Here is a 142,500-nt window from a genome sequence, read left to right as displayed (position 1 = left end):
GTCAAAAAGATATTCCAGATATTCTGAATTAAATTGAGGAAAAAAAATCCTATTTCACCAATTCCATGACATTTTAACATTAATAAAAAAATTCAGAGGGGATAAAGTTTACATTTATTTTTATTATTATTCATTTGTTCATTCTTTTTGTCTTCGTCCCTTTATTAACTCTTTGATGCACAAGCTATAATATAGATACAGAAAAAAATTAGACAGGTTTTTTAGACCCATGTAGTGCATCAAAGGGTTAATCAGGGGTCGCCAAAGCGGAATGAACCGCCAACTTATCCATTATATGTTTTACGCAGCGGATGCCCTTCCAGGTGCAACCCATTGCTGGGAAGCACCCATATACTTCCATTCACAAACATACACTATGGACAGTTTAGCTTACCCAATTCACCAATAGCACATGTCTTTGGACTGTGGTGGAAACTGGACCACCTATAGGAAACCCATGCAAACACAGGGAGAACGTGCAAACTCCACACAGAAATGCCAACCGCAGGTTCGAACCAGCGACCTTCATGTTGTGAGGCGAAATCGCTACACACTGCGCCTTCAATATAATTTCTCAATCCAACTGGGGTCATCTATTATTACCCCATGGAATCTTGGGGTGATGCTAGATGAGCAACTTTCTAACACAGCTCGATTATGCAGCTTTGCACTTTTCAACATCAAAAAGATCAGATTGTTCCTAACAGATCATGTTGCACAGCTTTTAGTTCAATCTCTTGTCATTTAAAGGCTAAACTACTTCAATGCTCTTCTAGTTGGACTCCCATCTGGCACCCTTAAGCTTCTACAGATGATCCAGATGCAGCTCGTTTGGTTTTCAATGAGCACGGGAACAACTCTCTTTATGCATTGATTACCAGTCAAAACTTGTGTCAAGTTCAAATCATTGTAATGTTTTTTTTTAATTAAAGCCATATCAGCAACCAAGGCTACTTTCATGGCAAGAACATTTTAATAATAATTACTAGGGGTTCAGTTTAGCAAGTTGAAACAAAAGAAATACATAAAAAATTGTTTACTTGGTAAAATTTGCATTTAAGTAAAATTTTCAATTTTTATTCCAAATATCGTGATACATATCGAATCGTGAACATTATATGGTGATACACATCGTATCGAGAGCTGAGTGTATCGTTACACCCCTAATATTATTGTTTCCAATGTTGGAAAGTGGTATTAGTGAGGCCATCAGGGGCGCTTAAACTGTGGTTTGTGTGAGTGCTTATGGCCCAGTAAAGTAAAGAGGACACTATACTGTCAGTGGTCGCCGTCGTTGAATAAAAATCCCATGGCACTTCTCGTAAAGAGTAGGGGTGTAACCCCTGTGTCCTGGCCAAATTCCCTCCATCGGCCCTTATCAATCATGGCCTCCCAACCATACCCATCCACAGAATTGACTCTATCACTGTCTCTCCACTCTACCTATAGCTGATGTGTGGTGAGCGCACTGGTTGTCTTGTGGCTCCTGTCGCATCATCCAAGTAGATGCTGCACACTGGTGGTGCTATGGAGAGAGACCCCCCCCCCCCCCCCCCCCCCCAACTTAAATTATCTCTGTATAATGGGTATCAAAAACCATTCCAATTCTGTTTTATTTACTTCCAGGCTTTTCACCTTTAAATGGACAGAACAGTGGAGATTACAGACCGGAAAGAAGGGAGCAAAGACAGGGGAAAGACCTCGATCAAAGGCTATTGGTGCCGACTACTACTTAAAAATATTATTATAATATAGGGAGTGTAACGTTTTAATTTTGTTTAGGCTTGATTTATGTAGCAGATTTTCACAAATCTAAAGTCAGATCACTGACTTTCTGTAACTGAAATCAATAAATGATCAAGCTTATGCATGTAGTCTATTTAGTTAATTATTTTATTCCATTATTGAGTATTTATGCAAATGCATGTAAAACTTCATTCAGTTTTTATATTAATTTCAGTCATATTTTTGAATAATATGCAAAATGTTTATGATTTATGTACAAATCCGTTTGTAAAATGATATTTTCAGTCTTTTAGTAGATATAGTATATAAGAGACTTTACCAAACAAATACTTCTAATTGGACTTGAACTGTAATTACGAAATACAATTTGAAACGGTTACAGTATTCTCAAAATCGTACTGCATAAATCCACAGAATTTGTAAAATTCTGTGCAGAAATGGCAAGAAATGTTCACAGATTTTGTCTGGCCCTACCTATTAGTCTATTTTTAAAATCACTGGAGAATAAATTCAGCCAAATAAAATCTTGTTTATTATGCACTCAAATAAAAATAAATGATTGTCTTAATAAATACAATATGTTTGTTAAAATCTGTAATCAGTATGAAAGGACAATTGCAATCCCATCGCTAACCCAAACAAAAACCTGTTTGCATTATTAGATTTATTAGTTTATGAGCCTCAAACAGTGAAAACCACTTTAATATCCTCCCAGCTCTATTTTAACAGGCTTGACTATATTTAAAAAAACATCTAACAGTGATCCACTTTTAAAAGGCAAAGAACAATGCCTTATAATGAACTTTTCGGACATCACACATCCTTGTTAGGACACATCTTTTAAGATATTCCTCATACTTCAACATCACATGATTAGCAACCGCTTTGTCACATGATCGCTGTAGTACACAAACACACACCGAGAGCTCGCTGACAGCCAGCTAGAACCATTTCAGATGGGCTGAATGAAATCTGTTTGTCTTCTAAAAGCTGAACTAGAACATTCATTCACAAAATCTACACATGCACCATCCCTTGTGTGTTTGTTGATTACATGTTTCACTAAATGTATTACTGGATTAAAAAACAAGAAAAGAAGTCCAGCTTCAGTAGCGGTGAAGAAAGCACAGGGAGTTCAATGACCTGTCAACTAAAATAAAGATTTACACAAGTGATGCTCAACCTTTTTGACTCCAACTGATTTTGAAATGAAATATTTTTGTTGCTTATTCTGTGATGAAAAGTAAGATTATGTTTTAGGTAGTAAACATTTTTAGAAATAATTGAAATATTAAAATTATTGAAGTTTTAATATCCAAAATATTTTAATGAGTTTCTAACTCTATTTTTAATTAGATTAATTGGATACATTTTAATTAGATGACAATTGGTTATGTCTAGCAAATAAAGTAGAACTTAACAAAAACTAATAACTGGCACAACTGTAACATATACACAATTACTTTTTAAGATTTGTTTGTTTGTTTGTTTGTTTTTTTACATGTTTTCAAGTCCAGAAAACATCTATTTGCTGTTTCTGATTAAAGACAGAGAATTTTAAAGGAAATGGTTTTGAAAAAACTAATTGATTTGTTTATAGTTTGACATTTTCTTAAGTTTACTTGAATAAATGATTATATGCCATAACATTTTCAATCCACTTAAAAAGCACAACCCCTCTAGTTGAAAAATCACAGATTTACATTAACAGGTCTTAATAGTTAATCACCAATACATAACATTCTTTCATACGTTCATGGGACAATAACATTTAGAACAAACTGATCCTGTCTCAGCTTCAGGTATAAAGTTCAAAATATGAAACTAAATTATTAACATTGACTAGTATAAGTAAATACATATAAAGAAAAGTTCCCTGTAGAACTTTAACAGAAATAAAACAAATTTGAAAAGTTGTTTGATTCTTTGTGCTTAAAATTGTAAAATTTCAGTGGCATTATTTTTAATAATGATAGATTTACTTAAATATAACAATTATCATTGCATAAAAGCAATTTTTTTTACAATAATATGATATGTTCAATTTAATAATCATGTACAAAATTTATCCTCTATAAAAATTAGTAATGTGAACTAATCATTTTTAGTAAAGACTACTGATCCAAATTTGATTTGTCTTTCACACCCACTAACGATTTTATTTTAATACAGCTTAACCTATTTAGTTGAATATATGTAAAAACTAAACTTATTTCGTGCAACGGGTCTATCTAAAAGTCTATCTAAAAGTCAACTAATTCGGGTTTACAGTGTACGAATTTGTGGATTTACAAAAATTTGTATAAAATAGAATAAAAAATATAATATATAATAGTAAGTAGCATGAAAATTACCGATTTAAACCGACGTTATTTAAAAATGAAAATAATTACACATTCAATTATAAATTATTAGATAGTCTGTTTACTGCCCTGATGCTGCATTTGATTCACATGAAAGAAAATCTGTACTGTATTTACAGACTGAAATGAGGCAAAGCTGCATACTTCAGTGCATTTTGTGTGTGCATTTTTAACACAGAAGTTGAAGTCATTACAGAATAAGCTCAAATATGTCTTAATTGTGTAAAAAATGTCTTAAAGGGATTGTTCACCCAAAAATAAAAATTCTCACAAATTTTTAGGAATGTATTACTTCTGCTGAACATATTTCCAACGCCCTTCAAAAAATCTTCTTATGTGTGTACATGATGATGACAGAATTTTCATTTTACTTAACACGTGCACACAGAAAGATGCATTTGTCAAGTGTTCACACACAGTTACAATTAAATATAGTTTGCTCTCATAACCAAAGAAAAAAAAAAGATTACAACATTTTTATGGTGACCAACATACAGTGCACAAACACACACTCTGTGTACCTGTTCCATGAAGCATCCTCATGAATGAACAACCACCTCGAGGTGGTTTTCGTGCGACTCTTAATCTTCATCTTCAGAGGTAATCCACTACACAGAGTGTGTGTGTGCCTGCATGCATGCATGCATACACTCATCCGCTTTTCCTAAAAATTGCGTCTTACTATGTCTAACAGTTCTTCAAATCAAACACCAATAAAAAAAAACTGAGAGAGAAAACAGAATGATGGGGAAACCGAAATGGAGAATGAAAACTGAGAAAAAGGGATGTTTGGGTTAACATGGGTTGAGAGACTGAGGGGTTTCTACTCTTATCTATCTGATGACTGACTGAATACAGCTCAAACGTCACATGACGGTCATACACACACACACACCCTCTCACAAAGCATGTGATCCAAACACAGTCATAGGACACGCTCACTGGCCAAAAATGCAAACTTCAGCAAACAAACTAACATGTACTCTTTGCTAACACTATGCATGCATGTTGCAACAAATATACAATCAGTCATACGCTTCACTCTCACACAAAGAGAGAGTGATCATTTTAAGAACTTAAAGCATCTATGCAATTGTTAATAGCAGCAGCCTATTAAAGAGTTTAATTATTTACATGAAGTGGGTCGTCTTGTGGGGGCAGCTGTATTGATAAACGTATACTGCTTGTTTAATCAAATAATATTGAGTTACTGACAACAGAATATATTATGCTGGCCACCTTTACTGAAAGTTTATTTCCTTTAAAAAAATCTTTGCTAAAGCTTCATCAACCATGAAACAAAACCAACCAGCTACAAAAAACAGAGTGCAATTAAAATCCATGGTCTTTTGTTAATTTATATACAAGTAAAACCAGTTTTGTTGCACAGTACTTGACAGAGTTTTCAATAGTCATGTCATGTTAGATTTTCTAATCCCTGCTTTGACTCAGTCACAGGCAGACATAGATGAAGAGCAAGAGAGGCTGTGTGTTTGTGTGTGTGTAAATGACACGGGAATATCTAATAGCTCATAGTAACGCGTGTTACTGTGCATTCACACCGAATGTGGTGAGAGCATTCAAGGTCGCTACATTGATCTTGTATTTAAGGCTGTACTCACTCCATGTACAGTTGCCTCGAACCTGGCCAAAGCACTCTTGTCCCCCCTCCCGTCTCCTCTGACGGCCCGCACTCACACTGCAATCAGGCCTGGGCACGCTTACGTCATCGATGCTTTGCTGTTCTGTAAGCACTCTCGCTAAGCACAGTGGAGATTTCTCTAGTCATATTGTTTCAGTCGTTTGTTATGCAGTGACACACAGTCAAATTTTCGCCAAACAGTCCTTAGGGATGCGGTGACACGCAGACAGATATTTCGCCGAACAGATCTGCCACTTTTGGCACTTAAAAACAATCATAAAGCCCTCGTGCTGCAGGAATGAGGAGGTCTGCTGAAGGTGCACAGCTGTCGTGCAGTGAGGGGTTTGCGTCTTTAATAATCTAGGGCAGTTTGCGTTCATTGAACAGTAAGAATGATTAATAAAATCCATATGAAACAGTCCCTTAAAGCTACGTCTCGCTTTCAGTTTCGGGCTTTGGCCCACCTCTTCCAACCGGGCCAGGGCCGGCCAAGTGAACCGTGCCTGAGCCCGATTCAGCGCACACACACTTCTTAAACGATCCGGAAAACGGGCCTGGGCACGATTCGGATAGCATAGTGTGAGTAAGCCCTAAAGGGGCTGTTGCAATATGTCATATCAGTTACATTTCTGCATAAAACTTGCTTTCTAGCATGAAAATGTTGCGCACTTCTTATCAAATTCATTTAACAATGGAAGATCAAGTTGTGTGTGGTGTGGCTTTGCTCAAATTAATTATCCAATATGTCTAAAATATCCTTAAGCATCAATACTATTTTGTACTGTCGCATGGGATTCCTGCTTTTTTAAAGATAAATATATATATATATATATAACATTAATGCACATCAGTAACTTATTTAAAGTATGTTCCTGCCAGAAAACATTGTAAATAATTAAAAATCTGGTAAACCGCAATCATCAGACCCTTAGGAACAACTGTGGTCGGAACAGTTCTGTGTTCGCTGAATTTCTCTTAAGCGGTGGACTACTTCATTCTGATTGCTTGCTGGGGAACTGCGTCATAGCTTGATACCATAAAGTTGACTTTACTTCAACTCTCCTCGACGCCCACACCGGCGAAGACGTGCCGCACTGCTCCTCGCCACAGGCTCTCATTAAAAATGAACAACTTCCGGCTACTTTGACTCTTTCAGTGCTTTCGGTGTGAACGTACGGTAAGCTACCTTTTCGCAAATATTTTTGAGCATATTTTGGAGTTGGTTAATTCCCATCGACTGGTGAAGAACAGGTCAGTGTCCTCAAGATTACACAGAGGAATGAAGGCTCTGTCACAGAGGTAATATGGTAACTAATGTTTGAAAAGCACATTTATTCAGGTACAGTAGGTACCGCTGCAGCCCGGAGACCTCCAAGCTGGAGGGATTACACCGCAAGTAGGTTGGGTGATCTCCAAGTGGAAGGGACTTAAACCACAAGTAAGTTGGGTTTAGGTGGTGTAGGTGGAGCAGATATTATTAAAATACATCAGGTTACTGTGAGGTTGGGGAAATTCATAAAGCACAATATTGGACTCCGCGTCATGTACAAGACATTAAATAAATAAAAACTCCAGGTTTGTACAGCCCACATGGAGCTGGCTCTGACCTCCGTTATACCCTTCTCCATTTATTTCTATTATGATTTTATGACACATCTTCCAGCCAATCAGAATAGAGAATTTCAACAAACCATGTAATAAACACAGATAGCATACCAGCTCATTTTTGTCAGTCACATCATATAAAGAAATCTTTTGCTGCTCTTTGCTCTCTGCGACTCTCTGATTGGTTGAATTGTCTACACTGCATGGGTAATGCAGTTTAATGCACAAATTCTGCTATTATACATGCCTTGCTTTAAAATATGTTAATAAAAATTAATGTGAACAGATGAGATCGACAAAAGCATGTACAACAGATTAATAACGTTAAACTCAAAACAGACCTGAGAAGTGGTTTCCAAAGTGGGAGTCGGTGCTTGGGGATTTCCAAAAATCATTTTCATTTTATTAAACCATTCAAATTACTATATTTTATCCATAGCCTAAAGAATATAAAAATTGTTACAATAACAACATGCAAATAAAACGCAACAAGCTGACCACCTGAGTGATTATTTTATATTAAAGTCACATGCAGCAGATTGACTTTATGGCACCAGGTTAAACTTTCTGACACCTTTTGCTTTAAGAAATCATTAGTTATACTTATATAATTATCAGTTATTGTAGGTATTGTTAATAATCCCTTTCTTTGGCAACTAACTCAAATAACTTTTGTTGTTAAAGTACTACAATTTACATTATTTAAAGCAAACATTTAAAACTTAAACTAGTTTTACAAATTCCAAAAATAAATCATATAATCTAATGTAATTCTAACACAGAACTGAAAAACATGAGTTTAAAATATATGTCATAATATTGGCCGGCAGCCCTGCACTGCGTTTACTTAAAATGTGCTACATGTTGCAGTGCAGCATAAAAAAGAATTTACTTTTAAAAATTTACATTAAAAATTTACTTTGTTGCCGCTTTACGTAAACAAATCTTTGTTTTGTGAGAGCTGTATTTATTCCTGTGTCAAATTATTATACAAGTAAAAGTGAACATTTATATTCTTATGTTGAAACTCTTTGGTTTGGACCTAAATTAATTGTGCAAACAGGCCAGATTTGAGCAATGGAGTTCATTGTGAGGTGATTGCATTAGATGGAAATCCCTTTACTGATCTTTTCCGTCACATTGAACCACCTATTTAACACTGCAATCAGTATTCTTGTATTATCAGTTGGTAAACAGGGTCAGTTCACTTCCTTCTAGGAAACTGCATGATTGTCATACGACCATGTATTTGGAAAGAGTCCATCAAAACACATTGCTGAATAAAGGCATATGTTAGCCAGGTATGTTAGCACATAAATCAATACCAATTTTTTGCAATATAATAGTTTTTTTTCAAATATTTAGTTTTATTTCTAAAAATTGTATTTATATATTTTTTTTCACATTCTTCTCTCTCAATTTTTCATTCCCCAACATCCAAGCTTTCACTTCTATTAACAGGGTTAAATAGAAAATTCACTTAAAATTTTTATTCTGTCATTTACCCAACTTGAAAAAAATGAATAAATAAAAAAAAATAATTAAATGAAAAACTATATTTTAATAAAAAAAGTGATCAAGTGGACTGTTTTTTGGGTAAATGTACCTTATTTTGAAAGTTAAATAAAATTATATATCACACAAAGCTATGGAAAAATTAAGAGACCAGTTAAAAAAATTCATCTCTGGATTTACGATTTATGCATTTTTGAGTTACACATATTTTCGGTTGCTTTCTATAGATTACAGATGACAGATGATGTCTTTCAAGTTACAAATAAAAACGTCATTAATTCATTATAAATAAACATTAGTTATTATGTGAAATAAAAACTAAATAATTAATCATCAACAACAGCCTCCCATTTAATATTAAAAACAACACTGCAACTTGTTTTTATTTACATTTAGAATAAGGTGTTTTGACAGGTATTTGCCTCAAATTTAGGTGACACCACAAATCTGGCGTGATTAACCAGCAGTGTTCTTTCTACTGACTCTCCCATGAAACCCTTTTCCAGTCACTCTAACAAGAATACAGGGACAAAAAAATGGAGCACAACAGAAGCCAAATAGACATAGGCTAAACACTTAAAAAACAAGAGAAAACTCGCAGGTATTGTGCAAGCATAATTGCATCTAGGTGTTACATAACTCAGCTGACCAGACGCAGAGCTCGTGCGTGTGACTCTTCAGCGCGTACAGATCAAATAACACTACGGCCTGCGAGTGATAGCACAATAAAATGCTGATCATAAACTTGCACGAGCCTCTGCTCTTTATCATAGAAATAAACAGCTGGATGCAGCGGAGAGCTCGTCACTGTCATTTAAACGCTCAGACTGGCACGCGCTTTTTTACAGACTGGCGCGTGCAGGTGTGCAGAGCGCGTGACTGTGTCTCCATAGGTATAGTAACATGCGCGTGCTAACGGTCCTACTTACCGCTGCTCCGCTCCCGTCGAGCAGTCCCGGGCGCTGCCGTTACCGTTACCGACTGCTCTCTTGCTGAAGAGCTTTTGCAGCAACGTCGGCATGCTGTTGCTTTGCTTTTCATCAACACAAAATCTGGGCTTCGCGTTTCCCCATTGGGACGAGCGTTCAGACGCAGGTTTCTAGTAAAGATCCATGCTGAAGTCATGTGACATTCGCACCAGCTGAGCGACGACGCAAACAGAAACAGAAGTCCGCGGGCGCGCTCTGCTGACGGGGACGCGCACTCACACACTGCCGTTGCAACTTGGCACGTGCAGAACGTGCGCACACTCTGCAGAGATTTTCTGGTCGTTGCTGTTTAGTCATTTGGTATTTAACGTATTAATATTAAAATGCTTGGCTTTATGTAAACTAAATTAAGGCATTTATATATTAAGTAAATAGTTATGTATTATTAAATCATTTCTACATCGTGATAGTATTCTCTCTGAATATAAATACAATAATACAGTAAAGTTAAATAAAAAGCAAAACGAGAAATAATAATAATAATAATAATAATAATAATAATAATAATAATTCATGTAAAACATAAAAATTATAAAGAGTAAAGTAATTAATATTAGGTAGATTAAAAGCTTTATTTTTGACAAGTTCTTTGATTACTGATGCAAAATTACATTTGAAAAGCAATATAAAGTTTGTATCAAAACTAAATGATAACCGTTCTGCAGTTGGACAATTTTGTAAATAAGTATTATAATTGTTTAATTTATTATTTTAAATTTATATTAATATATATTATTTAGTTTATAAGAGTAATAAGATTAATGCCTAAAACCTGAATGTACAAAGTAAATATACAATGGATAAAAAGTCAAACCGTGCCATAATGTTTAAACTACCATAAAACATTAAAGTTATACAAATAAACGTTATGGTCATAAATATGAACGAAAGGTTGATAAAGTAATTTTGCAAAAAAGAAAAAAGAAAACAGCAGTAAGAACAATTTCATATATATATTATTTACAGTTTTTCTGAGATTTTTTATCTTGTGTATAAAGAATTTAGATTTATAAGGGACCTACTAGGCTTGTGGTAAATGTGTAAGACACGGAACAAAAATACCGTTGAACCGGTCCGTCCTTTAAACCTTCCCCCCATACGTCACACGTGTAAACGATAGACGTTTACTTAAATTAACAAATATGGTAAGTTTTAAACTCATTTTCGACTACATAATCAGAATATACATTTAAATGTCGCGTTTACTAATTGGCGTTCTTATTTCAGCCTAAAGGGAGAAAACCAAAGGGGCCGGTGGAGAAAAAGGTTATTCACCCATACAGCAGGAAAGCCGCCTATCTGGCCAGAGATGCCATCAAACAAGAGAGGAAAGAAAAGTAAGAGCCTTTTCCAATTCACGATTTATTTTTTTGTCCCTAAAAAGCAAATGAATTTATACCGAGTACTGTTATTTTTGTTAATGTAGCATTTGTATAATCACCTCTAGGTTAAAATGTGAAAAGGCCCAGCGTTTAAATTTAGTTGGTGAGTAGTTCATTATTTATTATTCTGTATTGTATTTGTGGAAGCAATGAATGTGAAAGTTTTTGTCATTCTGTTAGCTTTGGTATTTTCCCAAAGCTAATGGAAACGTGTTTTGCTAACATTCAATTAAAGGGCTAGGTCACCCAAAAATGAAAATTGTCTCACCATTTACTTGCTCTCATGTGGTTCCAAATTTTTAAGGACTTGTTTCTTCTGTTGAATACAAAACAAAATATTCTAAACATTCAGTTCGTTAGTGTTGTTGAGTTTGTTATGTAAACGTTAGAAAAGATATTAAGTTTGATTATTTTTGAACATTCTCAGAATCATTCCAGACAATTAATTATTGACGTTTTAAAACATGTTTTAACATGCCTAACTTTCCAATAATACATTTCAGGAAAAAAAATGTCTAAAAGATGCTTAAATAATATTTTTGTCTTACCAGATAGGTTATAAAAGACAGCTTTGAACTAATATGCAATTATCATTACTGGAGGAACATTTGGTTGTGTCTTGGAGAAAACATTGGCAGAACATTAGCATAAGAACATAAGTTCATCTAATGTATTATTTACCTGTTTGCTGATCACTCATTTTCTGCAGGTGAAAAACTGTTGTGGTTCCAAAACCAGCTGAACCCTGACAAGCCAGAATACACCAGACAAGATGCTTGTGAAATAACTGAGAGGTATGACACATCCCGAGGTTTAAATATGATAAAAAGTTGTATATTAAGAATATTTATAAATACAACTTTCTCAGGTATCTTCAGCGGTTTGATGGGGAACTGGAGCAGATCGAGCTGGCGAACAGCATCAAAGGCCGCCAGGGTCGCCAGCACAGCTCTAGAGAGGCCATCATCAAGCAAACCATAGAGCGAGAGAGAGCTCAGTATGAAGGCAATGGCTTTGGTAAATAATTTAGATGTCTTTATTTGTTCCCTTTTAATAAGAATTGCATGATAACCATGTTGAAAATGTTTGAACTAAAATGTTTCTCATAATAATTAGGACACTATTTAGAAGGAACAAAACTGTGTTTTATTATGCCACAGACCCCTAAATATAATTATATTAGATTGTAAAATGCATCATACTTCATTTCAAGTTTTAACATTTAGCTGATGATTAATAACAAAGCTTGTGTGGCATGCTGTCCTGGGAGAGAGCCCTGAGCTAATGAGATCCTCGAGTCCTGGGCTCCCTCCCGTTTGGAGGACGAGAGGCGAGTTTGAGCTCAGGTAGATCTTGATGAACTCCCCCCAGCTTATTTCTGGCTAATGACAGGTATAGGATGGCTGAGGAAAGATGTACTAATAGCTTGGCTATGGTATCAATTTGGTATTTTCAGTTTACTTTGGGTTGCGTGTCTTTTGGACTGTGAGAGGAAACTGGAGAACCTGGAGAAAACAACTAAACTTAACTGGTTAACTAGTTTAGAAGAGACTTTAAAGCTGCGGTCACACTGGGCTTTTCCTCCCATAGACTTTCATTCATACGCACGCTAATGCATCAGGCCGGAAACTCGGTATCATGTGCTAAGTTTCACAGGTTGTATCATGTGCTAAGTTTCACAGGTTGCTTCGGTGCAAAGTTCAAGCTTGGTGATTTCTGACCTGCGAAATCGCATCACTTGACTGCGTGAGAACAATCGAGGATCAAAACATGACCACTCTGGACAGTAATTTAAAACATGGAGCAATCGCTCACTTTTTTAATGCCTAATAATTTTGTTTATTCCTGCCCCTTTTCGCAGCGCCGCACGACACAATTTCGCATAATCAGACTCCAGTGTGACCGCAGCTTAACCAGAGACATTCTTGCTGTGAGGCAACAGTGCTAATCACTGTCACCCATCTGGAAAGGAGGGGGAGCAGGGGTGGGTTCTTCAAGACAAAGATATTCAAATAGGAAATCTAGTTATTTATAGTGAGTTTAAAAATCATGTAATTGGAGAATCAATCATGAGCTGATGTGAGACCAGCTGAGAACAATCATAAGCAGGTGATCCTCTTGAAATTAGTTTATAAATAGACCTCACTCATGCTGTAAAAAATGAATACTGTTTAAAAAATGTTTAGTTTCTAAATTTCGATAATATACATTACTACACTTTGCCTCTACTCATGTTAATTTATTCATTAACACGGATTTTATATTTTATTACACAATTTAATTATTTTATTTAGTTTAATCAGTTTTTAAAGGTTCATTTTAATCATTTGTTTGTTGTTTGGAAGTTTTAGATTTTTGTTTTTGCAATTCATCTTGATCATTTTTATTGGTTATTTTATTTTTATTTTATATTTATATATTTATTAATATTTAATGAAATGATTTTATTAATTACTATTAATTGTTATTATTTTAATCAGCTTTATTTATGTGTTTCGTTTACATTCATTTTTTTTAAAGCTTCCTCACAGACTCTCCTGTGACCCCCTGTGGGTCAGGTTTAGAAAAACTGCACTAAATAGTAAAAAAGTTTTGTTTTTTTTACTCTTTTTCACTTTACAGAAATTCCTGACATCATCAATGCTAAGCATCTGAAGATATTCAGGTAGTTGCTACATCGTTTATTTTGTTAAAATCATTCTTTTTGTTAATAACATCTTGCACAGAGTACTGAAAAGTCAGCATGTGTTTGACAGAGAATGGAACGGTGACCTTAAGAAACTGCCCTGCATTAAGATGAGAAAGCTTTCAGCCAAAGGCTCCGACAGCAAACCGTCTACAGTTTCACAAGATACACACATGGAGGAAGAGAACGAGGAAGATAAATCTCTGGACTCTGATTCTGACCTGTGAGATCTACTGCAGTACACAGTAGAGGAATAGACTTCATGCTGAGTGTAAGGACAGAAAGAGCCAGACATTGCTCGATGTTTTATACTACTGGTGTTTTTTTTTTAACCAGACTCTTGCAGAAACATTTTGTCGTGAGGAGAAAACTTAGTCCTTCAAGTACCACAGGGCTATCAACACACAAATAAACAGAGACTTTGAAATGGGTTAATACTGAACATTCATGGAGTTTATTGCACTGGCTGATTTTTGCAAGTTTTTTATATTGTGCATCTGAGTTGTGAAAACTGACATTGATCGAATCTCACTTAATTATGACACATTTTTAAAACTGGATTTAATATGTCAAATCATCATTGCAGAAAATCACATAATACAAAAAATGTAAAATCAGCTGAATTCTTTCCGAATATCGCATAGTAAAACATGATCCTCTTCAAACCTTAATATTAAAAGATCTCTTTCATGTCAATAAATAAACAAACAATGTTCTCATTCAAACCCTTCAACACATAGCTTCTCAATTACTGCATATTTAAAAAATCAAAATTACATTAAAATTAATAATAGTGCTAAATTCTTTAATTTTACTTTTACTGAGGAAAAACAAAGCCTGGTTACCATAGTTATCAATTTGTTTAGCTATTTTTAGATGAAATCTTTTTTTGTTTGTTTTACTTTTTATTTTTTGACATTGAAATATATTTTTATTTATCAGTGTCCTTTTTATACACTAAGAATTTATATGCAAAAGCCTCTAAGCGCCAATCTGAAATCTTATAAAAAATGTGCATGCAAAAGCCTCCTCAAATTTTTCTTATAAAGAATTTTTTTTCTCATAAATTTATTAGAAATGTTTCTTAGCCTCCTGTGTTTATGTTCAGTTATTTCACTTGAAGGCAGTCAAAAGAACAATAAAAGTGAAATGATTAAACCTAGACACTGGATAAAAATGCTCATTTTAGAATAACATTTCAGATGGCACTTACTGCGGTAAAAACAGTAAATTATTAATTATTTATTTAAACAGTAAAAAAAAACAGAAAATTAGGATAATTACATGTAACGCACCCTAAACCAAATCACATTTTTATCTTTAAATCTTTACTAAGTATATGTAATTAATTAATTAATATTACACAATACTTAATTGTATTACAAAGTATCAAAGACATCTTAAAATAAAATGCAACAAATGATACTGCTTATTTTGATCAAATGGCTGCAGTAAAATACAGATAGGTTTCAGCTTTTTGGGGAAAAAAACCCTGACAGCATGCTTTCTGTAATAGCCATATCTATCTGAAATGCATTTTCACCCATAGAAATGAAAACTACAGTAACCAGGCAGGGTATGAACTGATGGTGCCTCCTTTACCAAATTCAAACCAACTTTAAAACTATAAACAAAACAATCAATTCCTGTCAGCTGCTTACTCAGATCAGTAAAAACTATGAAAATGTATTCACATTATAAAAGACAACAAGCTATCTACTGAATGCATGTCTGTCAACACTTGTATCTTTGGTTTAAGTTTATTTTCCAGAGACTCACTGAAGTTAACTGTATTCCACTCGAAGGAGACTCTGATTAGACAGTTCAGCAGAGATGAGTGAAAACACAGCTGTGGTAAAGGTTAGATCTATAGAGGATTGGCTCAAGACCTTCTGCCATGTTCACCTCTGCTCAAATTCAGATGTCACAGAGTTCAGGCTGATCTACAGAACAGGAGACGATGGCTAGAACACTTCAGAACAGGTTATGAGTGTAGGAATGTTCCCTTTTGTTGGCTAAATAGTAAGAAGTATATGTAGGTTTAGGTTATAGAATATGGCTGCCAATCAGATAAACATTTTGCATCAACTTTATATGACTACAAATGAGAAGGTCGTTTAAGACTGAATGGCTCAGATAGTAGGAAAGTCATTATGCTAATTATAGACTGGAGACATGATTATATATGATAACCTTTTATATAATAAAATGCACTAGATGGCCATGTACACTACATAAAAACTACTTGGTTGTCCATACATCTTTTTTAGTGCTTGTGCCTGTTCTGTGCATACATAGGGGTGACAACCACACTGATATACATAAAATTCTGGTAGTATATGAATATTAAAAAAAATCACAGTTTTTCTAGTAGTTTCATTCAAAATCTAAATTGAAAATATGTATTTGAATTGGAGTGCGTCTCAATCAGCTCTCTTGTTCCGTAGTCAGGGCACTGATAAGGGAGTCAGCCATTTCAAGGTCCGTCTCAATCTCAAGCCACAAACAATGTTTTAAAAAAAATATATATAATAATAATAATAATATATATATATATATATATAGATAGATAGATAGATAGATAGATAGATAGATAGATAGATAGATAGATAGATATAATATATAATATATATTTCATATCTAATATTAAATGAACATAGACATGTTTAGAAAAATCTAGCAATTATTTATTAATGATTGAAATATTGCTGGTAAATAAATCATGGTATCTTTAGTCCATTCCATATCTGTTTTCAAACCAAAGAAGGAAAACTAAGAAAAAAAATTTTTTTTGCTTACAAAAAACAAAAACAAAAAAGCATTTTTGGTTTAGGGTAGGAAAACGGATAAACAACTTTAAAATTCATTATGCACATGTAGGCAGTTCTGAAACTCTCTTTTTCCTCTGATTGGTCTATCAAATCTTAACTTGTGATGTCGCCCCCATAATAATATTCTTTATTATAAAATAGCCTTTGTTATTGGCCCATTGTGTTCTTATTCTGGTCCTGCTATCAACTATTAAAAAGACTAAACGATAACAAAACGCTAAATAAACTATATTAATTATTATTATTATTATTATTAGCCTATTATGGTGATGTAGTGGCGCAGTAGGTAGTGCTGTTGTCTTGCTCACACCAAGAAGCTCGCTGGTTTGAGCCTTGGTTGGGTCAGTTGGCGTTTCTGTGTGGAGTTTGCATGTTCTCCCTGCGGTCACGTGGGATTCCTTTGGGTGCTCCGTTTTCCCCCAAAGTCTAAAGACATGCGCTATTGTTGAATTGAGTAAGCTAAATTATCTGTAGTGTATGTATGTGAATGAGAATGTATGGGTGTTTCCAAGTGATGGGTTGCAGCTGGAAGGGCATCTGCTGCATAAAACATATGCTGGATAAGTTGGCGGTTCATTCCGCTGTGGCGACCCCAGATTAATAAAGGGACTAAGCCGAAAAGAAAATAATTAAATGAATGAATTAGCCTATTATTGTTTTTGTTTTTATTGCTGTTATTAGTATTATTAATATTATTATTATTATAAAGGCCTTGCTCGGAAGCAATCATGCAAACCAGGTTCTGCTCGGAAATGGCTATCTTTGCTCAGCATTAGGTGCACAGCAGCAAGAAGTTTGGCAGCAAACTATGAACTTAAGTTTTTTGTGTGCAAAAGAAAAACCAAAAAACTGGCATTTTCTTAGTTTTGCTTTTTTTTTAAAACAGATATGGAATGCACGAAAGATACCCTGATTTAAATGAAACAATCACATGATTTATTCATAATGTACGTTATAAAATTAATATGTGGAAAATATCAGTTATGTTGTCATTTCACAGATTACAATGAGGAAGTTTTCATATTCTCAGTATCCCAATGTGTCCTTACCCGTATCCGAATTTGTGTAAACTACCTAGAGACAAAAGACAGGTTAGGTAGCTGATTGAGATGCAGGCACCATTTTTAATTTAACTGTCTATCACAAGCTGTCAAATACAGTTTTACTGGGCTGCAATGTAAATAAAACCCTTTTGATGGTGATGGTGACACAGTGGTCTGGTTGAATATTTGGTGACACTTTATTTTGATGGTCCATTTGAGTATTAGTAGACTATCTGCTTAATATCTATTGATACTGCTCCTTCAACAGACATTTAACCGACTATAAGAAACTTTGCAAGTACATGTCAACTTACACTAGGCATAACCTAACAGTCTACTTATAATCTAATGAGAATTGGTTGGCATGTAGATGCAATGTAACTTAGATTCAACAAATGGACCATCAAAATAAAGTGAGCAAATGTCTTACCTGTCCCAAACACTTAAGCTTTAACTTAGGCTTGTTTCCACAAGATGCCATTTTAGCATTTAGAAGTGTGTGTGAGAAAAGAGAGTTCCCCTTTTGCTTGTTGCACACACACAATGTTCACTTTTTTCAAGCTCCACATCAGATTTGACCTAATAGTCAAAGTAGCATAATATGATTAAAACAACTGGACTCAGAGGAAGACCTATATTTAGAACAGGGCTTATGCTGATGACTAAATCTACATAGTGGATTTCTGTATTTTAATGCGGTTGTCAATCCTAAAACTTTATCGTATAACCATGACCTATTAACATCTTATATAAGGTTATGGATCCTCTAATAAACCTAGAGGGGAAATAAAAAAGTGCTTTTATGCAAGTCACACGACTTTGGTCAAATACACCAGAAGAAGCCTTTTTCTAGACTTTTTCCAGCTACTGAGGTTCAAAGCACCAAGCATCCGTTGATCAAACAGGAGCCATTTCCACTCCTCCAGCGTTTGTTTGTGTCTGAGGTGCAGGAACCTCCACTGCCCCGTGTGTGCCGTTGCTCTGGGTGACCTGAGATGGCCTGTTTTCTCCATTGCGGGCGGTATCGGGGCAGTTCTGTACGAAGATGATCCTGTTGAAAGCCTTCAGCCTCCTCCAGAGCTGCAGGTAGACTTTGCACTGAATGTACATGAAGATGAGTCCTCCGGTGAAGCCCACAGCCACCACGATGAGCTTGGTCCAGAACGGCCAGTCCAGCACCCCTACGGCATTGAGAGGGGACAAACGCACCAACGCTGTGTGTGCAATGAGAGTATGGCATGACATTACAGCACTATATGATAATGTTGCCATCCAGCTACTCTAGTAGAATCATGTAGTGTTCCACACTGGATCTTCTACTGAAACATTCAAACATCACAACACTCTACTACTGCACTAAAAACACAATAAGGCGGCATTTAAAATTTCATATTGTCACTTTACTTAACCCTTGTGTATAGTTCAACTTGACTACGCTTTCATTATGTTCGTGACTGCTTTATACCCCATTGTATTTCATCATAATGACATTTTTTGATTGCCAAGCCATGACAGCATATAATCATGCATTCTTGATTGTTGGTGTTTTTCCTTGTTTCCTTGAAGAGTTCAAACTTTTCATTTTTACTGTTGATCGTCAGTTGGCAGCATTATATATTTTAGATGAGTGGTTCTTTTTCCATCAAGTACCACCACAGAAAAGAATTGCCTCTCCAACTCCCACCATAATGAGCAGTAATGAAATACAGTAGTGTAGTAGGCCTGATGAAGCAGCCACAGCTCTGCACTGTTCAAAACGAGGCAGATTCATTTCTATTATTAAAAATATTTATTATTGTCAGCCACTTTGAACATTAAAAATAGTTTGAACATTAACACTGTACTGTGCTTATATGTAAAGAAACAAACAAGCAAATAAAACATCAACATTTTAATTAAAATATGCTTTTAAAAGTTAAAAATGAAAAATTACTGTTCTTAAAAAAAACTAAAAAAAAACTTCTGTACTTAAATGTAAAGCATTAACATATAGTAGCCAATTCATCAACACCTGGAAATGTTCCCTGGACCTTAGAAATATAGGACCTTAGAAATATAGACCTTAGAATATGACAGAAATATATATGTCATCATATTCAAATATAAATCATTTTTGATACATTTTGAAATATATGTAGCATGTACATATGACATATTTGTTTCCTACCACTAGAAGGAAGCATGCGTTATGTTTATTTTCTCAAACATCAGGGGAAGTGCGCAAATGTCTCTCTCACAGTCACACACACTATACCCCATATAACCATATCATTTTTTATCCAGAAACAGCTTTTTTGATCAACAGTTAAAGCTTAAAAATTTGTAAATATAACTTTACGAGGTTACATCTTTTTGGATTTAACAAGATGCTTATCATGCTGTTTTATGAAGCTGTTCTTGAAAGCGTTGTCAGGTATTGTTTCACAGTGTGGTTTGGCAACCTATCTGTACAGTGTAAATCTAAGTTGAAGACAGGATGGAAAATTGTTGGGCATGATGATTATTTTAATCCTCAAGTTTTATATGAGAATTGTGTTCTTAATCAGGTGGAAAGGATTCTGAATGATCCAACTCATTGTTTGTTTCCACATTATGACCTGCTTCCTTCAGGTAGGATATATAGAGTCCCAAAGTGTAGGTTGAACCGATATAAGAAATCCTTTGTACCAGTTTCAGTGGGTTTACTTAAGAGTTTATCTGAATTAGCATTATAATTATTGTATATTGTATAGTTTTTATTGTTTGTTTTATGGAATGTCTGCAGCAATATGGTGATGCCCATAAGAAATTTCCTGTCAAGGACAATAAAGTTTTACTACTAATACAACTACTACTAGTACTACTACAACTCTTCCCAACAGCGGAAACCAGCAACAATCAAGAATGCAAGACTATTTGGTGTCATAGATTTGCAAACAAAAAATGTCATTATCATAGAAGTCAATGGGGCAAATACAGCCACGAACATAACAATAGGGTGGTACTGTATTGTTAAATTTTTTTAATGTCAAAGCATTTTCTTAAAATATGTGCGAAATTAATATTTGTCACCAAAAATCATTCTATTTGCTCAAACACAAAGAAAGTTGTGGGCAAATTAAGACTCAAAATCCCCTGAGAGTGGATGAAAACATCCAGAACATCACACACGGGTTAAAGATTTATTTTCTGGTGTTTTTATTTTGGCTTTATTATGATAGGACAGTAACTAGACAGCAATTAAAGTTAGAAAGAGCGATGGGGGTGGGATCGGAAAAGGTCTGAAAACTTGGACTCAAAGCTTGAGATGCTGATGTTGGTACACTGCCCACAAGGCTCACAGAGCCAAAAGGTACTTACTTTTAAGAATTAATAACTAAGGATGAATAATACATCAGTATCAGTAACAGTTGATAAATGCTTTTTTATGTTACTTATCACAGCTGAGAAATAAATACTCTTTCACACTTTAGATGTGTGCTATTAGCTGTGAAGATTTTTTATGGCGAGTTCAAATGACAGAACTGATCACAAAACAGACGTCCACTTTAAGTTTTTAAACATGAAAACAAGAGAATTTCAGAAGTCCAAATTGTAAAATATTTTAGAAAAAGAAAGATTTAGATTCCTTGCTTTCTGCAGTTAAGTGAAAAAAAATATTTATCACAATAAATTTCAGTTCTTTGCGCTGAAATAAATCTGATCTGTTTAAGTTTTCATATTCAGAAGTGAAAAAATTTTGTTCTAAAATTTTGAATCCTGGTCCTTGTGACCTTCTGCTCTGCACATCTATCTTACCACTTCAGAGTTTTGTATCATTTGACTACGTCTTCTGAGAAAGTGGACATCACAGAATATTCTGCCATGATTCCAGTTCGAAAGAAGCACGTTCAATTTAACTCATGATTTTGGTTGAAAAAGCATTCACAGTAGTAAGTTTGTTTTTGAATGAAGTAAACCCCAAGTTCAGCTGGTTTCCCATGTTAAGGGGTAGACAGCAGTGAACTCTATTCAGGGAAAAACAGCTCTCTTCTAAAGAGCTGGTTATATGAATCATGTATATTAAACAAGAGAGACATGCAAAATGAGCAGAGTGTAGGGTCGCGAGGACATCTGTTCCAAATAGTTTGAATGTTTAGGGATGAATAAAATTTAGATATACAGTAATACATTTGTCAATGTCATGTGTCCAGTCGCGTCACTTAACTGCCATTCACAAATCCTTTCCTGTTTCCTGATGGAACTGAAAAGTGTCCATGATGTGCACACTAAAGTCATTAGGGTACTTTCTGTGTACTTGTTTAAGAGTACTGTGAATTCAAACACACACTACTTTTTTATTTACAAATTGTTTTTGTCTACTATTAAGTTGAATTGTACACAGATTTGGATGCAATCTAAGGCATGCACTTTCAAGCTTCCTAAGCACTTCCTCTCAGCAGAATCCCTGCCAACATTTTCAAGTGCATTATATATTGGTGAAATAAGGGAAGTTTAAATGGACAGACATTCGACCCCTCGATTATGCACACTTTAGCACTCCAGGGAAGGGCATAAAATTTGGACTGGACCGCAGATCACAGCATTTTTTTGGGACTGGGTAAATTAGGTTTTAGTATAAAAACCCTTGCTGCTTCAGAAAAAAAGCTCTTCTGTTTGTAGCAAAATAGACTTATGAAGCTTTTGATTTTTATTAGATTTTTCGAAAATTGTAGAATTCTTAAAATGTTTTCAATTTAAGTTTTAGGAATTTTAATACTACATTTCAACAATTTTATTTTCCATTTTAGGCATAGGTCTCAAACTGGATCCCTGGAGGGCCACAGCTCTGCTCCAACCCTGATCAAACACAGCTGATCCAACTAATGACGGTGTTCATGACTCTTTTGAACACCTCAAGTATTTGGATCAGCTGTGTTTGATATAGAGTTGGAGCAAAACTGTGCAGAGCTGCGACCCTCCAGGAATCCAGTTTGAGAACTATGATTTTAGGCTACAGGAACAGCACTATAGTTAAAAAGTATTCATCTCAATGTGACCATGCATAATTTGTACAGTCAAAAACACTGATAATTGTGATCAATATCAAAAATGATCGCTTAGAATGAATAAGCTGCTTTGCAGCACTACTGCATTGCTGCACTTTATTTTCACTTCTAAAACTAAATGCTATTGTGCAAAGAAATGTCTAAACGTTAAAGCCTCTGCGTGAAAAATTTCACCTCTGAGTGTGTTTACCTTTGTTCTTGCTGTGGCGTATTTCCTCAGCCGTGCGGTCAATCAGGACGTACAAAGACCAGATGACACACACCACAGCTGCCAAGTGAAAGATGACGGAGCAGAAGATCTTCCGCCGCTCGCTCGTGGACATGTGGAGCTTCTCCCACTAAAACCCACACAGAGTACAAGGGTAGGAAAACATTATATTAGTTTTTTCAATGAAAGCATCACCTTTCTGCAATTATTCTTCCATCCACAGTGTGGCAGCACTAGATCACAAACAAAAATAGAAAAGTATCCTGATAAATCACAAAAATCAGCTTACTGAAATAGTTTGTTTTCAGTTGTGATGTCTACATCAAACCACTTGATAAACTCTTGAGTATTTAATTTGTTTTCAATGTTAAATTATTATTAAAAACGCAAAAAGAACATTGTAAAGTCAGCATGAAATGTATAAAACCTATTGTTATTATTATTATTATTATTATATACGTTATGTAGAATTTTGTTTGTAGCATTTCTACTCAAACTGCACAAGATGAGAAGGCAATTTCATAATTTGGGTCAAGAGAGCACTATATTTCCTCTCAACCTGCAAAACATTTGCTCTGTCTGGATGTGCTTAAATCTGCAGTAAGGCTCATTGCACAGCTCCCCAGACTAATTAATTCTGATTGTTCAATCATGACATTCCAAGGTATTTTACTCCTTATAACAACAACAGATTAAACTATTAACAGAGGCTCATCCAGGTACCTTATATCATCTTGACCATGGGCGTCAAACTCATTTTCACTGTAACTGTAAGATTGTATAAATGTTATTTCTCCTTAAAGGGGTGGTCCACTACGATATCATATTTTAAACTTTAGTTGATGTGTAATGTGGCTGGCTGTGTGAACATAAACAACATCTCTAAATGTAATACGCTCAAAATTCAATGCAAATGGAGGCATTGGCTTTTACAGAGTTAGCTTAGCAAAGTCTACAGTGAACGAAGTTTGGGGACTACAAAAAATACATTTGGGTTAATGATGTCACATAACAGCACATTATGTTAGGTGACCAATCAGAGTCTCTTGAGGGCGGGCTTTCGGAGGAACTAGGAAATATGACAGTTGCTTTCATGTTAGCTGAGTAGAAGTATATAACTGTATAAATAAAGAAGTATGAAAAAAATAAGTGATTTTTCACAAATAAAGCATGAGCACACATTGCTTTGCATCTTAAACACAACCAATTCTTAAAAATACACTCTGGACCACTCCAGAAACATGCTGTTAAATAATTGTCCCTTTTTTATAATAACATATTAAAGTAAGAACTTAATACATGTATCTGCATAAATGTTAAATACATATTACTTAATGTTATTTTAATGTGAAACTGTGTATCAGGTTAAAAAAAAACAGCATTACGTGATCAAAGTAAATAACAAAGATAATTACCATCAGAAATCATTACCTTTCTCCAAAATTTTGACACATTATATATATATATATATATATATATATATATATATATATATATATATATATATATATATATATATATATATATCAAATCAAACTGCAAGAATGCAGAAGTATGGCAATTCAAATAATTTTCAGCTAGATGGCGATTCACACTACAAAGATTTATTATAGGAGATGTAGTTTATAGTCAATATATGATGTAAATAAAGATGGATTTTATTATAATGCTGGGAGGGTTCACATCAAACACAAAGCACAGTGCCACTCGCTCTAGAGCACTCAGAGTAATGTCTGGTAAACACTGCTTTTCTCTTCATGCAAATTTTAAGCTCAAGTTTAATAACTTGAACTTGCACGGAAGACGCAATTGAAGCAAATTCTGTGTGTTTGGCTAAGGGTTTACTCACACTATGCTATCAGATTCCGAACCGTGCCCAGGTCCATTTCCCAGATCGTTTGAGAAGTGTGAGTGCTCTGAATCGGGCTGAGGCACGGTTCACTTGGCCAGCCCTGGCCCGGTTGGAATAGGTGTGCAGCAGTTCACTTGGGCTTTGGTGTGATATGCTTGTATGTGAGTGCAAAATGTGCCTGAGCCCGAAACTGAAAGTGAGACATGACTTTTAAGGGACTGTTTTATATGGATTAATTAATCATTCTTACTGTTCAATGAACACAAACTGTCGTAGTTTAATAAAGATGCAAACCCCTCACTGCATGACTTCTGCACCTTCAGCAAACCTCATAATTCCTGCAGCATGAGGACTTTATGATTGTTTATAAGCATCAGAAGTGGCTGATCTGTTCGGCAAAATATTTGACGGCATGTCTCTGCATATCAAACGACTTAAATAATATAACTAAAGAAATCTCCACTGAGCTGAGTGAAAGCACTTACTGAACAGCACATCATCGATGACGTAAGCGTGCCCAGGCCCGAATGTAATGTGAGTGTGGGCCATCGGGGGAGACGGGAGGGGGGCCAAGATTGCTTTGGCCCGGTTGAAGGCAACTGTATATAGTGTGAGTTATTTGTTAGAGTTAGTCTAACAAGTTATTTGCACCATCCAGAATGAATACTTGAATTGACATTAGGTGTGAAACTTATACTCTCGCAGACCACATAAATTGATATAGCCAGCCAGATTTGCTCTGGGACCTTGAGTTTGACACCAGTGATCTTGCCTATATTCTTAATACATCTTGTGAGTAAATAAGAAGGTCAGAGTACACTGTATAGGTGTTTTTCTTTCAGAAAGCTTTACTTTCTATTAAAGAGCTAATCAATGTTTTGTGTATAATATTTAAATTTTGTGGCAAGTTGTATAATAAGTGGGAAAATGTACATCCAGATGAATGTTTCACAAAATTAAGCCATTCCATCTTATAAAACTGCTGATAATCCTGTTGAGCTTTATTACACAAGAACAAGCGGCTGGATGTTCTTAATCCCTTACATATATCATACATGCACTTTAGTAAACCAAAAGATAGCAGGTTAATGTGTTTCCACCTCTGGCAAAATTAGAATAATGGCTTAATGGCTATTTCCAAACCTGTTTGAGTGTCTTGATGATATTTTGAAAAAAGCTAAACCCTTGTAACTATTGACTACCATAGTAAGAAGAATACTATTTAGGTCAAAGGTTATAGGTTGCAGCTTTCTTAAAATATCCTCTTTTGTGTTTGACAGAAGAAAGTCACTCAAACAGGTTCGGAACAACGAGGAAAAGCTGAGTAAATAACAGGCCCGGATAAAGAATTCAGAAGCCCCTGGGCACAATGTCTTGTAGGCCCCCTACTTGGTCGCACTCCTAACGTTAAATTAAAAAATAAAAATAACATAATATTTTAAATTATATACAGCACATATATTTATTGTCTTTGCAGATTTACCTTATTTTTAAAGCATTTAAAGCTTTTTTTTATTAAAAAAAATATACTAATACAACTAGTGAAAATTTATGGATATTAATATACTTCTTCAAGTTCACTGAAGCAGTACTAAAAATTTATATTTAATGGTATTTTTAATGTATAACTTCTACAAACTTTTAACGCATATGATTTGGATAACACCTTTCCAATCCACTTCTATGAATCTGAGTCTTATTACACACACTTATTAATGATTACTACTTCTCTTCCTCATGATGAGGAGTAGACAAAATTTGATATGTAGTGGGGGAAAAAAGAAGAAAGTGTTCATCAGAAGCTGGATTTGAACCGGGTTCATAATCGATCACGTCAAATCATTTTGCCATTCGCTTTACGAGCTACGCCACTCATGCTCTTTAGTTATGTTGTCTCTCTCAATCAAACGGTGATGGGCGGGAATCACTCAGCTTATTCCAACAAGGTGCACTATTTAAATTTAGCCTAAATAGACACTCCAAAATCAGTGTCCCTCGCAGGGGCCTCAAGTGCGAACAGTCCTCTGGGCCTGTGCCCATAATGCCCATTGGTTAATCCGGCCCTGGTAAATAATACGAAAAACCATACTTTGATAAAGGAAAACAGGTTACCAACTTTATTAAGCAGGATAAGAATGTGCTATTCAGTAAATGTAATCAGTGATTAAACTCTGTGATTTTATTTCATTAAAACTGTTTGCTAAGATGAGAATCACAATGTTTTTTGCTTAGGCTGAGGGAGAAAATCCATAACTGGTGTACAACTTGATGATTTAAATGCATAAATGATGTATTTTTCTTTAAAAAAAATCATTGCTTTCTGTTCCATAAATCTACTTAAAGTGATGAAAGTCTCTGAAAGAGATTGCTCTGCTATACACTTAGTCTTTAATATGTGTCGCTATGGAAACACAGCATGATAGGCTTTAGAAACAGGCATGAAAGTTTAAATAATATGTGCTTTTCGAATACATCAGATCAAACTGCATTCATATGGATGTCAGATTTGTACATTTGTCAGGCCATGAATCGTTTGTTGAGGGGCAGATAACTTAATGCTTTGGCACATAATGCTTGAAAGATGTTTGCATTCGAACCATGGACTATAACAAGCTTTTAGTACCATATTAATGTATTTATAGCATGAGTTAGCATACATGTCATCATAAATATGATGCTTAAATGATTGCTTAAACCAATGAATAAAAAACAAATCACAGAAAAAAAAATGTTTTAGACATTGCAGTTTCATTTGACATAATATATACTAAATGTTTAGAGCTGGATTTTTTTCATGATTTTTAAATTAAGTCTCTTTTAATCTTCATTTATTTAATAAAAATGCAGGGGAGCGAGCGTTTTTGTTAAATATTACTACAACTTAAAATAAGATTCTATTTTCAGCATTATTGTTTGTTGTTCAGATGAATTTCTTATTATTAATGTTGGATTTTTTTAAGATTTAGAATAGACAGAATACAGCATCAATAATTAATTAACCATTCACAGTATTTTTTTATGACATTATAGATTTAGTCAGTTTGATTAATATAATAGATTAATATAATATTCCTTTGCTGAATAAAAGACTGACACCAAATTTCTAAATGGTGCAGTATTTTATCATTGGTGGATCAAATGGAAAATATAGAATCATAACTTGTTTTAAAAATGCATAGATTTGTTTTTCACCCCAAAAAAGTGGAAAGTAATCTGTCAGACCCCTAATATTTATTTACCAACTAGAGAGCAAAGCTTTTCTATTTATTATAAATCAAAGTAATTTATTGAAGCATAAAAAAACAGAAACAGTAATAATTAATGAATGAATTAATCAATTGTATTTTAAAATAAAAATGCTAAACCATAAAATACAATATCAATCAAAATGTATTCATTTAATCAGATTTAAAAGTTTAATAAGATAAGCAAATAGAAGTTTAAAATACAAATACAAACAGATTAAAATAAGGTCTCAATTAATATTCAAAATAAACAAATAATGCACTATTTCATTAAAGTAACTTTAATTATTAAGTTAGAAGTTTTTTTAATGAAATATTGCATCATTTCTTTATTTTGATCATTATTTTAGACTGTTTAATAATTATAGTTCAAATGAAATTAAAATAAGATTGAAATGAAAATGAATATATAATTAATTTCATTAACATGTCAAAAAGGTATAAATAAATAAAAAATGTTTAAATTAACAGTAATATAGAAACTATGTTGAGCTATTTGTGATGTTTATTATAAATGTAGATAAATTGAGTTCTTTTATAAGAAATGATATAGATGCCTTGCACAAGGATGCTTATATATGGAGATCTTTGGCATCTAAAACATGAAAACTTCAAACATTTAGTTCATAAAAGTGTATAATAAATATATCTTAAAGTTCAGTCATATTACAGTTCAAATAATTTCAATGTTAAGCTATTAGTCTGAGAAAGAGCATTATGAGCCAAATAAATTTCTATGTACAGATCTCGGTGCACATTTTGCCATCTGTGCTTCCCCACTGTGGAAAAACACCAGGATCTAAGCTGTCTGAAGAGATGTGTGTGTGTTTATCAGGACACAAATCTGTAAAACGACATGGGCACGACACCCGTATTACAAAAAGAATGTGACTTACGGGGCCATTACTGATTTGCCCATTTTTCAAAAGTTTTACAAATCATACTATTTTTTTTCATGAAGTAAAACTTTGCAAACCCCACAACTCACAAAAGCAAACGTGTGTCTGCGTGTGTACTTTTTATTATGGTTTACAAGGACACAGCGTTGCATAATGACATGGGTATGACCTTGTACTCTACTATTATTCATGAAGACATGCTTAAAATTCATACTTAACAAGGTCTTTTGACATTCAAAATATGCCACAGGACATGCACTGTAAAAATGCAGGGTTCCACACAATTCATTCATGATGTCCCAACATAAACTGATTAAGTTAACATAACACATGTAAGTGGGTTGAACATAAAACAATTAAGAATTGTGTTGTTATAGCTTATTTTAAATAAGTAGTTAAAAATCTGTAAACAATTGTTTTTGAATGTATAATAAGCTATTTATACAGTATAAAATGCATTATGCATATGAGGAGTCCTTGTAAACCGTACGTGTGTGTGTGTTACCTTGCGCAGAGGCTTGAGGTGTGTCTCCATGATGAAGTCATATTTGCAGAGCTCACAGCAGCGAGTGTCTGAGCTCTTGATCCACTGGTGCAGGCAGCCCTGATGCACAAAGCGTAGACTTCCAGTGCAGTGGCAGGGAGTGATGAGAGGACACTCCTCGTCCCCTTCACAATGACAGATCCTGCACACACCAAAACACATGCTCTACACTCTAATTCATCTCACATTAACCCCTACTTTACCTGCTCCCACATTATATTGAGTTTAACTAATATATATTTGCACTAAAATTAATAATTTGTTACAATGTACAGTTGAAGCCAGAATTTTTAGTCTCCCTGAATTATTTGCCCCCCTGTTTTTCCCTAATTTCTGTTTAACAGAGAGATTTTTTTCAACAGATTTCTAAGCATAACAGTTTTAATAACTCCTTTCTAATCAATGATTTATTTTATCTTACTAGATATTTTTCAAGACACTTCTATACAGCTTAAAGTCACATTTAAAGGCTTAACTAGGTTAATTAGGGTAACTAGGCAGAATAGGGTAATTATTCAAGTTATTGTATAACGATGGTTTGTTCTGTAGACTTTAGAGAAAATAATAAAGCTTAAAGGGGTTAATAATTCTGACCTTGAAATGTTTTTTTAAAAATTAAAAACTGCTTAATTCTTGCCGAAATAAAACAAGTAAGACTTTCTCCAGAAGTAAAAATATTTTCAGACAAACTGTGAAAATGACCCAATGACCAACTGTACTTATTGTGTAAATACATGTTTTTATATTGTACTTATGATTGATTAAATACAGGCATGTAATTACATCTCTGATTAATTTCTGTAATTACATTTGTAACTACATTGTTGACCGTCCCTTACACCTTAACCCACTGCTAAACCTACACGTACCACCAAATCAGTCCCTAACCCTAACCGTATGCAAAGACTATTGAATACACTTAAAGGGACTTATGCCACCGTATGCCCCTTAAAGAGCAACAGAAGGGTTCTGCAATACATTTTGAACACAGTAAGTGCATTGGTTTTACTTTTGGAGGGAAGTGCATACTATCTAGGGCCACCTAATATAATGTGGGACCCAAAATACTCCAAATATTTATTATATGCTGACTCATTTTAAATTCTCAGAAAGTATATTTATATTTATATGTCAGAAGTATTTGCTAAAATAAACTAAATTTAATAAATTACATTTATTGCAAATAAAATTCTTCATAAACATATTGACTTATTGCTAGAGCCAGACAGAATCTGCAGACATTTTTTGCTATTTCTGCGGAGAATTTTGTAAAATGCGGAATGATTTTAGGAGTACTGTAACTTAAAATGTAATATATGAAATTAAAAATATATTTTTTATAACTTTTATTAAATGTTTACAACATGCAAATATAATTAGATTTAAATATAATCCACTTATTTGGTAAACAAAGCAAGTCTCTCATATAATATATCTCCTAAAAGACAGAACATATTACTTTACAAACTGTATTATAAATAAATGATATCAACATTTTAATATTACTGTTATTATATGATAATAATATTAGTGAAATTAATTTAAATACATTTAAAAACTAAATAAATATAAATATATACACATTTACACAAGTAAATACATAAACTCAATGATGGGCTAAAAGTCTGTGGATTTCTGTGCCCGCAGATTCCGTGTGGGCCTACTTATTGGTAACATTTTAGTTTAAGGATCAATTCTCACTATTAACTTGCTTATTACCCGCCTGTTATCAAAATATTGGCTGTTTATTTGTATATATGATCTTATTCTACATCCTTAACCCTACCAAATACCTAAACCTTTCTACTTCCTTAACCATCAAGCAGCAAATAAGGAGTTTATTGAGCAAAATTTTATAATGGTTTATAAATAAATAGTGAGAATTATATCTTAAAATAAAGTGTTACCAACTGATCTTCATAAATATATTGTTCTTCAAAAATATATTGTCAATACTGTGACTTTTGATCACTTTAATGTCTCTTTGCTAAATACATTTTTTCTTTCTTTTAGTTATGTTTTGATTGTCAGAGTATCATGATTGTGAATCCAACAATATTATGAAGCTCTGTTTTTAACCTTGATAATCAAAATCATTATATTATAACGAGTATAATCCTAATCTTTGCCATCACAGAAATAAATTAAATGTTAAAATAGACCTAAATAATAATAATAAAATTCTTATTAAATAATATTAATTCCCCTGTGTTTGTACTCAAAAACATGCAACCATGTTGGAGACTAACTCTAAACTGTAACACCAGTATGGATGGCCTTGATGGATGATGTATATGGATAACCCTAATTATTTTAAGCATGTGCGTTTCTCTCTCTCTCTCTCTCTCTCTCTCTCTCACCTGCACACTTCTAGCTCATCATCAGTGCATGGCGGCTGCATGGCGCCATTATGATTGCTGGAAACAGTGCATTTGTATGGGGAGGGGACGGACAAATCGGGGTCTCCTTGACCTCCCTCTTCATACGTCTTTGTAATTGGCTCCCCCTCCTCACTTCTGCTTTCACTCGCTTTCCTCGGATTGGTTGCTTGGCTTTTGTCCTCTTTTTTTGACACTGACTTTTTGTGGGCCTTGCCATTGGAGCCCTTGCATTTGGGTGGCTGGTTCTCCTTCTGTGCCTCATCTGAGTTGACAGACATGAGCTCAGTGCCGTCTCGTTGAGTTTGGGTTTGTTTGTGTCGGCTGCTGCTGCGTCTCCGTCTGGCTTTCTGTCGGCTCCAGGAACGAGCTTCTCTCCAGCGCTGCTCGTCCTCTGAGGACGAGTCGGAGAGTGTGCGCGTTTGTTTATGGGAGCGAGGTTGTTTCGGGTTTTGTCCCACACACTCTGTGGAGCAGCCAGATGTCCCGGTGCTCTCCCTGCGCCGGCGGACGCGGCGTTTAACTTGGCGCTTGGAAGTAGTGGGGGCGGGGTCAGAGGCGGGGTTTATGGGCATGATAGGTGTGGTCTGATCTGAGCCATGTCGTTTAGCTTGACCACTAGAGCTGCACAACACACACACACACACACACACACACACACACACATAAAAAAATCAAAAGGCATGGAATAAACAACAAAGCATGAAATGATTAGTGAGTGGATGAATCCAAATGAAAGAATAAAAAGTGCATTACTTTGGAATCCCCCCTCTTATTGGCCTACTTTTTCCATACAATTAACTTACTAAAAGTGTTTTTATTACAGACCAGCAGAAGTAAAATGTGGCATTTAAAATAATTTCAAACCCTAAAGGCCAAGACCCACCAAGCCAACGGTCAACCATCAGGCTGTTGGTCAGTGTCAGTCTGGCTAGTTGGTTTAGTTTGTCAGCTTTCATTGGGTTAATGTTGAATCAAGTTGCCCTGATTCAGTTTGTAGAATCAGGCATCAGTGAAATAGAGCACTCTGGTTTTTCATCAACAAATCCAACCCAGGATCATTGGGAATATGTGCCCGGGGCTACATATTTGAGAACTGTGAAATATGTGCCCCAAGCTACGTTTGGCTGAATTTTGTGTATAATTTGATCACTACTAGACGGTATGACGTCGCACACAACCTAATTAACTTAGTTGCTTTGGCTCAATTCTCAAATGAAATTTTTATTTTTCAAAACAATAAGTTCAGATCTCTGAGAAATTAGCTTATTGTTCACATCAGAGTGAGATTTCTTGTTGATTTAAGCAAATGCTTTGGCACGTGTGTGCAGACAGTAAGTGCAAATGTTTGTCGTATAGACAAAAACTATAATTTTTTTCATGGATGTTTACTTTGCAGTATTTTTTTCTATTTGTGGTGATGTAAGAAATATGAAATGCACAATACAATAATTGGACAAGCAAGATTGCAATTTACACTTAATACGTTTGTATAAAAATGAATGGTAACACTTTATAACAACTACACACTATGAACTATTTATTAAGCATAAGCAAATAGTTAATTCATTATCTATTAAGCATTAACTCTACATAAATAAATGTTAGGTACAAATGTTAGTTGTAAGCTTAGCGTAGAACTCAACTGTACATTTGAAAATGTCATTATCAGCAGATAACGTGATTTAGGGTATACAGACTGCTGTGTCCTACTAGCAATATAGTCTAACATGCAAAAGAACCTATAGCTATAGTCATAGTACTGTAGGCATTAGTAGTGAACCCTGAATACATATCTAGTCTTTAAAGTAAAGAATTAATAGTTTGTTTGTTGCTTTGTTTTAATGTTCTGTATTGTTAATTCGTGAAAAAGCAAAATAAAAATATATAATAAAAAAAGTAAAGAATTAAATACATGCATAGGTTACAGTATGTAATTAATCCTCTCATAATCCTCTCATGATGCAATCAATCCAGAATTCTTTTGATTCTTTATTCTCTCCACAAAGTGTGTAAAAAGTACTTAGCATGCAAGTGCTAACAATCACTTAAGCAGGACTAAGCAGAAAAGAGAAAGGATGGATGGATGGATTGATGGATGGTAGGTAGGTAGGTAGGTAGGTAGGTACATACGTACTGCTTAAATTATTTCACCATCTCTACACCAATGAATGTGAATGTCCATGTCTGTGGGTGGGGCTGTGTCAGTGTGGTAATGTGGGCTGGTGTGCCTACAGTGCCGGGGCTGAATTTTTGTCACAGTCCTCCCCGGTTATATGCACAGAAGATAGATTGATGTGACTATTTTCAATTTCATAAGGTCCTTTTACAGCATCGATAATGTTGATTTTTATTCAGTTTAACAACAAAACATAAGTTAATAGCGTTATTCCACCTAGCCTGCTTTACTGAAGTCAAGTTGGTTTTATATTCACATTGGTTCATTTTTTAACAATGACAACCTGTGATGCGTTCCCTATATTAATAACCACACTGTAAACGATTTCTTGTTAAATCAACAGTAAGTTACTGGCAACAATTATCCAGTAGCTGCTGTATTTCATAAAACAGTAACATTACTGTAATACTAATTACATTAGTATTACATTTACTGTAAAATGTAATACATCATTTTACTGTTGTTGATTTTTACTGTAACACCAATTACAGTAGTGATACACATACTGCAAAACTGAAAACAGTATTTTATTGTACATTTTTACCATGAAGAACTACGGTATTTTAACGTTACTTTTATTATTACTGTATAGTATTTTACAGTTATTAAATGTTATTTTATTTTATTTAATAGTGCTACTTTATAATGGGTAAAAATGTTCAAAAATTGCACAAGTGTTATTTTAACTGTTCAAGAAATACAAGAAAAATAAAGAAACTGAAACTTTAACTTCACAATAAAGGTTTATTGTGTAAACCATGCTAAAACAGTAGCAATAATTCAATATAACAAAGCAACAGAACACTAATAAACAATTGATCATTAAAACCAGTCAACAATTAATGCATCAAAAATTATTACAATTTTAAAAACAGGTGAAAATACTGCTACAAGACAGGAAATGATGAAGGCCAAATGATGTGGAAAGGGACAGTGAAAAAGGGCAGCAGCACTTCTGATGATCCTGCAAAAATGACAAGCAAAATCAATCACTGAAGTAAAAACTAATCATCCCTCAAACCATTTAATTCATTCAGAAACGAAACACTGCACTGTTGTTTTTTTATACATATATATATATATATATATATATATATATATATATATATAAATATATATAACAGTTATAATATATATAACAGTTTTTTTAATTGTTTTTGTTGGTGAAATACAGTTTGTTGTCAATTCACAATTACACTAACGTTAATGGGGAAAAGATCAGCGGGCATTGTTCTTAAAGATTGCTATTCAGGTGTCCACACAGGTGTGTAAAAAATAAAGTCTCATCTTAACTTAATGTCCGACTCTGTATAGCTCGAATATCTGATTCCATGATCACACTACTAGTGCTTCCACGAATTTAAGAGGGGTGAACACAGTTCATTCTCACTTTAAGAGGCTACATATTTAAAATTAAATAAATAAAAATAATCTAATTTAACGTGACTAATGTTAATTAAATACTTTTAGGCTTTTAACACGTATAAATCCACTTCTAACTTACAGATAAGATTGCGTTAGAGAACATGAAAGCCGTGGGTGATTTTTTAAAATAATGCTAATGATGAGTTACTGATATTTGGTTTGCATAAAACAAAGTAATCACTAAGCATTCATTTTTGGCAAAATCTGCAGAGAGGCTCAGCGACACGAGGAAATGTGTTAAAGTTGAATAGAGAACTAAAGAGCAGTCTAGCCTACTTCATGAAATGTTTGTGGTAATATTCTGCGGTCAATTCGTATTACTGTATTTTAATATGCAGCAGTGATGGCATGTCAGCGAGACAAATAAACATTTTATCGAGTCATTTCATACAATTTATTTATTTATTTATTTTTATACAAACCCTCTAGTGACATTTCCTCAAACTAAATCATCATAACGTTACTGTGCACAGCATCAGTAAAACGTTGAGAATAATTTAAATACTTAATTTTTTAAAACAGTCACTGCTGATTAGAAACTAACATTAAAGCTAAGCTTACAGAAATCCTGTATGCATGACAATATAAAGATGTATTACTCACTGATGTCGAAGCACTTCTAGGTCATCAGAGATGTAGACAGGACAGAATGTGTGCTATCAAATGAGTTCTTGTGCAGCCTTTGTTGGACATCCAGGTAGTATGTTCACCCACACTGTAAGAAACAAAAACAGAAACAATTTATTAAAATGTGAGGGATAGTAAACATGTTTGGTCTACAGAGAGAAGAAAATGTTTACTTTAAGCATTGATCCTAATGAATCTATTTCTCAACTACATTTTACCTTATCACGGAAACAGCATTTTTGAGCTTTTAGACCAGGGGTGCTCAACCTTGTTTGCTTTAAATTAGAATTAAAACAATAAATCTCTATGTCAAATAAAATACTTCAGATCTAAATAAAGCAGGTGCTTTTACCTAAAGGTTCCTTCTCTCCAGTTAGTTTGGCTGCAAATCCCTCCACATCTGTGCTTTATTCGGTTCTTGTCTTAAGAGTAACTGGTGTCGCATTCCAGGTCCATCACAATCTGGGCTAGAAGGACAATATGACAAAAGACAAGACACATATAAATAAGTCTCAGAATAAAATATTTAAAGGAATAGTTTACTATTTTGCCACTATTTACTCCACGTGTTTTAAACTAGTTTGAATTTCTGTTAAACACTGAAGCAGATATTTCGAAGAATGTTAGTAACCAGTAACTATTGACATCCATATTTGAACCAAATTTCTTTAAAAAATATGAGTTTGTGTTCAACGGAACAAATTAAATATATAACTATTTTGAAACAAGTGGAGGATGCCAAAGATGCTATTATTTTCATTTTTGGGTGAACTGTCCCTTCAATTCAAGTGTCAAGCAATAGTCATAAAAACTGATGTGTCGCTTGAGGAAAACTAAATCAAGTACCTTCTTTGAACAAGCAGAATCATTATGCCATTGTATTCAGTGATTCTCTTTTACATTTTCCCACTATAAAACGATAGCTTCAACATGCAATCCATGTTAAGACAAAAATGAATAGCATAAAATAACATATTGAACTAAACTTACAGTTTCCAGGCTGTTTGAAAAAAAAACAAACACATATGCCCAGTAAAATTGCTAATAAACACAAAGACAACAGTTATAGAAAAAAATGTTTGTCTAATATTTACTAAGCACTTGGTAGGCAAATAGCATAGCCGTGGCTGTTTTAACACCAGATGTTTTTTTTTTCTTAAAGTTTTCTTAGGAACTGCTGGAAGAAGAAAAAGAGGTTGTACATTAAACTCCTCACAACAAATCTGTGAACAACTTGACATTTAAAAATCTAATCAAAATGAGGAAGACATCGACATTACCTTGAATAATCAAGTGAGGAGTGATTGGTTGCATCAGTTTTTCAACATCAATTACTGTAGCTAAAAAACAGATAAATATAATAAGAGTAAAATAAGACTTAACATTAATTAATCTAAATCTATGGTACAACCACACCAATCTGTATGGGGTTAAAATACATTTGTACACAAATCATTCCCTGACCCCATCAATTTCTCTTAGAATAGGATGGATATGACTTTGGCTTATATCTGTGTACTCAGAACGTACACTCACCTCAGGTACACCTGAACACCAAAAATTAAATGTACAATTAATGACACACTATACATCAAGCTCATTAACATTATTGAGAAATAGACAATTAATATGTATTTTGTTAATATTAACGTTAGCTTAAAATAATTCAACTGCATTTAATTTTCAGCTCCATTTAATAAAACAGTTAAGACTCATTTCATTATGAGTTTAGTTTAAATAACTAACTTACAGTTGAAAAATTTTACCATAATGATAGCTTAGTCATAATGACTAACGTTATGTGAAGACCAGAGCTTACCTTAACGGTAAACGTTTAACTTTTCATGGTGACTTCGCCTTCATCTCAGTGTTGTGCTGAAATAGAGAATTCATTAATGCAGTTACTTACAATAAGTTGAAGTTAACGTTATGTTTTTCAGGTAACTTAAAGTATGGTCAAAAACTCACTCAAGATAAACTTACTGTATCTAATACCTCGCAAACACTACAATGACCGCCTGGCGTCTGTTATTTCTTGTTTAAAATACCGTTTGTTAACGGATAGCGTGACATAACATAAGAACCTACAACTAATGTCACTTGGTTAATTCTTTTAAATTACACACACAATACACAGAAATACTTATAAAACAATCCTTTAACGGACAGAATTTGACTTTAAAACACTTACCGAGGATGAATTCGCTGGATGAAAGACGACAGGTGAATTTCAAAATAGGAGAGCCGTTGCCTGCATGTCGAGTCGTGTCCGTTCGGTTCTATGAATCGGCTCCTTAGTGAACAGTAAAGAATCGAATCCGCCTAAAACAGATTCCTTTTTGTATATGATTCATTACTATTTCGTTATACTGCTTGGCCACAAGCATTTATACACTAATTATACACTAATTGCATATTGCTGAATGTGCTTGTGAACACGTGTGATCAAATAATTCCCGAGCAAACGGTTCAATACGATTCAGAGTCGCTCGAGTGCTGAACCGAACCAGTGCAAACGTGATATTGATTACAATATAGTAACATTGTTTTTTATTCACATTACCAGCGAAATTATTACATATATCTGACCTTGACAATACGAATAAAGTTCGTTTGAAGTGTTTTGAGAATTAATATTTTTTTCTCCCAGAATTCATTTCACATCAACAAGCAAATGGTAATGGCGGATGAGAAAGCCCAGCTAATATTATAAATATTGCGTTTAATATGTCACGAAATGAAATTTTAACAGTGTTTCATGCGAGAATGTGGTTCTTACAAACTTAAATCTGTGGTTTATTTATAGATATCATGTGTAAATTGTATGCGTGCTTTGTCGATAGCGGAGATTCTGACCTCCAGGGTGTCCATCATCACTCATGTATCCGGCGAAACGAGGTTATAATCGGCTAGACATGTGAGACTTGCCCCGGTCTTAGATGGCTCTATAATGAATGTGTTATGAAATTTAGTTTTAACCGTTTTTCATGCGGGAATGTAGTTGTTTTAAACTCAAGACTGTGGTTTATTTATAGAGATGGTGGGTATTTTAAAATATTGTTTTGAAAATGCGGAGATATGTGACCTCCATGGTGATGACGGGTGCCCTAACCTCATGAATCCGTCTAAAGCAGGCTGGTCATTATGACATTTAAGCTAACTTTGGTTTCATGAATTAATTACTTTTGTTCCAGTTTACGTTTTGGTTAAGCACAAATTTATGTTGATTAAAAATGATTTAATATTTTCATGTTAACCTTATAAAATTAAGGTGCAGTACACCCAAATATGGAAAACCAGGGGACAGCTTTATGCACTGAACAGTCTGAAGAAATAGGTTATTTTATTTTTCTTCACAAAATACTTTGTCAAAAAAAATAAACATAATAATAATATAAAGTGTGTGTAGAGTTTTTCATGGTCATTTGCAGTACTGTATTTAGATGCACAGTAACTGATTTTTTCCCAAAATTCATTGTAAAATCTGCAGTAGCATACTGTTAATCATGTTCACAGTATGGAAATGTTGAGAATACATTATCATGCTGTGAAAACAGCAATATATACAGTAACACACTGTGCACAGCTTATACAGTAAACAACTGTTGAGAAATGCAGTATAATACCGTGAAAACAACAGAAATCGTTTACAGTGCATGCTACTCTGAATATTCAGTTTTAAATAGCATGTAAGTATGACTTAGAAATAAGTGTATATCCTGCATGTTCCAGCCAAGCACTAAGCAGAGTCGCTATAGAACAGCACATGAGAGAGGGTTGTGTCATCTTTAAGGTGCGCGCGCTCGTGTTTCAAGAGGCGTGGCTTTGGACGGCAAGGGAGGGACTGTGTTTCAAAACTATTATGCTAACCGGTTAGCATTGTGGCAGATCAACTACTGCACCTTAAATTTCCATGGTTGACTGTCATTTTGAGCAGTGGCTCACACGATGACAAACATTCTTTGTTTTGGTGGCCTTGGCCAACACACACACAGTTTTGAGGCATGAATACAATGTTTTGGGTGAGTAGCTACATTTTGCAGTCATGCAATAAAGTTTGCACTCACAGTTTAGAGAATGTAACGGCTGTTTGGAAAAATGTGCCAAAGGATTTGAGAAAAAATTTTTTGTGTTCTGAAGTCCATTTTTAAGTAAATTTAACTATACAAAATATTTTAAGACAAGTATTATAAGTGTATTTTGCATGCTTAATGTAATGTTTTATAAAGTAATTCTATTTTCCATGTTTAATTTAACTTCATAAATTATATTAATCTATGGTAATAGATTTGCAAAAAAAGTAATAGAATGATTAACATCCATTTTTATTGTTCTGCTTATTTTCAACCTTAATGAAAATAAAAAAATCCTTGCCAATTTATCTTTTGAACTCCACTGCATAAATTTCCAAAGACAATGACATTACATAACTGAACTGACTACATTAAACCACATGTGTAAAAAAGTTAACAAACACACAGTAACTCCAGTCACCCACACTCACCTGCATATGTCCTGTGAGGAGTGTGTAACTGATGTCTGAGAGATGCTGTTCAGCACAGCTCCCTGCGTTGAGCTGCTGGCCTGAAACAATCATATTACACACTGTTGGCATTAGAGTGGCTTTGAATAATGATAGTGTGTGTATGTGGGTGTGTTACCTTAGATATACTGCTGGATCGACTTCCCGATCTCCCAGGTGCTTTTTCGCCCTGAAGTAAACAAAGTGGATTAACTTCATGCTCTCTTTACCTTAGTCAACCCTTTATCATTGTAGTGAAAGAAACTTTTTCCTATTTCAGATTATAGTTGCCAACAAATTGTACTCCAAATTTGCATATTCATTGAAGGGATATTTTACTTCCTCAGGTGGTTAAAACTTTTATTGTAAATCTTTTTTTTGGTCTTTTGTGTGACAATACAAATTTAATATTAATGGTTTGGTAAACCATAAGGAATTGTTAATTATTAATCCCATTTATAGTCGCCACAATCATTTTAACTCAATTCAACAAAACAATGAAATTAATTAATGAATAAATAATAATTAAGTACCAAATATAATACAATAGATGTACTTAAATAATATATATATATATATATATATATATATATATATATATATATATATATATATATATATATATATATATATATATATATATATATATATATATATCAGAAAAGAATCACATAAGTGATAAATAAAAATATATAAATAAATACAATTTAAATTTTTATAAAATAAATTAATTAATAAACTAATTTAAATTTAAATAAAATATTAAATAAATGAATAAAAATGCAAATAAATAAAAAATTACAATATAATAAAATGATTAAATTAATAAATAAATATAAATTTTAATAAATTAATTTAAATGAATTTTAATTTTTAAAATGAATAAATAAATAACTAACATACAAAATAACTAAATTGAGATTACACGTTACATGTTGAGTGAGTCGTCGGTTTGAGTGATTCGAAAGACCCACCCCCTTCTGACAAAGTCCAGAATTTGGCCCCTATATGAACTAATTTGTCTAATTTTTGACAGTGCCATCATAAATTGTGAAAATAACCAATAGAAGAAGGCTTTAGGAAAATAACCAATAAAATAATCAATAAAAGAAGGCTTTTATTATTTAAATGAACAAATTCTGACTGAGGAAATGAGCTGGCCAGTTTGTTATCTGCCTATAGGCTACAGTTTTTAATTTAATCAGTTTTTACAAATTCCCACGTTTTTGTTGTTTGTTTGTTTTTTTTATGACGGAGGATGATAAAAGGAGCATTTAAAAGTAAATTTTTTTCATATTTCTAAAATTCTAATCTCATTACAATATAAATAAAACTGTAAATACTTAGTTTAAATGCAAATTTGTAAATAAACATACATTTTTGTAAACAAAAAACAGTATGATAAGAACTTTGACTAAAATGTAGGAAGTATTTTTGTTGCATCAAAAAAGTGTGGTAATAATAACCATCCGACAAAATTAGTGCTTGAAATGCAGTATTTGAACCTTGAATAACTGCAAGTAGGTCCACTTCTTGAGAAAAAAGAACCATCTCTTTTAATAGGCTGGCTACGGGCCTGAAACACTATGAAAGTCAATAGTTACCAGTTTCTAACATTTAAAAAAAAAAAAAAACTTCAAAAAGAAAGAAACACAAACAGGTTTGAAGCAAGTCAGGGGGGCTGGTCTTTCAAGCAGACGGTTTTAGTATATTGTGCACTTCACGCTTTATGGTGATTTTGACCAATGGCATACATATGGAAAATCAGTTTGGTGATACAGTATTGTATTTACGCAAACAACACATCAACAAACAGAGAACTAGACTTTTAGAGCAAGGTTTCTGTCACATGTTTAAACAGATCTTTAATGTGACTGCAGCTTTAAGTCAAATAAATCCTATTACTAAAAATATCTAGACCATCCTAAGAGCCATTTGCGTGCGCACACGTCTGCGTGTTCATGGCAACTAGGACTATTTTAAAGATTATTTAAGGGTAGAGAGATATAGGACAGGAAGTGAGGAGAGAATCATTCAGGTCTTAAATCATTCAACTGTAAAGAGCTTTGATTTAAGTATAAAGTTAAATGACATACCACTGACTTAGTGCTTTACAAAAAATGTCAAATCAAAATTATAAATAAGAGTATTTTGGCCAATACCGATAACTGGGCTCACAAAGAATCTGATCGTACAGAAATCTGCAGATATTTTAGCCCATCATGGAGTCTATTTATTTTCTTAATATAAATAAATGTTTATTCAGTTTTACATTCATTTCATAATAATAAATATTGATGTTTATATGATTTATTTGGACTACAGTTAGTAAAGTAACATGTTCTGTCTTTTAGTAAAGAAACTTTACCTAGCAAATGGATCTTAGTGGATTTGCATTGCAAACCTTAAAAGCAAGTTATTATTTTTGTACTTCATTTGTTGTTTTTAGTTATTTACTATACTCGCAAAATCATTCCACATAAATCTACACATTTTTTACAAAATTCTGCACAGAAATAGCAAAAAATCTCTCCAGATTCTGTCCTGCCCTTCCGTTAACTCTTATATTTGGAGACCGATAACCAATACATAGACTGATGAATACAAATCTTGATACCAATTTCTTTTCTGAGCCTGACTACAACAACAAAACACAAACAAATTCTTCCCTCTAGCGCAAAATTCTTCTAAAGAAAACCACAGGGACAGCAGCATGTAGTAGAGATGCACTGGCAGACATAATCCATAATTTATCAGCCTCTAATTTATTTTCTTATTGAACTGATAATGAACAGTAGAAAAACCACTGAGGCAGACGTATACACTGTTTGGAAAATTTGTTAAAAATTAAACTTTTTTAAAAATAAATCCATTTAACAAATTTTCAGACTTTTCCCAAATATATGTAAATTTTTTTCTAACGTTGCTATTTCGTGTTTTTTTTTTTTTTTTTATAAAAAAATGATAAAACACAAGAGTTTTTAGAATTTCTGTCTTGACCAATGGTCAAACTGACCGCAGTCATTTCAGCATCTGCTACTTTTTGACTTTTGAATATAAATGTTTCTGTTGCCTAGCAACTTTCTGCTAATAAAAACACACCTTTCTGATAGATAAAACTACCTTTTCACTGGGATAAAAGATGGTATTTTAAGGGTAATGACATTTAAAGCTTAATTTTAACAATTGTACATTTTAAGAAGCTTAAATTGCAAATATAACATGTCATAAATTAAGTTAAGTATACTGGCTGTCAGCACAATCGCCTCATAGCAAGAAGGTCGCTGGTTCGAGCCTTGGCCGGGTCAATTGCCGTTTCGCTGTGGAGTTTGCATGCTCTCCCCGTATTCGACTGGGTTTCCTACAGGTGCTCCGGTTTCCCCCACAAGTCCAAAGACATGCGGTTCAAGTGAAATGGGTAGGATGTGTGTTTGAGTGTGTTTGAGTTTTCCAGCGATGGGTTGCAGCTGGAAGGGCATCTGCTGCGTAAAACATATGCTGGATAAGTTGGCGGTTCATTCTGCTGTGGCGACCCCAGATTAATAAAGGGACTTAGCCGAAAAGAAAATGAATGAATGAATGAATACAGTCTGTCAGACAGGATGGCTATGGCCATTCTAAGTTATAGAATTCTGCTTGTTCCAGTGTTATATAACAGTAAAACCAGCGCTGTTGAATGCTTGATTCTGACTGGCTGATGAACATTCTGGGCTCTATTTTGACGATCCATGCGCAAAGCGCAAAGCGCAGGGCGCAAACGCTTTCAAGGCGTGTCAGAATCCACTTTTGCTATTTTAAGGAAGGAAAAATCCGCCTTGCACATCCGTGGCGCATGATCTAAAAGGGTTGAGCTTATTTTCCTAATGAGTTATAGGTGTGTTTTGAGATTAAACCAATCAGAGTCTCATTTCCCATTCCCTTTAAGAGCCAGTTGCGTCGCGCCATAAGCGCATTTGCTATTTACATGACGTAAAGTAAGTGTAAGCAGAAAAACTGAGCATTTCACTAGCAAGAAAACAGTTAAACAGAGCATCTGCAGCGTGAGAATAAGATATAAGGCATCTCATAATCTACTTTCACTTTCACTCTCGTGAATAAGGAAACCTTGTACGCACATATATCCATTAACCTATACATAATTAATTTAGTTTGTTAAGCACAAAGATTTGTTTCAAAACTATTTCTAAATTCAGTTCTAATTTCCAGCAAACGAATAAATAAACAATAATAATGAAGTGTGTTCAAAAACCTGAGTTATATCCAAATATACATGCTGCCCCATATGGTCTAAAGCATGACAGGTGGACAAATCTAAGCTTGTTTTTAATAAAACAAATATAAATATTGATATAATAAATAATACTGCTAATAATAATAACATTTTACAAAAGCAAATTGTTATGAATGAACTAAAAAGCCTCCCGAGATGAAGAAGGCATGAAGGCAGTTTTTTTTTTAATTTATGTAGGCTGGAAAATAATATGTTTGTAATATTTTAATCCTTTATATTTATATCCTATATATATCCTTATTATATCCTGTATAAACCCTTAATATTTTAATTCTTTTTCATTTGTAAAGATATTTGTGTATTGCTCTACATCTTGTCTTTATTAAGCAATGTGTAAGCGAGGTGCACAACTAACACTGCGCTCGACTTTAGACCGGTTTTGTTTTGGTCTATTGAAAAATCTATTATAGTTTCTCAAAATAGCAACGCGCCAGCAATGCGCCTCAGAACGCCTTCCTTTTTAGACTAGAACGCCTATGGCCGCACATATGAGCGCAAATGCCTTTGCTAATTTAACAACGTGGCGGAAAACGTCAAAACGACTCTTGCGCCAACCTTAAACTAGCAAATAACAATTGCGTCACGCCTTGCACCACATTGCGCTGGGTGTATGATAGGGCCCTCTAAGATGAGCAATTATCATTGGATAAATACACACATTTAAAGTATTCTTCTCAGGTTTTTACCTTTCCATTATCAGTCCCGATTTCAGTTATTTCACAGCCTTAAAAATCATATGTATAATGAAACTAGACCTGCATGCAGCAATAATGGTTTGAGGACAAAAATATGACTTGCCTTGAAATACAACATCTGAACAATAGTTATGCCTCTAATGACACACTACATACTATGCACTTTTACACTATGCACAATGCACTGTGCAATAACACCACAATTACAACCCCACAACAATCACATGGACAGAATGTAAAAGACAAATGAAAGAGATCTTTGTTAACCTGTTAAACCAAACGCTAATGGATGTACATGTCATTTCAGATTTCCTTTAAAGCAATGAAAGAAGATGCTAGTATAAGATACTTTCAACAATGGTTGTGATCTCTACTCAAAAGGTTAGAAAATGTTAACCCAAAAAAGAGATGTTATTATGTGTAACCAAACTATTTTTAAAATACAATTATCAAAAGTATCATACTTTTTGTTTGTTTTAATTAATACATTAAAAGCCTTATTAAATTGGTAAAATGCAGATTTTACGGTTTGGAATCAGTAAGATTTATTTGTGTTGTTATGGTTTAAATAATAATAATTATTATAATATTAATAATAATAATTATTATTATTATTATTACTATTATTATTATAAAATGCTGCATTTATTTAATTACAAATATAGTAACAAAATGATTACTCCAGTTTGTTGTGTCACATGCTCCTTCAAATACTGGATTAGATCTCAGGACACATTTCTGATAATCTTAATAATCTTAAAATCTTAAATCTTAATCTTAAAAACAGTTGTGCTGCTTATTCAATTATTTTTAAATAAAAAAAGTATTAGCATTTATTGCCTCCATGTGCCTGAGGCAGAGCTGATTCTTCTTGAACTTTTAATGGACCCAACTTTTCCTCTGACCCATCATTAACTGAACTATCTGCCCTTTAAATTAGCATGCAAAAGCAAACACACAAATCAATATCAGACTGAGGACACTGCTGTTTTTTTTAAAATATATAAATTAGTGTTGCATGGGCAAAGATTAATCATGATAAATCACATCCAAAATAACGGTTTTGTTCTGATGTGTTTACTCTATATATGCACATATTTGAAAATTTTTTATTTATGTTAAGGCATTATATTTACGATGTAGAACATAAAAATGAATGAATAAAAAGCTCAGCTTTTGAAAATTTCTCAATGAATTTTGGTGCAGTTATACAACAGTTATATAAACAGTTGTTTTCATCAAAATAAGAGTTTGGTCACCTAACATCAAATTACTAACTCCTATCTCCAATAAAATATAAATTTTATGTTTTTAAAATGTTTTTCTTGATTTTTCCTGTTTAATCAAAATTGTATATAATATTTCCCCCTAGCATATTAATTTGCATATACAATTTTATTTGGTTAGATTAGCTCCAGTTTAATCTTTGCTACTGACTAATCCAATGTGCACGCACAAATATACTACTGCAAACCATCCTATAGTAAATAGTAATTTAAAAGAGAGATCTGTGAGAGGTGTACACTTTTATGCTGAGGACACTGTATAATTATAACAATTATACTGATCATAATTGATGATTTAAATATCTATGCACACAATAGTTTTGTTTTATGTATTTATTATGTATTACATATCCATTTTCCTTCAGCTTAGTCCCTTATTTGTCAGGGGTCACCACAGGGCATTGAACCGACAACTATTCCAGCATATGTGTTGTTTTACACATATAAAACAACCACACACTCTCGCATTCACACACACACACACACACTCATACACACACACACACACACACACACACACACACACACACACACACACACACACACTCATACACTAGGCCAATTTAGTTTATCCAATTCAGTTATACCGCATGTCTTGGGACTGAGGGGGAAACCGGAGCACCCGGAGGAAACCCACACAAACATGGGGAGAACATGCAAACTCCACACATAAATGCCAACTTGCCCTGCTGGGACTCGAACCATCATCCTTCTTGCTGTGAAGAGACCACCCTGCCGCCTTCATAAACATAATAAATATATATAATGCACATACATATCTTATGTCAAAACAAACTCTGGATGCAATTAATCACGATTCATCTTTGCCCAGCTCTAATATAAATGTAAGCTATACTTTCCATATCAGGCTTATAAAGAGCAACACGTCAGATAATATCACAATAACCGCAACCATCAAGTAAATGCTTTATCTTGCAATGAATATAACAGTATAATAACACAACAGAGTGTGTGTTTAGCTTCTAGTTTTCGAGCTGTTCTCTCTTCGACAGCGACACTATATTGTTTTGAATTATTGATGAGAAAGCTGACAGACAGCAACATCTGATCGCCTCATAAATATTTCATGCACCCGCAGTGGATCTTTTAGGAAGCGTGCAGGTGCAAATGCATTCTTTCAGATGAAATGATAGTATTACGAGCACCGTATAATGACTGACAGTGCCATAATACCTCTAGTGAACCCACACTTTTACTTTGGGAGTTGTGATTTCATGCTGCTACTGCAATTTTAGAGATGCTGAAACGTTTTGGAGTTTCCACCCAGCATGCACGGCTCAAACATTTAGGGCCCTATCATACACCCGGCGCAGTGTGGCGCAAGGCGCGGCGCAATACTTGTTTGGTAGTTTCAGCTTGGCGCAAGAGTCATTTTGAGGCGTTGCGCTATGCTGTTTAAATAGCAAATGCATTTGCGCTCATATGTGCGCCCATAGGCGTTCTGGTCTAAAAAGGAAGGCGTTCTGAGGCACACTGCTGGCGCGTTGATATTTTGAGAAACTAAAATAGATTTTTCATTAGACCAAAACAAACCTGGTCTAAACTCCGGCGCAGAGTTGCGCCTCGCTTACACACTGCTTAATACGCACAAGAGAGCAATAGGCAAATATCTTTACATATGAAAAAATTTAAATATTAAGGATATATATAGGATATAATAAGAATAGATATAGAATATAAATATAAAGGATTAAAATATTACAAAACATATTATTTTCTAGCCTACATAAATATGAAAAACCACTGCTTTTATGTTTTCTTCATCTCGGGAGGCTTTTTCAGTTCATTCATAACAATTTGCTTTTGTATAATGTTATTATTATTAGCAGTATTATTTATTATATCCATATTTATATTTGTTTTATTAAAAACAAGATTAGATTTGCCCACCTGTCAGGTTTTAGACCATAAGGGGCACAGCATGTGTTTTAGGATATAACGCAGGTTTTTGAACACACATGGTTATTATTGTTCATTTATTAGTTTGCTGGAAATTAGAACTGAATTTAGAAATAGTTTTAAAACGAATATTTGTGCTTAACAAACACAATTCATTATTTATAGACTGATTGATGTCTGTGCGTAAAGTTTCCCTATCCAAGAGCGAAAGTGAAAGTGATCCATTATCTCTCATTCTCATGCAGCAGATGCTTTGTTGTGAAATGCTCATTTTTTCCACTTAGACTTACTTTACGTCCTGTAAATAGCGAATGCGCTTATGGCGCGATGCAGCTGGCTGTTAAAGGGGATGAGAGATGAGACTCTAATTGGTTTATTCTCAAAACACACCTATAACTCATTAAGAAAATAAACTCAACCCTTTTAGACCATGCGCCGCGGCGCAAAGCACATTTTCCCGTCCGTAAGTTAGCAAACATGCGTTCTGACATGCCCTGAAAGCGTTTGCGCCCTGCGTTTTGCGCTCTGCGCATGGATCAAAATAGAGCCCTTATAAATTTGTGTGACGTCTTCATTCATTCATTCATTCATTTTCTTTTCGGCTCAGTCCCTTTATTAATCTGGGGTCGCCACAGCGGAATTAACCACCAACGTATCCAGCTCGTTTTTATGGAGCGGATACCCTTCCAGCCGCAACCCATCCCTGGGAAACATCCACACACACACTCATTCACACTCATACACTACGGACAATTTTAGCCTACCCAAGTTACCTGTACCGCATGTCTTTGGACTTGTGGGGGAAACCGGAGCACCCGGAGGAAACTCACGCGAACGCAAGGAGACGCAAACTCCACACAGAAACACCAACTGACCCAGCCAAGGCTTGAATCAGCGACCTTCTTGCTGTGAGGCTACAGCACTACCTACTGGACCACTACGTCGCCCCTCTTACGTCTTCACTTATGAAAAGGAACGCAAAGAACAATTTAAACAAAAAACAAAACAAAAAAAACAGTTCCCTGTATTATAACTTTTTTTGTGTCCCTGTTTTTATTATTCTGTAGTTTTTTCTTTCCGTTTTTTATTTGACATATCTTTGATGGTCAACATTAATTTCATTCATCAAAAAGTATATATAATTAACTGAAATACTAAAACTTGCTACCTTTTTACACTATGTATTAAGAGTTGGTCAAAAATGACCTTTTTTGAACCCCATATACCCTCAATATCTGTGTTATTACAGTTTTTTTTGTCGCTAACAAGCATTTGTCCAACCACACTGTAAAAAAAAAAAAAGTAAGTTTACGATTTATTTCCGACAGCTGAGGTTAAATTACAGAAATTTACCGTAAAATAACAGATATTAAATTACAGAAATTTTATTTAAAATTTACTTACATTTAAATTTCTGTTATTTAATATCAGTTATTTTATGGTAAATTTCTGTAATTTAATATCAGTTATTTTGAATGTTTAAAAAATATATATTTTGTCAAATTTTTAAAACTCTAAACACAATTAGCACAGCAACTGTTATTTTGGCCATACCATTCACACATTCCATGTAATTTTCACCCAATATACAGTCAGTGAACACATTTCCACAATGCTCACATTTTCTTAACAGACATACCTCCCAACAAAATGTTGGACTGTTTTTGTAGTCTTTACGAAGGTTAACACACAACATCCAACAATAGCAAAAACTATATTAAAAACCTTAGATACAGTATAAAAACCTCAATCTTATCAGTTCGAACACAATATCCATATCAAAAATATATCTCAGCTGATAATAAACAAACAACTAAATAATTGACTGACAGCTGGTTTTTGTTGGGTACATTGGGCCAACCACAGCTGATTCCAGTCTGGCTTAGACTTAGTGGCAGGGGTTATTTTTTTCTATTACATTTACACTTATACACAGTAAAAGGAGGACTTTGAGGAATGATGTTGATGAAAACACGTGGCCTAACCCTGAAGATCACAGAGATTGCAGTCATTTTGTGCTTTTTTTTTTTTAGACCTCCCTCCCTTTTTGATCTGTGCTTTTTGCTGTTGTTGCTGTTGTTGTTGTTTTGTTTTTTTTTCCCCAGAATGCTCTTGTGTGTTACATGGATATTTACTGTGAGCAATACTGTAGATCTTTTTCTGTCCTATCATTCCATGTTTCTACAATACCTTCCGAGTAAAAACGTATTTGTTTTTACTGGAATGCTTTTGAATTTGACGATTACTGTATATGTGGACATAGTTCCCAACCAAAAAGTTGTCAAAGCGGTGGATTGCGTGTTTTGCATGTAAATACCTGTAAAACTGCAACATAAAAGTCTCTGCAGTTTCTGCAATGTCAACCCTAGCAAGTATTTTGAAACCTGGTGTACTTTGATTGACTGCATGTGAAGTGAAAACAAGTGTTATTCTTTGACAGAATAATGCCATTTTGAGTCAGATTTCCTGTGTTTTGGTTAGTGTGTGCAGAGATAGATGTGCTTTATTTTGATTTGAAGAGTTAGTATACATTTAACAAAATGTTTTTTAAGAAGAAAATTATCCATTCGGCCAATTGTGTTTTATAGATGTGAGTCTGTGTTAAGAGTTTAGAAAAATTATTTGAAGTATGGGTAAGTACTTGTTAGAAATTTGAAAAAAAAAAAAAAAACTGGAATATTAAATGTATTCAATTAAATTATTATAAAATGTAAATAAAATGTGAAAAACTGTAACTATTTAAAAAAAAATACTTTTCAGTATCGTTAATTCATTTTCTTTTCAGCTTAGTCCCATCATTTCATTATTATTATTATTATTATTATTATTATTATTATTATTAAAACTACTTTAAAAAGAACACTCTGTTGTACAATTCTCACAATATTTGTAAAGCAAAAAATGATAAAGGTACTCATTCATATCACAACAGAATGACACAGGATTATATATATATGGTTTAAAAAAGTCTTTTGTGCTCACCAAGGCCGCATTTATTTAATGACAAAAATAGTAACAACATCATTACTATATAATTGACTGTTTATCAGTCCTAATGGAAATCAAATTGAGACCTTTGATTCTTGCCTGATAAATAGAGCCCTGTAATAACTTTATTTTTATATAAAGTTTTATTTGTGTTTTGTTTTTTACTCATTTTTTCCATGTATTAAAAAAGATCTGTTTCATTTTATTAATACATTTGCATGTATACAATGAGATCCTAAAATGTATTAAATGTATAAACAATTTATAAAGAGTTTAACTCATTGTTTAAACTAAAATGTTAAATTTTTTGAGTCCTCAGTTTCTATTTTATGTCTAATAAAATTAAAACATGGAAAATTGTATTTTTATTATTATTGTTGTTGTTGTTTTTATTGTTATTATTACACTAGATTTTTTTGTTAAACCAAATATTTTTACAGATTAATGTAGAGATGCTTGAATTTCTTTGTGTGCATAAAATAAAATCATTTATATTTCAAAAAACTTCTTTATGAGGTTTAATATTAACTAACATAAATAAACAGAAAAGTTGATTATTTAATAAATGAAGTTAATAATGTCATTATACTGCTAATTCTGTTTTCATGGCCAGATTCTGCAATCATGTCCTTATTTTCCACATTATTTTTCATCCCAAAGACTAAAACCTCTCATCATGTCCACATTCATTTTACAGTTCGGTATTGCTGCTGAGTCAAAAGTTGTCTCTTCTATGTATCGATTCAAACTTTTTTTAAACCTTTTTGAAAAACAACCTTAAATATTGCTGATACTCACATGAAATCCAACTAAAAAAACTTGAGCAAATAAAGTTGTTCCTCTTGATGCTTTACACAGGCTTTACAATTAGATTGGCTTGTGTAATACGTTTAATGGCTTCACTTTCTACATAAAAGCCTTCCAAACTCACAGCTTCTTCTCTAAAAAACTCCTTCCTCACTGGAAAAATAGTGCTCATTCCTCTAGTCTTGAATTTCTATGCTCTGACAACACGTGTAAAATGACCTCCTTATTGATATTTTAACATAATAATCAATGCAGTTTCCTCACACAGGATCACTCTTTTTCTGAGTTTCTGAAGCCACAGATCTGTTCAATTCAAAATAATACGTACAGCTGCTTTTTAATACAAATTTACCTTAAAAATAGGTCTCAGAGGCTTTGACAAAGACATTAAAGAGACAGTTCATCCTAATATGAAAATTCTGTCATCATTTACACTCGCTTTACTTGTTTTAAACCTTTATGAGTTATTTTCTTCTGTTGAACACAAAAGAAGATATTTTGAAAAATGTTGGAAACCTGTAACCATTGACTTACACAGTACATTTGCTTTTTCTACTATGGAAGTCAATGGTTACAGGTTTCCACCTTTCTTTAAAATGTTTAACAGGAGAAAGAAACTCTTTGTGAATTATGAGTCATTTTTCATTTTGGGGGTGAACTGGGGGGGAGCCTTTAACTGAGGGTTTATCGGGTTTCCTAAATTGCCTTATAACATCCAATTATTGAAGGTTTACTTTATATCTTACTTTTAAAGTCCCAGCACTGATGCTTTTTACTGACTAGCACAAACAGACTTTTTCCTCTTGTATTTTACTATCGTCTAGTTGAATAATTCATTTAGGAATTCCGATCAGTAAATGTTAAGCAGGTAAACTACTAGAACATTCTTGTAGAAGTCTTGTGTCTGGCTGATAGAAAGTTGTAATAGGGTTATATATTTTTAGCCTTGACCCTTAAAGTTAGGGTCAAAGATCAAGTCAGTGCCCTAGCATTCAGGGTCAAAGGTCATTACTACTGTTTGTCTCTCTAGGCAGTTCTCTTAATAGGAAAAGCATGTGTTTTATCAAATGAGAGCTTGAACAAAACATCATTTTGATCATGAGTAAGGCGCAACACAGCTGACACTACATGGAAAGGGAAAAAATGGTGTCCCACATGTGTTTTCTTCTTCATTTTTTTATTATAAAGACTATATATTGTGTTGTATTATGTACACTACTGATCATACATATGGGGTCAAAGAGATTTTTAGGAAATTACAATTTTTTTTAACATTCACTTGATCAAAACAGAAACGGGCAACAAACACTATTCAAGTGTCATACACTGAATTTTATTGCAAAACAGTTGGAGCAATGGTTGCTGAAAACCTATTTCCCATAGCAAAAGAAGTCTACAAAGCATATTATTTATAATAGAAATCTTTTGTTACATTAGAAATGCCTTCACTGTTATTTCAGATTAATAGATCCTTGCTGAGAAAAGCCATTCATTTCTTTTACAAATAAAAAATAAAAACACATTTTTGATCCAAAACTTAAAAAAAGATGAAATCCCGTCAAATTTATTTAATATTTATTTTATCTTATATACACAGGAATATATATACAAATGTGAAATGTAGGATGTTTTATTGATTATTTATTTTATTTATTATTAAAAAAAATTATCATCCTGGCAAAACATAACTTTTTAAAATGATAATTTTTATTGTTTTTTAGGACTGCACATGACTGTCGAATGACTCTGGTTTTGTTGTAGGGATGCAATGATTAACCGATTTCACTATTAACTACGGTTTAATTTATCACAGTTAATTAATCATAAAGGCTTCTCAACACCACGTTTCTGCATAGAACAAAACGGCTGCAACTTAAAGTTATGCCAACTGTGCACTAGTTTAAAGTTCCGAGCTTGTCCACAATATGCATGCACATTGGATCAAAGGCTGATTATAACTATGGCTGAGGAGGTATTTAACTAAGGGCCATTCACATATCCCATTTTTTACGTGCACAAGTTCGTTATTTCCAATGGAAGCACAAGGTTTGCGTGCATACTAGTGCCTTTCAGACAGAGGTTCAGCAGTCTTTGGCCACATTTGATCTATTTAAAAGGGAAATACTTAACTAGTATGATGATTACAGTTACATTAGACAAAAAGTATTTATTTATTTATTTTGTTCTGTCATTTATTTTCAGTGTAAAATTATTACTTGTTTAAATGCCAAAAGCATTTTAGTTATTTTTAAGTCCAAAAATAAATGGATTATATTGTTTGTTTTTATTGTTATTTTGTGCTGTATTAATAGGTTACTGAGCAGCGTTAAATAACACTTTAAAATATAAGAAGTTTTCACGCCATTTTCTAAATTAGTAGTATTTTGAAATTGAAGAACGCCTAATAATCGTGATAACCGTGATTATTCCTCAGACTATAATCGTACAACTAAAATCTCTAATCACTGCATCCTTATTTAGTTGATATATAAACTACTGATTCGCTGAATGTCATTTTCAGGAGTGTCTTTTGTAAAGCATGGTAAAAATAATTGACAGTCTTATTTTGTTGAGAAACAAATACTAATGTTATAAAAATGTACATTAAAAACCGTCTCATACTTTTTTTTTCACATTGTTTTGATGCTTAAACCCTTTTACTTCTTTGAGTTAAGTCAGATCTGTTTTACAAGCTAAAAAGATAGAATGAATATCATTATATTCATCAACCACAAGCACTGACTAAGAACTAATTGAAAGCCTACCCATCTATAAAAACTCAACCATAAATATTATAAGCTATTTCATTTCTCCCATCTCCATTCCATACAATCAACCATAACATTGAATACTATCAGAAGTATCCAAATTAACATTCACTTACCTATAAATTCACCCATTTATGCTGTATAAGCTACCAAACTGCTATCCAGTCCTGCTTGCTCCAAAGGCCGATGCATGTAGGAGCTCAAACAAGCATGTTGACTTACTAGGCAGTCTGGATTAGCCCTATACTTCTCTATAATCTGTGAGTGGTCGGTCTACTTCTGGTTTTAGATGCACATGGGATTGGTGTTAGATCCTGCTCACATATTTTTGAGCTCTACCATCTGGAGTTTCTGCCAAACACAAATTACAACAGTCTGGAATCACAATCCGGCTTCAGAGCAGCTGCTATTATGTAGATAAACCTGTCAGTGTTGAATTTATGCACACTTATGTATGCAGGTGCTCGGACAATGGTGACCCTCCCTTGCAGATTTGTGTTTGTTTAAGAGACAATGTGCCTGCAGCCAATCACTGACTGAGATTAAAGCTCTGGCTGCCGCACAACAGCTAACTATAGACACTGGTGCATTATGGGATAATGTGCTGATGGGATACACCTGGCCATGAACTACTGACTCGCACAGCATCAGAAATCAGCCTATAGAAAGCAGCACACAGATGACGTGTTTTGTTCATTTAGATGCATTCAGGAAGGGGCAAAATAAAGAGAATTTGTTGAATGGAAGTTAATAAAGCAGATGCTTCAGAGTGTTGAGGACATTTTTTAAGGGAAGATCCCAAATCCTAAAATAAACAATCTTACATTTTGTTTTATATATTACCAACAATACGCAGCAAACTCCATCAGTTCGTATGGGGAGCATTGGTGCACAATTTCAGACGTCTTCAGAAATGTTAAATCAGGTTCAGGTCTGGGCTGTGGCTGGGCCACTGAATACAATTCACAGAATTTCCCATAGCCACTCCTTTGTTATCCTGGCTGTGGGTTTAAGGCTGTTTAAATAGCAAATGCATTAGCGCTCATTTGTGCGCCCATAGGCGTTCTGGTCTAAAAAGGAAGGCGTTCTGAGGCGGACCGCTGGCGCGTTGCAAGTTTGAGAAACTAAAATAGATTTTTCATTAGATCAAAACTAACCCGGGTTAAACTCCGGCGCAGAGTTGCACCTCGCTTACGCACTGCTTAATACGCACAAGAGAGCAATAGGCAAATATCTTTACATATGAAAAAATTTTAATATTAAGGATATATATAGGATATAATAAGAATAGATATAGAATATAAATATAAAGGATTAAAATATTACAAAACATATTATTTTCTAGCCTACATAAATATGAAAAATCACTGCTTTTATGTCTTCTTTATCTCGGGATGCTTTTTAAGTTAATTCATAACAATTTGCTTTTGTATAATGTTATTATTATTAGCAGTATTATTTAATATATCCATATTTACATTTGTTTTATTAAAAACAAGCTTAGATTTGCCCACCTGTCAGGTTTTAGACCATATGGGGCATGGCAGGTGTATTTGGAAATAACTCAGTATTTTGACCACACTTGGTCATTATTGTTAATTTATTCGTTTGCTAGAAATTAGAACTGAATTTATAAATAGTTTTGAAACAAATCTTTGTGTTTAACAAACGAAATTAATTATTTATAGACTAATTGATGTATGTGCGTAAAGGTTTCCCTATCCAAGAGCGAATGTGAAAGTGATCCATTATCTCTCATTCTCACGCAGTAGATGCTCTGTTTAACAGTTTTCTGTTAAAAAAACTGTCAACTGTTCACTGTTTGCTTGTGAAATGCTCATTTTTTCCACTTAGACTTACTTTGCGTCCTGTAAATAGCGAATGCGCTCTTGGCGTCTTAAAGGTAATGAGAGATGAGACTCTAATTGGTTTATTCTCAAAACACACCTACAACTCATTAAGAAAATAAACTCAACCCTTTTAGCCCATGCGCCTTGGCGCAAAGCGCATTTTTTCGTCCGTAAATTAGCAAAAATGCGTTCTGACACGCCCTGAAAGCATTTGCGCCCTGCGTTTTGCGCCCTGCGTTTCACGCTCTGCGCATGGACCATCAAAATAGAGCCCAATGAGTCAAAAATTGAGCTCTGTCTGAAGTCCTTCAGGTTTCTTTTGGCCTAACTCGTAGGGTGCTGCAGAGATGGTTAATGGAAGGTTCTCCTCTCTTCACAGAGAAACACTGAAGGTCTTTCAGAGTGATCAATGGATTTTTGATCAGCACCCTGATTAAGGGCGTGCTCACACTAGGTACAGTTGCCATGAACCATGCCAAAGTGTGCTTGTCCCCCCTGCCCTCTTCGCCTCGGCCTGCACTCACATTGCCTTTTGCCTTCTGAGCCCGAGCATGCTCATCGATGATGTGACTGTTCAGTTAAACAGAAGAGAAGCGCTCTTGCTCTGTACAATGGAGATTGCTTTAGTTAAATCGTTGTGTATTATTTTAAGTCGTTTGATTTGCAGTGACATGCAGTCAAATATTTTGCTAAACAGATCCACCACTTTTGACACTCATAAATTATTATAAAAGTTCTCGTGCTGCATGTATAAGGAGGTTTGCTGTAGGTGCAGCTGACATGCAGTGGGGGATTTGTTTCTTTAATAAACTATGACAGTTCAAATTAAAAATTAGAAATGTAAAAATGATTAATAAATCCATATGAAACAGTCGCTTAAAAGTGACGTTGTATCTTCAGTTTGGGCTCAGGCACGCTTTACTTGCACACTACAAGCGTACTGTACCAAAGCCCAATCAAACCGTGCTCTGGCATACGTCTTCCAACTAGGCCAGGCTCTGCCAACTAAACCATGCCTGGGCCCAATTCGGAGCACTCACACTAGTCAAATGAACCGTAAAACGTGCCTGGGCATGGTTCAGATACCATATTGTGAGTGCATCCTAAGGCCCTTCTCCCCTGATCCCTCAGTTTGGCCAGGTAGCTGCTCTAGTACTTCTGGTAGTTCCGAACCACTTCCATTTAGAGATGATGGAGGCCACTGTGCTTATTAAAACCTTCAATGCTGCGGAATTTCTAGGTCTGTATCTCAATGCATTACTATCTTAGAGGTCTACAGAGAATTACTTGGACTTCATAGCTGGGTTTGTGCTCTTACGGCTGGTTTTGTGCTCTTATAGAGAGATTTGTCCTGTCCAGAGCATGTCCAATCAGCTGTATTAACCACATTCAATTCATTGTTATTTATATAGTGTTTTAACAATGTAGACTGTGCCAAAGCAAACTATAGAATTACATGGAGTATAAAAGGCCATAAGAATATTTAACTGTGGAACATTCCAGCAAACAGGAATTGCAGTCTCAAAACCTCAATCTTTACAATGTCAAGGAAGATCAGTGGAAACAGGATGCACCTGAGCTACATTTGAAATATTTTGAAGATTTCATAGAGTATTGCTTGTAGAATTTAAAGGAAAATAATGAATTTAATCAATTTTGGAATAAGGCTGTGACATGAAATGTGGAAAAACATAAACATTGTGAATAATTGTATCCATAAATCACAGCATACACCAGTTGCCAGCAAACATTCATTTATTTTCCTATGGCTTAGTCCCTTTTTTCATCAGGGGTCACCCCAGTGGAATGAACCACCAACTTATCCAGCATATGATTTACACAGTGAATGCCTTTCTATCTGCAACCAAGCGATAGGAAACATCCACATACCCTCATTCACACACATACACTTTGGTCAATTTAGCATATTAAATTAATCTATACCGCATGTCTTTGGACTGTGAGGAAAACGAGAGCACCAAGAGGAAACCCACACGAACACGAGGAGAACATACAAACACCACACAGACATGCCAGCTGACTCAGCCAATACTTGAACCAGCAACCTTCTTGCTGTGAGGTGACAGTGCTAACCACTGAGACACCGTGTCACCTGCTACCAAACAAAAGTGCAAAAATGTATAGCATGTAGAACACAGAAATAGTTAACAGAATAAAGAAAGAAATGACTAGAAATGACTAATGATAGTCTAATGACTAATGACTAAACAAACAAACTTACAAACAAATGAACGATGAATGAAAAAGCAATCAATTCAACGATTAAAAACATGATTGAGCACAATTAATGGATAAGATAATTAAACAGAGTCGATTGAACAAACAATCAAACAAAAGATCAACTGAATGATCGATAGAATTAACAAACAATTGATTTAAAATCAAATGAACAGACCAACAAATTAACAACGAAACAGTTCTACACACACCATAATTGAAGGACATCAAAACAAATAAAGCAATATACAAATAATAACTAGTTTATGTTGGTCTGATGACCAGCAGTAGAATAATCAGGAGCACTTAACATGTGTTTGTATCAATGTCTCGCCATACTGTTTGTGCCAACTCTCACAGGTTAAATAATCAGTGAGTGTCATTTGACATCTAGCCTTAGCCTCAGACGTCACCCCAAGCACCACCCACTGACCTTTGGTGAAACATCTGATGCATATGGCACACTTTTCTGGAAACACTTTAGCAGATCCTCAGTTGCACACTAATAAGTTTAGGTTTACAGTTTTTCTGGAAGCTTAGTGCGTGGCAATCTTAATCAGCCTGCCAGAAAACAAGTATGTGCGGATAAAAAAAGCTGTGATGTTTAGATTGAGGATGATGCTCACTTTCTGAAACATACTGCCTGCACACAGTCTGCTTTAGTGAAGATAACTTTTTGACAATGAATATTTATCAATGTGACTTAAATGCTGGATTATTAAAGGTATGTATTTCTCACTACATAAGAGCTTCAACACGTGATGTCGACAGACACGCTTATATTCTCATTTTTTTCTGATGGCAGTGAAAACCTTCAGATACTGTCATTTTGACAATAAAGATAGTAACTGTTTGTTTTTGTGGATACTCACAAAAACAACAAAACCTTGCTTTTATAAAACAGAGAAAACTTTCACTCAGTAATCTGTCATCTCAGTCTGCATGATCTTTATGTAAAAATGCATAATGAATGAATCTCAGAACAAAGTCTACATATATGTTCTACTGATTTCTTGTGTTTTGCTGATAGATCATTTAGCATATTGATGCGTGCTTGCTGTAAACTTTTAAAGACGTTTGTGAATGAATGATTGTGGGACGGGCTGTTATTCTGAGGACAATGCATGCTCACAAACATGGTGCAGTACAAAAGGAAATGTGATTGGTTGGTTAATCTGTCAGTCAAATAACATAGTGGGCGAGCAGTCCTTCCAAAACGGCCAAAGTTCCCAGACCTTCAGCTGTCAGTCTGAGGTCTGTCTACGCTAGACTACGTGACATCAGACTCAATCAAACACAAACCAATAAAACAACAAACTAATGATTGATAGAATAAGCAAACATGCAACAAACAAGCAATCCACAGAATAATCAAATAATTAAGCAACCAGTCAATAGAACGGCTGAAAGAAGAAATAAACTATCGATTGAATGGCCAAACAAATTATGAATAATTTGACACAGCCATAGATAGATAGATGGACGGACAGACAGACAGACAGACAGACAGACAGACAGACAGACAGACAGATAGATAGATAGATAGATAGATAGATAGATAGATAGATAGATAGATAGATAGATAGATAGATAGATAGATAGATAGATAGATAGATAGATAGATAGATAGACAGATAGACAGATAGACAGATAGACAGATAGATAGATAGATAGATAGATAGATAGATAGATAGATAGATAGATAGATAGACAGATAGATAGATAGATAGATAGATAGATAGAAAGAAAGAAAGAAAGAAAGAAAGAAAGAAAGAAAGAAAGAAAGAAAGAAAGAAAGAAAGAAAGAAAGAAAGAAAGAAAGAAAGAAAGAATGTGGGGAAAACCAGAGCACCCACATGAACACGGGGAGAATATATCTGAACTCCACACAGATATGCCAGCTGACCAACTGAGGCTCGAACCAGCAACCTTCTTGCTGTAAGGTGATCGTGCTCACAGCACACTGCGCCACCATGACACCCACAAGAACAATTATTTTCTCAAAATTGTTTCTCTATTTTCTCTAAGCAACTACTTAATCATTTCTATTTTCAACAAGATGTGTCAAAACAGACATGTCCACACTGAGTCATTGTATAAGACCAACAATAAAAAAATAACTATACTGCTGTGAAGCAGTGCAACATAAATAAAGATGACTAGACATGTTCACCATTCCATGTTTTTATTTAATGTAAATATTCCCGGTGTGAGGCAGAAAAAAAACATGGGATTTATTACACATGGGATTTAAATGCAGCAAATAATGGAAATTCCACCAAACCTTCAGAATAAATGTTTTAAAGCAATATTTTTGACACTCTACCAGTCAAATGCATCACTCTAAAAAATGCTGGGTTCCACACAATTGATTTGTGTTGGGACAACATGAAGGAATTAAGGTAACTTATTAGGTTTTACAAATTTAAGTAGATTGAACATAAAACAAATAAGTCTCCCAAAGAACTCGAAAATTGTGTTGTTGCAGCTCATTTTAAAGAAGCAGTTCAGACAAACATCAATTTTGAGTGTTTTAAGCATTAAGATCCTAATTCATTTGAGTTTTTTTTAGACATCAAGGCTATAATTTTTGGATCAATAATAGATTAAATACTCTGAAAGTTAGTGGTTTAATGGTTAAAATATTTCTGTGATGAACTTTTAGCAGCTGGTATTTCAGTCAATGATTAAGGAATTTTTGTGAAAATGGTGAGAGATTCTTTTAGTGCAGGATTTGCCATCGAATAGAAACAAAACCGTTTATTATAAATATATTTTTGGTGTTAATGTAAATTTAAGATTAATTTAATGCATCCTTACTAAATAGAAACACAAATAAACCCTAACTGAATGATTTATAAAAAAAATCATGTGACAGAAAAAATTAAGTATTTTAGAAATGCTGTTATTTTCAGCTGAAATATACTTCACAAACAACAAATCTTTTGATCAATAATGCAATTAATCATTATATGTGTCTCAAACTATCTGTCATCCAGTTTTAAAGAGCAAAGGTCAGGATGGTCAGACAGGGAAGCTCATTTAGTACTCACTATGGTGCCAAGTGAATGTGTCTGTGTGTTTCTGTGCATACTAAAAAGTGATCACAGCTGACAGCTCCAGCAGAGAGACCAGCGGATTACCAGCGGCTGGCGAGAAAACTGCTAAATCAAACATGTGAAATCCACATCACACTCTTGACTGCCGCAAAAACACAACATATGACAGATCTGAGAGTCTCCATGTTGCTATATCAGACCATATTATAAAGACAAAGTGTTTTGGCACTGCTTAGTTCTTGATAGGAGAAGATGTGAATTCTGAAATGCATTAGTGCACTGCACTGTTACTTTTACTTACGATTAGGATTAGGATTTGAACAAACACCTAGTTTACAGCTTTAATGTTTAGTTTTAACTGTAGTGATTGTGCTACTGGCGTGAATGATAGATGTAAACTCTGGTTTGTTGAGGATAGGTGTGAAGTTTGGAGAACAATCTAAAAGTAGAGTGAACTAAAAGATTATCGAAACTAAATTATCTAGTATTTGACATAATGTTTGTGATATGCTAATTAGTCATTCATACTACTTGACTTTTTTCCTCAAATTTAACCATTTTGAATTTAAAATATGACATCATTTACAGATCTACATGACTCATGTAATTTCTAACTTGAATATGATGACAGAAGAAATGTTTTGCATATTAGGTATAAAAATAAGAGTGAATGTAATTGAAAATATTATTTGCAAGTACTAGAGTTAGATCTAGTTTCATTTTTGAAATAAACTTTTTATTTCTTCATACTTATAAGGCAAAGGTGTTCCCACATTGTTCTAGACATAGTTATGGGCTCATATTAAAAACTTGTTTCTACAATTAATTTGGTACAAGAAGATCCATATACACATTAAAATGGCATCCATTCAATCTGTCTTTAATCCACTTATTGATTGGTCTTTGCTTTATTGCATCAATTCATTGATACAGACTGCACATCAGTCTTTTTTCTATTCATTTTTATAAAATAATAATAATAATAATAATAATAATAATAATAATAATAATAATAATAATAATAATAATAATAATTCATTCATTTTCTTTTTGGTTTAGTCCCTTTATTAATCAGGGGTCGCCACGGCAGAATGACCGCCAACTTATCCAGCCATTTTACGCAGCGGATGCTCTTCCAGCTGCAAGCCAACACGATATTCACACAGATACACTACGGCCAATTTAGCTCATTCAAGTAACTTGTATGTCTTTGGACTGTTTGGCAAACCAGAGCACCCACAAACAAGGGGAGAACATGCAAACTCCACACAGAAATGCCAGCTGACCCAGCCGGGGCTCGAACCAGTGACCTTCTTGCTGTGAGGCGATTGTGCTACCCACTGCGCCACCGTGCTGCCCGTAATAATAATATAAATAGTAATAATAAACATATTTCAAGCTGGGCTTTGCAATATCCAGAATTGAGAATTGGGGAGGATTTTTAACTCTTTGTAGAGCACTTGTTGAAATACTTAATGGAGTGTTACTGGGGTCATAACAAGACTACTGAACTCTAATGACTCTATGATGAATAATATAGTTTGTAATGTATATTTACCATCAAGAATTAAACTGCATTTCTGTTTCTTAAACTAGAATTTAAAGAATACAGAGCCATTTTAATTGATATAACTGCTATATGTGCATTTTTATTTATATTCAAATGACAGCTTCATAAACCTTTGTCTGAAAGTGGATAATATTTAAAACCTGATAATTATTCAAATACCATTTTATGATGACAATTTTAAAATGATTTTAATAATTCACTTAACATACATTTTATGGAATGAGTTTCTTTAGTACATTTTGATCTTTCAAATAAAATTCTAATTTCAAATGATCTTCATGTGAGGCCTGGTCAGTTTAATTCAAATCCACACTCTCGAGTTCCTGAATTCAGACTGTAGCCAAATTTTAGGCATGGTATCTCCATCAGAACATGCAGTCAGGAAATATATTTGAAAATGTTCTAAAATGTTTCAGGAGTACAATTAGAAAAATGGAATAATTTAGACTCAATAATTTAAATGACAAATCAAAATTCTCACTGGTTTGGTAACAGGACAAGACCTACTTAAGTACATCCAAAAAGGACCACTGGGTGAACATGAAGTTTACATAATACAAACACATTTTTACAAAAGTGATTTAATTTACAAATTAAACCTAAAGTCTTTAAGTAAAAATATAAGCGTCTTAATGTTTCGAATTACTTTTGTGAGAACAAATTGTCAAAATATCATTGCTGTTGTAATTATAAGACATTGTAATTAAATATATGATAGTTATTATCATTTGCTCAGAAAGTAAAATAAAAATGAGCAGGTCATATTTTAAAGTACAGAAAGTAAAAACGTGTCATTTTTGATGTTTAAAATCCCTTTTCCATTGTTGACCAATGTCAACGCAAGGCATTGGCCGGTATAGGATTCTGACCTTGGATAAAAATATCACAGTTTCACGGTATTGTGATTTCTGCTCAAAAATAAATGCTTTTTAAATTTCAGCTTAAACAAAAAAAAACATTTAAAATATTTTAAACATGTCTGGCAAAATAATTAAAAAGAATCGTTGACTTCTGTTGTCTTCATTTATTTAAAAAAAACACATTTTTTTTTACAATTTAAAACAGCATCTAAGGATTTTCTACTTGAGCTACTGATGTCCTAATAAATTAATAAAATGAGTTAATAAAAAACCTTACACATAGCTTATAAACAGTATAGCAGAAAATTTTGCCAGTTTTAAAACCTTGACTCTTCCAAACCACAGTATACCTTGAAAACAGTTATCGTCCCATGCCTAGTAAACGCTATCTCACGGCAATTGGTAACTTTTTGATTTAGTAGCTCATACTATTCAGTATTTACAATTTGCTCATCCCCAATGACGGTTGGATTAGGGGCGGGGTTTGGTGTCACATTTTCAGAAGACTGAACTCTTTGTATGAATTATGAATTTGCCACTAAACTGACAAAATGTAAAATAGTCCTGTTTCCTTGTGAGATCAATTTACAGTTAGGGTTAAGCCATTCAGTTAAATATAATTTTCTTAATTCATGTCAATCCAAATGTAATAAAGACTGATGGTAACACTGAAAAAAGAAATACTAAATGAGTATACTAGCATTAGTAGCTGAAAAGTACTGAAGGTGGTGATTTTAACCAGCCCTTGCCTGTTTGTATGTGTTATCCATCAGGCAGTCAACAAACCAGTCGCCATAAACCATCATAAATAAAAAATGGCAAACACAACTTTAAAAAATGCTGAAGCAACATGATGGAAAAGTATATATACTATACAGTATATCAAAAAGAAATGCCAATGACCCTGAAGAGGCTGAAATATATGTACCAGTGTCTTTCACTTCTATTTATAGCAGCAATTTCTTTTCCAATACAACACTGCCCAGCTCCTGCTCAAGGCTGTGTATCAGTTTACATAAGAATGAGTCATTTTCATCCTCACTTCAGAAGCTTTCTTGCTTGCTTTGGCATTTAAATCAGACTTGTTTTGCAACAATAACAACAACAACAAATCTGAAATATCATTATAAGATAGTATACTAACTTACAACTTGACTTCAATATAAAAAGTAACCCTAAAGAAAATCTCCACCAAAGCCATCTGAATCCATTATTTTTAAGGAAACCCATCATCAGCGTAACTCTAATTGCTGAAAACTCTGTGTTAAATGTGTTTAGATTCTCTTGTACTTACCTCATTGTCTTTACTCTTGTCTCTTTTTTTCCGGCTGGAGCCATTGACAGTCTCCTTGGCAATGGGTACAACCGATATCTGATGCACAGGCATGCTAGCAGTGCCCAGAAACAGCCCAACAATTCACTCACATCATCCCGAGGGTCGGCATGAAAACAAATACGACCCTCCTGCAGACGCACGCATCAAATCCGGTTAAGCATCCTGGCTGAGATCTCACACTTTAGCTGCAACAGAGAGAAACATCCGGAAGATCTGCTTGTCACATCCCAGAATAAAAGCTTAAGGCTAGCTCTCTCTCCCTCTCTCTCTCTCTCGTTCTACCTGTGTGATCTGTGACTGAGAGAGAGAGCGACAGACAGAAAGAAAGATCGAGCTCATTTAAATTCTACTCTACCTGAGAGCTGCAGGGAAGCTTCAGTTTGTGGAGTGTATGCATCTGCTAACGTGACCTGTAAACATGTTGCTGAGAAGACTTAGAGGTTATTTTAGCAGCAAATCTCCTCCCTTCAGGAGCAACATGGGACGGAGCGGTCAGCTAATCAGCTTACAACCCCAGGGGCTGCACAACACAACCTCAGTTACTTCAACACACACACACACACACACACATACACAAAGGCTGTTAAAGAAACAACCCACTTTTTTGAGGTTGAAAATAGGCTCATTTTACAATTAATCTAGAGTTAAACTAGTAAAGATTTGTTTTTACGATTTTGAATCCATTCAGCCGATCTCTGGGTCTTGCGGGAGAGGTTTTAGCTTAGCATAAATGATGGAATTGGATTAGACCATTAGCATTTCACTTAAAAAACAAAAACAAAAAAAGAGGTTTGATCATTTTCCCAAATTTTCTTGACTTTTTTGTGGTTACATTGTCATTCATTCATTCATTCATTTTCTTGTCGGCTTAGTCCCTTTATTAATCCGGGGTCGCCACCGCGGAATGAACCGCCAACTTATCCAGCAAGTTTTTACCCAGTGGATGCTGCAACCCATCTCTGGGAAAGTGGTTACGTTGTCTACTATATAAAAAATGCCAGGTTTCACACAATTACTTCATGTTGTTCCGACACAAATCATTGATATTAGCTTAATCTTTTTCTTATTTAAGTTGATTAAACATGAAACAATTAAGTTGTCCCAAAAAAAACTTAAGAATTGTGTTGTTTCAACTCATTATAAATAAATAGTTTGAACAAGCAGCAAAAGTTTTATTTTTGTGTAAAAAATTTTATTTTTGTGTAAAGCTGATTAAATATGAAAAAATGTGATTTTCTAGGTCGATGTGGCTGGGTACCCTATCGACCTTGGTTATTACAAATATCATGTAATAATTAAGTAACTTTACTACTGTACCATCACTGCAGCAGGTGCATGGTATTACACAGCAACTGAAAATCCAGCCATCACCAGGTGAAAGTGCCATGTAATATCAGTGCGCCTGCTACAGCCATGGTGCAGCAGCAAATTTCCTTGATAGTTACGTCAGAATGCGAGTATATATAAACCTAGAAAATGGCAACATTTCATTCCATCGGTCTTAGTACATGATATAACTAAAGAAGAATTCAATTAGAGACTTTAACGTGCTGGATTATTCCTTCTTTCTGTTTTTTATATAAGCATGCCTATTCTGTCTACAAAATGCTGTAAAAATTGTCAACATTTTGAAATTACGTAAAGCCATAATTCCCAAGTTTCTGGAATTATGTAGTAGACAAAAAATGGAAAGCATACAACCGTGTGGATTAGTTTCTTCAAAGTCATAACTATCGTTTAGATCAAATTTTCTTTTTAGTCAAACCCCATTAGATGTATAAGTATCCACTGAGATTTTCAAGTAATATTTAAAAAATGTAACAGCACATTTGTATGTTCCGCATGTTCCTCCGATGTTGGGTCAAGTGACAGTTTTTACATTTATTCATGTTCATGTTCTATTAACCTTGGCGGTGCACATTATTAAACATTTCTGTACATGTTTCAGAATTAGTCAATGCTAATTTTCCATCTGTTGTCCTTAAAAAAAAATGTCCTTGGAGTTATGTATTTTCAAAGTCTCAAAAAATGCTTTTTTTAAATGCAGTAATACATAGTGGCATCCTCTGTCTAATATAAATCTATCTCATGCAACAAATACAAAAACACATCACAAAATGAAATGTGAAACAGAAATACAGTTACTGAAAATTATAAAGTTCTAGTGAGGACTAACTTAATACTTATTAATCGTGTTTATGTGAACTCTAAATTTATGTATTTACTATGCAGTTCTTTAATTGTTACTGGAATAAACTTCCAGAATGTGTTCTGAATCTGTCACTAAGAACTAAGGCAGTTCTAAGTTCAAAGGGAATTTATCTGATGATGATAATAATAATAAATAATTCCTTACGTTTATACTCTTTTCTCGACACTCAAAGCACTTTACACATTGGGGGAATCTCCTCATCCACCACCAGTGTGCAGCATCCACCCTGGATGACACGAGGGCAGCCATATTGTGCCAGACTGCACACCAGCTGATTGGTGGAGAGGAGAGAGAGTGATGAAGCCAATTATATTATGGGGATGGTTAGGAGGCCATGATGGAAACTTGGCCAGGATGCTGGGGTTAAACCCCTACTCTTTTTCAAAGGACATCCTGGGATTTTTAATGACCACAGAGTCAGGACCTTGGTTTAATGTCTCATCTGAAAAGGGGTGCAAACTGAACAGTAACAGACCACAGGTTGAGTGCCCCATTCTGGCCTCACTAACACCACTTCCAGCAGCAACCTATAGCTTTCCCATGTGGTCTCCCATCCAGGTTCTGACCAGGCACAGCCCTGCTTAACTTCAGTGGGCAACCATGTGAGAGTTGAGCTAGCCGTCATACTAGCAGGGAGTAACCAATAAAGGGTCTTGAATCTAAAATCTATTACATCTAGACCTTAAAGTCATTGGTTTACAATGTTTATTCTGTTAGCGCACATTGTTAGTCTTAATGTGAACAATGAATCTGCACAAGTTTATCCACTGAAAAAAAAATTGTTTTGGTAACCTTTAATCAAAATCTAATCAGTTACTTCCACTCTGGAATGGCAGCTCTTTTCTTATAATGCCAGTTTGAAAAAGGAGAAAAAGGTTTAGCCGCACCCATCTAACCGTAAACAAAAGAGAGGAATAAAATCGCTACTCAATATATAATTATAATCAAAGTCAGCTTCAACTTCTGGTTCACTAATATAGATTTAGACTTCTTTTTTTGGTAATGTTTTTGTCCACCTGCTAAATATTTATTTATGTTGGTGGAAAACCTCAAATGGTGCAAACATCTCATAAAAGTTTTAGAAAATATGCAACTATGCATATGGTCAACCAAATGCATGTTAAAGTTTCGAAGCTCGGGGTTCTCTCCCGGGACAGCATGCCAAACCTGTGAATAGTGTCAAGCAATATCTAAGTGTAAAATTTTCAATTATTATAATCAAACATACTGTTAAATGTCAATAAATATCACCTAATTTTCAAGCAAAAGAAAAAAAAAGCCTTTTAAAAGTGAGTTGATCCAAACAAGTTACTACAATAGAATACACACTTTTTACACACAGTGGAAGGTTTTTTTTTTCATCAGTCTACATAATGCTCAATGTTATGCCTATATGACTCCATAATCAAAACTGATTAGTACACTGTAAAACCCAGCAGTCAACTTTACCAAATGAAATGAGTGTTTGGTAACTCAAAATTTACTGTTAAGGTAATTCTACTCACTTGAAAAGGGTTTTGAACACAGTGTTGAAGGTAATGAGTTAATTAAATACCTCATTACTTCAACTTAAATGGAGTAAGTTCACAGTACTCGTAGAGATTTTTTTTTTACTCAAATGATTTGTAGCGATCGGTTTCCTCAAATGTTTGAGTTGCCTTAACTTATTGGGTTTTACAGTACTCAGTTGGTTTGAGTTCTCTTCATTTTTGGGGTTTTATGTGCTCAAATTGCTTCATTTACTCAAATGGCTTATGGTTTATAGTACTCATTAGGATTAGTTTTTGAATGGTTTGTTGCAATCGGTTTTCTCAAATGTTTGAGTTACCCTAACTTATTGGGTTTTACAGTGTACAAAAAGAAAAAAGTGGGCCTTCTTTTTCATTCACTGCACATAGGAGGAGCCATTTCTCTTTCTTTCTCTCTTAGTTTCTTTTTATTACATGAAGGTAAACAGAAACAAAACAAGATGCAAGCCTACCACTAGTGTGACATAATGTCCTTTACTATCTTTTTCACCAAAGCCTCAAGGTTGTTTGCTTTTGTCTGATTTTAATTGGTCTGCTACATTGAAGGCATTTAATTGGCTCAAAACAACACATGTCTCAGATTTATTTATTCTTTCTGCAAGACCTAAACGATCCAAGGTTAGACATAAGCCATTAGGGTTTTTTAGATTTGTCTGAAATAAAAAAAAAGTGTAGACTACTTTTATTTTGATTGCTTATTTGTAGGCTCTTCAATAAATCTGAGCCCATAGAATTCTGCAGTATTTTAACCCATTGTAGTATTGAACATAACACCATTTTTTTCAGAAAACATATTTCTAAAGGTGCCATTGACTTTTATATTCACTGGATGTTGACAACAACCAATTAAATCCCTATATGCCAAATAAACAAATTAATTAGTTTACAAGTGAAGTTATGTGTAATAAAATCAAGCGACAGGCGTAGAAAGGCAGGGAAAGCCCAGACAGCAGCTGAAATCTCTCAGTATAATTCAGCAAACCCTCTGCCGTCATTCATTCATTTTCTTTTTGGCTTAGTCCCTTTATTAATCAGGGGTTGCCACAGCGGAATGAACCACCAACTTATCTAGCACATGTTTTATGCAGCGGATGCCCTTCCAGCAGCAACCTATTACTGGGAAACCCCCATACACTTTTATTCACACACATACACCACAAAACATTTAGCTTACCCAATTCACCTATAGCGCATGTCTTTAGACTTGTAAAGAAAACCAAAGCACCCAGAGGAAACCCACACGAACATGGGGAGAACATGCAAACTCCACATAGAAATGCCAACTGAACTTGAATTTTCATTGTAAATCTTAAATAGAAGTTATTCATTCATTTATTCATTTTCTTTTTGGCTTAGTCTCTTTCTTAATCTGGAGTCACCACAGCTGAATGAACTGCCAACTTATACAGTATATGTTTTACACAGCGGATACCCTTCCAGCTGCAACCCAGTACTAGGAAAAATCCATACACTCTTGCATTTATACTCATACAGTGCGGCCAATTTAGCTTATTCACTTAACCTATACCACATGTATTTAGTGGACACCGAAGCACCCAGAGAAAACCCATACAAACACAGAGAGAACATGCAAACTCCACACAGAAATGTCAACTGACCCAGCCGAGGCTCGAACCAGCTTCCCTCTTGCTGTGATCATGCTATCCACTTTGCCACCAAAATTCAACACAAAAATAGCATAAAATATCTGCAGATTCTGTCTGGCTCTGCTGATTGGTGACTCACAGATGATGTCAAATACACCTGTACATGCTTGATGACATACAGCAAAAGCAAAACATTAAATAATCCATAAAAAAAACTATTGTTTTGTTCATTATACACTCTTATTTTTCTTTTCTATTTTCTTAGCACAAACAATAATATGCTTCTTATGAATATACCAGGGCGAAGCAGTGACGCAGTAGATAGTGCTGTTGCCTCACAGCAAGAAGGTGGCTGGTTTGATCCTCGGCTCAATTGGCGTTTCTGTGTGGAGTTTGCATGTTTTCCTTGTGTTTCATCTGGGTGGTCCGGTATCCCCCATAGTCCAAAGACATGTGGTACAGGTGAATTGGGTGAGCTAAATTGTCTGTAGTGTGTGAATGAGTGTTTGTGGATGTTTCTCAGAAATGGGTTGTGGCTGGAAGGGCATCCGCTGCATGAAAATGTGCTGGAAAGGTTGGTGGTTTGTTCCGCTGTGGTGACCCCAGATTAATAAGGGGACTGAGCTGAGAAGAAAATGAATGAATATACCACACAATCCTGAAAAGCCAGTTCTATTCTAAGACGTTCTATCTTTGGTTTTACATCAGAGGTGTTCAGTTTTTCTCCTGGGAAAGTGATCAAGGTCTTCAGGTTCAATGGAAAGTTGCAGGCAGTTGTGAGAGTAAGGACTGTTCACCCGTGTGTAAGATAATAGCCAATATGTGCTAATTATAACTCTGTAAAAGTCTAGGTAGGACAGGGACATATAATCAGTTCTCATGCACCTGAAGGTGTAGAAACAAATACATGCAGGTACCTGTGAATAAAACAACATAATCAAACTCGAATCTTAGGGTTACAAAATTTAAATAAATGATCAATTTTAAAGTTGAATGTAAGTCAATGGTCAGAAGGTCTGTGATAAATCACATGTCTTGCAATTAATGATGACTTTACTCTTTAGAAGTGTGCTCGCTTTTGCGATTGTTTTAGAATTTCCGATTCAGTTGCCTATGAGAGAAATGACAAGGAATAATAAACGGCAGAAAACGGTCAAACTACTTGCTCTACAAACAAGTGTTTGCATGGTCATACAGACAAAGTAGAGTTATATAATAAGAAATGATCCGTTTGCAACATCTAAGCAGCAAAACGAGCTGTTTTTAATGTCTAAAAATGAATGAAAGTGAATGAGACTGGAAGTCTTGAGCTAAAATGATTCAAATGGCAGCGCCCGCTCGTACGCAGAGAATACGGTGAATATGGACTGCATGTGGAATTAGCTGTAGCAAGGACATTAACACTAAAAAACTGCTTTTACATACAGTAGACACAAAAACAAATCTCCAGACTTTTATACGAGGCAACGCTAGTTATTTTGAGATTGTAAAACTGCAGAATGTTTGAAGAATGTTAGGGGTAGTATTAAGGTAACAGGGCAGAATATGCAGTCTGTGTCATATAAAAATAATTGTCTATGGGATGTCCCCATAAAACATGAAAACCCAATGTGTGTATAGATACTTAGGTAACTTTAACATTCCCCGTTTTCTTATATGTTGTAATAAAATACATATACTGCAGAAAAACAAATAGATGTACATGTGTAAAACAATCTTGCATCCTAGGACAATCTGCAATGCCATGCAAACCCGTTTAGTGTGTCTAATGTTTATGTCGAGTCTAAACTCTGACATTCAAGCTTGGATTTGCATGATCATCATGACCGATCAAGGTGCATTTGTGTCTGGTATCCAGGGTAGAAAGGTGGATAGTTAACCTCATGCAATATGAGCCTCTCATTGTGGTAAACCCTCGTCATATTACACTATCACCTGCATACAGGCAGGAGCACAAGCACTAATAAAATAATGTACAGCGGCAACAACTTCAAAGTGGGTGTCTGTACGCACAACAGAACATGTAAGTAAATGATTTTATACCAATTATGTGTGCCTCGCATTCCAAAATCTGTATGTGTGTGTGTTATAATATCTGTATGGTTTGACAAGCTCAGATGATGTTAGTAATGTTATTTTGATAATACGCTAGTGCTGCTATAGTGTTTCTGCCGCAGCGCTGCATGCTGAGGTATCAGTGAAGGCCTGATTCTGCAGTGTGTTTGTGTTTGTTCGTTCAGCTAAAGCAGATGGCCTCACCCTTCACTGAGATGGAGTGCTACACTATTTTCTTCTCTCTGGTTTTGTTCAGTCTTGTTACACTTCATGGCCTAATACAAGAGAAATGCACGCATACTACAGGTATGAATGATACACGTATAAACAGCATCTCTCTCATTAACACCACTGCTGTCTTAAAAAGTACTACTTTTTTCATTCCATGCATATTACCACAAAGAAACTGAAAAATGCAGTGGCCGAGAGCTTAATCCCATTACAAAACAAATTCAAATAAAAAAATACTTACAAACTGAGAAAACATCTTTATCACTTAAACACACGTGCACACTAATTCTCACAGCACGTGCAAATATAGAAACATGCTGCAAATAGCACAGTCCAAAACAGAAATGTGTCAAAAAGTGAAAGTTATGTTTTCATCTTTTTTTATGTCATTTGGACTAGTTTGAACACTAGAATTATTAAGGAAGTTATTTTGACCGCCTAAAATTTTTGCAATTGAATTGCTTTATTAAAATAAAACAAATATCTTTAATACTTTTCCTAAATATGTGTATATTTTACATTATTTTATAAAACTGCAAAACACAAAAGAGCTATGAGTATTTCTACATTTAACTTCCATAGCTGTCAAAATGACCGCATGCATTTTGGTCTATGCTACTTATCCCTGTGAATTTAAATATGAGTGTCTCAGATGCCTAGCAACTTCATACAGTACAAACTATAGGCTTTATTACCAAAAAGTTCATTTTTTTATGATGATGACTTGATTAAATATCATGACAGACATTCAATCCTTGTGCAGTGTTCAATTGTACTATACCTTTTTGTTATGTTCTGGATGAAAACATCCACTGAAATAAACTGCTGTAAAAATGCATCGGATCAATATTCTTTTTAATTTTTTTGCATAATCAACTCGTTCTGATCAAAACTACTAAATGTTTGTACAAGATTTTTAACTCTTTAATTGCCAAATTTACAAATGTTGTCACTGTTTTGCTGGGAAAAAACACACAAAATGAAGTATTTTCAATATAAATAGTAATTGTGGACTGGGTTTTCTTTTACCTTTTATCACAGTCTTGGACATGTGAACGATTAATAACAACTTTGGTTTTAGATTTTCATTTTTTTCTCCCTAATTTATTGTTGGCTGTTTTTGCCCTATTGACTTCCATTATAACCACATTTGATGGTGCATAAATAAACAGTCTTTGTTTTTGCTTACAACATGTAGTTCTGAGAGCTGAGATGCATATTTTGATAGACACATCAAGGTAAGTGCGCAAAGGTCACTCTCACACACATACACACACTTTAATTTGTGTTAATAACTGTTATACTCCATATGAAATCAAGAAACTAAGATTTTTTGCACAGGTCTCTCTAAGAGTTAATTGTGTTAACTGAGGCTCAACAGTAAAACTTACAATTTTTACCTCTTGCCAAGAGAGAAAGCCATCAATAATCAAAAATGCATGATTATATAGTGTCATGGAAGTAATAATGGAATGGAATAATGGAATAATGGAATCAATGAAGCAAAAACAGCCACCAACAGTAAATTAGGGAGAAAAAAAGAAAATCAATCAAAACAATGCATCAAAGGCAATGTTCTTTCACATGTCCAAGACTTTGGTTAAAGGTAAAAAAATCCAGACCACAATTACTTTTTATATTGAAAATATGTAATTTTGTGTGTTTTTTCACCATATCAGTGACATCATTCATGAATTTGGCAATAAAAGAGTTAAAATCCTGTAATTATCTAAGCAATTTAGTAGTTTTGATCAGGACAGAGGTTGATTAACAGATTTATGCAAAAAAAAAAATTAAAATAATGTTTATTTGATGCATTTTTACAGTGGTTTAATTTCCTGGATGTTTTCATGCAGAACATAACAAAAGGATAGTCAATTTACCCAGAGTGTACTGTTGAGTTCTTTAAAAATGTCAAAGCATTCATGTCAAATATCAGGTCACACTTTACAATAAGGTTCATTAGTTAATGTTAATTAATGCATTTACTAACATGAACAAACAATGAACAATACATCTACAACTGTATTTGTTCATGCTAGTTAACGTTAGTTAATGTAAATACAGTAGTTCATTGTTAGTTCATGTAACTCATGGTGCATTAACTAATGTTAACAAGCATGGACTTGGATGTTAATAATGCTTTAGTAAATGTTCAATAATGATTAGTAAATGCTGTACATGTGTTGTTCATGATTAGTTTATGTTAGTAAATGCATTAAGTAATAAACCTTATTGTAAAGTGTTACCAAATATCATTACACTAAGCTAAATCACAGAAAAGGTTATGGCCCAATTAAGACTCAAAATCACCCCAGAGTGAAAGAAAACATCCCCAACAGCACATAAGGGTTAATCTCTCACATTAAGAGTATCTCAATAGAAGCATTGAATGCATTTACTGTATGACGTGACAATAAACCATCTTATGTGAACAGTCAGAATGATTGTAATTACATGGTAATTCTAGTAGTTATAAAATTCTGGTAATTCCAGTGTTAATGGACATTACAATATGTGCAAACATTTTGAAAATGCATATTAAAAACTTCTTCACACACCTAAGTAGAATTTGCTTATTATCTCATAAGAAACATTTCACTTAAACTACAATGAATTTACAGAATAAATTAATCTGACTTTGTTTTAACATATCACGTGACAGAATAGGCATGATGGGATGGCATTAATGGACAAATCAGCGGACCGACTACATTGTAAAACATCTGAATAGTTGCTTTGATCATTCTAAAATCTTTTGGTTAAAGTCTATCCTCAAAGTGGTTTAGTATTATTATTATTTTTATATTTTTATTATAGCTGCACTCCAAAAGAGTGGTCTCACTCCTCCAAAAGCCACCGTGCGTTCATTGCATATTTATATATATATATATATAAAGTAATTATATAAGAAAAAAGACCCACAGTAGCTTCTAATGTGGCAAACTCAGTTTTTCTTTTTGATATTTGGTGCAAGTTTATCAGGACGGGATTTCGTTTCCATCCAACAAGTCGAAGAAAACAGTGCTTTATTTGCAAAGATTTTATGCAATGTTCCAGTTTTGTGCATAAATCTAACTTGCCTCTCTAAATAGAAACATAGCTTATATATCATCCTGTAACACTCGATAATTAGTGTGCTTCAATGTGTCATTGTTGTTTCTCTATCACTCATATCACTTGACATCACTGACCAAGGAAACGCAGTTATACACTCTCTGGCCACTTTATTATGATTCACACTTTATGACATGGTCATTTATCTTGCTGGAAGTAGCATCAGAAGATTGGTACACTGTGGTCATAAAGGGATGGACATGGTCAGCAACAATACTTAACGATGCTCAATTGGTACTAATGGGCCTAAAGTTTGCCAAGAAAATATCCCCCACACTATTACACCACCACCACCAGTCTAAACCATTGATACAAGGCAGGATGGATCCATGCTTTATGTTGTTGATGCCAAATTCTGACTCTACCATCCTACCATCGCAGCAGAAATCAAGACTCATCAGACCAGGCAATGTTTTTCCAATCCTCTATTGTCCAATTTTGGTAAACCTGTGTGAATTGTAGCCTCAGTTTCCTGTTCTTAGCTGACAGGAGTGACACACTGTGTGGTCTTCTGCTGCTGTAACCCATGCGCTTCAAGGTTTGATGTGTTGTCCATTCAGAGATGCTCTCCTGCATACCTCGGTTATAACAAGTGGTTATTTGAGTTACTGTTGCCTTTCTATCAGTCTGAAACCAGTCTGGCCATTCTCCTCTAACCTCTGGCATCAGCAAGGCATTTACACCCACAGAACTGCTGCTCACTGGATGTTTTCTCTTTTTTGGAACATTTTCTGCAAGCCCTAGAGATGGTTGTGCGTAAAAATCCCAGTAGATCAGGAGATTCTGAAATACTCAGACTAGCCCGTCTGGCACCGATTACTATGCCATGTTCAAAGTCACTTAAATCCTTTTTCTTCCTCATTCTGATGCTCAGTTTAAACTGAAGCAGATCATCTTGACCATGTCTACATGCCTAAATGCACTGAGTTTCTGCCATGTGATTGGCTGATTTAAAATTTGCGTAAAGGAGCAGTTGGACAGTATTAAGTGGCTGGCAAGTGTATGTGCCATTCTATAAGCTCTCCTGCTGACAAACTGAATATTCATTTTAATTTAGCCTGTCTACTGTTTTTGTTTTGTACATGACATCTATGTTTTATCTAGACTGTTTTATGTCGATTGCAGGAAGCTAAATGCCAGATTATTTGATTTTAATTTATTTTGCTATTATACAATCTAATTTAAATCACATCCTGCACAAGCTAATGTACACTTTGCTAGCAGAAATTGGTTGTCAGGTTGTATATTATTCAGCCTGAGATAAAGCAAATAAACACTTTGTTCTATACTTTTTTTCTAAGAAAATGTGGAAATCTGCTAATTTGCTTGTTAAATTTAAGCTATTGGAATTGGTTGTGAAAAATCTTAATCTGTGCATCACTAAATATGTTTCTAGGAAGTTACGTAGTTTATTGTTAGGGCCAGAAAGAATCTGCGGACATTTTTTGCTATTTCTGCAGAAAATTATGCAAAAAATCTGTGGATGTATGCATGATTTGGTAGTATCATAACTACAAACCTAATATATGGAAGAAAAATATTTCTAACTTTTATTGAATGTTTACAATGCAAATCCAACCAGATCCACTTAAACAAAGCAAGTCTTTTGTATAATATATTTACTAATAGACAAAATATTACTTAACAAACTTTACTGAAAATAAATCTTATCAACATTTTATTATTACTGTTATTATATCACAATAATATTACAGAAATTAACTGATGAAAACTGAATAAATAAAATGTACTCTTTTACACATGTAAATAAATAGACTCAATGATGGGCTAAAAATCTGCGGATTTCTGCATGCGCAGATTCCATGTGGGCCTATTCATAGTGACAAAGTTGGCAACTCTAGCTGTGCCTAAAAGTGATCACTTGTTTAGCTGATTCCCTAATAATGTCAGTAAACACTGAAGGAAATAAAGAAATCAGACGCTGACTCTGCTTGCTTCAGAAAGCTGGAGCCTAATTTACAAACAAACAAACTTCATACTATTACAAAAAAAAAGATTTAATTAAAGTAAAAGTGTAATTGTCTGCGTCAATAGCTTAGTGGTTAAGTGAACGGCGACCCAAGTTCCATTCCCGGCTCGAAGTTTTTGCTGATCCTTTTCCTCTCACTATTCTACCCATTCAATCCTGTCTCCCTCTCCAATGTTCTATCAAATAAAAGAAGAAAACCCCTTTTTCCGCTCATAATGAATAAGCCACTAATACAGCTAAAGGGAATTAAGTGAGTGAGTGTAATTTTTGGATATTGATTGATTTGGTTTACAACAAATTCCATAAATAAACTATACATTAGTGTAACCATTGTTGATTTGTGCTAACTATGTTTTTTTGGTTATATATGTGATACAATTTTCATTTTCATAAAGGTAGTGAATGTAGTTTGTAATTCTACATAACTCTGTGTCAATCTTGCAGTTAAATTTGCTATTAATATAAATTTGGCTGTCTGTTGGTTCATTTTTTAATTCATTGATTCATTTTCTTTTCGGCTTAGTCCCTTTATTAATAAGGGGTCGCCACAGCGGAATAAACCACCAACTTATCCAGAATATGTTATTACACAGCGGATGCCCTTCCAGCCGCAACCCAACACTGGGAAACACCCATACACTCTTGCATTCACACACATAGACAACGGACAGTTTAGCTTATTCAATTCAATTGAATTTTTTAAATTACAAAATAATCAAGAAATATGTGATTTCAACATGGCGAAACAATACTCTCACTCACTTATTACTCACTCAATTAAAACACATTTAAAAAAATATTGCGACCACAAATAACATACAATTAAACTGATTTCTCTTCTTTGATAGTTTCAAACTAATGAAAACAAATATGGTAAGAATATATATATTTTAAGAGTATTTAAGAGGATATTTTCTCAACTTTTTTACTAATAAACAAAACCTTAATTTCAGAAGCAAATAAAAGCCCTGAAAACGCATTATTGTAACTTTTGCCCACAAGTTTAGCAAATATGTGTCTTCACACTGAGCATAATAGCGCTAATCTGACAAAACAGGTTCAGCCTGTTTTTAAATGTGACGTGGCATTCTTGGTTTGTTTGATTGTTGAGTTTGTTGCAGTCTTGCTTTGCTTATTTGCTCTGCGTCTTGTTTTAAAGACAATGGAGGTATGAAAGGAAGACTTGAGGAGCCACTGATCGTCTGAGTCCGGTTGATGTCATACACCATGGTCAGTCCCGGATCAGTCCTGACCTGTATTCTGCTGCCTTTATTGCACCTAAAACGTGATCACCTGGACTGGATCCAGCTGCAAACTCAGGTAAACAATAAAGACAGCCTGTGTATGTCTGTACAGCTACCTTAAGGATGAAAAGTGGGTTTTAAACGTTGACGTGGTTTATAGCCGGCAGTAAGGAAGTCGGAAGAAATGGACTTTGATTGCTCTGTGTTGGAAGCTTGTAAAAGTCTCTAACACACAAGCATGCGTTTTATACACTGTGTGTGGTGGAAAAGGAATGAGCAACTGATTGGCTAAAACCCATTGAGAGCAAAATAAGGTATTTATACATATTTCTCTCTTACTACACAATGATAAAGCCCTATAAAAAAGGGCTTCAGATGAATGAATGCAGTAATCTTTTACAAGTCTGTAAAATCTACTCATTTCAGTAAGTGATATATAAGTGAGTGAGATACTAAACTACTGATATTTTCATCAGTATATTTTTAGTTATAGCTTATCTTAACCCTTATGTGCAGTTGGGGATGTTTTCATCCATTCAGGGGTGATTTTGAGTCTTAATTTGGCCACAACTTTTAAACTAAATTAAATGAGTTTGGGTGTCAAATCTTGTTTTGTATTCACATTTTCTGGGAAAATGCTTTACATTATTTTAAAAACTCAACAATACACTCTGGGCAAATTTACTACCCTTTCATTATGTTAGTGGCTGTTTTTGTCCCATTGACTTCCATTATAATTACATTTTTCTCATTTGCTGTTATTCTCCATAGAACTTCATATAAAAGCCAGAAACTTCTTGCCCAGGCCTATCTAAAGGGTTCATCCTGATAACTGATGATCAACAGTAAAAATTAACAAATTGTATTTCTTTCTAACAGGGAAAACCACCAACAATTAAGAATGCATTACTACCATGGCTTTGCAATCAAAATATTTTGTTATAATGAAAGTCAATAGGGCAAAAACCACCACCAACATAATGAAAAGGTAGTCAATTTGAACAACACACAAGGGTTAAATTATTACAACTTTAACTATTTAAATACATTTTAAGTTTTAGTTACAATTATTTTGGTTCACTGGGTTAACAATTTATTTGTTTTTTGTGAATTTTATTTTATTTAACCCTTTAACAGGCATCATAACCACCTGGTTGACCTTTTATGCATAGGTTATCATTATCATTTTAATATTTACTAATATTTTAATATTTAATATTATTATTGTTTATCAGAGTTGTGCCAGCATTATTCAATATAATTTGTGGGCCAAAAATATTTTTAAGGAGTGCACCTTAAAGGCTTAAATATTTAATAATCAATGAACTGTTCTTTGGGTTTTATTTTATGTAATAGTCCTAAATTTGCACTGTAGTAGCTATGATCCTTATGTGATATTATTTTTAAAAACCAAACTTGTCAACATATTGCTCCATCATGGTCCTGCAACATTTATAATTATCATTGTTTATTATTTAACTTGATTCATGAGAAAAAATACATTTACAAAACATTCTTTAATATTTTTGTCTATTGTTTTTACAAAAATTGTACAAAACAACCTGTACATTTGACAGTATACAAATGTAATTTATAAAAATAAATTACATTTTAAACCAGTAAATTCCACAGCCTACAACTGCAATCTTCATACCAATAATATATAATGACAACAAATACAGAAAAACAAAACACTAACAATCAAAACTAAATGATCACAAGATAAACTAAATACTAGCATTGGAGCATTGAAGTCATTCACACAAAAAATGATAACACACACGACAACAAATGCAACAAACATTCACTCAACAATTGGAGCTGTAAAAGTGAAGTGTAACAAGGAATTATGGGAATTTCAGTCTACAGTTATTCTACTTTATAAGATTTCTTGCTTTTTTTCCTCTTAAAACATTATTTTACTGTAGAATTACATAAATCTGTTGGTAAGTTCTTACATAATTTTCCATGTCATTGTTACAAAATATTGTAACAATATACATGTCATTGTTACATATACATGTCATTGTTACAATATTGTTACAAAAAGTTTAATTTCCATGAGAGTATACAGAGACCAATCTTTCTAGAATATTTGATACTGATTAGTCAGCGACACTTTGAATAGAACAATATTGTCATGTAATGACCATTAAACTATTTTAGTGTTGTCCATACCAGTGCAACCTGGTAAACTTGTGTCTCTAATCATAACACAAATCATGTTGTTGAGGTGTAAATGAGAAAATTTTCAGCTTGCAGTGCATTATTGTTTATAGTGTTGCGTTGCGCTAGTGTTTTTTTAATTTTTTTTACTATATCTTTAAATGGATAGTTCACTCAAAAAATGATAATTTTCATTTACTCACTGTGTTAAATCATTTTCTGTATTGTGTTTGGGTGTTTGTGTTGTGTGTGTGCGTAGGAGTGGAAGTGTGTGTGTTATGGATCATCTGTTTTCAGTTTTTGAGTTGGTCTTCATCTTCATTGCCTTCACTATCATGTGCTTATTTGGCCTGGCTGCCATCTACACCTATAATACAGATCATCAAGGTATGTATGCGCTCTGTACTCAAAAACAAATAATAATAATAATAATAGTAATAATAATAATAATAATAATAATAATAATAATAATAATATTATTATTATTATTGTTATTATTAATTTTATTATTATTATTATTATTATTATTATTATTATTATTATTATTATCCAGAACAGTGTTATTATTACAATTTGTTCAATGCTTCCATATATTGAACAATATTTGCTCTTACTGTTTGCACTGTATTATTTTGTATAATGTTATATTTATATTGTAGTGCTGTTGTTTATATGATTAGTTTTTACTAAATATGTAATGCTGCTAGTCTCTGTATTATCTCTCTTAATTAGTCTGTCCTACTAATGAGTAAATAAAAAGCCAGCTAATGTTATGTTTATGTCCCACAGGTGATTGAATTCAGACAGAGCAGATCACATAACAAATCAACTCGAAGAAAATGTCCTCGATAAACAGGCCCGACTCACCAAAAGCTGTTAACCAATGGACAGAAGTGAAATCTGAAATCACATACAGGTTTATATATAGTAGGTGAAAAAAACAGTATGTGACAAAAAGAAGCATGCCTGAATTTAAAATGCGGGAAAAGGGTACAAGGATGACAACATGGCAACTGAATGTCCAGATTATATGTATACCACACTATATTGGCCCTATATAATTGCCATCGATTAACCACCCAGCCAGGTGGCCAGGTGATGTCAGATTGTAGTTTTGGAGACTTTTTGAGCCTAAGATTTTGGGCCATTTGAACCATTGTCCTATAACAGTAGCTGAGGTTTCCTCATCCTGTGTTAATGCATACTTTGAAGAAGTGATGAAAATGCCAAATTTTTTATGAAAAAATCCCTTAATTCGCAAACAAACTTTTTATAAGCTCACTTGAGCTGGCTTTGGACTTGTGTGAAAAAGGTTTAATGCAAATATTGGGAGATGAAAACTCCTTTTTAGAATAAAATGATGTAGCGAACATTAAACCCACATGATTCCATTATGCTTGCCTTGTTTACTGTTAGTTTCTAGGTTACCAATACTACAGTCGGTTGCTCTAAAAACATGATGGAAACACACCTAATTAGGATATGTTTATATTTTTTAACGAAAATTTGAAAAGATTCACTTTAAGTTAGGGTGCAAACCTGGCTAGTGATAAAGTGATTCAACTGATTCATAAGACTTGGAGTTGAGTGTAATTTCTAAATGATTTCCCTAATGTCAGAAACCGGGTATGTCGTGGCATTTTCTGTGTTATTGTTATTTTTATAAGAGCCACTTCCTATTTTGTAAAGCTCAGCAACACTTTTGCTGTAAATCACAGTTCTGTTCTTTGGTCTTCCCCATTGTGCTGAATGACTGAGTGAGTTTGGCCTTTGTGTTACCTCATATTTATAGCCCTGTGAAACAGGAGGTCGTGATTCTAGTCACCCAGGTGTAAAAAAAAGGAAAGGAAAATATCAATGTGAATATACTTAAAAAAATGCTCATATAAATTCATAGCAGTGTAAATAATGGTGGCACACATACATTTAACAGATATATTTGTTGTTCATAAAACAAATGGATCCATTTAATGTTAATGAGCAAAAGATTTCATAGCCAGTTTCATAGCCTTTTTTTTTTTGCTCATATTTCATCTTAAGGGTGCCAATATTAGTGTAATGCACTGTAGAATGCACATTTAAGTGGTTGCCAAGTAATTACTTAATCTCCTCAAGAGAGCATGTGATTTCGGAAGCAGCCAGCCTGTGTATCTGAAGATCTCTGAGACTGAGAATTCCCTCAGCTGTCTCTGATTGGCTTGAATGTATGACCCCGATAGGTAATTAACCAGTGAAAGAAAGGTAAAGAGGATTTATTGAAATTGAAACCCCTCCTCTTTCCCCTCTTAAAGCTGCTTAACATTTGTAATGTAATTTAAAACCTGTTGGGAGTTCTTATGTTACCTGTTCTTACACTTTGGAAGGCAGACTATTGGTGGTGGAAGTCTTTAGCAATAAAAATAGAAAAATGTGTACTACTGAAGGTATTTTGTATATTTATATTACATTGTATATACACAAGTTATTTCCATTAAGTAATACTGTGATTTTTATATGCTTTTGGCTGTATTGTATTTAATTTTCCACTTATAGCTTTGTCACTTTTCTATGTTAAAATAATATAACAGTAATCGAAAATGGTTACTTTCCTTGTGTAATGTCAAGGGAACATTTTATTTCAAAATGGAAATGTATTTTGTTTATTAAAATGTGAAATTAATGTTTTAATGTGTCTTAATATGTAATTTATTCTGCATAATAGTTAGCTATATGTAAAGATTAACCAATAACTTTACTTCTGTACTTATTCGCATATATAAAAGTATAGATCATATTATATATTACTAAATACAATTTCAATGATTAAAGTATTGTTTTAAAAACAGTAACTTTTGGTAAGCTATATAAATTCTTACACAATGATTTTTTTTTTGTCTTCAGTAAATCATTATAAAATGTATGATAGTCCTTGTTTTCTAGACCTAGTCCTATGTATCTAGCCAAATGAAGCTCTAATACAGTATTTACTGTTCAGATGTTTACCCATGGATATATGCATTTTAAAATATTTAAAAACTGCCAAAAAATGTATTTATATTCAACCATGCTGTCTTCAACTTATATTGGCACTGTTCCATTTTTTTTATCTGATAAAAAAATACAAGTGTCTGAGTTGCAATGAATACTATACATAACCATACTTAGGTAAAGTACTTGACTTAATCTCTTGTGGTAATTTTATAATTGCTACTGTAAAACAACATCTGTAGTAATATAAACAAATTACCCAGTACAACAATAAGTTCTCTGTACAGTTGACTACAGTTGAAGTCAGAATTAATAACCCCACTTTGAATTTTCTTTCTTTTTTAATTATTTTCCAAATTAACCTAGTTAAGCCTTTTAATGTCACTTTAAGCTGTATAGAATATCTTAAAAAATATCTAGTCAAATATGATGTACTGTCATCATGGCAACGATAAAATAAATCAGTTATTAGAGATGAGTTATTAAAACTATTATGTTTAGAAATGTGGTGAAAAAAAATCTCTCCATTAAACAGAAACTGGGGGAAAAATAAACAGGGGGCAATAATTCAGGGGATTAATAGTTTTGAATTCAACTGTATATAAATTATACTACAATACACCACATTTTACTGTAATAAGTTAACTAAAATATGCTACAGAATGTATTACAGTTTTGAAATTCACTACAATATGCTTATTTAACAAAGAGTTGTGATACAGTACAACTCTTATAGTATGGATTATAAACACTATAGTCAATTATTTTCTCATGTGGGATGATAGCAGGAAAGTCACTGTATCATAATCTGGCTCTGTTACTGTCCCCTAAAGCAAGGCATTTCACACCACTGTGCTGCAGGACAACTAACCCTGTAATCAGCCTTCTGTAAGCATCCTGGATAAAAAGATCTGCTAACTGCTAACTGTGGATTATGGCCATTGAAGGATTTTAAAAATGACAGAGCATTTCTTTTAATGCAGGCATTCTAGCAGACTCTATGTAGGCTACAAGTTTATCTGACGTAATGCCCCACTCACCTGGATTTGACGATTTTTGAAGATGTGGGCTGAAGGTAAGTTTCCAGTGCTCTGTTTCTTGACCATGAGCAGTTCCAAGTGCAACATTTTTGTGAATTTCGAAAACACACACAGTTCATTTATAAAGTTCTCATACTTGATTCATTCAGTGTTGCACTGAAGATATAAATAAAAATGAGATAATCACGAAATTCCCTTGTCATGTCCGTTGGTGCTGACCGGGGCGCCCTCTATTGGTAAAAAGCGATATGCAAAAAAAGAAAAAGAAAAACATTGACTATTACTGTAACATGAATGAGGCAGGATATTTCACCAGTAAAGAACATTTCCTCACCACTTACTCACACTGAAGTAGTTCTATACTTTTAGGAATTTCTTTTTTTTTATTGCACACAAAACAAGATATTCTGAAGAATGCTTAAAACCCTGCAGCAGCCACTGACTTTCATTGTAGGAACAAAAATGACTACAGAAGTCAGTGGCTGCTGGTTTCCAAAATTCTTCAGTAGATTTCAGTTTGTGTTTAAGAGAAGATAGAAACTCAAGTTTGGAACAAGTGGAGAATAAGTAAATGGTCACAGAATTTATATTGGTTTGCATATCCCTCAGGTTAGTCTAGGTCAGTGGTTCTCAAACTGTGGTACGTGTACCACTAGTGGTACGCAGGCTTCCTTCTAGTGGTACGCGGACGAATGAAATATGTCATGTACATGCTACACACATTTAATCAATCAATAATTAATCAAAAATTATGTATATAATATGCCATATATGACATATAGCCTATATTTCTGAGGTAATCTGCCACGTTTTTTAACTGTGCAGAGTTGTAGCTGCTTTACTGGGCCTACTACGCTACTGTGTTTCAATACTCCTCATTTTGGTGGTACTTGGAGAGACTCTTTTTTTTCTGAGGTGATACTTGGTGAAAAAAGTTTGAGAGCCACTGGTCTAGGTAATTAATTCTATTTTTAACACTAATATTCCTTTATGAATTAAAATATATGCATGTTTCAAAAAATCAGTAAATAATCTGAAAGAAACTAATGTGAAACATGTCTTACTTTCCAAAGAAGGCCTATTTTTCATCCAAATATTCTCACTTTTTGTACTTTTAATTTATCAAATGTCAATTATGGGTGAAATAATATAGAATTTATGTTTGATGTAACACATTTATTTAATTTATATAATGAAAAAATGTATGACCTGTGATCATAGAAAATTGTGTCTATAAATGTTTTGCTGACAAAAGGGTGAGTTAGTGCTTCACTATAATCTTTAAAGGGATAGTTCACCCAGAAATAAAAATTATTTCATCATGTTTTCATCCTCCACTTGTTCTAAACCTTTTTTGAGTTATCACAAGTCAAGATATCTATAAAAAAATATTGGGGAAGAAACGTTCATTACTATCAGTCATTGACTGCTTTTTCCAACATTCATCAAAATATATTGTTTTGTGTTCAACAGAAAAAGGAAATCAATAAAAAGTTTAGATCCACTTGCATTTGAGTAAATGCTGAGAAAATGTTCATTTTTAGGTGAACTTTTCCTTTAAATAAAGTGCTTTATTATGTCATCTAATGATTCTGATGATGCCTGACTAGATTTTTATTTTTTTGACTAACTATTGTTACATTAAAATATGTTTTCATCTTCTGTAAACAAAGACAAAAAAAGAATACTAAACAGGGCACAAACAGGACATGTAAGGGGGGTAAACAACATTAAAAGCTGCATTATATGTTTTGATGTTAAAAGCCAAATGAAATCTCCAGTGTTTATGAAGTAACCTGCACGGGTATGTTGGAGGAAGGGATGGTGGTGGGGGAGTTCGGGTTTCCTGGCAGTAAGCACTTGGAGTTGTAAACTGCAGAAGGGGGTATTGTCTCGCGGTGTATATGTGTGTTTGTGTGTGTGTGTGTGTGTGTGTGTTGTAAAGGGAGGGTGGTAATCTAGTTTTGGAGGAAGAAAGGTTATGGGGAATGAATGCTACTCTTATCTGCTAGTGCAACAGTCAACAAAGCTACGCACTGATAACACTTCCTGTTACACTGAAATAATCATATACAAACGCACTTGGCAGCAACTTTAGCACTCTCACTTTGAACTCAGTGTTGGGCTCAAGGGAAAAGGTATGTTCAATTAAAGAATTTAAACTGTTTTTCAAATGATCTGATTTAATCTTATAATGCAATAAAACTCTACTGCATTCCAAAATTGGATTATTGGATTGGATTTTTTCTGTGTGCAAGGTTTTTTTTCAGATAACACACAGCTGAAGTAGTTCCAGGCAGGTCTTGAACCGCACTACAGCTCCATATAACTTCGCTAAATGATTTCAGTGGATTGATGTGCTGTAATGCGTCAGTTATTCATTGCATACAGTTGAAGAGAAAATTATTAGTCCTCCTGTCTAATTTAAACTCTATTTCAAATATTTCCCAGGTGCTGTTCAACAGAAAAAAAAATCTTTCAACACATTTTTAAACATAAGATATTTATAACTTATTTATAGCAACTGTAAATCTTTTGTCTTTGAATAAATATTCAGCACGGTGGTGCAGTGGGTAGCACTGTCACCTCACAGCAAGAAGGTCGCTGGTTCGAGCCTTGGCTGGGTCAGTTGACTATTCTATGTGGAGTTTGCATGTTCTCCCTGTTTTGGTGTGGGTTTTCTCCTAGTACTCCATTTGTTTTCACCAAGCCATGTCCAAAGAAATGTGGTACAGGTGAATTGGGTAAGCTTGTAGAGTATGTGTGTGAATGAGATTGCATGGGTGTTTCCCAGTGAAGGAGGACGTAGCTTGAAGGGCATCTGCTGTGTAAAACATAAGCTGGATAAGTTGGCGGTTCATTCCGCTGTGGCGACCCCTGATTAATATAGGGACTTAGCCTTTAGGGGCAAATAATATTGACCTCAGCATTTTCAAACAAAAAAAAAATTTCCACCCAAACGAAAAGAAAAAATACATTCTCCAACAGAAAAAGAATTACTTTCTTTAGAACTGTCCTTGCTTTGTTAAACATCACATGATAAATATTTGGAAAATAATTTTATTTCACAGAAGGGTTCATCATTTTCTCTTCACCTGTATGGATAACCTTGATTGTCATGATTCTTTTGTCTTTTCTAAAGTTTGAAAAGAAAAGACAAGCAACACATATAATCAGCATTATTTTGTTATCACTGATTTTATATAGTGGCCAGAATAAATGAGTACAACCAGATAGATTTCTTAGAAAAGAATCCATATGGCTAATAAATTGATACTGGTCATGGGATCCTATACTATGAGATATTTGTGCAAATCTGGTGTATTGGTATTATATAAGATTATTCAGTGTCAAAGCCAAATTCAAAACGGTTAAAACTAAATAATTTATGTTGCAAAAATAAGTGCTCTCAATGAATGTCCTAGGAGAAAACTTAAAATAATATAGTAATTAACAGAAAAAAATCAAGGAGGCCATTTGAAATTTTAGATGTAGTTTATATTATTTGCAATACCTCATTCAAATTCAAATGCATTACATGTAATTTATTTTCCTTAATATATTTTAAAAGAGGAAATTACATCCCCATTATATATTGTCCAATGTAACAGAGAAATGGATACATTTTCGAAGAAGATGGACATTTATTCATTCATTCATTCATTCATTCATTCATTCATTTTCTTTTCGGCTTAATTCCTTTATTATTATGGGGTCACCACAGTGGAATGAACTGTTAACTCATCCAGCATACGTTTTACGCAGTGGATGCCTTTCCTGCTGCAACCCATCACTGGGAAACATCCAAACACACTCATTCACACATATACAAAACGAACAATTTAGGCTACCCAATTCACCTAAAGCATATGTCTTTGGACTTGTGGGGGAAACCGGAGCACCTGGGGGGAAACCCACGCCAACACGGGGAGAACATGCAAACTCCACACAGAAACACCAACTGACCCAGCCAAGGCTCAAACCAGCAACCTTCTTGCTGTGAGGGGATCGTGCTACCCACTGCGCTACCGTGCAGTCCCTTTTTTTTGGGAAATAAAATAACTAATAAAATGAAATAAGTATAAAATGACAAACAGACAGACAAACAGACAGACAAACATACAGACAGACAGACAGACAAAAAGATAGATTAGATAGATGATAGATAGATAGATAGATAGATGGATGGATGGATGGATGGATGGATGGATGGATGGATGGATGGATGGATGGATGGATGGATGGATGGATGGATGGATGATAGGTAGGTAGGTAGGTAGGTAGGTAGGTAGATAGGTAGACAGATAGATAGATAGATAGATAGATAGATAGATAGATAGATAGATAGATAGATAGATAGATAGATAGATAGATAGATAGATAGATAGATAGATAGATAGATAGATAGATGCCCTTAGACAATTTTTATTGTGTGCTTGTTGTTGTGTGGGAGACTGTCTGTCTATCCACTGATTGACACATGATGTGCTCTTGCTCCTGAAAGATGGACTCGACCTCTGCCTGCTAGGACAGGGGTGTTTTTAAGGTCACCGTGTGTCTGCATGTGTGTGTGAATCTTGTGTTCAGTGTGTGTAAACATCAAACAGCACAATTCATTTGAAAAACATTCAGAGATTCAACAGTCAACATGCACAAACTTATTTAAGCCATTTGTTGCTATATGCCTTTAATGTTTACAAGATTATAAAAATAAAATATCCAACTAAACTTTTAAAGGGATAGTTCACTACTCGCCGTTTACGGATCCTCAAGTGGTTCCAAACCCCTATTCCAAACCCCTAACGTAAAGAACGTAAAGATACTTTTAAGAATGATGTTAACCTGTAACCACTAAAAACAAATACAACGGAAGTCAATGGTTATCGGTTGTCAACATTTATAGAAATATATTTTTTTGTGTTCAACAACTCTCCATGCCAGATTAATAAGATCTCGCCCCGGACGCCAGATCCTGTCAGAAAATGTCTGTTTCTCTGGGCATCCAGACAACTAGCAGCCAAATACCCAAACCTGTTAACCAGTATTCAACTAAATAACAGTTTTCTGTCAATATAGGAGTTGACTGAGAAAGCCAGAGAGGAGCAGAAGCAGGAGACAAAGTAATGATGAGAAAGAGCAGAGTAATTTAATAATCTTAGTTATGTATGATTCAATACTCAGACTTCATCTGACCAAAATAAATCCAACAAGTGTTATTATACCACAAGCAACAGCAATGAAAAATTACTGCTTCACAACATTGTCCAGAGACAATATAGACCTTGAATTGGAGACGTTCTCTTATACTGTTAAAAAAGAGTCGCTTGAATCCACACAGTCAAAAGACTGTAACAATATGGAAAAATAAAATATTAATAAAGCAAAAATTATAGCAAAATTGTAATAATGAAATATAAAATAATAATAAAATGACTAATAATAATCAATAATAAAAATCAAATCATTAACTAATAATCAATAAAATGATAATTATATAGGCGAGACAGTGGCGCAGTAGGTAGTGCTGTCGCCTCACAGCAAGAAGGTTGCTGGGTCGCTGGTTCGAACCTCGGCTCAGTTGGCGTTTCTGTATGGAGTTTGCATGTTCTCCCTGCCTTCGCGTGGGTTTCCTCTGGGTGCTCTGGTTTACCCCAGAGTCCAAAGACATGCGGTACAGGTTAATTGGGTAGGCTAAATTGTCCGTAGTGTATGAGTGTGTGTGTGTTTGTATGGATGTTTCCCAGAGATGGGTTGTGGCTGGAAGGGCATCTGCTGTGTAAAAACTTGCTGGATAAGTTGGCAGTTCATTCCGCTGTGGTGATTAAGGGACTAAGCTGACAAGAAAATGAATGAATGAATGAATGAATGATAATTATATAAATGACTAATGATCATATGATTAAATAAAATAATTAAATGAGGAATAAAGTAATTTAAACAGATGAAAATAAAACACAACACAAACGAATGGTTGTTTTCTTGAAGCGACACATACATGAGTTTGCTACAAGGATTCTCAGATCCTTAGATTCTTCAAGTGTCAAGGAAGAGTAAATGATGACACAATTTTTATTTTCGTATGAACTATCCCTTTAAGTGTTTATTTTGTCCCGTTTCATCAGTTTGTGCCTGTAGATTTCAATTAAAGTACATATAAGTTTGTTTTCTTTAAAAGAGTTTTTGTTTCTACTGCACAGACATTTCAGTAGCACTTAAACCAACACTCTCAGAAGTAAAGGTACGCAAGTTGTCACTGGGATGGTACAAAAGGTACAAATTTGTACCTAAAAGCTCTATTTTAATACCTCAAGGGTACATAGTAACTTAAAAGTAAAGTGTTTCTCTTAAATTTTTAGGTACTAATTTTGAAGTACCAATATGGACCCTTTAAGTATAAATGCGTACCTTTTGAAAAGGTACCACCCCAGTGACAGCTCAGAGACAGTTACAGTTTTATTCGGATTTTGCCTCATTATATGTCAAGTTTTCTGGCTGTGCACAGTATTTTGTAAATTACAGAGTGATAAAAAGCAAGTCTAATCCTTTCTATTAAAACCTAGACTCATACATCAAAACATAAACGAATTTGAATCCAATGATTTTGTTCTCAATTTTATTGTTCACAAATTAGCAGAAATTTAACCAAATATGCTTCATAGTTAACATACCATGTGCTGAAACTACATATCAGAAAACTTGTAATCCAAAATGTCTGTACTTCTACTCGTAATCAATCAACTGTTGAGGCACTGCACAAAATCAGCTTTATATGAAAACATCTGCTCTGATTTTTAAGGCCTCAAAACATCTGATCAGCGGGTGGAGTCAGTAACACTCGTCTCTTATCAGAGGGATTATTTGAGAAGGCAGGTTAATCCAAGTAATGACATCTAATCCCCAATAAAGCAAACGTCACGACATATACAGACAGAGGCAGTGGCAGACATACACAATCAGTGAGCAAACTGAGGCCGACATCTTCAGCGAGCCGGTGTTTTCATGCATGCGCTCTTGTCTATAGCTTTCAGTCTTCATGGATAGAAGACTCCGAATAAGAATACAGCTTGATTAGCATATTCAAACTGAGGGAATAAAGTGAAGGGGAGAAGGAGAATCACCAGAGAGAATTAAAACACACTACAACACACTGTAAAACATGCAGGGTTCCACACAATTCATTCATGTTGTCCCAACAAAAATTGATTAAGTTAACTTTACACTTTCAACAAATTTATGTGGATTAAACATAAAAAATTAAGTTTTCCCTATGAAATCTCAAGAATTGTGTTGTTTCAGCTCATTTTAAACAAGTAGTTTGAGAGAGTAAAATATTTTTTTGAGTGCACTTTGGCAAACATTAGCCATCTTTTTCCTCATACTTTAACTGCTGCCTTTTGAATTATTGTATAAAGTTTTTAAACTTCATAAAATTAAGATGACAAGTTAATTAAATTTGCATTACATTAAAACTTAGCTCTACACACAAAAAAATATTTGTGCTGCTTATTCAAACTGCTACTTTACAATGAGTTGAAGCAACACAATCATTATGTTTGTTTTGAGACAACATAATTGTTTTATGTTCAGTCCACTTAAATTTGTAAAAAAATTAAGTTAGCTTAATCGATTTATGTTGGGACTACATGAGGATCGGTGAGGAGCCCAGCATGTTTTACAGTGTTGTATGACTTGAAAAATTAAGTTTAATTTCAATAATGTATTAACACAAAAAAAAATTAATCAGTCCTCATGACTTGTTGATCTTCCAAAAAATTTTGTGGAAATTTAATTAAAAAGAACTGAAACGTAATTTTCTACATAAATATTTTGCAGTTACTCTCTGAAAAATAAATATTGCAACATTTTATATAATTATGGCACATTTCCACGTTTTATATATGTAATTTCTACATAATTTAGGAAAATGGAACTAAAGAGTAAAATTGATTTTGAACCTGTGAGACCGAATCATTTTCATTAGAATTATATTGTCAACTTAAAAGGACAGTTCACCCAAAAATAATAATTCTGTCATCAATTTCTCACTTGTCACAAGCCAGTTAGAGTTTCTTTATTGTGTTGAACACACCAAAAAAATTAATTTGGAAAATCCTAGAAATTGGTTATTTTGTAATAACAATGATTTTTTTTTTTTGCAATAATTAGTTTCTAACATTTTACCGAATATATTTTTTCATGTTCCAAGAGAAAAACTCATTTTTAAAAAATCAAAAAAAAAAAAAAAAATCTCAAATGATCTCAGAACTGGCATTAGCACAGTTATTTTTACAGTCAATCAACAAATATTATTGTTGTTGTTAAAGCCACAAGCGGAACTCCCCAGCACAGTTCTGTAACATTAAAGGAACACTCCACTTTTTCACAATACATTTCATAACTCCCCTATAATTCAACAGTTGAGTTTTGCCATTTTTAAAATCATTAAGCAGCAATGCCATATCTACCTAGAAAATAGCAACTTTCAATTTTCTGTCTTTCTACACAATGTTACTAAAGAAGAGTCAAGCTAAATAGGAAAATGACCAAAACTTTTTTACATTTTTTTGAGTGTGATGCTAATGGTCTAATCTGATTCAATGAGCTATGCTAAGCTAAGCTAAGCTAAGCTAAAAGTGCTTCACCAATATCTGTAGCTGTTTAAAATGAATGGAGTTGTAAAATTAGCCATCTTCCCAAAAAAAAAAAAGAAGAAAAGTGTTCCTTTAAACTTTAACAAGTCTTTAAAAAATAAGCCAACAATAATCATTCATAACACACCAACTAATTATTAACTAAATTATGTTTTATGAATTTAAGGGTAAAATTGTCAAACATTTTCTAGAATTATGCTGTTTAAGCTCATTTTAATCATGTAATTGGAACATACAGCAAAACTTTTATTTTTGTAAGTAAATTCCTGTTCTAATTAGTTCATTTGTTAATTCTAAAACATTTTGTCATTGATTTTGTCATTGAATAGTTGAAAAGTAAAGAAAAAGAAGCCTTTTTATCCAACTTTTAAAAACACTTTCAGTTTTTAAAACACCCATCTTTTAAAACACTTAAAGATTATTTTACCCTTAAAATAAATTAGTACGAATCATTTAAAAAAATCATACAAGAGCACATTTGCACAAATAGTTTAAAGAATCAGGTATGTTAGTAAAACAGTATGTTCTTTTAAAACTGGGAATGGTACGTAATATGTTTAATAATGTGGTTCCTAGTTATTTGGTGAACTATTTTCAACTGGTAAGGCAACAGCATTCATACAATACTAAGGGTTGGGATTTTATTATGTGTTTATTTAAATTTGGAAGTCGAGTGGGGGAAAATATGTTTTTATACAGCTGGAAGGGCATCCGCTGTGTAAAACATATGCTGCATAGGTTGGCGGTTCATTCCGCTGTGGCAACCCCTGATTAATAGAGGGACTAAGCCAAAAAGAAAATAAATGAATGAAGGAATAAATGTATTTGTGAATAATTTTGTTCCTGTTTTAAAATTGTAGGTGCTGTTTGTTTTATGCATTATATTTTATGTTTGTTTTATGTATGTTAAAGCCATACCTTGTTTTATTTAACAGTGAGGACCACAATGGAAACAAGCCCTGGGCTTTATTGTGTTTTAATCCTCAATAGTTTTTATTTCAAATGTATGGGATACTTGTATTTTTGTAAAGCTAGCTGAAAATCTGTCAAATAAAAATTCAATTCAGTTCAAATCAGAAGTCATTCTCATAATTCAGGCAAAGAACCATGAGGTGTAGAAAAAAGGTGGGTCAAGCAAAAACGCAGAAGTCAGTACTCCTGAACACTTGTTTTGGGATAGAAATACTCCTAGGTCTAAAGTTTGAGGCTGTTGGTCCTGGTCCATTAGCTGCATGCTGGGATCTAATCCTAATTGACATGAAAAAAGGCTCAGAGGATGTGTAGTCACACACACACACACTGTTTGCACAAATGGATGTTTAATAAGGATGGGCATCGTCTATGACAGCTGCAATATATCAGACCAAACACGCACTAAAAGTCCATGACAGGCCCAGTATATCAAAGAAGAATTGAGATTAATGGAGACACACATGAGAAAGGTCAAGGAGTGGACACACATATGGCTCACACACTCGGCTCGCACACATATGCACTTCATTATGGACACAAACACACACTTACACTCCAAGAGGTCAGGAAAAGCACACTCACAACCTCGTTCTGTCCCTAAAAACTCCCACTAGACAAGCTTTTTACGGTATATATAAATATATATATATATATATATATATATATATATATATATATATATATATATATATATATATATATATATATATATTATTTGAATTAAATATTTTGCTGTTACCTTTTTTATTTTTTATTTCTTAATCCATATACAGGCCCGTAGCCAGGAGTGGTTGAGGTGGGCCCAGAAAGATCCAGAATGTATCCCATACACAAGCTCATTTGTCCTATTTTTGAATTTAGCTTACTCAATTCACCTATAGCGCATGTCTTTGGACTGTAGGGTAAACCCGACACCCGGAGGAAACCCATGCCAACACAAGAGAACATGCAAACTCCACACAGAAATGCCAACTGACCCAGCCGGGGCTCAAACCAGTGACCTTTTTGCTGTGAGGCGATCGTTCTACCCACTGTGCCACTGTGCTATTTGCCATAATAAATTATTAAAATAACCGTCAAACAAGGCTTTAATACCAAGCAGAATCCTCTTTTGGCTGTTGCTTCAGCGTGACTGAGGATAGTTAAATGTGCTGGCCAGTTTGTGTTAGCTTAATAAACTATAGACTAGTTTTTAATTCAAAACTTGGAACAGCATCCTTTTATCTAATGATATATGAAAGTAATTTGAATTTGAAAAATAAGTATTATTCTCATATTTTTCTTCTTCTAAATCTTTAGGAAATGTTTTTTGGTACATCAAAAAGTGTGGTTGATGGCCATCCGGCAAGCTAATCCAGCGAAAAATAAAGCTTAAAAATTATTTAAACCTCATGACATGAGGCAAATAACTGCAAAAAGGTTTCTCTATTTTAGGGAAAAAAGAACCACCCCTTTCACCAGGCTGGCTACGGGCCTGATATAAATGGCTTTTTTTTAACATTAGTTTTCATTAAGAAATTCTGGAAAAAACACTGAAAAATATATTTAGTTTATATTTATGTATTTTAGTTCAGTTTTAGATTCATTCATTAGATCTATCTATCTATCTATCTATCTATCTATCTATCTATCTATCTATCTATCTATCTATCTATCTATCTATCTATCTATCTATCTATCTATCTCAGTGCTTGCAACTAAAAATACTATTTTTTATCAGTTTTAGTTTTAATTGACTTTCATTTTACAGTTTTTTTTTACAATAAAATAAACAATAAATCTAATAATGTTAGTGGTTAGCAAATTTTACAAATAATTATAATGAAAATGCAAGTAACATTAAGTTAAATGAAAAATATTGTTTATTTTCTTCTAAAATATATAATAATCTTTATTTTTTACCAACTTTAGAGAAATGTTACAAAAAGAGCAGGAGAGATCAATTTCAGTGTAATTTCCTTTTAGCTTTTTATTTATTTATTTTTGTTATTAATTTTATTATTTATTTATATTTATTTTCTGCTAAATGTGAACCCAAATGTTGCTGCTGAAACCATCTGTTTTGAGATTAGCCCTGGTCAAGAGGTGTGTGAAATATTGGCTGGCCTGGTCAGTGTCTGTTTGTGTGTGTATGTGTGTGCGTGTGTGTGTGTGAACGAGCTGTGAAGTGCTGATTATAGAGTAGCTGTTGGATCTATGAGCTCTCTATTTACTAATGAGCTACTATTGTACTTCACTAACCAGAACAAAACCTCACAACAGGAGAGCCAGCCTGACACACACTTACACACTGCCTGAAACAATGTTACAGTTAATGTCTGGCTTTTCCATCAAAAAGTATGGATTTACACCATCTAATACTCATCTCGCTTGACTTCTGAAAGTGTAAAATGCCAGTAAATCACTCAGTAAGCAAGAAATGGTGCAAACCATGGCACTGGCAGAGGTTTAGAATTATAATTCATCACACAAACATAAATACAGTGTACATTAGGGTTAAGCTAGGATTTAAAGTGAGCCGGTGTTAATTCATGTATCATTTTCACGTAAACATTGCATTGAAAGATGTCTCTTTAGGCTCCCTTGAGCTCAAGTACAAGTTTAGCAAATCTAAAGTGCTTGAGAGCAAGTTTTGTTTACTCAAAAACAGAGTGAATAATGGAAGAGTCCTTTTCTGATGGACAGAAGGAGGGAGTTTTAGCTCAGAATGGCTTTTCTTTGTGTGTGTGCTTTTGTTCAGTGATGTGATACTAAACTGGACAGGTACCCCAGTGTGTTATGGGTCCAGTATGGTAATGATATTAGATTTACTGATACCCCAGTGTGCGTATGTGTTTTGTTGTAATGAGCTGGAGTCGTGAACGGCTCGACTGTGCAAGACAATGCATAAAACTAGTACAATATGCTAATGGCACAGCAGCTCCATCAAACAAACAAATGACAGTAAATATACGATCATTCGTAGGGGTATTATTGTGAATGAAGCAGGGTTGTTATCATTAATTACAATTAAAACTATTAGAAACCTTTGTGATGACAGCATTAAGCTGCGTAATGAATATCAAAATATGCAATGGAAAGAGGTAGACCATGCAGGTTTTATTTTTTTTTGGTTGAATATATTTATTTAGAAGTTAAAAAGGAATATATTTATAGGCTGCTATCATTTTTTTTATAAAAACAACAAATAAAAATATATTGTTGAAGCACTAACATTGCTGAAAATAAAATACAATAAATGTAAATATATGCAAATATAATTAAGTAAATAAATATATGTAAATAAAATTAAACTAAAATAAAAACTACAGTTGATTGATTATGTTTAATATAATACATAAAGACAAAGAATATTATGTTAAAATACCTGTAGACTCACAAAAATCATTGTGCCAGAAAAAACAAAAAGCGGTTTTCACAGTGATGCCACAGAAAAAAACATATTTAATTCCTCAAAGAGCGTTTAAGTAAAACATTCTTCAGAGAACCACATATATAATCCAAAAAAAAGAGAAACTTTTCTACAGTAAACAACATTTTGTGGGATAAGAAGTTCCATGGACAGTTCCTCAAGGAACCATCAATGAAAATTAAAAAAAATATATGTAAAGGAGTGTTAAAAATACAAACATGTTCTATAATTTATAAAATTATTATTCTTTAATTAATCCATTCATTCATTAATTTTTCTTTGGCTTAGTTCCTTTATTTATCATGGGTCGCCACAGTGGAATGAACCGCCAATCTATCCAGCACATGTTTTACACAGCGGATGCCCTTCCAGCTGCAAGTACTGGGAAACACCCATACACTCTCACATACACACAAAAACTGAGGAAATTTAGTTTATTCAATTCACCAATACAGCATGTATTTGGACTGTGGGGGAAACTGAAGCACCTGAAGAACCCCACAAGAACACAGGAAGAACATCCAAACTCCACACAGAAATGCATACTGACCCAGCCGAGACTCAAACCAGCGACCTTCTTGCTGTTAGGCGACAGGGCTAACCCCTAAGCCACAGTGCCGCCCTATTTTATCATTTTAATTATTATTTTATTTATTATTTTACTATTAAACTTAATTTATTAAAATTATATTTTAGTCACCAAACTTAGAAATTGAAAGATGATACAATTAAATTCAAGCAAAATATTGCCAAAAATAAATTACAACCTACAAAACTTCGACAAAATATATATATATATATATATATATATATATATTTTTTGCTTCTCTTGATTTTTCCTCTTTTTAAAGTTTATGTTTAATCTTTTTCTATAAGATATACATTTGGGTGTACTAGTTTTTGGATTGTTATTGTAAGTCATTTTGTTAGATAAGCACCAGATTTGGCTTCAGCACTGACTAATCTAACGTATTTGCAAAAATATTATATTGTATAGCTTCCTATTAAAATATGAATTTAAAGATAGATTTGTGAGGGGTGTACTTATATATGCTAAGCACTGTATGTCTGAATGTATGTACATTTAGGCTAGTTTATTTATTTTCTCACTAATCAAATTTAAGATAATGAAAGAAAAAGTTTATTTGGACAAGATATTCATATTTATAATTGCTTGGCCAAAAAAAAGACCTTTTTTAGTCCCACTTTATGTCATAAAACAATTCTGCACTCGTGAAGTATGATCTCCAAACAATTATTCTACACTCATTGTGTTAAAGGGTTTCCTTTCGGCCAGCTATGTTACCTAATACATGTGGGTTCAATATGTCCAGTGTGTGTGTGCGCGCGTGTGTGTGTGTGTGTGTGTGATGCCCTGTCCCCACCCAGTTTTAGGTCTTTCATACCCCTCCTCTGTCGTGCCCTCTCCTCCCCTTTCTCTTGTCTGTATAAAGAGGGGGTGAAACTACATTGTCTCAACTGAACATTCCCACTCATCAGGTCATCTGTCTATCTATCCATCCCTCAGAGGACAGAGAGAGAAGAGAGAGTGAATATCGCCCTCTCAAACTTTGAAAAAGTTGGAGAGACCGAGAGCTGGCTACAACTGCGTGTCTTCTATATAACTCAACTTATATGAGATCTGAGAACACTTGCTGAGAGCGACAGACACATAAGAGGATTTCTACAGTCCGTTACCTGCACATCCGACAGAATTTATCGTCTGAGGAACCGCGGACATCCTGTGAGGAGAGTCGAGTCTGCGCCGCGGACCAAACCACCCTGAGCATCACCATGAGATTCTTCCACCCGCTGTATCTGCTGCTGCTGCTGCTGACAGTGCTGGTCCTCATCAGCGCAGATAAACATGGTACAAAACACGGTAAGCTACTCAACACCACCACATCTTAAAATAGACAAGTTTTAGGCTAAACAACATGAGGCAAACGATTCGAGTATGTTGTGAGGCGAAGAACTGAATCAAAGCTCCGAACATTTAGACAAACTTAAAATGTTCTGTTGGCGGTTGTAGGCTAGCCTACCTGTAATTTATAGATTGAAAAAAACCTATGTAAAATATTAAGTCACGTCGATTAAAAAGAAAATATTTCAGTCAACCATATATCTAGACTATTTTGTAGTCTAAATCACACTTGATTCTCCTTGAGGAAGAACCTTTTTGCTTTCTAACCCAATGTAACTTTCATTTGTATTTGAAAAATTATATGCAAAGAATGGTAAACGTTATTCATGGAGTCTTTGATGCCATAATGAACTGTATAGCTATAGTCTGAATTTCAAATTTGCGAATTGTGTGTTGCGGACTGCACGTGAAACAAAGATGTGAGACCGATTCACGAGCAAACGACTCTTGTGAACAGGTTGGTTAAATGGGTTGAATCGGTTCACCTTCAGTGAACTCTCAGAATGCTCACTGAATCAACATCCGATTCACTTTACTGCAAGATATCAAGATATTGTCTAGAAGTGAAGAAAGATTAAATTACGTAAGATTTGTAAACAAATAGGCAAAATTGCTTTTTACCTCCTGTGTACAGAGAGTAGGCTTATTAAATGGTTTTCTTGTTGTAATTAATTAGCCTAATTAATCTAAAGGGATGCCTACTACAAACCCTTATTTTCGCGCTCTCGTTTTTGCAGTGAAATAATTTTTTTGAGTAATATTACCTGTTTTAAAAATACAATTTGATCAAAAAAGAGTTGGCTTAATTAAACCCAAGTGTGCGTTCTGCTGCGAGTCACTTTAAATAAACGTCACCTCGTTAGTAAAGTAAAATGTAGTTGGCATATTTAGGTCTGTCCTTGTTAGTGGTCTGTTCCCAGTCATGGCTGATTTAGGGTCAGTGCTTTGAGTGGATTTTAAGTGGCGCTTGACGCTTCTGAAAAGCTCAGCATCTTAACAAACTCCAGAGACGAGCTCGAGTTTCACAAAGGACTTCACTTGACCCTTAACTTGGGAATAAGTTATTTTGCACATCTAGGCCTACTTAAAACGCGCACGTCAGCGCAAACTTGGAAATACACACCACGGTTACGCAGAAGATTAAGCCGTATTTGCGTACACTAGGGCATCTAGTATTGCAAGTATCTAAAAGCAGAGGTTTTATTCGTACACTGTAACTGAATGTACTTTAGCCTACGTGTATAACCACGCTCTCGTCTCCCGCTGCTGTGGCGGCTATGCGCAATTAATCTGGTGCCCGTGGGCGATCAAGCACCGGCGTTCATTGTTAGTCATGATGTTGAGCACAATAGGCATAATGCATTAGCATAGGGTTACTGCGGTGAAAGAGTGAAAGAGAGGGAGGTACATGGAGTTCGCATAGCTTTAGTCAAAGGCAGATATAAAAGCGGCCGCTTCTCCTCCCGTGCGCACCGTGCCATTGTCCCCCGCGCCTCTGGGAGAGGATCTAATAGCTGCTTATGGAGGGAAGTGACATGCGCGTTATCACAAGAGCCTCTGATTGTTATATTGCCCTCCAGATTGTTTGTTACCAACCAGGGAGACCATTCATTTTGATTTTATTTCAGGTAACACCCCAATCAGGGGAGGGGTCCTGTTGGAAAAAGAAGTCAAATCAAATCCCAAATCCCAACACCCCCTACCTAAAATATCAAATTGTAGATTTCACAGCTGATAGTGTGAAGGAAAAATAAAGAGTTGGGTTGAAATATTCACAGAATTACTAAAGGTAAATAAATATAGATAGCCTGTATTCTCACCTGAACGATCAGTGAAAAGCCTTACGTTTTTACTGTGTTTAAAAGAGGTTCTTCATTGGCATTGCTGGTTCAGTGAAAACCTTTACATGCACATTTTTTAGATGAAGTATGTATGGCTTCTATATGTATAATATACAATCTTTCCCCAACATTTTAGTGTTTAAAACCTAAAAACAATGATGGTTTTAATTTTTACCTTTTTTTGTAATGTTCTCACTCTTATAGTGATCGTTTACCTAAAACATAAAATCTCTGTTATAATTTACTTACCCCTCAAACTGTATGAGGATACCCATTGACCTCCAAAGTCATTTTTCCTGCTATGGAAGTCAATGGTTTCTATCAACCAACATTCTTCAAAATATCTTCTTTTGAGTCCAACAAAAGAAAGAAACTCATAAAAGTTTCAAACTGTATCAAAAGGCAATGGTAAATAAATTTTCATTTTGGGGTAAACTATTCGTTTAATGATAATGTTCTCATCTGAATTTTGTTTTCTGTAGTTTATTTTAAAAAGTACTAAAACACTTTTATTTTAATGGCAAATTCAAAGAACCGATAATAACATGAAGGTGTTTTCTCTTATTTTTCTTGTCCCCAGAGCAGTAAACACTGTAAAAAGATGCAGCGTTCCACACAATTCATTTGTGCTGTCCCAACATATATCCATTAAGTTAACATAACTAATAAAAGTAGATTGAACATAAAACAAATAAGTTTCCTTCCGAAATCTCCAGAGTTGTATTATTTCAGCTTATTTTAAGTGACAAATATCTATTTTTAAGTGAAGAGCAAAATAAACATCATCCGACTTCACAGTCCAACAGTTCATAGCACTCATGAGTGTTTTGTTTTCATCTCCTTTTAGATTTTCTCAACTTGAGGCGGAAATATCGCAGACACAACTGCCCGAAGAAACGCTGTCTACCTCTTCACTCCAGAGTACCTTTCCCTTGAGGTGAGAATCCAGCCTATTGGCTGTTTATTCCCTTTTATTACTCTGAGGAATGAGCAAATATTGGAAAAGAGCTATCCAATGAGTGCATCATTAGGAAATCCAAATTCTGACATTCCTTGTGAGTATTTGTAGACAAATAATCGTCAAATGCCTCAAATTGCTTTTGCGACTCCTCGACAACACAGACTCAGTCCTGCCTAACAAGTGCAGCCACTTCATTTAAGAATGGCGTTTACCACTCCATTGTGATCTGCGGGTTTGTGGTGTGGAGAAAAGACAGGCCGATTAATTAGCTAACCGCCTGTTGGATCTCCAGTGGCCTTAAGCCGCAGCGGAAACAGACAGAGAGGCTTTGGGTAAATACCCTGTACTAAATGAGCTGGGAAATTATTGGATGTTTATAGCCGTGCGACTTTCTCCGGGAGCGGGAGTAAACACAAACACTCCACACCCACGCACACACACTCACACAAAAGAGTGGAAAACTTCATATAGCCCATAGAGGAGAGACACACAGACGCATGAGAAGAGCCCTGCCCCCGAAAAATACAACCCATTTTAACTATCTGCCACACACACACTGTAAAACTTGGGTGGGACGTGGAGTAATGCCAGTCCTCTGAAACACCTGGTGACCTCTTCAGTGGAGGAAGTACAGTTATGGAGAGGTTTAGTGGTGGAATTTAAAAGACAAACAGAACACTGGGATTTCTTGTTGACTGACAAATCTGACTTATTTAATTGCAATTGGGAATTTTGCAACTTATCCGTTTACTAAAAAAAATTTAGCAACTTATCCACAATGGCAAGTTAAAGTACTTTTCATTAGCATAGCATCTTTGCACTAATTCTGACAATAAAAACTGAGAACAGTCAAAATTGACATTGCCATATTTTGTTTTTCTGCAATATACAGTTGTAGTCAGAATTATTAGCTTGCTTGTTTATTTTTTTCCCAATCTCTGTTTAACAGAAAAAAAATTCTAAACATAATAGTTTTAATAACTCATTTCTAATAACTGATTTATTTTATCTTTGCCATGATGACAGTAAATAATATTTTACTAGATATTTTTCAAGACACTTTTATACAGCTTAAAGTGACATTTAAAGACTTAACTGGGTTAATTAGGTTAACTGGGCAGGTTAGGGTAATTAGGAAAGTTATTGTATAATGATGGTTTGTTCTGTAGAATATAAAAAAAAATATGTAGCTTAAAAGGGCCAATAATTTTTTGACCTTCAAATAGTAAAAAAAATATTTAACTGTTTTTATTCTAGCCAAAATAAAACAAATAAAACTTTTTCCAGAAGAAAAAATGTTATCAGACATACTGTGAAAATTTCCTTTCTCCATTAAACATCATTTGGGAAATATTTAATAAAGAAAAATTCAAAGGGGGGCTAATAATTCCAACCTCAACAGTAAGTATATATATATATATATATATATATATATATATATATATATATATATATATATATATATATATATATATATAATGAAATAAAATTAGCCACCTAACATCTAACATTAGCCACCATGCATATTTGATATCCGATGCTCAAATTAAATTAAATATCTAAAAGTGGACTAAAATAAATTATTATGGAAAGTTGTTAAAATGAAATGTTTAAAAACATATAAATGGTACCTAATGCTCAAAATGATCAAATGTAATTAAATAAAAAAAAAATAATGAATTGGCCAAGCATCTGATGCTAGAAATAAAATGTTTAAAAATATTTGAATATAGCTGCTAAAAAGCTGGAAAATCTAGTTAAAAAATAGAAAAAAAAAACGAAAATATATTAAAGTATAATTCAATTCAAACTTTTAATAATAAAAAACCCTAATATAGCAATAATATAATTTAGCATACATATAATACAGCATATATACGTTCTTGAAGAGAAACATTCAACAATACCATCAAATGCAGACAACAAATATAGTTTGTTATCAGTTCTTCCTTAAAAATTCATGTAATACTGAGGACGCTTTACTGAGAGTTGAACTTTGGGTTGGGTGTCGATGCTGGAATTGTGTGTGTGATGTGCCACTGTATCTGGGGGGACACACATTCACAGTGACAGCCCAGCGGAGCCGCCTACTGTTTTCAGACCCTCTTGAGAGGTGTTCACCTTTAACCTTTACTCTGTGACCCCCACACAATGAGCCAGAGCCGGTCTGGAGTTAACAAAACACACAAACACACACACATATACAGCAACAATGTCCAAAAGAAGGGGCGCACAAAGATCTCATTAAGAACAATAAATATCCAATTCCGAAGGCTTGAACGACTGCAGATTGAAACTCAACTCTGTTTTTTTTTTTGTTTTCTTCTCCATCAGGTTTTATGATGCTCCGGGCAAGCATTAAGAAAAACCAAAGACCAGCCTTGGATTGGAAATGAGAGAAGATTTATGTCAGATGTGCCGAGGACTGTTTTATTCGCACATGTATTGTAATCAAAGCCATGTTTGTCTCTTCTGTAGCAGAAGTGTTTTTTGTTTTGTTTTGTTTTTTAAATGAATGTAAGTGAATGAGCCATGGAGATCCTACTGCTGCCAAACATGCTGCAAACTCATCACTCAATCAGGTTGAGTTGGAGCAGAATCATTGTAAATAGTAAGGACTGAATGAAATGTGTTTATATGTAAGTTATGCACTTCAAATGTTTTATTATTATCTTGATTTATTAAAAGTGTATTGTCTTTTCAGATGGGTTTAGTGTGCCTTATTGATTTACTACTTGCCATAGAACATAGCTATAGAATTTACAAAGTGGCAACATGGTGGCTCAGTGGTTAGCACTGTCGCCTCACAGCAAGAAGGTCGCTATCCCGGCTGGGTCAGTTGGCATTTCTGTGTGGAGTTTGCATGTTCTCCCAGTGTTAGTGTGGGTTTTCTTCAGGTGCTCTAGTTTTCTCCAGAGTCAAAAGACAAGCAGTACAGGTGAATTGAATAAGCTAAAGTAAAGTTTCACAAACTAATTTCCAGAGGGACACATGATATGATTGAGCACAACTGGCTTCTCATCTGTAATCAGTAATAATCCAATCAGAGTGATCCAAGCTTACTATAAATGGATTTTCTTCCTACTGCTCTATCTTCGCTTTGGAAGAATCCCCCCTTCCACCCCATCTCCTCCTTTTCCTCCCTTTTCTAAGGGGGAGTTCTCGAGACCTACCTGATCTCGGATACCCTTTATATGCTTATTGACCTTGGGCTCAAGTATCTCCGAGCTCAGGGTTCTCTCCTGGGACAGCACGCCAAACCTGCTATAAACGCTAAGCATATCTAAGTGGGAACTGCTGAACTGGCCGTAATGTATATTTGTGAATAAGAGTGTATGGGTGTTTCCCAGTACTGGGTTGCATCCGCTGTGTAAAAAATTAGCTGGATAAGTTGGCGGTTTATTCGCTGTGGTGACCCCTGATGTATAAAAGGACTAAGATGAAGGAAAATGAATGAATGAATTTACAAAGTTGCAATATTTGTGTGAAATGGGTTAGATATTAGATGAAATGGGTTAGTTTTTGTCTGACAATGTTTTTAAACAACGAGCTTGACATATGATGAATTGATCCAGAGCAAACCCATCACTTTCCTTATTGTTGACCATCATTCTCATCAACAGATTTGTACATTTTCACTAACAATATGGTAAACACATATCATATCGCCAACCTCTTCCGATTCTCATCACTATTTTATGCCCATTAGGCTTCATGAATATATTTTAACAATTTTGTAACTGTAAAGTCCCATGGTTTAATAATTATTACATAAGGATACTTTACAAATGTTAATTCAGCTTTTCTTAATCAGTTATGATATCTCCAGCTTAATCTCACAAGGAAACATAACTATTTGATGTTTTATCAGTTTAGTGGCTAATTTGTATGAATTAGGTTAAGTTAAAGAAAAAATTTTAAAAAAATTTAAAAGAGGGAAAATACCTCCGCTAAACCCAGACATCAGTGTGAGTTGAGCACAGAAGTTGTACTAAAATATACTAATGAGATCATACAAACTAATACCAATTAGCCAATAAATCAAAACATTATGAATTGGCATGAGATGGTGTGGGATTTCTCGCAATTATTGCACTTGCACTGATTTACAGTTTAACATTTTATAACAACATTGTATTATTTCTAAGAAAAATGATTTTAACATTTTTATTTTTGTGGCTCAGTGGTTAGCACTGTCGCCTCACCGCAAGAAGGTCACTGGTTCAAGTCCCAGCTAGGCCAGTTGGCATATCTGTGTGGAGTTTGCATGTTCTTCCCATGTTGGCGTGGGTTTCCTCCGGGTGCTCCAGTTCCTCCAAAGACATGTGCTTTGGGTGAATTGGATGAACTAAGTTAGTCATAGTATATGTGTGTGAATGAGTGTATGGTTGTTTCCCAGTTCTGGGTTGCAGCTGTAAAAGCATCCACTGCATAGAAACATTTGCTGGATAACATAGGGGTTCATTCCGCTGTGGCGACCCCTGATCAATGAAGGGACTAAGCTGAAAGTAAATGAATGAATGTTTTGCTTAACATTTCTGACATTTCACACTTCTGATTGATTTACAAATTTGACCTATTTTATGGCAATTGTGAGTTGTGTGACTTTCAAACTTAACAAGAATTCTGACCAACATTCTTGCAATTAAACTTTTTCATTAAATGACTTTTTTTTAACAAATTTTGACTGTTCGGTTTCTATTTTGCAATTCTTACATTTAATCTCAGAATTGACAAAGTTGTAATTCTGAGATTAAAAGTAAGAATTGCAAAATAGAAACCGAACAGTCAAAATTAGTTTAAAAAAAAAGTCATTAATGACTTATCATGTAATTAATATTTTCTTTTCTCAGAAAATATACAATAAAAAAGATATTTAGTTTTTTTTATTGTTTACTTTATGGCAGAAACATTCGTTTTCGCCTATATTCAAGATGCAAACAATTATTAATTATTCTTTGTAACACCTCATCATTCAATTTAAAACTGATACAGGAAAAACATTTGTAACCAACGAGAATAAAGATCTAATTTAAAAAAACCTAGAAACACATTCAAGCTATTTTTTTCTTTATCTTGCCAAAACTCAATAGACCAAATTAAAATCTGTTCAATTTTATTTCAAAAACAAGTTTCAATCCTTTCATTCACATTAGTTTAGATAAAAACACAGTGATTCAAAAGCTCTGTGACATCCAGTATTAGGACTAATGCTTTCCCCGGTGGCTCCAACACTGATCAACAAACCCAAAACACAAATGCTGCACTAAAGAACGGAAATGAAGCACACAACTAACGAACACATTTCTGCTCTCACATAAACCCACTTAGAAGAGCAGAAGTTAAACGACAACGCTTTAGCTCTGATCAAATCCAACTCACAATGAGCATCTCCAGTCAACATTTTCGGCAGCGGAGGTTTCTGACTTTCTAATTGTGGCCATTGTTTACCCCGACTTGTCATTAGAGAGGTTACCAGGGTTCGTTTCCCCCCAAAAGCCTTCTGATCAGTGAGCCATGGCTGCCGATGCCAGTCTAGATAGACGCGCTCTCACGTTCACACGCAACCATTCAGAACTCATCATACGCACAGTCAGCCGTGAGTGTGTGTGTGCGCAGGAGTCAGGCTCTGATCTGCTGGCCGGTCAGTGTCAGGATCCTGCGGCTCAGAACGCTGTTGTGCTGTTTCAGATAATCAATCAGGTCCGCCTGCTTCTCCACCACATCCTCTAGACTGGAGCCATCTCTGGCAAAACAGACCACAACACACACATGCACCTGTTTCAGATCTTCACAACACATGGGATAGAAATTTGTGTGTAGGAAAACAAACAAACAAACAAACAAACACACACACACACGCGTATATTTAGGAATGTCCCAATAGAGTGTTTTTAATGATACTTTTTCAGTCGGGTATATTGGAGAGTATCATATCATATCATATGTTTTATTGAATGCCATGTCTGCTTCATTTTTTTTTTATTATACAAAAAGAGCAAGGTTTTTGAGACTCTCCATGTTTGATTTGGTTTTTATATACACAATAATGCCGTCAAACTGTTGTATAAACGCAATATCACACTCGTAGCTGTGCGATATTGCTGTATATCGGCACTAGTGGGGGCACAATGCACGCCTCCTACCAGTGCCGATATACAGCCATATCGCACTGCTACGAGTGTGATATTGCTCATATATCTCAATCATCGCAAGAGCTTTCAGATAACACCACCTAAATTTGGTGCTGATACAATAAAATATGTGGGAGTTTTGTTTTTTTACAGCGTAAAACATGACATTTCCTGTTGCCAGTAGGTGGTGCAATAACTGTAACTGGATATTGGCATGTAAACATGTTCAGGTCAGGACTTTTATCAAACATGTGGACTTTGAGGCAGATCAGACAATGTATGAGTTATAACAACTTCCTGTTTCATGGCAAAACGTCAACGTTTAAGAGGACTTTTAAAGAAATCAGACCTTAATCATGGCATTTTTATAATGGAAAGACAGTTCACTGGAAGCACCGAGGCTGGCTGGCCGAAAATAAAAGTCTGTATGCATATACCCCATTGGCTTTTCAAAAACTCTGGTGGATACAGTATATATTTTGGTCAATCACTGCTGAGTGTTACCTGAAGCCAGTCTCTGTGTGTGCGTCGCTGGAGCAGCCGTAAGATCTCTCCTCTTCAGTCACGTCAGGATGCGGCTTCTTTCTGTTAAACTTCACCACATGCACTGAAACAAACAAAACACAAGCAAACATACAATTAACAAGAAGTATGAGCTCTTGTCAAACTATTTTCCTTCCAATAACGCTCCATAAACAAAACCCACGAATCTGAGAGCAGAAAACTAAAGTTTCTCCATGTCAAACTGTTTAAAAGTAGTAAGTATTAAAAGTATTAGTAGTTTTGGTGTGGGAAAGTCAAATAAATTTACTGTCGCCATTTTAAAATTGCAATAATAAATGTCAAGGATAACTAGAAAATTATATTCTAAATGTTTACACATTTACTTTATGTACTGAATAAATTGAGTGGAAAAAGTGAGATATTAGTGTTTGTTTACTTGAAACATTTAGATAATCCGACATGGCATTTCAGTTAAATAAATCTACATTCAAAACAAATGATAATCAATTAACATTGACTTTATTTATTTAGGAGTGTTAGGCTGATATTGACAAGTTATTTTCGCTTGATATAAGATTAGCAAAATGTAAATTTATTTAAAAACGTTCCAAGTATTTGTTTTCAGTGTAGTAAAGTATTTGGTTGTCATTGTTAAAAAGAAAAGCAGTGGAACTAATCCAGACAGAAATGTTGATAGTTGTGGTTTGTGTCTGATGGTGCAAGACTTGCTTAAACGTGAGCGAGGTGTTTGAAGACACACGTTCGGTGTGTGTGTATGTGTGAGCAGGAGCCGCGTTCAGAGCAGCTATTCCTCTCCACAAGGTGTGCTGGTAGACGCATAGCTAGTGTGTGTTTTGGAAGAGTGAGAATGCGAGGCAACTGTGTGAATTCACACGTCGCTTCCCTCCTCTCTCACACCTTTAATGTGTCTCTCAATCAGCAAACTTTCACTCCATACACTGCGACGCAACGGCAAATTCAAACAAACTGAATCCAAAATTAAAGAGTTCAAAATATGTGTATAATCCTAAATAAGTGACAGATCATATCTAAAATATCTCAATAGTGTTTTGCTAGGGTTTTGGATATTTTTGTGGTCCATTTGAGTTTTGTTTATAGTTTGAATTTATATTCTTATTCGGACACTAAAAAATGTAGTAAATTCAAGGAATCATCTTTGAATGATTTTTTTCAAGGTAATTGGTTGCAAACAACTTATTTGGGCTGAATCTAAACAAACAAATTAAGTTGAACATTACTAAATTTAATTTGTTAGTTTAAATTTAATTCACACTGAGGAAGGCTTTGTGCCGAAACGTCTGTCTTTTAACCACCCGTAAAATGTAAGAAAAATAAAAAATAAAAACAGTACGAAGCAATTGAGTGCGAATCATTACCTTTTTTGAAATTTAGTTTAAATTCAACCCATATAAATGGTTTGGAACAATTGTTTGCATCATTTTTTTTTCAGTGTACAGTATAGGCCTTTAACATCTGGCAAAGGGACTAGCAATGAAAACTAGTCTTTGGGCTAATTGGGGTATATTTATGTTTTTGAGGAATGTTGATTAATCTACATAGTGATTTGTTGTGAAATAAATTAATAAATAAATAAATACTGTGCTGAATACTTTTATCAGTTATTAAATGGTTTGATGTTTGCACTATAAATCATTTATTGCATTGAAAACATCTATTTTAAATTAAACACAATTTATTAAAAAACTATTGCTATCTTTTTCATGTTATACATATTTTACTAAAACAAAAATACCATCACAATAAAATAATACATATTAAAATAATATTCAAATAGAAAAATAATAATAACATTAATGATTTAAATGCAGACTTTGTCAGGTTAATTAATTGGATGTTCTTACTTGCGTAGTACATGGGTAAAGTAGCTGCTTGCTTGTTCAACCTACTTAATAAAAATGAGCTGAAACAACACAATTAGAGTTTTTTGGAGGGACAGCTTAATTGTTTTATGTTCAATCAACTTAAAATTGTAAAAAAACATTAAAGAAATGGATTTGCGCTGGGACAACATGTAGAGATTGTAAAATTTAGGATTGTGTTAGATGTAATTATGTATTATTATTTATTGCAATTACTATACTAAATACAAGGAACGTGTAAAAAGGATACAAAAAAAGTGCTGCCAAAAACATAAATCAATATATAAACAAATTCATTCATTAATTCATTTATTCATTTTCTTTTCGGCTTAGTCCCTTTATTAATCTGGGGTCGCCACAGCGGAATGAACTTATCCAGCATATGTTTTACGCAGTGGATGCCCTTCCTGCTGCAACCCATCTCTGGGAATCATTTATATACACTCATTCATGCTCATACACTATGGACAATTTAGCCTACCCAATTCACCTGTACCCAGCCGAGGCTCAAACCAGCGACCTTCTTGCTGTGAGGCGACAGCACTACCTACTGCGCCACTGCGACACCATATAAAAAATACTACTGGTTAAATGAGTAGCACTGCTTCAGAATTAACAATGAAAAATCTGAAAATTGCTTATTGTATAAATAAGGTAATTTTTCATCCTGTGTGTTCTATACAATTCATTGGAGAGCAAAAACGGATGTTGTAACTACTAGGATAGTCGGCATGACTGTTTTTCGGCATAATAGTGTTTATTCAATACACAGTAAAAAGTAATTAGTTGGCTTTACTTTAAAAAAAAAAAAGAGAAAGAGCACGCGAGCAAACCTGTTCCTTTTAATGGAATTAGTTGCCTTTAAAAGATTGAGTAAACCCATTGCTTTGAAATGATCAAGTAAATTAACTATATGTGCAGAATTATAAAAATTAATTCAACTTTTAAAGATCCACAGGGTTTCGCAGTTTTTTTTTTTTTTTACCAAAATAAACTTGATACTTTCAACCCAATGGGTTTACTCACTTAGTAACTGGAAGTTGTACAGTGGGAAAAAAATAACTCAGTAACATTTGAGATGCTACACTGTAAAAAATCTGTTAATAAGCAGTTTTCCATATTTTGTAATTCACATTTTTTTTCCTCGTTTATTTATGCTTTTGAATTAAACTATGGGACATAAATCTTTCCTATCACAAATTTAACCTTGAAAAATTAAAAAATGACTTTTATTAACATTTTTAGTAGTTTAAATTTATAAACTGTCTGGACTAGTGTTGTATATTACAAAAAACCTGCACTGTAAAACAAATCCGTAATTTTACGGTTTATTTCAAGCAGCTAGGGTTCAGAAAAAAAAAAAACGCAAAATAACGGCCGTTAAATTAGAAAAAATTACCATTTAATGGACAATAAATTCGAGAAATGTACTTAAACTTAAATTTCTGGTAAACTTCTGTAATTCAACCTCTGTTATATTACAGGAAATTTCTGTAATTTAATGGCTGTTGTTTTACGATTTACTTCTGGCACCCAGAAATTATTTTCTGGCTGCCGGAAATAAACAGTAAATTTCCGGATTATTTTTTACAGTGTGGTAATAAACGGCTAGCACATTTTCTATTATTTTACTGACTTATTTCTCTGTATATTATTTCTTATACATTACATCACTTCAAAATACTAAAACGTTAATAAAAGTGACTTTGTTAAACAGTAGAGTTGAATTTTCAACATCAAAAGTGGACAGTGCAGAGATTAATTTCCCATAACGCAATTCACAACCGTAAGTAAATGGAAAACACCAAAATACAGTAACTGTTAATTAACAGATATATTTTTTTATTTATTTTTATACTATTTATTATTTATAGCTGCATTGTAAAACTGAAGTAAAAAACAAAGTGTTAACATGACAAAGTAAGTGCCAAAACATCCGTCAAAAGATAATCTCCAGGAATCCCAGTGCAACATATCTCAGGGCTTCTGAATACATTCTAATCACACTATAATCACCTAAAAGTGTGACACGCATACACAAACCCCGGCGTTTTCCTGACCCACACCTAGCTACCCCATCACAAACACACCAATCAGATAAAACTGCTCTTTCTTCAATCACCTGCAGGAAATGGGGGCCAACAAGCCATTGAGTCTAGCAGGAAGGAGATCAGCGATTCCCGCTTTAGAGATAATGCACAACTCTTCTCTCGCTCTGAAGTGCCCTAGAAGTGCATCTACAGCAGTAAATGAAGCTCGAGCAGTTATTCCACACATATACAATGAGTTTAGATATGTAACTTTGGGAGGTTATTAAGGGTGATTCGTCAGATCTGTCGCAATACATCAAGAAAGGCCTTTAAAGAATGTTTTTAAAGAGACGGAGCGGCAGTCTTTCAGATATACGTGTCAAATTCCTTATATCTTCGCTAAACAGTAGTGCTTCCCTCCACAAAAGACACGTAAAAATCAACACCATTACAATAACCCAAACCGAACAGTCAACGATCCAAGACATCTGCATTCTAGCACAATGTTGCACAGACTTCTATAGATAACCGTAGCACTTTTGCGAAACATACAACTCATATAAACAAAAGAAATGTAATTTGATAGCTTATCATGTACACTTTTATTCATTCAGCTCCCTCAATCATCATATTTGACCCATTTTTATCCATCCGTGAGCACTTTTGGACACGACAGGGGCCGAGCGCATGTTTTCTGTGCATCTCGATAGAACAATGCAGGTCCCAATCACCTCCCTCGCCCCCTTTGAAGGGCCCTAAACTTCCTTTGAAGTGCAGAATGGCATACGACCCATACAGAATGCTGCATTCATGTTGAAATGAAGAGAGAGATGCAACATCACAGAGGACACTTCAAAGACCCCGGAGCAGGACTCTGACCTAACTGCACCTTCCTTTAGGAAAGGGACGGAGAGATGGATATATGGATAGGAGGAGATAAACGCTGGGTAAATGGATAGAGATCACTCGTTAGCACAATAGATGTGCAGCGAATAAAAGGCTTTTGATTGAGACCTGGGTTTATTCTTTTGGGAATTATCTTAGTGTGGGAGAAAAGGACACATTGTTGATTTGTAGATCTTGGCATATTCAGGTGTTAAAATAAAAGGAATTTGGATCCCTGCATATTTAATGCTGGGTAAAAAGTCTTTGTGCAAATCATGACGATCTTGTTCTTTATAAGATGAATAGACTTTTTAAAAATATTATGCAACAATGGAGGGCAAATCAGAAAAAGAAATGAAGAACGTTTGCCTGACAAATTCATTAATCTTTTATTTCACATTTTAGCCTTTCCTGCCAGGAAAAATATACTTATAAACTGGATCAGTGACAAACCCCCATCCTTGAAAGGGAGACACAATATTAATAGGGAAATGATTCCCTTAGAATTCCTTACATCTGTCATTCATTTGTCCACTGAGGCTTTTCATCAAGTCTGGACTCCTCACTTGGATTTTATTGACGTTTCTATAAGCTGCATTTTGAGTTGTGGTATTTCACAATTGAATTTATGTATTTTGTTGAAATATTATTTTATCATTACATATTTTCATTTTGCTTATTTATTTGCTCATTATTATTTTTGCTATTATTTATTCATGTATTATAATTCTATTCTTTATGAATGAACATATATATATATATATATATAAATACATTTATTTTAAAAAATGTATCTGTTTTTCTTAAGCATTGCATTGTTAAAATGGCCATTGTCTGTTGGTTTGTTTCAATGTGTTTTGTGATAAATAGTTAAAATGTATTGCACTAAAAAAATGCAATAAAAAAAAGAAATAGCAAAGAGAAACAGAGCATTTCTTATCAATATTCTGAAAATGTTACTTTGAGATTTTTGTTGACAGGCTTTTGAACATGACTAACATGACACTTATATAAGAACAATTTCTAAAGTTCACTTACAATATATTTCACATTTAAAATTTAATTAAAGTCCATCATGCTAACCAAGGGTTTGATTTATTTATTACATAAAAACACAGCAAAATATTGTCTAATAGTATTGTTCTTTTAAAATAAAACTTCTGTTTAACTGTGTTTCTTATCAGACAACACTTCAACAAACACAGTAAAACAGCGTTATTTTTTAAATATTTACAATTTAAAATAACTTTTCTAAAATATTTACTTTTTTAATTTATTTTATTCTTTAAATTTAATTTACTTTTATGAATGCATAGCTGAATTTTCAACAGATATTATTAGTCATAACTTTTTAATAAATTTTAATTAGATTTACTAATATATTGTTTAAGTAACTTGTTGTCGTGCTTTCAAAATAAGCTGTATTTTTTCATTAAAGTTCAAAAGAAATCCATCTGTAACATTATAAATGCATTTTCTGTCAGTTTCAATCAACTTAATGCAATACAACTATAAAAGAGTAACATTTTATTTTTGGTCATTTCTTTTTTTATCTTATTGACCACAAACAATGGTAAAAACACTTTTGAGATGCATGCAAGTGATTTCCCACACATGCAAGCCTCGTCGAGTGATATCCGAGACTGTGGTGATATCAGCTGATGGAGCTCATTGAGAATGAAGAGAGCGAGTGAGGGTGTGTCTCTGTAGATAACACACGTGGTCAAGCTTCACTTCACTAATCATCTCTGGAATCCAGCCACTGATACGAGAATGTGTGTGTCAACATTAAAGACAATGCCACGGTGTATTAGGGTGGGGTAGATTCAGGTTGCCTTTGGCAAAGATGAGCCCTGTGTCCATAACAAGTACCTTCCCCCACACATATAGTCTTTCGCTTTAACATTCTCCCAAAAATTGCACCTCTGTTCAGTCTCAATATGGAGGTGCAGAGAATTGTTAGCAATTTTATAATAAGGAGCACAAAATTCAAGAAACGGAAGCTGAGAGGGACAACAGCTGCCTGGTGTGTTTCTAAAGAGGCTAAAGACAGAAGCTTGAGTATTGGGCATTGTAATGCATGCTGGGGGAGGTGTGCATGTACAGTCCTGGTGGCAACTCTAACTCTTATTAGCCACCAAAACTAGTCTTTTTTTGAGTGGTGGCATCTTAAATCATATGATACGAGCTGCTACACCAGGAGTTTTGTATATTTTAGATGCTACAAACTCCCATTCATATGTGAGGGACATGCCATCGCAAATCATACAAGGTGAAAGGTATACGTCTATATGTCTAGTATATTTTTCTTGTGAAAAGACCAAAATTATGCTATGAAACACTATTATATATAGCATTCAAAAGACTATTTGGAAAAGATTTTGTTTCTTTTAGTGGGTTAGTTCAACTACAAATGTTTATCCTGTTAATAATTACTCACCCTAGTGTTGTTCCAATCCCCTGAGACCTTGGTTTTTCTTCAGAACACAAATTAAAATATTTTAGATAAAATCTGAGAGCTCCCTCATTCCCACAGACAGCAATAGTTCTGAGATGTTCAATTTTTGTAATCATACGAAGCTCCAAGAACACTTTTATGTGGCAAAAAAACCTGTAAAAACTAAATAATGGCACTTGCATGTTGCGCTGTTGACTCTAAGGGCAATATACTGCCCATAGAAAATGCACACCCTGACCTGTCATGGAAGACAAGACAAACTACTTTTTACAGTGTTTTGGGGCACATAAAAGTGTTCTTGAAGCTTCATGTGATTACAGTTGAACCTGAATTGTTTTGGTTTCTTTTCAGGGAAAGAGAGCTCCTGGATTTCATTTAAAATATCATAATTTGTGTTTTCAGTATATTGGATGGGAGACCACATGGGAAAACTAGGTTGCTGCCGGAAGTGGTGTTGGTGAGGTCAGCAGGGGGCGGCCAACCTGCAGTCTGTGTGGGTCCTAATGCCCCAGTATAGTGATGGGGATTCTATACTGCTCAGTGAGCGCCGTCTTTCGGATGAGACGTTGAACTGAGGTCCTGACTCTCTGTGGTCATTAAAATCCCAGGATGTCAATCGAAAAAAAGTAGGGGTTTCACCCCAGCATCCTGGCCAAATTCAACCTAACCATCCCCATATCATAATTGGCTTCATCACTCTGTCTCCTCTCCACCTATTAGCTGGTGTGTGGTGTGTGATCTGGCACAAAATGGCTGCCGTCGCGTCATCCACGTGGATGCTGCACACTGGTGGTGGATGAGGAGATTGCTCCCTATGTTTAAAGGGGTTTGAGTGCCCAGAAAAGCGCTATATAAATGTAAGGAATTGTTTTTTTTTTTTATTCTCAAGATGAATGAAGGTCTCAGGGAACTGGAATGACATGAGGTTGAGGAATTATTAACAAAATGTGCCATTTTGGGTGAACTTATCTTTTAATGTCTTACTACATATACTGTACTGTATTTATTTAATTTAATCAAGTAAGGGACAGTGGGGGCAGTACATCAAAGATAAACTGGATGACAAAATTGTCCATGGTATAAAAATTATAAACTAATATAAAAATCACTGTTTATGTAAGCAACACTGCACAACAGCGACACCCACTGGTGAAGTTACAGTGGGGAATGGGCTCAGTGGGATAATTGAGAATGAATGTGGCAAAGTCAAGTGCTATGACTGAATTAGTCATGGTCAGTATTCGAAGTAACTCCTTAAATTTCACTTTCGCATGCTAAAATGTATTAATTTTAAGTAATTTTACTTGATTTTGGTTACTTAAACCCCCTTGACCACCCAAATTAAAATACACATAGTATACGGCTAGTATACATTAGTTGACATTTGAAGTGGATCAAAACCTTAAATCAAAGTTAACATAAAAGAAAACACCTGTTCTTGTCTTGGACAACATTTATTAACTTTATTTTTTGATCCACTTAAAAAAAATGTACATACAGTAAACTACATGCCATATAGAGTATAAATAGAATATAAAAGCCATACAAAGAGTGTCATGCCATGTAAATATAGTCATGCCATATAGAGTAACTTCTAATGAATACAGTAAAAATGGAAACTGAAAGGCACTTTAAATACATTTTTTTTAAATATTAACTATTTATTAAAATATATTTTTAAAAAACTTAATAACCACAGCAATAAATACTGTAGTGTGCAGGGTAAAATGTTGTTTACACTGTTGTCCAAATACAAAAAACATTTTTGGCTAATTAATTACAATTCACCAAGCTCAGATTTTATGTGTGTGTGTGTGTGTGTGTGTGAGTGACAGATGTATTAAAAATGTCACAATCGTCTTTCATTGTCAGATTTATTCCTTCTTTGCTGGTCTTATGCTGGGATCACACCAAAAGCATGAATAAAAACCAAATTATTGCCACAAGGTGCAAATAATGCTTAGTTCATGTTGCATTTGCCAATTCAACAGTGTCTCCCACGCAAGTTCAAACAACTGAACTCAAGCAAATGTGATGGGGAGCTTGAGCTCATTAACTTCACTTTATGTTGTGTGATGCTGCTCAAGCACACTAGCAAACACTGGGTTTACTCATTGGAGTTGTCGTTTTGTAGGGTCACATTGCAGTTAGTTTTAATTTGCATGACTTTTGAGAAAACTCTAATTTAAACCCACCACAGCTAACATCTACCCACATTTTGTGGGTCTGCAGGTGTTAATGTCAAGCAAATACCCTATGACCTTCCACAGCAAAAGCTAATTTTCGAAAATATATAAAACATAGAAAAAAATAAACTATACATTTTTTCCTATTAATTAACACAGGTTCTGAAAGTAAAGAACACTTAAAATAAAGTGTCAATTTGATTTTAAGGTGACTTTAAGAAAATAAAAACACTGAAAATAAGTTCAAGAAAAAAAACATTTGTCACTGGCTTGCATTTTAAATTAATCTCAAATGGAACACCAATGCTGACACACACAATATATGTGCTACACTGATATGACTTATCGTTTGTGTTTAAATATAAAAGACTTTTCCTCTCAGAAATGTAGTTTTGTGACAAGTCCCAGTGTGACTTATTTAGATGCAGCTTTTCCAGAAAATGTGGTGATTCGGATTCACGGCAAATGAGAGATACATATTGTTAGTAAGAGGAATTTTTCACTCTGTGTGTGCTGAATTATATGAATGCGCGGAATAAAGGTGCATGTTTATCTTTATTTATTATGCATAAATATGATTCAGATTGAACCATGAACAAATCGTGTGTGTGCGTGTGTGTGCGCATGTGTGAGTGAGTGAGTGAGTAGTACCTGTATATCTTAGCAAGCATATGATTGTCAGCAGAAGCTCCAAACAGATGATGGCCAACAGAAGATACACAGACAGATTCTTCACATTTGCATCCAACAGTGAGGATGGAGCAATTACAGTCAGGATTGCTGCATTTCCTTTGTAATAGAGAAAAATAAAGCAATTGTGCATTAAATCAGTAACAAACTTCTGCATCAAAAAAGCAAGCATTAATTACTTGATTTTAACTGATAACACTTATTTATTACAGTTCAGCCTAAGTCTGTATGGGTTTTTTTTTTTTATTTTGGTTTACAGTTTCTGCCCAAAACCCACACACATTACCATTCATAAACATTTGTGTACATAAAATGTTATCATTGCTGTCACATTATTAAAGTAAAACACATTAAACTAATAGCAATGCTTTTAAATATTATAATAAACATTTCAAATAACATGGTATTTTTTATTTGAAGACCATTTTAAAATGTAATTTATTTCTGTATTTTAGCAGCCATTTTATTCAGCACTGACAAACTGAATGAAGTTAGAAGTGATAGTCATTGTTTTTAACTTAAAATGTTATTAAAATGTCATTACTGTCACTTCTGATCAATTTATTGCATTAATTTATTGCATTAACATCATGTAAAATAAAAACTAAATGAATAAAAAAACTGACTGGCCTAAAAAGGTAGTGTAAACGTTGCCATATTTTGAAATATTGCATAAAATAAATAAAATATTACAAGGACTTAGTATTAGGAATGGATTTAGTAATAGTTGAGGAACATGAATTGTATTTAAAATAATAAATTAACATGGTTCATTATCAATTGATAAATTCCATATTTGGTGTACACAAGCGTTAAAAAAAACTTAAACAACTTGAAAATTCTCAGTTTCTCTAAACAAAAGTTGCCTCAAATCTCAGTATTATACTTTATTATAAATTGGTTCTATACAAATGGAAGAAATGTTATCAGAGCTTCAGAGAATAAAACAAATATCAATATTTTAATCCAATAATACCAAGTAAATCAAGCAATTCCAGAAAAACCGACACTTTTTCAACTGGTCTCAATTTTTTCCACAGCTTATTTACAGTCCTAATGATAGCTTAAGCACTGCCATCTAGCGGTCAGTTGTAAAACATTCATTCATTCATTCATTTTCTTTTCGGCTCAGTCCCTTTATTAATCTGAGGTCGCCAAAGCGGAATGAACTGCCAACTTATCCAGCATGTTTTACGCAGCGGATGCCCTTCCAGCTGCAACCCATCACTGGGAAACATCCATACACACTCATTCACACACATACACTAGACCAGTGGTCACCAAACTTGTTCCTGGAGGGCCGGTGTCCTGCAGATATTAGCTCCAACCCTAATCAAAAACACCTGAACAAGCTAATTAAGGTTTTACAAGGTATACTTGAAACACCAAGGCAGGTGTGTTGAGGCAAGTTGGAGCTAAAACCTGCAGGGACACCGGCCCTTCAGGACCGAGATTGGTGACCCCTGCACTAGACAATTTAGCTTACCCAATTCACCTTTAGCGCATGTCTTTGGACTTGTGGGGGAAACCAGACCACGTGAAGGAAACCCACGTGAACAATAGGAGAACATGCAAACTCCACACAGAAATGTAAACTGACCCAGCCGAGGCTCGAACCAGTGACCTTCTTGTTGTGAGGTGATTGCGAGTTGTAAAACATTACAGTGCTACACGGAAAATTGACAGCATACTTCAATCACCTCATGTGATCCACAGAGATTAATTCAGTTTCTAAAGTGACAGATAAAGAGAAGAAATTATGTTTCACCTGCAGAGTGAATGAGTAGAGGAAGGCTTTTAATTCCTTTGGTCATCCTGTAAAAGTCCAGATAACCTTTCCGTCTCACTGCGCTGTGGCGACGCTGGACAACACGATCGTATATAAAGACGACCACCCAGAGAGCAACTTTTCCCAGTAACACCACGGTTTTGGAGTCTATCCCATTTAATGCTGCAGTGCACTCAGATGTGTGTTCATCAGATATCCAGCAAAATACTGTAATTACGATACACACCACCACATAAACCACCTGTAGAAGAAACAGAGAAATGACAGAAACACATTTAACAAGGTGTTCTTTAAAAATACTGTCAGGATGCACAGAAATAAAAATATGTCATCTCTGGAACACAAAGGGGAGTAAAACATATTTATACTCTTAGTATAATAGTGTATATTAAATATTAAAAATTGGATTTTTTTGGTTTTCAAAGCTCTCCTGCTCACCAACCTGCACTTAGTTAAATCAAATATTGATGAAATATTGGGCCGCATTGTGGTGCAGTGCTGTCGTATCACAGCCAGCTGGTTTGACCCCCGGCTGGGCTAGTTAGCATTTCTGTGTGGAGTTTGCATGTTCTCCTCGTGTTCGCATGGGTCTGTCAAAGACATGCGGTATAGGCGAATTGAATACACTAAATTGGCCATAGTGTATGAGTGTGTATGGATGTTTCCCAGTACTGGGTTGCAGCTAAAAGGGCATCTGCTGTGTTAAACATATCCTGGATATGTTAGTGATTCATACTGCTGTGGTGACCCCTGATTAATAAAGAGACTGATTAATTTTCGGAAAAGCTGAAAAGAAAGTTATTGAATGGTGCAATATTTTTACAATTTAAAAATAAAATGTTTCTCTGTGTTAATAAATTAAAATGGGAATTAAAAAATATGTATTCTTATTATTTAAAGCTAAATTTCTAGCCACATTACTCGAGCTTTTAGTGCCGAAATATTTATGTATTTACAATTTTTATAATATCTATAATAATATATTACTATATGTTGATGTGCTGCACTATTTTAATTATTTATTACTGGTACTTTTCAGTTTCATCACAGTTTCCATAAAAACATCTGCATGGTATTTTTTGTGCGACAAATTACTTTTCAGGATTTTTTGATTAATATAAACTTCAAAATAACAGGATTTATTTAAAAGTAAAGCTTTTGTAAGATTATAATTGTTTTAAAGCCATCTTTAAACAATTTATTTGGTCGTTGATTTAAAAAATCCCGATGGTTACACATCACAGATCTAAATAAATATTAAGCAGCAATAATAATCAGAAATGTTTCTGGAGGCGGCGCAGTGGCGCAATGGGTAGCACCATCGCCTAACTGTAAGAGGGTTGCTGGTTTAAGCCTCAGCTAAGTCAGTTGGCATTTCTGTGTGGAGTTTGCATGTTCTCCTCTTGTTGGCGTGGGTTTCTCCGGGTGCTCCGGTTTCTCCCCCAGTCCAAAGACATGCGCTATAGGTGATTTGGGTAAGCTAAATTGTCTGTGGTGTATGTGTGTAAGAGAGTGTGTCGGTGTTTCCCAGTGATGGGTTGCAGCTGGAAGGGCATCCGCTGCATAAAACATATGCTGGATAAGCTGTCAGTTCATTCTGCTGTGGCAACCCCAGATTAATAAAGGGAAAAAGCTGCAAAAAATTAATACATTTTTCTGGAGAAAAAATTATGTTTTCTGAAAGATCATGTGACCCTGAAAACTAGAATTACTGCTAAAAATGTTGCTTTAACTACAGGAATAAACTACATTTTACATTAACACACAGATGTTTCAAAAACTATATAATACTTATGTAACAGCATAACACATTTTTTAAATATTTCAATGATTTAAAATACATTTTGATAAGCATTAACTACTTTTAAAGACATTAACCAATCTTAATGTTTCCAAACTTGTAACCAGTACTGTATACTTGTGCAATTTCTTGGTTCTACACTTACGTGTAAAAATGAAAGGACACCCACTGCCCAGTGAGTGCTTAATGTCTGAAACTCTCTCTTGATTGCCGACTCAAGTGCATCTTGGGATACGAGTGGTCCATCAATGAGAGGGTCATCATCAGTGCTTTGTGTAAAATCTACATTGGTGTTATTCTAAGCCACAAAAACAAGACAAAGATTAGTTTAAAATGGGCATTGTAATAGTCAAAGCAACTACAACAAATAGCTGAAAGCTACTTAACGGGCATCAAATGTTACTTTGAAGCTATACATTTCAAAGTGCTAATGCACAAACTCTATTACAGCCCAACAATGGCTTTCTATTCCACAAGAAATTTGTAAAAGACTAATGTCACTGGCTAAACGATCTGGTCAATTGCGCCATTATCGGAACACTTGGTTACCGTTACTCGGACAGCAGCCTAATTACAAATAGACCAGAGCCACTAAAAGAAGATTTAACTGATAATAAAGCACATAAGTTAGAGTATTTTTTCTAAAACTAGCCAACAACATACGCGCACAAAAATATAAAGAGCAACAAACACCGTAGCAGCACAAGCATACAGGTAAATAAAGGAATAAATCATTCACCTCAACGCTATTGTCTGTCATAAGATAAATATAGCTGTACTCGTGACTATTTTCCTGACGTTACACGTTTTTTGCTACACATAGAAACACATCAGAATGAACAAACAGAATATTTATACGCACGCCGTATGCCGATGTGCGCCCAGACTCCATTACCATGGCCGGTCATAACATATTAAGCCCAAAAATCAAATTTTTCGTGAAAATGCTCTAAGAAACATTTCGAAATTGAACTTCCGGGTGGCGATACTAACGTTACCAATCCTGGTAGAAGAAATGCTTCACTCATGAATATTAATTACGTCACATGTCAATCTTACTTTAGTATTGCGTGATTGGGTCAGAGTTAGATTTAGTAGGCGGTCACGGAAGCGTGCCTCATGAATATTATGTTACAAAGCTGTCATGTGTATTTCCTGCCTTCTTTTCTTTTCCAAAACGCTAGAAAATAGATTTGTCTTGGTTTAAATAAACTATATTTATTTGTCGGACGTGATGCAGTGGCGCAGTAGGTAGTGCTGTCGCCTCACAGCAAGAAGGGTACTGGTTCGAGCCTCAGCTGGGTTAGTTGGCGTTTCTGTGTGGAGTTTGCATGTTCTCCCTGTGTTCGTGTGGTTTTCCCCACAGTCCTAAGACATGCGGTACAGGTGAATTGGGTAGGCTAAATTGTCCATAGTGTATGAGAGAGACCTAGAGATGGGTTGCAGCGGGAAGGGGATCTGCTGCGTAAAACATATGCTGGATAAGTTGGCGGTTCATTCTGCTGTGTTGACCTCAGATTAAAAAAGGGACTGAGTCGAATAGAAAATGTACTCTCAACATTTTGTTTAAAAACTTTAATGGTTTGCCACAAAAGAGTTTTTTGGGTTTATTGGGTTTATCAAAATGATTGGGTTTTACAGTGCAGTTACAATAAAATGTTAAAATCTTTATGTTGAAACTGTAGTTTCAGAGAAATTTGAGAAACACCAGAGTTGATTATTTTTAGGATCCCTCTGCAAAACATGGTGAAGGAGCCTCAGACATTGCATTAATAAAATTGAATGTCAGTGCTGTCTGATCTGATTGTAAAATAAATCATAGAAACTTGTGCTGTTGGGCACAAACTGTCTGTGTGGTGTAAATAATCAGCATTACTTAGTCATGTCTACAAGCATAAACCTTATTCTGGACATAATCTAAACTAGTGTATGAATATTATAGTTTTATTGCTCAGTCCTAACATGAAATTCAATATAAAAAGCTTGTAGAATTAAGAATACTTATTTGCCATCATCAGTTTAAAATAAATTTCCTTCACTTTATTTTTATTTATTTCAGTTTAAACATCAGTTTAGGCCTTTATTTATTTATTTTGTCATTTATTTTGCATTTTAGACCAAATTCAGCCTTGGAGAACAAAATAGACTACTTTCAAAAGCTTTTACAATACATTTTGAAAGGCTTTTAATCCATATTTATTCAATTTTAAAAATAGTTGTGCAAATTCAATTAATATCATATCAGAACAATTGAATGGAAGTTTCTGTTTAAACTGTTTAAACCGATTGGTGTCGCTGTTCGTGCAGGAACGCGTGCTAATATCAGCCGAGGAAACCGTAATAATGGCGGCGACCTGTTCGTGGAAAACATGTGAAGAAACGGAACAGAATACTTTTATTGGTAATGTTTTAATACCCAGAGTATCATAAATGTAACATAATATATAATTGCTGTTATTTGTTAGCTGTAATAAACTAATCTTATTCTTCCTCTATGTATTTAACGCACCCACGTGGATATGGTCATCTCGACCAAATAATAAACAATGTACACTCAGTCTAACAGTATAGTTTTTAAAACTGTCACGCATTGTATTTTAAAGCATTATTCTTGTCATTACAGTTAAGTTCTCTAATGGAAATGTGAAAAATGCCGAGGAGCTGGACTTTACTGTCTTCAAACACTCAAATGCATCAAATCCCAGAAAGAAAAACAGACGAATAGTGGTAAAACACTTATACCTACTGAAACTGCGTTTGTTTTATAACTTTAAAAAGTCTAAATTGAAGCAATTGTGTTGTTTGTGCTTTTAGGAACTAACTTTATCTTTTCTATGCAGGTTGCAGATTCAGATAGGCTTCCCTATGTAGGGAGCAATTTTGGGTCTGGATCGCTGCAGTCTAATAATATGTGCAAGTGAGGTCATCACGTTGTTATTTATTTGCTGAGCAACACTTAAATAACCTCTCAATAATGGTGTGTAAATGTTGTCAACAGGTATTTTGTGGGAGTTCTTGACAAGCAGACTATGCAAATGAAAGTTCATAGTGCTCAGCTGTTCAATATGCTGCCCGTCATACCAGGTAAACAGTTTTACATCTGAAATATTATGGACATAAATGTTTAGGGTTCTTAGAGTTCAAAGGAACTTTTACTCGTTTTTGGGGGTGAAATTGTTTGCATGCCTCTAAGTCTGTAACGTTAGTAATATTATTTGTATTACCATGTTACTGAGTGCTGTTAGTATAATATCTCATACATTATTATATTGTGTAATAATCGTTAATGGTTATCATTTATAGTGAACATGAATATTTATACTATTCAAATATTTTTGTCATGACAGCGCTCTGAGAGGTTTAGTATGGTAATATATATGTATTTGGCATTGTTGATGTATTTGGTCTTGGCGGCATAGATCTGCTACGCAGCTGCTGCTTTGATTGCTATGGCGGAACAAGTTCTGTGACTTGCTGCTGCCAGTATATTCACAGACATGCAGTATAGACTTTTTTGAGAGATGTAAACAATAACTATGGTTTAAATGTATTTCCTGTTTTACATTTTTTGTTTCCATAGTTTCTAAAAGGTCCACCTATTGATAATGTTATGACAGCTGTTTTTAACGTTAAGATGGGATTTCATTGAAATGCCTCTTGTTACAGTTATGAAATAGTTTGACAGGACATGTTCATTGGCCAGTGATATCATATTGAAATGGTATATATATATATATATATATATATATATATATATATATATATATATATATATATATATATATATAAAACCCATAGCAGATATATGGAGGGGGTACTCTGAAAAACACACTTTATACTATATAATGCTCCACTATTTTCTTTTCCAATTCAACAGTAATGTTTTGGGCTATGTTCACACTGCAGCCAAATGTGGCCCAGATCAGATTTTTTTGCTTACATGTGGCTCAAGTAATGACCAAACTGCATGGAATCTCATCTTTATAGTTCAGATTTGTGCCACTATCAAATGCGAAATGCATCATTATCTGTGCTGCAAACATCATCTATTCCTCAGCAGCATTGTAGAATGACGAACAGGACAATTACTTTACCACAGAAATTGGTTGTTCATTTTAAAAAAGATTTTGAAGGCAAAACTGGTTTTGTTAACGATGCGTACACTAAGGAGGGGGCACTTTCATTTTAAGGGGGAAATTTCTTTCCAATAGAAAAAAGGGCAGGTGCTCGAGCACCCGAATCCCCCTTCAGCACGTGCCTGCTGTTTATAAGGAAGTAAAATAAAATAACTCTGCAAACAGAGACCAACTCCACCTTCACAGTTCAGTTTGCGACTGCTCATTAACCCTTGATGAGTTTACCACAGCGGTGGTCAGAAAGACACGCACCGCGGTTGTCATAGATCACAAATGATCAGTGTTTTCAAATCACAAGTGACTTATTTTAGGTCTGAAATGCCGTAATACGCGTTCGTAGTAGCAGAACAATCCTTTAAATTTTATGAAATATGAAAAGGGCAATAATCATGTAAGCATGATCTGACAATTTGCTTACTTCATACATTTCGTGCAAAATTAGACATTTTGTGCTGTCCGTAATGTACTTTTGCGCATGCAGATCTGTTCACACTGCAAATCTGATATTGGCCACATTAATAACAACAATGTAAACAGCTATGCCAAAAAAAATAAATCAGATCTGAGAAAAAAATCAGATTTGTGCACTAAGCCTCGCCATGTTAACACAGCCTTGGAGCCAGGAAAGTGAGTTATGGTTTTATTTAGTTTAATTGTTTGTCACTGAACAGGATGTGCATTGTTAATTCTGTGTCTTCAGGTGAAGCAACAGAAGCTGAAAGCGAAAATCAACCCTCAACATTCAGAGATAAGGTAAGTAGCTCATCAGGTGAATGTCTAAATGTATTGAACATATTACTATATTAAACTGTATATACCGTTGAAGTCAGAATTATTAGCCCACCCTAATTATTAGCCCCCTGTTTATTTTCTCCCCAATTTCTGTTTGACGGAGAGAAGTTTTTTTTAGCACATTTCTAAACAATAATTTTAATAACTGATTTTTTTTTATCTTTGCCATGATGACAGTAAATAATATTTGATTAGATACTTTTCAAGACACTTTTATACAGCTTAAACTGAAAATTAAAGGCTTAACTAGGTTAATTAGCTTGACTAGGCAGGTAAGGGTAATTAGGCAAATCATAGACTATCGAAAAAATATAGCTTAAAGGGGCTAATAGTTTTGACCTTAAAATGTTTTTAAAAAAATTAAAAACCGCTTTTCTTCTAGCTGATATAAAACAAACAAAATTTTCATCAGAAAAAATATTATCAGACATACTGTGAAAATGTTTTTGCTCCTGTTAAACAACATTTGGGAAAAAGAAAATTCAAAGAGTTAAATTTACATTATGAAATGCACCAAACATTTTCAATCTTGTTAATATGCAAAGCTTTAATAAGGTAGAATCTACTAACTTGATCTTGCAAACAACGACTAACTATTAAAAATATATATATAATTCATGTATGCATGATTTTACTATCAATCATTTACTAACCATAAGTGATATTCAAATTATAGTAAATCATCTAAAGAAAAGTTTATAATGATAAAAAAAGAAATAAAGTATATTTATATGGTTTTGAAAAGTGTTTACACTATTATACTTTATATGCCATAAATGTTTTTGGAGTCATATTTTACAACATGACATTTTTATTGATTATTATCATTAAAATTTTCTGGAATATTCAGGTGAGCATGAAAAAAAAGTTGGAACATAATGGTGACGCATATCTAAGTGAAACAGCTATGAATACACTTTCAATAAGACAACAAAAATCTCTTTAATTGTGTTCAAGTGTGTTTTTGAGTGACATTTTAGAGTAGACTAGTTGTTTAATTGTTTTATTAACAGATTGCTTCCTTTTTTCCCAAAAATAATTTATACATGTTATGCCAGACTGTAAGATTGTTCATTTTACTAAAGTATTTTATCTTTTTGATATTTAAGTGTTTTCTTCTTTATCAAATGAGAACAGTACAACAGTCTGCCTTTGAATCCCTGGAATTGAACTGACAAATTCTAAAAGTGCATCACAGGAGCGGGAGTTTAGCATGGGAATAGGATTTTAAATGCATTTTTGATCAAATGTGTGTATTGGGTTTGTTTTTTGCACAGGTGGATGCTCTCATCGAAGCTTTTGGAACAAATAAACAGAAGCGGGCTCTGAGCTCCAGGAGACTCAATGCAGTGGGCAATGAAACGCTCCATCAGGCCGTGGCACAGGCCGCCAGCAACATCATAGACCAGAAAGGAGTAGAAGGTAAGCAGCAGTATGTTGCTGTCCAAATGCAAAGCACAGTAGCCACACAATTGGTTGAAAGTGTGAGAGTTTTAGGACCATTAAGCCTTCCTCTTTCGGGTCAAGTCTACCTCTGAATTATTTTAAAAAATGCTTCCGCTTCCACATGGAGCGCTAAGAGCAGAGGGAGGAGTGGGCGTGGCTGACGGAGCAGGGGGAAAAGTGGCCATGCCACGTGGACGCGATCTCACCCAGTCATTGGGTCTTTCTGCTTGACAGGTCTGCCTTGCTTTCGGAAAGCACATGCTCTCATGAATAATTAATAAGCAGGGTCTTCTCATAGTATAAGAAAACTCCACTATGAATAATAATGATAAACCGACACATTATCAATCCACTAGCAGATTCACACTATGTCATCGATTTTAATCCTGCTCCAAAATTTATTTTAAACCCGGAAGATGAAATCAAGTGAAAAAAGCTTAAAATTATCCAATTTTCCCCACAATAAAACTTGACAGGTGCTAACATTGTCTTAACTGATGCTCAACACACACAAATCTGTTAAAATCTCAAAATAAGTACTCCAAGGTGTCATGAACCTTTAAAGGTGCACTAATCGAAATATACTAAATTATATTTATTTTTGAATCCACCAAAACAAATATGCCCATCTTCCAAAAGGACCTTGCCCCTTTTTGATATCTCCACTTACTGTTGATTTGCTGCAAGTATGATCTAGGACTCAATTAAATTTTATTTCAAATTCATTCAATTAATCTTTATTTCTATAGTGCTTTATAAAGAGCATAGAGACTCACTGTGCTCGAAAATGTTTTTCAAGTATCACTAGTCCACTTTTAAAAGGAAATCAAAGTGTTAAACATATACTTTTGGAATTGTTAATGTAATCAGACAGCAATTTGTATCTGGAGAGACTTAAAAGGAAAGATTTTTAAATATTCAAAAATGATAAAAAGATGTTTATCAAAAGTAAACCTAAAAAAATGTTTTATCTCCATTATTATTTATTGCAGTTCGGCTTTTTATTTTTTTATTATTATTATTATAGAAAAGTGATATTCATAAAATGTCGTAAATTTGATCTGGTTTTGCCATGAAAAAGGCAGAGAAGCTGATATGGCAATCAATTCAAAACACTCTCCTTTTTTCTCTCTCGATCTTTAAAGGGTTATTTAATGCAAAAATGAAAATTACCTTCTAATTTACTCACTTTCAAGGCATCCTATGCATTTAAGGTAGCCACAACAAATGTGAAAGTAATTGCATATCGTCTAACAAGCCATTTCATTTACTGCAGATTTAATGAAAATTGAATATTAATCAGATAATGTCATTGCGCTGCTTTCTTGCCGCCAGACAATCGCTGATTTGATCATCATGATTTTGAAAGACAGAGGGATAGATAGATCTGTCTACAAACACAAGCACATGCATTTTATTCTGATTCGCTAACTTGTTTGAGGAACCAAATTAGCCAGAGATCAGATATCATGATTAAAAGATCCTGGATAGGCCAAATCATCTTCGATCATTTAAGTCTCATTTATGACATGTGTAGTCTCCTGGTTCAGATCTTACTGTTTTAGAGAAACTAAAATGCATATCTACCCACAGCATATCTGACTGGCTGGTGTAAAGATACTTTAGTGAAACTTTCAGTTTTAGTGTTTGGGTAGTTACTTTTGTAGATCAGTGTGGATTTTTACTATTCATAAGACTGAACTGTGCATTAAAAAGGCATAATAATATTTTCTCTTATTCTGGCTTCCAGCTCTTCGTAATGAAGTGATTGAAACGGAGGCTCAGAGTGATGCAGCCCTCTTCCTCCCTCCATGCAATGCTAATGCTGATAAACTAGAGGATGTTTACCCCTTTGACCAGCGTATCCTTTTGACTTTGATTCACAATTCTTCATCTAGTAATGCTCCACTGAAAAACAGTGTTTAGATTCTTAACTTTGTTCTAGTGTTGACTCCAAATGAGTTTGAATCCCTGAAAGAGGTTGGAGCGAAGTACGCAACCCTGAGCTCTGAAGACCTGCAGAAGATGAGAGATAACCACTGGTATGGAGATTAACATGATTTTGATAAGTGAATTTTCATATTTACACATTAATTATTGGTGAAAAAGACCACATTACTACTTAATATTTCTTTTATATATATATATATATATATATATATATATATATATATATATATATATATATAAAATTAGGAAACATTCAAAAGACATTCATTTATTTGATATAAAATATTTGTTGATATAAAAATTTGCCACTATTAACCAAAAGTAGAATTTGTTTTCATATTGTTTGTTTTATTATATCATCATTTATAATTTCTGTCATTTATTCTTTAGTTTGTTCTTTTTATTTTTACTATTATTGTTGTTGTTGGCATTATTATTAATATTATTATTTAACAACCTCCTTTATTCCTGTATTTTGATTATTACATGTATTTTTTATGCTCACTGTTATATTCTGATCATTTTTTGTGTTCACATAATTTCAAAATAAAATAATGGAAAATGTAATTGGGGAAACAAACTACCAAAACAGAGAAGGCTTGTTGTAAACTATGGAATGTTTATAGAATTTATCTATGAACAATTTAATCATTTAGATTATAATTGATCGTTTTTAAATGTCTCCAGTAATCATTTAGATACTTAAAACGTTCATATCAAATGAATCTAAGTCTCCTAACTAAGATTAAATTAATGCATTCCTACTGTCAGATTAAAGGAATAGTTTACACAAATGGAAATTTGAAATAAGTTGTTTACATTTTAAGACTTATATTATATGTAAAACAAATGTTACACACATACTGTTTGCTATGGAATGTCAAAACTTTATAGCTCATTATCTCAAAATTATTCAGAACGCAGATATAACCTTGTAATTCCAAGGTGACAAATTGTCATCATTTACTCACCCTCCATTAGTTCCAAACCTTTGAGTTTCTTTTGACCTATATATATATATATATATATATATATATATATATATATATATATATATATATATATATATATATATATATATACTGAAGTATGTTGGAAACAGGTAACCATTGTCTTTCATAGTAAGAAAAATAAATACTATGAAAGTCAATAGCTACCAGTTTTCAACACATTTTTCAAAAAAATCTTCTTTTCTGTTTAACAGAAGAAACACAATCAGGTTTGTAAAAAGGGTGAGAAATTGGCAGAATTGTTCTTTTTTGGTGAACTGTCCCTTCAATTAAAAACAAACCTACAAACATTCTAGAGATGTTTCAGAGTCATGGAAATTAATTTGTGTAGAAAGAGTTTAATTTGAGGTCAATTTTAGCTCCTGATTAGACTTTGAAATTCTTATTTGTACTAATCTAATTGCCTTTTTTAGTCCGCAGACAGTTCTCAAACATCTTGAAACACTTTCCAAAGACGAGGCGGATCGAGACAGACAGTGTCGTTGTGCCTGGTACCTTTCCTTTGTCATCAGAGCCTCGCTACAGAAACGAATTTCCTTTAAATGTGAGTTTTACAGAAGCAAAGCTAAAATATTGAATGCGTCTGTCTGTACAATAGACGATAATATTGTATTGATTACAAATACACTTATTGTATATGGCCCCTGTTTTTTTTTAAGTAAATATATAAATAAATAACCTGAATTGCTTTTAATCCGTTTTACAAGTTGGTAGTGACGATGGATGTCCACGAATCATCATCAACAAAGTGCTGAAGAATTTCACCGTAGAGAGTTTCCACAATGGCAGGTGTGCTTGTGTCTTAATATTTACTATTTTTTGATAAAACCTTCAGATAATGGCCGTATATCAATGCATGTTTTGTCTCTACAGTCTCAGGAACACAGTGTCGATGTCCATGCGCATGAAAATGGCTTCTTACTGTCTGGCTTTACTGCTTCACATGGGTGGCCAGACTGCAAACCTCACACTCCTACACAGGGACATGAGCATCAGCGAAAACAAGTCAGTCCAATGCTTCCATTTACAAACATATTATTAATATTGAGAATTCTTTTGTTGGTTTTTCTGAATTTAATGTGTTATATGTTTCGATATAGGATAATATATTCATCTGCTGTAAGATAGGGCTGGACGATTGATCAAAGTAATCGAAATCGACATTCAGAATTTAAAATCAATCTTTTTCCAGGTCAATTTTATCAATTACTTTTCCTACCATATGTGGAGTCTCGTGACCCTGCTCTGTTTACAGTTCTGTGTTGAGCACAGCATATGTACTGGTGCAGCCTTCACATGGTCGGATACCCCTCGACTAATGCCAACGCTGACCTCTCAAAAATGTAACTACATGTTGTGACGACGCATAACTTAAACTCTGTGATTGGTCTGCTTGGTAGCATTGACAAGTGGCGGCGCGAAGAGGCCAAAGATAAATAAATAAATCATTCATAAATCATAATCGAGTTAAATGTTCAATTAATTGAGATTTTGATTTCAGGCCAAATCGTCCAGCCACATTGTAACACTTTAGTAACACATATACACTATTAGCTACAAACTGTTAGCCTCACTTAATTAATGGTTTACTAACAGTTAGCAGGGTAGTTGTGAGTTTAGGTATATGAGAGGATAATGGGAAATAAAATATGGTTGGACAGATAAGGAATTAATATGTGGTTTATCAGTACTAAGAACAGGTGTAAAATATGCAAGCTAGTTCAAAGTGAGAATTGGTCCCCATTCGGAGTGTGCATTTTCAAAAATGGAAATGTTTGTAAACAATTTCCAGTCAAGCGTTAATGTGGTCAAAAAAATGCTTAATCCTATTGTATGTATATCATAGATTTATATATACACTCCAATATGGACATCTGAAATGGTCATGAATGAGCATACATAAAATTATTGCTAATTTGATAACAGATGTTCGTTTTTTTATTTTATTCAATGACCCAAAGCACACTGCCAAAATATCAATGGATTGGCTTCACAACAACTCGGTGAATGTCCTTGAGTGGCCCAGCCAGAGCCCAGACCCATATCCTATTGAACATCTCTGGAGAGATCTGTAAATGTCTGTCCACTGTCACTTCCCATCCAATCTAATAGAGCTTGAGAGGTACTGCAAAGAGGAATAGGCAAAAATTCCCAAAGAATAAAATTCCCAAAGCCAAGGTGTGCCAAGCACAATTTCAAAAACTCTTTTTTCACATTGTCATTATGGGGTATTGTGTGGAGAATTTTGAAGAAAAAAATGAATTTAATCCATTTCAGAATAAGGCTGTAACAAAAAAAAAAAAAGTCAAGCCCTATGAATACTTTCCGGGTCCACTGTACTGTCAGTCAGAGCAGCTGTTAGCCGTATCAGTTTGAGTCTCAATCAGACAGAAAATTAAGAGGACATAGCTGAACCTCATCCGTGCTCTCCAAAATAAAATCTGACCAGTGTCTTTCACATATATTTGGAATAAGCATGTGCAAGTAATATGAAACATTCATATATATTTTGCGATTTTGTTATCTTAGATTGGAGAGCGGCTACATTGAGAGACAAATGACATTTTACAATCCACACCTTCTGCTATTATGGTTGAAGCTGCTCCTTCTTTGAGGAGTTTTTAGCTGAATCCAGCACTGAACTGGGAGACATTCCGGAAGCTGTTTTTTGTCAAATGCTAGCTACACATGTTTTTAAAATTCACTGGAACGTAATTAAAATTAAACTGTAAGCACTTCTCTCTTTATTTTGTTATTTGGAAGCCCAAATACAGAAACAGAAGAAGCTCTGTGGAAAAAGCAGCGTTTGGACTGCATTTTAGCTTTCTCTGCTATAACAATACAGCGCATCTGGCCACGCCCCTTTGCTGCAAATGGTGTATGTGCGGGGTGAATGCGCGTAACCTGAACCGTTTGTGATCTCCTTAACCAAGGTGTATTTTCTTGTAGTCCACAAACTTCATTCCTTGTAGACTTTGCTAAGCTAACTCTGAAAGGCCAGTTTCCTTTTGTATTGACCTTTGAGCATATTACATTTAGCGATGTTTATGTTCACACAGCTACATTACACATCAACTAAAGTTAAAATATGATATCATAATGGACCACCCTTTAAACTCAATTTTAATATGTTGGATGAATGTATTGTTTTAATATTTTGTCTCCAAATTCTAATATATTAGACAAAAATCTTGTCTGTGCACAGAATGTTGGAGGTGGCAAAAGCCATGGGACTGACCCTGTCCCGCCAAAACGCCTTAGGCAAAGAAGGGGGCTTGATAGAAGACGAGCATAGAATGGTCTCTCTGGTGCTTCCTCTGGTGCATTATGATCGACGGACGGAACGCAAGAAGCGCAAGAGGATGAACTAACCTGAGAACAGTAGTTGCATTCATTTTTAAGATGTGCAAGTACAAGCTAAATCTGCTATGTGTTCCACTTTACAGACTTCTAAGATCGAATTGAAAATAAATAATTATTCATTAAATAGAAACTGGAATTGTCATGTGTTTTGATTACATTTACAAATTGATGTAAACTCTCCAAATGAAGATTATTTAGTTATATTTTGGTTAGATGACTGTTGTTTTGATTGAATATTTTTGTGAAACAAACAAACACAATCGTTTTCTCCAAATCCATGTCTATGTAGTATGCGATTACAGACAAGAAATGCAGAAACGAATTAGTTTTCAACAATAGGGATTATATTTATACTGCACAATAAGTATAAAAACCAGACTGTAAAAATAGGCACATTTTAGTAGATACATATTGCACTTTACAAATCAAACCAGCAGTCGGTATGAAAACATTACAAAAATAATAACAGCCTGCTGTAAATCTAACGCAAGTCGTCTACCTAATGATTAATAATGTTCTAGAAGGAAATCACATTATAAGACCCCATATTTTAGTCACATCTGTTATGTTTGTAATAGAATACTTCTGTACTTTTCCAGCAAATGTTCAGGATACCTCAACTACTACATTTTACTACAATGGGTATGGTTTTCATTTCCAGTTAAATTAAAGAGTACAGCTTAAAGAATTTCATCTTAGTCATTATTTAATTAGACTGCCTAAATATGAAACATTTTCATATAAAGGCCAAAGTTATAATTTACAACTTAAAGTAATGTATTGTTTAATCAGTTAAAGAATAATAGGCAATAGTAAAGTAGTATTCCATTACAAACATAGCTGTGGTCTATATATTCTGTGTATACAGTAATGTAAAGTTTAGGCCAGCTTATTGAATTTCATGGTTTGTTTTTTATCAAGACATAACAATGACATGATCGTTTGCAGATCTTAAAATTTGGAAGATAAAGTCCTCAGATGAGCATCATCACGTGACATCTCACAACATGCAATTTATTTATTTAACAAAAAATAAAACTAAGATAGAAAAGCCATGGATGACAAAGATCTGGACTATTGAAAACTCTAGAATTTTCTTTAGTTGTTCTGTTGCAGATTTGATTGTGCTTGAGATCATTGACTTGTTGCAGGTCCCAATTTTGTCTAATCTTTACCTGTTGGACAACATTGTGTTCATTCACACCTGAAGCTCCAGACCAACAAACAGCTAAAAAACTTTTGATTAGCAATGTCTGACTTATTTTTGTTAAAGCTATTTGTTGTTGTTTATCTGAGGTTTCATCTTTCAGATTTTAAGACCTGCCAAAATCACAATTTTAATGTCCCTATAGAGAAACATGTCAGAACATTTTCACATCACTGTATATATCGTTCAGAATCACATTTATCCCATAAATTTACACTCAAGCTTTGCAAGCTGTATATGCCTCTTTTTTTTCAGATGAATTTAACAGAGTAAAAATAATTAAGATCCTGCCTCGGCTTTGTAAACTCATTTATAAACTGTTTTTTAAACTGTTAAAGGCCAAAAGGATGACACTTTCAGCATAAAGAAGATAAGTTCATTCATTTTCTTGTTGGCTTAGTCCCTTTATTAATCTGGGGTCGCCACAGCGGAATGAACCGCCAACTTATCCAGCATGTTTTTACGCAGCGGATGCCCTTCCAGCCGCAACCCATCTCTGGGAAATAAGAAGATAAGTTGGTAATTTAAATTCAGTTATTTCTATCAGTTCAATATCAGTAACTCATTCAAGTCCTTCCAAAAAAGGCTGGTGATCCACAACAGACAAATGCATGAGGGGACAGGATAATGAATCACAGCAGACAATCAATTCAACACTGCTGCTGGAATCTGTACAATTTCGTGATTTTTAAGAGAATTTGGACTAAAAACTGAAAAAAATTAAACAACTGTACACTAACCTTTGCTGAGGAGCATGTTGCGTGGACAGAGAATTGGGATTTTTCTTGCAAAAACCTATTGGTTTGGTTCAGAAGACCCTCATTAAGCATCTGGAGTATGGATTAATTTAAGGATGGATGAATGATTTGGTTCAGAAGACACTCATTAGGCCTCTGCAGTATGGATTAATTTAGTGATGGACTGAAGTGCTTTTATATGCTTTAAGAACACCACTCATTGACATTACAAAGCTGTAAAAGCCAGAATGTTATTTAATGGAACACTTCATTTTTTTTAAAAATTGGTTTAATTGGAGTTAAAACATTCAGTTTTTTTAACCCATTACAATGATTTCTGGGTTCATTGAATTGAATTAGATTATTAGCATTTCACTTAAAAAAAAAAAGAAAGAAAAAAAAAGAGCTAGATGGTTATAGCACCAGACCCACAGCTGAATGGATTTTGAATAAGGATTTGAACTCTGATTGTGTTCATCTGAAGAAAAAAAGAAAGAAAGCCACGTACAGCTAAAATGGCTTGTGGGTGAGTAATTTATGGGAGAATTATAATATTCTTGAATTATTTATTATTTCAAGATGGTTCCCCCTGCCTATTTAAGGTGAACTACCAGTAGATGGATTTACACTAGTTTATCACTGATCAATATAATGTTTTTACCTACTAAGGTTTGATGTAATAAGATCTCCATCTCAAAAGGGTTTTCAACCCTTTTCTATTTGCCTGCAGCTACAGAAGCACAGTGTACCTGTGAACTTATGACTCACCTTCTAAAATAGTAAAGCAGCTATCATAACGGCAATTGCATATCAAGTATTTCTATAACGTCTCAGTAGAACTCTTTTCTCCTGTACAGTTCAAAATAAATCATTTGTTGATAGGCCTGTTAAAAAGTGATTGTGAAATCACATCTAAAAAGACAGTCCACCCAAAAATGTACACTCTCTGTTGTTCTAAACCCTGAGCAGTATGCATGCATTTCCTTTTTTTAACACAAATTAAGATACTCTTTGTTTCCCACTGACTTCTATTGTATTTTTGTCCAAAAAAAAAGAGAAATCAATGAGAACCAAAACTGTTAGTTTTTCTCAGTCGCTTTGGTGCGTTTCTAACATCACTAGTGCATTTTTGCACAACATTTAATGATTTTCTCAAAACAATAAGTGCAAATTGCAAAACCTAGCTGATAACCCGCAAAAGCGCGTCACATGCTCAAAATGGATAGTTCATTCCTCAAAAGCAAGTATTCATGTCAATCAAAGAGTCAGTGTCATCAAAATGAAAAGTCCTGACACCATTGTTTATGAACAAGATAGTCAAATGGCTTTGTCATGTTTTCATTATGACAGTTTACTCTGGACATTTTTTCAATGCAAAAAAAGTCTGATTTTAGTGAAACTTCCTGAAAATGCTCAAAACAGCACTGTATACAATTAGCACAGCCATTTAAAAAGTACAGTAAAGTTAGACATCATTGCATTTAGTGAGGTATTTAAGTACAAGACACTGAATATGTATGTTTCACATTTTTACTGCATTTGCTCTTTGCAATCCTAATTTATTCCCAGGATTGTGCAAAAGAATAAACACACCCTTATTTACAACAAACATAAACTTCCTTTGGGTAGAGCTGTGCACAACTGTAACAATACTGCAGAACATATTGGAACTGAGCCTACAACATACACAGGTCTGTAAATCATTCTTCAAATTGTTCAATTTTAAAGACATTTTCAGGAAAATAAAGATTTAAATTTGTTTAAAAAAATTAGCTTGACAGATTTTGACAACTAGTTCAACATTTTTGTATGTAATGACTCAAGTATTGAAATGAGGATTATTCGTTTTATATGGAATGACTATTCAGCATTCACAAGTTTAGTTCATTTTGACTGACATGACATAAGCAGATGATAATGTTTTACACAGCAGAGTTGTAGGAAAGCAATTGATGCATGTCCAAAAGCATTCGCAATTTGTTGAAAAGAATGAGAAACTGCTACTAGGATGTGCACAAATGACTAATTGTTTTGAGAAATGCATTACCTGTTGTGCAAAAGTAAATAGTGTAGTGAGAAATGCACCAAAGCGAATGCAAAAACTGTAAGAACATTCTTTTAAATATCGTGTGTGCTTTAAACACAGAAGAAAGTCATACAGGTTTGGAACAATATAAGGGTGAAAAAACTTTCTTAATGGACTATACTTTCTAAGTCTTTCTAAAAATGTAACTGTACCACAAAACCAGTCCAATGTTACACGTGCAGATATGTGGGAAAACCCAAAAATCCATTGTCAAAATGGTACAGAAAATAGAATATTAAATAAAGATCAACTTTCATGAAGAAATTTTTACATTTCCTTCAAGTACATCAAATTCTTAATTTTTGATTGGTAATATGCATAGCTAAGAACCTAATTTTGACTTTAAAAGGAGACTTTTCTGAACATTTACATTCTTTTAACCCTTAGATTTCAGATTTTCAAATATTTCATGACAAAAGCGTATTTCAAATGATGTCTAAACCTTAATTTCAAAAGTTGACCCTTTTGACTGGTTTTGTGGTTACGAGTTACAAATAAATGGTTCCAACCATTCAGCCACTTCATATAACAAAAGCCTTCAACTTTGTGCACAGGTACATAAAAATGTCGGATTTCACAGGAAAGTTGCCCCACGACGTGCTGCAGCCAATCGGTGATGCGGATCAGTTGCATCTGGGGACCCAGTATGTGTTGTGTTTTTGTCTATTGCAGAAGCCAACAGGACTATTATCCCCAAGGTGCACTGAATTTGTTTATTGTCTGTTCTCAGTACTGCCTTTTGGGAAGAGATAGGGAAAGGCACGTGACACGTCTCGCTCTTCTACTTCCCCTGTGTCTCTTTCTCCCTCCTGACTTTGTGCTGAAATAATAACAGGCTGTAGGTTCACGGGACAACAAAATGCATGTGATTTAGAAGATTTAAAAAGTACCTATATTGGCTTCCAGCAAATCCAACTAAAACCTGTCCTGTAATGGATGAAGTGGCAGTTGGATTGGTACGCAAACAGATTTCAGGTATACCATAAAGATTCCACTAGGTGGATTGTAAACACTGATCCCAGACCAGCTTCATTTCCATATTGAGCAAGTGGAATAATTCATTTCAAGTGGATTTATTCCTTCATAGTTTGAGAAGCAGA

General features: G+C 34.2%; 7 protein-coding genes and 2 long non-coding RNA genes across 25 annotated transcripts in view; 4 read left to right on the top strand and 5 right to left on the bottom strand.

Moving 5' to 3' along the window:
* The window catches only part of fnip2 (folliculin interacting protein 2), a 38,330-nt gene extending 28,323 nt beyond the window's left edge, over nucleotides 1–10,007 (bottom strand). For 2 of the 5 annotated variants that reach the window (XM_009307363.5, XM_068220861.2), the window contains exon 1: nucleotides 9,801–10,007. In XM_009307363.5, coding sequence (XP_009305638.1) covers nucleotides 9,801–9,892 — 92 coding nt within the window. In that variant the 5' untranslated portion in view covers nucleotides 9,893–10,007. Of the gene's footprint in view, nucleotides 1–4,630; nucleotides 4,960–9,800 lie in introns of those variants that run through there. The other 3 variants (XM_021475847.3, XM_009307371.5, NM_001145618.1) reach the window with 2 other exon arrangements.
* Nucleotides 10,008–10,898: 891 nt separating this feature from the next.
* tma16 (translation machinery associated 16 homolog) lies at nucleotides 10,899–15,567 on the top strand. The gene is made up of 7 exons (NM_001177745.1): nucleotides 10,899–11,005; nucleotides 11,088–11,197; nucleotides 11,308–11,345; nucleotides 11,952–12,036; nucleotides 12,111–12,259; nucleotides 13,865–13,907; nucleotides 13,999–15,567. The coding sequence occupies exons 1-7, from the start codon at nucleotides 11,003–11,005 to the stop codon at nucleotides 14,153–14,155; spliced, it is 585 nt and encodes a 194-aa protein (NP_001171216.1). The 5' UTR covers nucleotides 10,899–11,002; the 3' UTR covers nucleotides 14,156–15,567.
* A 1,827-nt stretch (nucleotides 15,568–17,394) lies between these two features.
* On the bottom strand, nucleotides 17,395–66,827 carry marchf1 (membrane-associated ring finger (C3HC4) 1). Of its 9 annotated transcripts, none has more exons than XM_021476277.3 (8): nucleotides 66,732–66,827; nucleotides 66,335–66,561; nucleotides 40,848–40,898; nucleotides 40,691–40,770; nucleotides 31,938–32,579; nucleotides 29,539–29,719; nucleotides 23,020–23,167; nucleotides 17,395–19,016 (listed from the first exon to the last, which is right to left on the bottom strand). In XM_021476277.3, the coding sequence occupies exons 2-8, from the start codon at nucleotides 66,425–66,427 to the stop codon at nucleotides 18,700–18,702; spliced, it is 1,512 nt and encodes a 503-aa protein (XP_021331952.1). In that variant the 5' UTR covers nucleotides 66,428–66,561; nucleotides 66,732–66,827; the 3' UTR covers nucleotides 17,395–18,699. The 9 variants fall into 9 exon arrangements, 8 of the variants coding, with proteins under 8 accessions (XP_021331952.1, XP_021331954.1, XP_021331953.1 ...); XM_021476278.3 differs by having other exon boundaries at nucleotides 17,585–18,983; XR_012405973.1 differs by lacking the exon at nucleotides 17,395–19,016 and adding an exon at nucleotides 22,477–22,593 and having other exon boundaries at nucleotides 22,763–23,167.
* Nucleotides 34,771–38,648, bottom strand: LOC137489996 (uncharacterized). 3 transcript variants are annotated; one of them, XR_011015306.2, is made up of 6 exons: nucleotides 38,378–38,648; nucleotides 38,006–38,061; nucleotides 37,467–37,526; nucleotides 36,539–36,653; nucleotides 36,163–36,274; nucleotides 34,771–35,098 (listed from the first exon to the last, which is right to left on the bottom strand). It is a non-coding gene; the product is annotated as an uncharacterized lncRNA (long non-coding RNA). The 3 variants fall into 3 exon arrangements; XR_012405987.1 differs by having other exon boundaries at nucleotides 38,170–38,390; XR_011015304.2 differs by lacking the exon at nucleotides 38,378–38,648 and having other exon boundaries at nucleotides 38,006–38,085.
* A 13,387-nt stretch (nucleotides 66,828–80,214) lies between the features above and the next one.
* si:ch211-42i9.5 lies at nucleotides 80,215–85,186 on the top strand. Of its 2 annotated transcripts, none has more exons than NR_186833.1 (3): nucleotides 80,215–80,437; nucleotides 82,787–82,914; nucleotides 83,317–85,186. It is a non-coding gene; the product is annotated as a si:ch211-42i9.5 (long non-coding RNA). The 2 variants fall into 2 exon arrangements; NR_186834.1 differs by lacking the exon at nucleotides 80,215–80,437 and adding an exon at nucleotides 80,609–80,675.
* A 15,860-nt stretch (nucleotides 85,187–101,046) lies between these two features.
* apela (apelin receptor early endogenous ligand) lies at nucleotides 101,047–106,998 on the top strand. The gene is made up of 3 exons (NM_001297547.1): nucleotides 101,047–101,451; nucleotides 104,182–104,271; nucleotides 106,630–106,998. The coding sequence occupies exons 1-2, from the start codon at nucleotides 101,364–101,366 to the stop codon at nucleotides 104,268–104,270; spliced, it is 177 nt and encodes a 58-aa protein (NP_001284476.1). The 5' UTR covers nucleotides 101,047–101,363; the 3' UTR covers nucleotide 104,271; nucleotides 106,630–106,998.
* A 2,396-nt stretch (nucleotides 106,999–109,394) lies between these two features.
* Nucleotides 109,395–125,663, bottom strand: tmem192 (transmembrane protein 192). 2 transcript variants are annotated; one of them, XM_073949199.1, is made up of 6 exons: nucleotides 125,413–125,663; nucleotides 124,819–124,971; nucleotides 122,852–123,113; nucleotides 121,045–121,182; nucleotides 110,934–111,036; nucleotides 109,395–110,041 (listed from the first exon to the last, which is right to left on the bottom strand). In XM_073949199.1, the coding sequence occupies exons 1-6, from the start codon at nucleotides 125,431–125,433 to the stop codon at nucleotides 109,918–109,920; spliced, it is 801 nt and encodes a 266-aa protein (XP_073805300.1). In that variant the 5' UTR covers nucleotides 125,434–125,663; the 3' UTR covers nucleotides 109,395–109,917.
* Nucleotides 125,664–126,981: 1,318 nt separating this feature from the next.
* polr1e (RNA polymerase I subunit E) lies at nucleotides 126,982–137,500 on the top strand. The gene is given in 12 exon segments (NM_001020704.1): nucleotides 126,982–127,074; nucleotides 127,297–127,400; nucleotides 127,514–127,590; nucleotides 127,672–127,757; nucleotides 129,510–129,562; nucleotides 130,879–131,023; nucleotides 132,798–132,908; nucleotides 132,993–133,089; nucleotides 134,421–134,551; nucleotides 134,715–134,796; nucleotides 134,881–135,012; nucleotides 137,213–137,500. Coding segments are annotated over 12 exon segments (1,242 nt in total). The 5' UTR covers nucleotides 126,982–127,016; the 3' UTR covers nucleotides 137,379–137,500.
* Nucleotides 137,501–141,116: 3,616 nt separating this feature from the next.
* fbxo10 (F-box protein 10) overlaps nucleotides 141,117–142,500 on the bottom strand; it is a 29,629-nt gene continuing 28,245 nt past the window's right edge. The window contains exons 11-12 of the transcript XR_012402165.1: nucleotides 142,291–142,500; nucleotides 141,117–142,220 (exon numbers count right to left, since the gene is read on the bottom strand). The exon at nucleotides 142,291–142,500 is cut by the window's right edge and continues 351 nt beyond it. The gene's annotated coding sequence lies outside the window, so the exon portion shown is untranslated. The remainder of the gene's footprint in view (nucleotides 142,221–142,290) is intronic.

This window comes from Danio rerio, chromosome 1, assembly GCF_049306965.1.
Source record: "Danio rerio strain Tuebingen ecotype United States chromosome 1, GRCz12tu, whole genome shotgun sequence".
NCBI classification, from domain to species: Eukaryota; Metazoa; Chordata; class Actinopteri; order Cypriniformes; family Danionidae; genus Danio; species Danio rerio.
The sequence above is the reverse complement of the archived record's forward strand: the minus strand, read 5'-3'. Positions and strand labels throughout refer to the sequence as shown.

Coding starts and splice junctions, on each gene's coding strand:
- tma16 (NM_001177745.1), top strand. Junction 12,037..12,110: donor GCTTGTGAAATAACTGAGAG/GTATGACACATC, acceptor CAACTTTCTCAG/GTATCTTCAGCGGTTTGATG. Junction 12,260..13,864: donor GTATGAAGGCAATGGCTTTG/GTAAATAATTTA, acceptor TTCACTTTACAG/AAATTCCTGACATCATCAAT.
- marchf1 (XM_021476277.3), bottom strand. CDS start 66,427: ATGCCTGTGCATCAGATATCGGTTGTACCCATTGCCAAGGAGACTGTC. Junction 29,720..31,937: donor GATGAGCTAGAAGTGTGCAG/GTGAGAGAGAGA, acceptor TGGTGTGTGCAG/GATCTGTCATTGTGAAGGGG. Junction 19,017..23,019: donor ACGCCACAGCAAGAACAAAG/GTAAACACACTC, acceptor TTGCACACACAG/CGTTGGTGCGTTTGTCCCCT.
- tmem192 (XM_073949199.1), bottom strand. CDS start 125,433: ATGACAGACAATAGCGTTGAG. Junction 121,183..122,851: donor TCTACTCATTCACTCTGCAG/GTGAAACATAAT, acceptor TCTATTACAAAG/GAAATGCAGCAATCCTGACT. Junction 111,037..121,044: donor ATGCTTGCTAAGATATACAG/GTACTACTCACT, acceptor TGTTTGTTTCAG/TGCATGTGGTGAAGTTTAAC.
- apela (NM_001297547.1), top strand. CDS start 101,364: ATGAGATTCTTCCACCCGCTGTATCTGCTGCTGCTGCTGCTGACAGTG. Junction 101,452..104,181: donor TAAACATGGTACAAAACACG/GTAAGCTACTCA, acceptor ATCTCCTTTTAG/ATTTTCTCAACTTGAGGCGG.